General features: G+C 43.0%; 11 protein-coding genes across 15 annotated transcripts in view; 6 read left to right on the top strand and 5 right to left on the bottom strand.

Moving 5' to 3' along the window:
- Positions 1–6,603: 6,603 nt before the first annotated feature.
- Positions 6,604–9,804, bottom strand: LOC308151414 (E3 ubiquitin-protein ligase RBX1; the record flags this gene model as incomplete). 2 transcript variants are annotated; one of them, XM_080524282.1, is made up of 5 exons in its annotated part: positions 9,668–9,804; positions 7,712–7,790; positions 7,551–7,621; positions 7,230–7,315; positions 6,604–6,975 (listed from the first exon to the last, which is right to left on the bottom strand). In XM_080524282.1, the coding sequence occupies exons 1-5, from the start codon at positions 9,743–9,745 to the stop codon at positions 6,963–6,965; spliced, it is 327 nt and encodes a 108-aa protein (XP_080380408.1). In that variant the 5' UTR covers positions 9,746–9,804. The 2 variants fall into 2 exon arrangements, with proteins under 2 accessions (XP_080380408.1, XP_080380409.1); XM_080524283.1 differs by lacking the exon at positions 6,604–6,975 and having other exon boundaries at positions 7,226–7,315.
- A 5,964-nt stretch (positions 9,805–15,768) lies between these two features.
- Positions 15,769–20,784, bottom strand: chadla (chondroadherin-like a; the record flags this gene model as incomplete). Its single annotated transcript, XM_080523413.1, has 7 exons — positions 15,769–16,072; positions 17,466–17,632; positions 17,799–18,485; positions 18,731–19,238; positions 19,631–19,932; positions 20,204–20,398; positions 20,656–20,784. The coding sequence occupies 7 exons, from the start codon at positions 20,782–20,784 to the stop codon at positions 15,769–15,771; spliced, it is 2,292 nt and encodes a 763-aa protein (XP_080379539.1).
- A 1,278-nt stretch (positions 20,785–22,062) lies between these two features.
- On the bottom strand, positions 22,063–29,952 carry LOC308151505 (ran GTPase-activating protein 1-like). 2 transcript variants are annotated; one of them, XM_080524389.1, is made up of 16 exons: positions 29,891–29,952; positions 29,063–29,185; positions 28,548–28,675; positions 28,313–28,372; positions 27,993–28,172; positions 27,492–27,626; positions 26,824–26,982; positions 26,481–26,594; positions 26,273–26,372; positions 26,019–26,103; positions 25,622–25,760; positions 24,646–24,762; positions 24,117–24,222; positions 23,839–23,927; positions 23,524–23,645; positions 22,063–23,012 (listed from the first exon to the last, which is right to left on the bottom strand). In XM_080524389.1, exons 2-16 carry the CDS (start codon positions 29,175–29,177, stop codon positions 22,931–22,933), a joined length of 1,731 nt encoding a protein of 576 aa, XP_080380515.1. In that variant the 5' UTR covers positions 29,178–29,185; positions 29,891–29,952; the 3' UTR covers positions 22,063–22,930. The 2 variants fall into 2 exon arrangements, with proteins under 2 accessions (XP_080380515.1, XP_080380516.1); XM_080524390.1 differs by having other exon boundaries at positions 23,486–23,645.
- Positions 29,953–30,471: 519 nt separating this feature from the next.
- Positions 30,472–51,115, top strand: LOC308150599 (zinc finger CCCH domain-containing protein 7B-like). Its single transcript, XM_080523414.1, has 23 exons — positions 30,472–30,617; positions 32,424–32,497; positions 32,749–32,785; positions 33,265–33,462; positions 34,884–35,042; positions 35,462–35,515; positions 35,669–35,732; positions 36,313–36,435; positions 36,660–36,883; positions 37,003–37,582; positions 37,744–37,796; positions 37,893–37,998; positions 38,312–38,473; positions 38,813–39,009; positions 39,189–39,289; positions 39,543–39,724; positions 42,121–42,203; positions 42,392–42,576; positions 43,123–43,228; positions 43,613–43,721; positions 44,431–44,564; positions 44,796–44,965; positions 49,392–51,115. The coding sequence occupies exons 2-23, from the start codon at positions 32,433–32,435 to the stop codon at positions 49,570–49,572; spliced, it is 3,273 nt and encodes a 1,090-aa protein (XP_080379540.1). The 5' UTR covers positions 30,472–30,617; positions 32,424–32,432; the 3' UTR covers positions 49,573–51,115.
- Positions 51,116–54,551: 3,436 nt separating this feature from the next.
- tefb (TEF transcription factor, PAR bZIP family member b) lies at positions 54,552–63,489 on the top strand. 3 transcript variants are annotated; one of them, XM_080524328.1, is made up of 4 exons: positions 54,552–54,789; positions 59,152–59,601; positions 60,231–60,442; positions 60,816–63,489. In XM_080524328.1, exons 1-4 carry the CDS (start codon positions 54,666–54,668, stop codon positions 61,029–61,031), a joined length of 1,002 nt encoding a protein of 333 aa, XP_080380454.1. In that variant the 5' UTR covers positions 54,552–54,665; the 3' UTR covers positions 61,032–63,489. The 3 variants fall into 3 exon arrangements, with proteins under 3 accessions (XP_080380454.1, XP_080380453.1, XP_080380455.1); XM_080524327.1 differs by lacking the exon at positions 54,552–54,789 and adding an exon at positions 58,217–58,448; XM_080524329.1 differs by lacking the exon at positions 54,552–54,789 and adding an exon at positions 58,217–58,448 and having other exon boundaries at positions 60,264–60,442.
- A 5,343-nt stretch (positions 63,490–68,832) lies between these two features.
- tob2 (transducer of ERBB2, 2) lies at positions 68,833–70,370 on the bottom strand (the record flags this gene model as incomplete). Its single annotated transcript, XM_080524325.1, has 1 exon — positions 68,833–70,370. One exon carries the CDS (start codon positions 70,368–70,370, stop codon positions 69,135–69,137), a length of 1,236 nt encoding a protein of 411 aa, XP_080380451.1. The 3' UTR covers positions 68,833–69,134.
- Positions 70,371–74,395: 4,025 nt separating this feature from the next.
- LOC308151452 (aconitate hydratase, mitochondrial-like) lies at positions 74,396–86,816 on the top strand (the record flags this gene model as incomplete). The annotated part of the gene is made up of 17 exons (XM_080524321.1): positions 74,396–74,452; positions 76,740–76,882; positions 77,331–77,589; positions 78,178–78,270; positions 78,586–78,744; positions 78,896–79,046; positions 79,310–79,414; positions 79,565–79,656; positions 80,133–80,238; positions 80,430–80,587; positions 80,714–80,787; positions 81,850–81,961; positions 82,074–82,352; positions 82,524–82,715; positions 84,824–84,956; positions 85,547–85,668; positions 86,685–86,816. The coding sequence occupies exons 1-17, from the start codon at positions 74,417–74,419 to the stop codon at positions 86,814–86,816; spliced, it is 2,346 nt and encodes a 781-aa protein (XP_080380447.1). The 5' UTR covers positions 74,396–74,416.
- A 4,944-nt stretch (positions 86,817–91,760) lies between these two features.
- polr3h (polymerase (RNA) III (DNA directed) polypeptide H) lies at positions 91,761–95,903 on the top strand. Its single transcript, XM_080524331.1, has 7 exons — positions 91,761–91,949; positions 92,152–92,275; positions 92,617–92,713; positions 92,903–92,989; positions 93,392–93,455; positions 94,731–94,947; positions 95,128–95,903. Exons 2-7 carry the CDS (start codon positions 92,165–92,167, stop codon positions 95,176–95,178), a joined length of 627 nt encoding a protein of 208 aa, XP_080380457.1. The 5' UTR covers positions 91,761–91,949; positions 92,152–92,164; the 3' UTR covers positions 95,179–95,903.
- Positions 95,904–98,789: 2,886 nt separating this feature from the next.
- csdc2b (cold shock domain containing C2, RNA binding b) lies at positions 98,790–99,910 on the top strand (the record flags this gene model as incomplete). Its single annotated transcript, XM_080524332.1, has 3 exons — positions 98,790–98,971; positions 99,161–99,283; positions 99,748–99,910. The coding sequence occupies 3 exons, from the start codon at positions 98,790–98,792 to the stop codon at positions 99,908–99,910; spliced, it is 468 nt and encodes a 155-aa protein (XP_080380458.1).
- A 2,047-nt stretch (positions 99,911–101,957) lies between these two features.
- On the bottom strand, positions 101,958–116,822 carry pmm1 (phosphomannomutase 1). The gene is made up of 8 exons (XM_080524330.1): positions 116,490–116,822; positions 113,150–113,267; positions 110,886–110,962; positions 110,446–110,537; positions 109,864–109,963; positions 109,236–109,311; positions 104,259–104,374; positions 101,958–103,769 (listed from the first exon to the last, which is right to left on the bottom strand). The coding sequence occupies exons 1-8, from the start codon at positions 116,571–116,573 to the stop codon at positions 103,647–103,649; spliced, it is 786 nt and encodes a 261-aa protein (XP_080380456.1). The 5' UTR covers positions 116,574–116,822; the 3' UTR covers positions 101,958–103,646.
- Positions 116,823–129,138: 12,316 nt separating this feature from the next.
- gucy2ca (guanylate cyclase 2Ca) overlaps positions 129,139–142,542 on the top strand; it is a gene marked incomplete at both ends in the record, with an annotated part of 16,440 nt that continues 3,036 nt past the window's right edge. The window contains 21 exons of the mRNA XM_080523415.1: positions 129,139–129,349; positions 129,544–129,656; positions 129,911–129,978; positions 130,350–130,586; positions 130,770–130,888; positions 131,140–131,236; positions 131,486–131,582; positions 132,087–132,243; positions 133,030–133,115; positions 133,233–133,350; positions 133,517–133,598; positions 133,792–133,894; positions 134,229–134,291; positions 134,450–134,521; positions 134,937–135,041; positions 135,356–135,442; positions 135,687–135,819; positions 137,487–137,624; positions 137,945–138,033; positions 138,325–138,416; positions 138,693–138,851. Of these exons, the coding sequence (XP_080379541.1) occupies positions 129,139–129,349; positions 129,544–129,656; positions 129,911–129,978; positions 130,350–130,586; positions 130,770–130,888; positions 131,140–131,236; positions 131,486–131,582; positions 132,087–132,243; positions 133,030–133,115; positions 133,233–133,350; positions 133,517–133,598; positions 133,792–133,894; positions 134,229–134,291; positions 134,450–134,521; positions 134,937–135,041; positions 135,356–135,442; positions 135,687–135,819; positions 137,487–137,624; positions 137,945–138,033; positions 138,325–138,416; positions 138,693–138,851 (2,426 nt within the window). The remainder of the gene's footprint in view (positions 129,350–129,543; positions 129,657–129,910; positions 129,979–130,349; positions 130,587–130,769; positions 130,889–131,139; positions 131,237–131,485; positions 131,583–132,086; positions 132,244–133,029; positions 133,116–133,232; positions 133,351–133,516; positions 133,599–133,791; positions 133,895–134,228; positions 134,292–134,449; positions 134,522–134,936; positions 135,042–135,355; positions 135,443–135,686; positions 135,820–137,486; positions 137,625–137,944; positions 138,034–138,324; positions 138,417–138,692; positions 138,852–142,542) is intronic.

A 142,542-nucleotide genomic window follows, 5' to 3' on the forward strand; every position in this document is an offset into this window, starting at 1 on the left:
CACATGTATACGAACTACGTGAACCTTAAGCTCACAGCCACTTTACTATTGAACTATCCATTATTACTTGTTGCACCACTAGTGTATCCTGTCTTACCTGTACTATTGTCACTTTTAACTTGTATTATGCCTATTGCCTTATTGTCTGCAAATTGTCCAGATACTGATAACTATATCCTGTCTTATTATTCTTTGTCACTTATGTCCTGTACTACTGTTATTTTTGTTTTATCTTGAATTATGCCTATTGCCTTATGTCTTGTGTTGCAATGTCAGGAACCGAAGCCTAAGAATTTTACTGTCTTACTCTTGTGTAATGTGATGTAACAATAAACTTGAAACTAGTGTGTAATGTCAAAATCATAAAATAACATGAACATTTCAAAAAGAGAAACTTCTAGAAATATTTGGACAGTGACACAATTTCCATCAAGATGCAATTGAAGTGCAGACTTTCAGCTTTAATTCAAGGGGTTGAACTAAAATATTGTAGGAACCCCTATTTTCAGGGGTTCAAATGTAATTGGACAAATCAAAATAATCATAAATAAAATGTTCCTTTTTAATAAATGTCGAGAATCATGTGGCCTTACGGCAACTGTCTTCAGTTGTTGTTTGTTTGTAGGTCTTTCTGCCTTTATTTTTGTCAAGTGAAATGCATGCTTGATCGGGTTGAAATCAGGTGATTGACTCAGGTGATTGACTCGGCCATTGCAGAATATTCCACTTCTTTGCCTTAAAAAACTCCAGGGCTGCTTATGCAGTATGTTTTGGGTCATTTCCATCTATATTGTGAAGCACCATCCAATCAACTTTGCTACATTTGGCTGAATCTGAGCAAACAGTATTTTTTCTTTACCATATAAAAGATCCTGTGATCATCCACCATGTTGTCTTCCATGGACGTCCAGACCTCTTTGTGGTGCCGAGCTCACCAGTGTTCTTTTTTTTCTCAGAATGTACCAAACTGTTGATTTGGAATGGATCTTTTGTTTTGCAGCCTAAGGATGGTCTGTTTCATTTGTATTGAGGGTGCTGTTGATTGTAAGTCGATTTGGAGTAAGGCATCTAAATGGCTAAATGCCAAAAATGTCAAATGTAAAAATGTCTGTTGACCACATGCTGTGTGTATACAGCAACAGCTTCCAAATGCAAATGCCACACTTGGCATTAACTCAGACCTTTTACCTGCTTAATTGATAAAGAAATAATGATGGAATAGCTCAACACAGGTCCATGTTTTGGTCCCTTGAAAAAGGGTACATATTAAAGAGCTGTAATTCCTAAACCCTTCCTACAATTTGGATGTGAATACCCTTACCCTAAAGCTGAGAGTCTGCACTTTAAGCCCATAAACAGCTAAAATGACAAATATGTGTCCAAATATATGTGGGCCTATAACTGTTCTTCTCAAAAGTAGCACTCTTGCTTTTGAAACATTTATTTGCTCACTTCTGCAGAATGTTGGTAGGAATCTGATTTGCGTATCATTAATGAATCTATCCCTATGGTCACCCTTCAGAACCACAGTTTTGCAACATTAACATAACTGCCTAACTTATAGTACAGCGGCTAAGCTCTCATATTATGAGGAATTGTGCACTTTTTGAAGAAAGCATGACATTTCTACCATAGTTAGTACATACCATAAGGTTTATTTTCAGATGTGGAGGGAAGTCAGATTTGACCCCAGAGGCCCGGGAGAGGTCAAATTCAAGATGGCCGCCAGGCCCTGTGTCTAATGTTCAAACACGCTTAATTTTGGAACCAAACAGAGTAGAAAAACACTTTAGGTGTCCTTTCCAACTAAGTTAAGGATGCCTATTCATTTGGTGATACTTTTGAGATTGCCAGAATTCAAGAAAATGCATTTAGTTCAAGGTCTATGTAAAACTTTACCTCAGAAAACACAATTAGTTGTTCTCTTTTATTTATGAACTCTGTATTTATGAAAAAAATCTAATTTTTATTGCCCTGCATTATTCAGTTATTAGTTATTATTTACTGGGATCATGGGATGTGTGGTTATTTTATTTATTCCTGCTAAGCACAGCGTTATCAGCAGATGGCCCTCTAGGGCACCAGTAGCTAACGCCAGTAGAGTAGAAGTCAGTACACTCCGTGATAGTGCAGTATGCACGAGACAGAGAGCACTTCTGACTAAATATCAACAGGTAAATATAACAAGTAAACTGACTTACTATGAACAGACAATATTAGTACACTTGAGTAAAGCCTTAGTTCCTAACTGTAACATGCAAAGACATTGAATTTGATTATAGCCGGGAATGAGTTTGCTAGCTAGCTATGGCAGCGCTGATCAAAATAATTCTGCTAGATAAACTAGTGTAGGTCTGTTATTAGTCTTTTTATTACTGGTTTCAAAGCAAGTTTCAGAATAAGAGTCATAGTACCGAAATGTTGTAGTAAATACATTTTTGATTGGACAACACCTGTCACGCAAACACTTCAAAAGAACAAGTTGCCACTGTTCAGTAGGCCACCTGTCAAGATAAGGTCAAAAGACAAGGGACAACTTGCAGTACTGAAGAGTGACTGTGGTCTCTTTTCAAGGCTGTACATCTCCTGTCAAACACGAGATGGAGACATCCAACATTTCTTCTCCCATGAAAACCAGGCAGCCCCACCAGCTCTGTCAACTGGAGGAAAACGTTGGGGTTAAAGCAGATCTACTTCGCTGCCTGGAGTCAGATCTGCTCGAAGACAATAGTGTGCCTGTGGCTGATGCAGTAATTCTCGATGGTGCAGCTGTGGTTCAAATGCTAAATCCTAGCACATCAAGAACATTTCAAGAGTATGGAGAAACAGTGTTTGCACCATACATCTCTGCTCAACTTCAGAAAAACACCCAAGTCAACCTTGTCTGGGATGTATACCTACCTGCCAGCCTGAAAGCCTCGTCCAGACAGAAGAGGGGAAAGGGCAGCAGGAAAAGGGTGGCTCCTCCTACTGTGATGCCTAAGAACTGGATGGACTTCCTTCGATGCAATGAGAACAAAACCGAGTTGTTTTCTTTCCTGTCACTCAAAGCTGTTCATCTACCTCTAGCACAGGGCAAGGAACTGTATGCAACAGATGGAACTGGAGTCTTCTGCTCTCCTGCTGAGTCATACTTGGCCTGCCTTGCCCCATGTTCGCTAAACGAGTGCGACACTCGTCTACTTCTGCAAGTGGCAGATGCTGTGCAGAAAGGTTGTAAGAAGGTGACCATACGTACCGTTGATACTGATGTGGTGGTACTGGCTGTGGCTTCATTCAGCAAAATAGCTCCTGATGAGCTGTGGGTTGCCTTTGGTGTCGGGTCAAGCTTATGGTACATAGCTGTTCACCAAATGGTTGCCACAATGAATCCTACACAGTGCCAGACTCTAACAGTCTTTCACGATTTCACTGGGTGTGACACTGTCTCTGCATTCGCTGGCCGAGGAAAGAAGACTGCCTGGGAGACTTGGAAGTCTTTCCCAGAGGTCAATGATGCTTTCCATGAACTCCTGTGCATGCCAAGTGAGGTCAGTGAAGAATCAAAGTTACTGCTAGAACGATTTGTGGTGCTGATGACCGAACCAGTGAGAGCACGGAGGTGAATGATGCCAGGAAACAGCTCTTCACACAGAAGTCCAGAACTTTAGAGAACATTCCTCCAACCCAGGCAGCCCTCAAAGAGCACTTCAAGCGCACTTGCTACCAGGCCAACTGTTGGAACCAGGTACTGGTCCTGGATCCAGAGATGCCAGAGCCATCTGACTGGGGCTGGACAAAGGAAAGAACTGGGTGGCAGCCGCTCTGGACCACTCTCCCTGAAGCATCAAAATCGTGCCATGAATTAATCCGCTGTCGCTGTGAGACAGGGTGCACTGGATGGTGCAAGTGTGCCAAAGTTGCACTTAAGTGCACTGATCTGTGCTTTTGTTCCCCTTATGTCTTCCCTTGTCTTTATATCCCCTCGTGTCCTCCCTTATATCCCCTCATGTCCTCCCTTATATCCCCTCGTGTCCTCCCTTATATCCCCTCATGTCCTCCCTTATATCCCCTCATGTCCTCCCTTATATCCCCTTGTGTCCTCCCTTATATCCCCTCATGTCCTCCCTTATATCCCCTCATGTCCTCCCTTATATCCCCTTGTGTCCTCCCTTATATCCCCTCATGTCCTCCCTTATATCCCCTTGTGTCCTCCCTTATATCCCCTCATGTCCTCCCTTATATCCCCTCATGTCCTCCCTTATATCCCCTCATGTCCTCCCTTATATCCCCTCATGTCTTCCTTATATCCCCTCATGTCTTCCCTTGTCTTTCGTCGGTTTGTCGTTAGTTTGTTAGTTGTGTGTACTTTGAGTTCTGTGTACAATTTTGTTTTGGAAATTAAGCACCTTTTTGCATCCTTTGCCTGCCTATGTCTGCATAGTGTGTACTACTCCTCTACACTAACCATAACAATAGTGTCAAAATGGAAGCAAAGTTTCATGTAGTCATGTAATTTCAATGTAATTTGACCTTGACTTTGACCTAATTGCATTTTCTTGAATTCTGGCAATCTCAAAAGTATCACCAAATGAATGGGCATCGCTAACTTAGTTGGAAAGGACACCTAAAGTGTTTTTCTACTCTGTTTGGTTCCAAAATTAAGCGTGTTTTAACATTAGACACGGTGGACTGGCGGTCATCTTGACTTTGACCTCTCCCGGGCCTCTGGGGTCAAATCTGACTTCCCTCCACATCTGAAAATAAACCTTATGGTATGTACTAACTATGGTAGAAATTTCATGCTTTCTTCAAAAAGTGCACAATTATTGTGCTAAGCCGCTCTACTACTAAATTTCGTTGTTTGGTACCTGTACTGTAGCAATGACAATAAAGACCATTCATTCATTCATTCATTCATATTAGGAGTGTTTTGGGTGATATCTTTGTTCCTACATACTAGAAGAAATATCTTAGCAATATCGTAGCAAATGACCTGAGCCGTTTTTAATGTTTCAGAAGCTGCTGTGTAAACATAATTGATATTAACATAAAAAAAATACCTATTCATGAAAGCTTTGGTTCCAAGGATATGCAGTTTAACCAATACAGGATGCCATTTATGTAATTTAGGCAAGTCTGACAGAGCTAATTCCACCCTAAGTGTTGTTTTCTATGTTTCTAGGTTAATTGGCCCTAACCATGCCATTATTAGTCAAAGCTGGAAAAACAGATAGGAAATCAATCCCAAACATTATATTTCTCATTCCAGTGTCTTCTTGTTCTTTTTGGTTGCAGGTACCACAGGGTTCCTCTGGGGCTTGGCTTTGGTCTTGGTTGGTTTAGCTTTGGCCTTTACAAGTTTAGCTTTCACTTTGGCCTCCTTGAGGACACTTGGTTTGCGTTTGCTCGATTTGGGGGCTTTGGGGTTCTTGAGGGGCTTGCCAGGAGGGGCACTCTCCCCTGGACAGCTCTTGAAGGCGTGGACGTCTCTCACACTTTGGCCCGAGAGCTCAGGAGGGTGACCACAGGTGGCTGTTACCTTCAGGGTGACATTCTCCATCCACCTGACGAGAGAAGGAGGGCACAGTGGTTAGGGCCAGAGAGAGAAGGAGAGCACAGTGGTTAGGGCCAGAGAGAGAGAGAGAGAGAAGGAGGGCACAGTGGTCAGGGCCAGAGAGAGAGAAGGAGAGCACAGTGGTTAGGGCCAGAGAGAGAGAGAGAAGGAGAGCACAGTGGTTAGGGCCAGAGAGAGAGAGAGAGAGAGGAGAGCACAGTGGTTAGGGCCAGAGAGAGAGAGAGAGAGAGAGAAGGAGAGCACAGTGGTTAGGGCCAGAGAGAGAGAGAGGAGAGCACAGTGGTTAGGGCCAGAGAGAGAGAGAGAGGAGAGCACAGTGGTTAGGGCCAGAGAGAGAGAGAGAGAGAGAAGGAGAGCACAGTGGTTAGGGCCAGAGAGAGAGTGGGTGTGTTCTTATTTATTTTATTTTATTTAACCAGGAGGTCCCTTGAGATTAAAATCTCTTTTTTCGAGACCTGACCAGGATAGCACACCAGTACAAGTACAAGCCTACAAAATTGGAGAAAAACCATAATAAAAATGGGACAACAGATATATATTATAAAATCCATTTTAGGAATAGCATGTTACACAATTCTTAATCAGAGCTTTGAACTCTCCCAGTGAGACAAGATTTTTAAGATGTAGTGTGTTCTGGAGGTTATTCCATGACCAGGTTATTAAGCTGTAGTGTGTTAGAGCAACCCTCTAGTGGCTTTGTAAATAGAGATGTACCAGTGATGCTGTGTCCTTAGGCTTAATGAAGGCCAGGAAACCAGATCGTAGAGTACATAGTGATGTGTACGGGACAATGAGTTGGATAAAAAGTGAGTGTAGAGAACTGTGTCTAAGCTGTCTCAACAGGCCTAGCCAGGTCAACTCATGCCAGTGAAGCTATGGCACTGGCAACCAGTTGTATGCCTAGGTTGTGTTCAGAAGGGTGACATGTTCAGGATGGTAAAGATACTGTCAGGTATGTTGCCACCCAGAATGACATGATACTGTAGCTAAAGGGTAGTGTGCTGCATGTATCTCAAAAGCCAGTGTTGTTTTCAGTGATGAAACAATTCATTCCAAAGAAACTTTATTTAACAACTTCCATTTCAGCAAATGTGTAACATTCCTAATAGACAACCAACATTCTCAAGAAATAGCTTGAAAACCCCCACTTGTTTTCAAGAATGACATATGGATTATAGTAGTTCACACCATTCACAAGGCTGTTGGAACATTGAGATTTATTTATAATTAACAACAACATTGCAAATTCAACTTAAAAAAGGTTTTCCCGCTAGCCTAAAACAGTGACATGGGGAAAATGGGGGTAGATGTCTTTTCAGATTTGTCATTAAGTGGATCACACAAAGGGTAACAACAGTAAGGATGAAACTTGAGGAAGCCCAACCAATGGTCCAAAGTTTTTCCTCTAGTGTCCATATCTGCATGAGAGAGAGACGAGGGAGAGATTCAGTCAATCAACACAAGACTCAACCACAATCAAAAATTAATGAGTAGCAATTACATTACACTTCAGGATATAGGTATTATTATAGGTAATAATAATAATAATAATAATAATAATAATAATAATAATAGGTATTATTATTCCACAATCCACAGGCCCCCCCCCCACCCTACAACACCATTTACAATCTATTTTCTCAGATAGATTACGAAAAGGGATTATACTCACTTTTGAAACTCCCACTCCCTGTTGTCTAGAGGGCACACCTGTCTGGTCTTGAGCCAACGGGAGATACAGTGAAAATGGAAAGCATGCTGATGGAGAGAAAAAATAAATATATGCATTTCAGAAAATCAACTGCAACTCTGACAATATACACTCTTTGTACTGTGATCATCTAAGTGGATACTGTAGTATCAAACGACTATTTCTAAGCAGAAAAATATGAATGTAATGGTCAAGTACAGTGCTTGATGTGGCATCGTTCCCTCTACGGGACAATCTGTGATCAGTTTGAGCATATCTGCAAAACCATTAAGTCTCACTCACATTGCAGACTCCCCAGGCTACTGTGCACTCCTCAGAGGTGGCAGAGGCCTGGTTTGCCTGGCACTCTATGCCTACAGGGATACAAGTCATGTGTTAGAACGTCATCCACTTATTTTAGGTCAGCCCTGTACAGTCAAATATACTATCTATTGAATACTCACAGAGATCCATAATGTGATTCCTACAGATAGCACAGTTGTCCACCACAATGTCCCAGGCCCAAAGTGCCACTGCATTCCACTGTCGAAAAGAATAGTCAGAGTAAATAAGTGACATTCAAGTACAATCACTACGAACCACAGTAAGTTGGCCTGGAAAATTTGAAATGCATGATGTTTGTGAGTTGTTTTGTGGGGATATGTTATGACAGGCAAGTAATAAATGACAAATTAAACGTATATCTGGGCCCAATCGTTCAAAATTGTTTATCTGGATCAGAATACTTGGGAGTTTTCACTTCCAATGATGTCAAGAACCACAAGTGTGTAATCACCTCTCCTAAAGGGCTTGTTGCCTGCTTGGGTCTTTTTTTTTGTTTCGCTTCAGCATGGTCCTTAAGATTCATAATCTTAATTTCACTTGCTCTGTGGTCCTCTTTTGGCCAGACTCAATGGTATTCACATTCTGGGTTAGGGTTAGGGGTCATTTCAACCCAAATGTTTTTTTTCTTCTTTTTGTTAGTCACTTCTCTACCCTTACTAGAATTAAAACTTGCTACTACTACTACTTCCTAATACTGAGGCACACCCTCCAGCAGTGTGTGGGTTTCTGCAACAGTGAAATTAGGTCCTTTGAGTCCATGGTTCCACCTCTTTGGTGTAGTGAACATAGAGTTTATAGGCCTTGGCCTTGCCATTGAACAAGCCAAAGCACATCTGCTAATTGATGTTTAATGGGTGTGTGTTTGAAAGGACCAATTACATAGCCATCTCATTCAGCCTTTCTCAGAGGAATTACAGAGAGGCACTGACATGGCAGGTACTGTCCATTGCCACCACCGTTTTGGTAGGAAAGGATACCATCAAAGGGTAATAGGTAGCCTAATGTCTACTTTATCACTATAACAGTTAAACAAGTCAACTGCAAAATATAAATGAATGTACAGTACCAGTCAAAAGTTTAGACACTTCAATTGAATAGGAAAGTGTATCCAAACTTTTGACTGGTACTGTATATTACGGTACATGTGGGAGGGTTAGGGTTAGGTGCTAGGGTGCTACGGTTAGGGTTAGGTTTAGGGTTAGACATGCCAGCATGTACCAAGTCGACGTAGCACCTAACCCTAACCCTAGTATTCCCACATGTACCGTATTCCCACATGTACCGTAACGTATATACTACATGATCCAAATGTTGCATTATTTTACCAATGTTCAAGTTTTATTACATTTTGTTCCCCCTCCTGCTGGGATCAGGATAACACAGATTTGTTGGCTCAAAGCTATCCCAATCCTACTCAAATGTTTTGAACAACACACACTGAAGGGTTGATCCAGATTAAATTCAAGACTGGATTACGTTATCTAATCCGATTTCAGAATCCTTTTTTCCTTTTGAACAACCCATTTTCAAGATTTGATCCAACCGATAGCCGAAATCCGATCAGATTACTTCTGGGCCCTGGTGGAAGAAACTGATTCCGAATGAAAGCAGTTGTTTGTGCATTACAACATTGATTGGGACAGGCAGTTAAGTGATATCTAGCCATGACCATACTGCCTAATCGCATTTTGGGCCTATTGATTAAGGCAAGTAGCTATCCAGCTAGCAGCTATTTGCCATTGATTCGCAAAATGTCAGTGCTTCTACATGTTTTATACATATTTTTGCCTAATCACGTTAGATTTCGCTGACTAGTGAGTTTAGTTTTGTAGTCCAGATTGTTAAGCAAACGGTTAGCTAGCTAGCACCCACACAATTCAGTGAAACGCAGACTCATCATCCGTCATAATGAGATACATTGTCGCTAGCTAGCTCCTAGCTTAGAGATACATTGTCGCTAGCTAGCAAGTGCGGGCTTGCTGTTACCTAGGTCATCAAGTCATCAAGTTTGCTATAATAATAATACTAGCATTAAATTCCATTATATTGTGTTTAAAAACAGATAGATTCTCTACCTTTTTCACTTCAAAGCGTTTCTTGCTTGCTCCGCTGTTTGTGCCACTTGGGGTGTCAACATCCATAGCTGCCGCCATCTTGACTGTCCCAATCTTCGCGTGATTGCGCACCGGGTGCGTGTGTAACAAGAAATATCTCCGACCACGAATTAAAGGGGATGTTTTAATAGCAAGTCGGCTATTGTGACGTTGTGGAATACTTTAGTTCCATTCTTTTTCCACTTATAAATAGTACTCTATGGTGACATCCAATTGACCAGACGCGAAGGTGATGCATTTCTTGAGTGATCCAAATAATTCTGGACAAGACAAAATGATAGGTTCTACCGAGATTTGAACTCGGATCGCTGGATTCAGAGTCCAGAGTGCTAACCATTACACCATAGAACCACACCGCTGCATCCGAGAAGAAATTTAGCATTTTGTCAAATCAATTAAAAATGTATGTTTGGCTGTGATATTTCTTATGCGTATTGGCCAATCACCCTTTCCTCGGTGCGCTTTGGTATCGGACGATGAGCCCGAATTGTGTGCCTTCTGCACACACAGATATTCTTTGATATGAGTCTCAAGTGTAAAGAAAAAGAGCAATCTTCCATGTGCAGCAAACAGTATAAACAAAGCAGAAGAATCGCACGTTAAAGCCCAACTCCTCATGTAGGATGTTTTACATAAATATATTAATTTACATTTCTCAGGCCGCAGCCTCATCCATGGAAAATGAGAGGTCAAACAATGTTATGGCAAATCAGGGAAGTCATGAACATGATTGTGCACTGTATTTAATGTGCACAGTTGTTGGAAGCTATGAACACAATTAACTATCAGGGTAATGTGCACTGGTCTAATACACATATATTATGTATTTATGGTTATGATCTGCCCTGATCTTAGTCATTCAGTTTTCACATTAGCGTAGGATGCAGTTAATGGAGAATACAAAACTGTTTGGGCATAATAATCTGATAGTATCAAATGTATGCCATCTGGTGGAAATATATGGTATTACACCATGGACTCGATTGCACAGCTAAACCCTCTTTTTCAATGAAAGTATACTATAGTCACAAAAGTATCGTTAACCCTGTGAGACCCAAGCAATGATCAAAATGACAAGAAAATAAAGAAAAGTCTGATAAAGAAAATAAATCCACTTTCTGAATCTCGGGTTTGTATAACAATTTTCCAGAAATGTTGGAAACATTAGTGGGATACAAATTATGGGGTATGAAAATACAGAATGCTTTAAAAATCCTATAACATATGACACATATAACACAATAAGACATATTTTATCAATAATTAGAATATTGAACACTCCAAATGTAGTGCGGTTGAAGAAGTTTGGCATGGAGTTGAAAACCCTGCGGGCCTTCTACAGAGGCACAACCGAGAGTATACTGACTGGGTGCATCACTGCCTGGCAGGGCAACTGCACTGCCCTCAACCGCAGAGTGCTACAGAGGGTGATGTGGACAGCCGAGCGCATCACTGGATGTGAGCTTCCGTCCATCCAGGATATATAGGACAAACGGTGTGTCAGCAAAGCCCGGAGGATCATCAAAGATCCCAGCCACAGCCTGTTCGAACCAATGCGTCCAAAAGGCGAGGCCTCTTCCGGAGGCTCAGGGCCAAAACTCAGAGGCTAACCAACAGCTACTTCCCCCAGGCGTTCAAGCTCATGAACAAGCCCACTGTAGACAATTGACTATCATTTCCAAGCACACCACATGTATACGAACTACGTGAACCTTAAGCTCACTGGATGCAATCCTACTTAGAGGGGAGGGAACAGGTGGTTAGTGTGAACGGAACACTGTCCCCCCCCCTCCCAGTGACCTGCGGCGTTCCACAAGGAAGCATTTTGGGACCTTTACTGTTCCTAATATATGTGAATGACATGTCATCAGCATGTGATTGCAATTTGTTCCTGTTCGCGGATGACTCGGCTCTGCTGGTCTCTGACAGGGACATATTGCAGGTGGAAAAAGCGCTAAGCACTGAACTGAGTAGAATCTGCATCTGGCTAGCTGACAATAAACTATCAATACACCTAGGTAAAACTGAAACCATCCTATACGGATCCCCATCTAAACTCAGAAAGGCTGAAAATTTTAAAATAAAAGTGGGTAACATTAATATCACAAGAAAAGAGGATATTACATACCTGGGCTCCATCTTAGAGGCAAATCTTTCCGGAGATAAAATGGCAGCAAAAGTAATCAAAAAAGTGAACCATAGAACTAGATTCTTGTACAGGATATCCTCACTTGTCAGTAAAAACACACTGAGGACCCTATCAGGAGCTCTCATTCAATGTCACTTCGACTATGCCGTAACATCATGGTACTATAGAACCACAAAGGCCCATAAAACAAGACTCCAGACAGCCCAAAATAAACTGGTTAGGCTTCTGCTAGGCCTCAACCCTAGGACACATCTAACCGCTGCTCATTTTTTGAGCCTTGATTGGCTACGAGTAGTTGACAGAGTGCAGCAGCTTGCACTGGGCCTGGTCTTCAAGATACGCTACACCACAAAGACACCCAAGTACCTGTCAACATACTTCCAAAAAGTGAACAACGTCCACACATACAACACCAGAGGAAGCTCCACGAACCACGTTCAACCGCGTTGCACCACAAACAAGGGGTTAAACTCGTTTGCAAACTATGCAGTAAAAATGTGGAACGCCCTTCCTATAATCTTAAAGGAGTGCAAAACACTGCCCACTAGGGGTGTAACGGATCACCTAACTCACGGATCGGATCGTGTCACGGATTTTGAGTCACGGATCGGATCATTTTTCGGATCAACACAAAACATTTTTTTTTTTAAATAAAAACAACATTTTCCTTGAATTCTGTAAAAAGAGGATGCATTTGCTAATTCGCCGACAATTAGGATCCTCTCCTTTTCATAGAGGTCGGGCACAACCTTCTCACTGAAGTGGGGGCGCGAGGGGATTTTGTAACGTGGCTCAAGCACATTGATCATATTTTGAAACCCTCCGTTCTCCACAACGGAGTATGGCCTCATGTCTGCCGCGATAAACTTCCCAATTGAATTGGTAATGGCTTTAGCCCGGTCTGAGTCTGCAGGAATCGTCTGTTTAAATGACGTTTGGAGAAGTTGTTGTTGAGCTACTTTTTTCTTGCCCCCCGTCATCAACACACCAGGGTGATGTCGCGTTAAATGTGTGGCCATGCTTGACGTATTGCCTGCCTCATAAGATTTCCGCGTGGCACAATGCCTACACACCGTAACTTTCCCTCCTTCCATCATTATTATAAGTAACAGGGAAGCCAAAGTGCTCCCATACATGTGATTTCAATGACGAGGGAGGCCTTTCCAGTTCGCCAACGTTGCTAGCACTCGCCATGATACTTGTTGCTGTGGATTCCCAGCTTCACGTGGAGTGAGTACGTAACAGAGTACTTTTTTTGTGTGTTTACACAATCACCCAGGCTGCTTAGCGGGTGATATGACGTGATATAAGTGGGACAGAGATGAGTGAATGAATGTTGTTGTCAACTCAGTACACATGCAGAGAGTGAGAATAAAGCGCACATGATTGTTTTTCTACCGGTTACATTTGAATGAATGAATGAATGGTCTTTATTGTCATTGCTACAGCACAGGTACCAAACAACGAAATTTAGGAGGGGTGGCTCCCCTGGTGTTAGAAAAAAAAAAAAAAAAAAAAAAAAACGGTTTTGCTATTGATCCGCGGTACACATGCGTTCCGAACCGTGGAGGGCGATCCGAACGGATCACGGATTATCCGTGATCCGTTACACCCCTACTGCCCACCTTCAAAACCACTCTCAAAAAACATTTACAGGAGGCTGCAATCCGTAACTGGACCCTCTAAATCAAAAATCAGATTAAAAGACCCGAACTACCCACTGTACATACTTTGTGTTTTGTCCCCCGCCCCCACCTGTGGTGTATGTCCCCACCTGTCCTACCCGCTGTACATACCTTATGTTTTGTTGTATTGTTCTTCCCATGATGGATGTGTGTTTATCTTGTAGATAGTAATAGTTATTTGTCTGTATTATCTTGTAGATAGTACTAGCTTTTTTGTCTGTCTTACATGTAACGATGAATTGAGAATCAAGGACCCCAATTGAAATAAGCCAGTGGCTTTCTTGGGTTTTTATCCTGTTAGTTGACCTTGTATGTAATATGTACTTTCATGTACCTACTTATGCAAATCTTCTAATAAAGTTTTCAATCAATCAATCAATCAATCACAGCCACTTTACTATTGAACTATCCATTATTACTTGTTGCACCACTAGTGTATCCTGTCTTACCTGTACTATTGTCACTTTTAACTTGTATTATGCCTATTGCCTTATTGTCTGCAAATTGTCCAGATACTGATAACTATATCCTGTCTTATTATTCTTTGTCACTTATGTCCTGTACTACTGTTATTTTTGTTTTATCTTGAATTATGCCTATTGCCTTATGTCTTGTGTTGCAATGTCAGGAACCGAAGCCTAAGAATTTTACTGTCTTACTCTTGTGTAATGTGATGTAACAATAAACTTGAAACTAGTGTGTAATGTCAAAATCATAAAATAACATGAACATTTCAAAAAGAGAAACAATTTCCATCAAGATGCAATTGAAGTGCAGACTTTCAGCTGTAATTCAAGGGGTTGAACTAAAATATAGTATGAACCCCTATTTTCAGGGGTTCAAATGTAATTGGACAAATCAAAATAATCATAAATAAAATGTTCCTTTTTAATAAATGTCGAGAATCATGCGGCCTTACGGCAACTGTCTTCAGTTGTTGTTTGTTTGTAGGTCTTTCTGCCTTTATTTTTGTCAAGTGAAATGCATGCTTGATCGGGGTGAAATCAGGTGATTGACTCAGGTAATTGACTCGGCCATTGCAGAATATTCCACTTCTTTGCCTTAAAAAACTCCAGGGCTGCTTATGCAGTATGTTTTGGGTCATTTCCATCTATATTGTGAAGCACCATCCAATCAACTTTGCTACATTTGGCTGAATCTGAGCAAACAGTATTTTTTCTTTACCATATAAAAGATCCTGTGATCATCCACCATGTTGTCTTCCATGGACGTCCAGACCTCTTTGTGGTGCCGAGCTCACCAGTGTTCTTTTTTTTCTCAGAATGTACCAAACTGTTGATTTGGAATGGATCTTTTGTTTTGCAGCCCAAGGATGGTCTGTTTTATTTGTATTGAGGGTGCTGTTGATTGTAAGTCGATTTGGAGTAAGGCATCTAAATGGCTAAATGCCAAAAATGTCAAATGTAAAAATGTCTGTTGACCACATGCTGTGTGTATACAGCAACAGCTTCCAAATGCAAATGCCACACTTGGCATTAACTCAGACCTTTTACCTGCTTAATTGATAAAGAAATAATGATGGAATAGCTCACACAGGTCCATGTTTTGGTCCCTTGAAAAAGGGTACATATTAAAGAGCTGTAATTCCTAAACCCTTCCTACAATTTGGATGTGAATACCCTTACCCTAAAGCTGAGAGTCTGCACTTTAAGCCCATAAACAGCTAAATTTACAAAAATGTGTCCAAATATACAGTATATGGGCCTATAACTGTTCTTCTCAAAAGTAGCACTCTTGCTTTTGAAACATTTATTTGCTCACTTCTGCAGAATGTTGGTAGGAATCTGATTTGCGTATCATTAATGAATCTATCCCTATGGTCACCCTTCAGGACCACAGTTTTGCAACATTAACATAACTGCCTAACTTAGGAGTGTTTTGGGTGATATCTTTGTTCCTACATACTAGAAGAAATATCTTAGCAATATCGTAGCAAATGACCCGAGACGTTTTTAATGTTTCAGAAGCTGCTGTGTAAACATAATTGATATTAACATTAAAAAATACCTATTCATGAAAGCTTTGGTTCCAAGGATATGCCGTTTAACCAATACAGGATGCCATTTAGGTAATTTAGGCAAGTCTGACAGAGCTAATTCCACCCTAAGTGTTGTTTTCTATGTTTCTAGGTTCATTGGCCCTAACCATGCCATTATTAGTCAAAGCTGGAAAAACAGATAGGAAATCAATCCCAAACATTATATTTCTCATTCCAGTGTCTTCTTGTTCTTTTTGGTTGCAGGTACCACAGGGTTTCTCTGGGGCTTGGCTTTGGTCTTGGTTGGTTTAGCTTTGGCCTTTACAAGTTTGGCTTTCACTTTGGCCTCCTTGAGGACACTTGGTTTGCGTTTGCTCGATTTGGGGGCTTTGGGGTTCTTGAGGGGCTTGCCAGGAGGGGCACTCTCCCCTGGACAGCTCTTGAAGGCGTGGACGTCTCTCACACTCTGGCCCGAGAGCTCAGGAGGGTGACCACAGGTGGCTGTTACCTTCAGGGTGACATTCTCCATCCACCTGACGAGAGAAGGAGGGCACAGTGGTTAGGGCCAGAGAGAGAAGGAGAGCACAGTGGTTAGGGCCAGAGAGAGAGAGAGAAGGAGGGCACAGTGGTCAGGGCCAGAGAGAGAGAAGGAGAGCACAGTGGTTAGGGCCGGAGAGAGAAGGAGAGCACAGTGGTTAGGGCCAGAGAGAGAGAAGGAGAGCACAGTGGTTAGGGCCAGAGAGAGAGAGGAGAGCACAGTGGTTAGGGCCAGAGAGAGAAGGAGAGCACAGTGGTCAGGGCCAGAGAGAGAAGGAGGGCACAGTGGTCAGGGCCAGAGAGAGAGAAGGAGAGCACAGTGGTCAGGGCCAGAGAGAGAGAAGGAGAGCACAGTGGTTAGGGCCAGAGAGAGAGAGAGAGAGAGAGAGAGAGAGAGAGAGAGAGAGAGAAGGAGAGCACAGTGGTTAGGGCCAGGGCCAGAGAGAGAAGGAGAGCACAGTGGTTAGGGCCAGAGAGAGAGAGAAGGAGAGCACAGTGGTTAGGGCCAGAGAGAGAGAGAGAGAGAGGAGAGCACAGTGGTTAGGGCCAAGGCCAGAGAGAGAGAGGGTGGGTTCTTATTTATTTTATTTTATTTAACCAGGAGGTCCCTTGAGATTAAAATCTCTTTTTTCGAGACCTGGCCAGGATAGCACATCAGTACAAGTACAAGCCTAAAAAATTGGAGAAAAACCATAATAAAAATGGGACAACAGATATATATTATAAAATCCATTTTAGGAATAGCATGTTACACAATTCTTAATCAGAGCTTTGAACTCTCCCAGTGAGACAATATTTTTAAGATGTAGTGTGTTCTGGAGGTTATTCCATGACCAGGTTATTAAGCTGTAGTGTGTTAGAGCAACCCTCTAGTGGCTTTGTAAATAGAGATGTACCAGTGATGCTGTGTCCTTAGGCTTAATGAAGGCCAGGAAACCAGATCGTAAAGTACACAGTGATGTGTACGGGACAATGAGTTGGATATAAAGTGTAGAGAACTGTGATACACAGAGTCTAGGCAGCGAAGTGTAGAGGAGGCAGTATGCATGTATATAATATCCCCATAGTCTAGAACACTTAAGAACATTAACAACAGCCTGAACAAGTGTTTGCCTAGCTGCTAAATTGAGGCAGGCTTTATTTCAATAATAAAAACCTAGCCTAACCTTCAGTTTCTTTACTAGGTTCTGAATATGCACTGTGTGTGTGTGTGTGTGTGTGTGTGCTCTCAGGGTGGATGCTCATAAATATGTCTGTGCATTTGACACATTTGCGCAGCAGCATCCACATAGTTTCCATGCATGAAGCAGTGGATCAATTATGTATGTGCATGTGTTACTGTCTACCCGTCCCGTACACTACCCATGCATGAATATGTGCCAGACTGACTTGCGTAGGGGCAGCAGCGGGCAGTCGCAGAGCAGGGGGTTATCTGCCAGGTTGATGACCTCCAGTCCAGTGAGAGGGCTCAAGTCAGGTATCTCCTCCAGCTGGTTCCCCCCCAGAGAAAGCACCTTCAGCCCAGACCCCAGCCCAGCCAGGGAGTCCCTGGACATCTATGGAGGGAGAGAGAGGAAGAGGAAAACAGAGAGCAGAAAAGAGGATATATGAGGGTCAATAGGGAATGAAGATAGAGGGTAAGAGCCTCAATTCCTATGAGGCTCATTATCTGACACATGTTGGGGAAAAGATGATCTATAAATTAAAGTGTTGGTCTCCTACCTTCTCCAGGCCCATGTCATCCATATACAGCTGCTTTAGACTATTCGATAGAGGCAGGAACGCCTTCGGTCCCACCCAGCGAATGCGATTCCCCGAAAGGCGGAGCTCTTCCAAATTGGACGCCCTGGACACCGCGTCGCTAGGAACCTCCGTGAGCTGATTAGCTTCCAGGTGAAGCGTTTCCAGGTGGGCGGAGGCCAGGGCGCCGGGGACGATGGTAGTGATGGTGTTATTGGTCAGGTAGAGTCCTCTCATCTTGGGGGTTAAGGAGAGCAGGCCTGCTGCCTCCAGCTTTGTGATAGCGTTGCGCTCCAGGTGTAACACCAGCAGGCTGGGTAGAGGAGCCATGGCCTTTACTGGAAACTGAGCCAGCTTGTTCCCTTCTAGATGGAGATAAATGAGCTCAGGGGCCCCGTTAAAGATCTCAGGGCCCAGGGAGGTGAGGTCGTTGTCAGACAGGTATAGGTAGACCAGGCCCTTCATCCCTCGGAAGGCGCCGCCCTCGATATCGTGGATCTTACAGAACTCCAGATGCAGAGAGACTACCTGGTCGGCGCCGGGGAAACTGTTGCCGGGGAGGTAGTGGAAGTGGTTGCTACGCAGGTCCAGGAGCTGGGTGTTGGAGGGGAAGCCACGGGGGACTTTGGTGTGACCACGGCCCTCACATGTGGCATGCTGCGCTTCGACCTGGGCAGGAGAAAAAGTAGGACAGAGGGGACTTTGCAGTGTGCAGTGGGAGGCAGAAAACACTTACAGTAGCCTATAATGAGTTATTTCTAGATAATGACTTATTAGTCAAACTCTTATCATAGGCTCTGATGGCACGTATGCTGCCAAGACAACCATTTTGACAATGATACGCTGCACCCATTAAATCAATGTGCAAGAGGAGCCCGCCCACACACAAACACTCGCAAACCACAGCAACTCACATCACAATCACAGTTATCCGGACACTTGATTCCCTTCTTCTTCGGTTTCGGCGTGGGCAGTAAACTTTCCCTGCTCTCCGCCTGCTCCTCGAACTCATCCTTCACCATGTCCTCACTGCTGCGGCAGCGCAGCTCTATCGCTCCCACCGTCTCCAGGGGTTCTTCAGAGAGGTGAGGGGGCCCGACGCAGGCCCCCAGCAGCCTCACCTTCCCCCGCTTGGCCCACTCCTTCAGGGGCCTCAGGTAGCAGTTGCAGTGGACGGGGTTGCCCGTCAGGTTGAGGCGGGCCAGCGCTTTGGGGCCGGAGAGGGGCTCCAGGGAACGTAGCTGGTTGTGGCTGAGGTCCAGGTAGGAGAGGAAGGGGGCCTGCGACAGGGCGGTGTCGGACAGGTCCTGGAGGGACATGTGGTCCAGGTAGAGGTGTGTGAGCTTGGGCATGGACACACTCTCCTCACCCAAGTAGGTCATGGGGTTGAAGCTCAGGTCCAGGCGGGTGACCTCAGTCAGTCTTAAAGGAGAGAGAGAGAAAATTTAGAGCATGAATACCTCAATCACTGTTGTTCAACACTATTCAATATAGGCCTACATCGAACTTTGACACGGTTGAACTCGGAGGGCTGACTAGCAATGGCTTGCATTGACAATGACAAGAGAATCTCAACTTGTCAGTGTCCTTATCAGTGGAGGCTGGTGGATGTAGACATTGGAAGACAGGATTCACTGTAACGAATGGAGCTGGTTGAGGAATGGTCTCAAACACATTTCTACCGCCACCTGCCTCCAGGGGTCCTTACTTATTCTCATTGTTCAGAATGATTGATAACTGCCTACTGAAAAGCAGCAGCTTCTTGCAACAGCATGTCAAACTGTATATTAGAACATTAGATGTCGTTTTCTCACCTGGTCATAGTCAGTGTGGGGAAGAACTGCAGCTCGTTGTGGTCGAGGCTGAGGCGTGTGAGGGTGAAGAGGCCTGCAAAGGCCTCGGGCGCCAGGTTGTTGAGGGAATTACGGCTGAGACGCAGCCACTTGATGTTCTGCATGCCCTGGAAGGCCATATTTGGGATGTAGACCAGCTGGTTGTGTGTGAGGGACAGCATGTTAAGGAAGCCCAGTTGGGTGAAGGCCCCTGGCTGGATCTCCTCCACACGGTTATGGTCCAGCTGCAGCTGCTTCAGGGACGAGAGGCCATCGAACGACTCCTGTTGTCCGAGGGGGAGAGAGGAAGCATTATGATTGTGCCACAGTACATGATTGTTAACACTTGAGAGTGTGGTCAACTGACAGCTATGGATATAAAATAAGAATAACCTATGGGCCAGATATACAAAATTACCATATCTTGTCTGTGATCTTGTGCATGACAGAGGTGTTTTTTTGTCATGCACAAGATCACTAACAAGACCACCCTCCCCCCAAACACACAGTTCCCTGAGTGTGACTAGTACGTGCCCCTGCCAGCTCTGTACTGACCTGGTAGAGGATCTCGATATTGTTGTTGGCCAGGTTCAGTGAGACCAGGCGGCCCAGGGTGCGGAACGCCCCCTCGCGCACCGCCCTGATGTTACAGCGCTGTAGGGTGAGGTGGGTGAGGTATGGAGTGTGCAGGAACGCACCGGTTGGCAGAACCTGCATGTCATTGTTTCTCAGGTCCAATTTCACTGTGATCTGAGTGGAGTGGTAGTGATGGGATGGAATAAGTAAGAGAGATTTAGCTTGATGATGTGAAGAAGAATGTTAGGGAATTCATATCCAAAAATAAACCACAGCATAGGCTTACAACAATCATGCAAATAATAGAGAATTCATGGAGAACCAACTTGATATTAGACATCCGAGAAAGGGCTGTCCTATATAGCCTGCAATTGTGTATTATATTAAGACTATTGGGATGAATAAAAAACTTCACTGCATGTACATCTCACCTCGTCTATGGTGGGGGGAACCTGGGTCAGATTCTTGCCGATGCAGGCCACGGTGAGTTTGGAGTTGTCGCAGCTGCAGACCTTTGGGCACTTGCCCGCTTGCACTGGTGAGACTGTGATTAAAAACATAAAAACCCCGACAGGCCACCTGGAGAAGCAATCCGCTAAGGAACGCATCTGTGGTGACAAAAACATTAGCTTCAAATCAATTCAATTTAGAACGATATTAAACGCAAACTGAACTTAAAGGAATGCACAATAATGTGACTGCAGTCGTGCGAAATTACGCGCAGACGCTCTCCAAAAAAGACGGATCTTCTCGCAAAAGTTATTCTACTACTCCAGAATAAGTTTACAGAATTTCCCCCTAACTTTCCCGTCGTTATTAAACACACGCTAATAGAATCTGGTTGACACCATGTAGCCTACAGCATTCAAAGAAATACGTTTCAAAATAAGTGGGGGAAAAAGTAGCCAACACGGACTTACCTTATTCATATCATTTAAGCGCACTTCCATCCAGCGTAGAGGTAGACTCCTAAAAAGTCTGACGAAGTTTCCTTCTCGGGACAGGGTTTGCTAAGAGGATCAATGAGCTGCGCGCAACGGGAATGTGAAAGTCTCTAGTGTCTTCGCGCAGACACTAGACTTTCAAATTGTTCGAATAACTGACCAGTTGTAAGAGCGAGGAGTCTGACAAACACAGCTTTGGTAAATTCTTTAGTGGTGACCCCCGGTCCCTTCGTCTCCTCTCTTCAAATTAACACCATGGCAAGACATTTTCTGACAGGTTAGAGGTTGAGCGGTCTATGGTAGGCTATTCAAGATAGGTCGGATGACTTATTGGGTGGGCTATGAAACTATGGGAAATATATATACCGGTATAATAAATGCCATTGGTATTAGGCTTATTCTGATTGGCTAAATTCTATGGGCACAAAAAGAGAAACCTGAAAGAGAAGCGCGCCCACAAAGAAGCGCTGTTTCCCTCACCTGAGAAGAGGCAGTCGACTGTTCATGAACGCGGGTCTGGTGGAATAATTTCCCACTATTTTGATCAGCCAATTCCGAATCTCAGATTATAATATAACAAAACGTTATCCAACCAGATGTGTCATCAGGCAAATACATCCAATAACATCGAACTATACATGTAATATACAACTCTTAATGAAATGTTATGGTGGTGACGTTTCTGGACCCAGACAAACTGATAGACAAGAGTGGGATTTTAGTATGTCAAACAAACAGTGTATTCATTCAAAAGCACATCAAGAGGCCTGATCTCAATCCCAGATGAAGTGGCAGGACCCAATGTCAGTGGATCAAGTGAAGCACACTGCTTTTTCATTGAATCAAATCATTCTTTGTGTAGGCTACTGCAAAAAAAAACAAAGAAAAACATGTCCAACCATTCACACTATTTGTTAAACTTCCATGTGTAGTCCTTATATATCCCCAGTATATACACAGCAAAGTTATTCCTTAGTATATTTATAATGGCAAATCATTCACAAATATAACATATGGTAAACATTTTTTTAGAAACTAAAGATCCAAATAGAAATATTAAAATAGTCGGGTATTATTACTGAGTCGGGTTAACCAGGGAAGGAGAGTCTTTGTGCAGCGCCAGTATTGAAGATAGTCATTCAGTCATTCAGTCATTCAGTCATTCAGTCATTCAGTCATTCAGTCCGTTCACTGGGAGAGAGATGGGGAGATGGCACTCAGTCTTCATGGGCCGGTTTCATGGACGTAGAATAAGACTAATCCTAGACTAAAAAGCATCCTCAATTGAGATTTTCCATTGCAAGTGTGATTTAACTTTGGATTAGGCTTAAACCTTGTCTGTGAAACTGGCCCAATATGTTTTGTCCTGTTTTAAGAGTGTGAGCGTGTGAGTGTGAGTGTGTGTGTATAATATTTCAGTCTGTCCACCCACACAGTGTAATCATATTCCACTTCAGAGAGAATATCCATGAGATGTGATGGTGATATACTAGGCTCCATCTGTGAGTCATCCAGAGCTGGTGAAACAGTGCTGCAGGTAAGTAAGTGCACTTTGTCAGTCGTGGTCCGTCCTCAGGCTTCTGTTCAGAAATCCATCGGAGGGAAAAGTGAGCGAATCCCAAACGGCACCCTATTCCTCAGACAGTGCACTACTTCCAACCAGAGACACACTGCTGCTCTGGTCAAGAGTACTGTGCTGTATGGGGTGCAGGGAGCTCCATCTGAGATGTGGCCAGTCTGTCCATGGGGGGTGCTGTGAGACTCAGCTCTCAGACTTGAACCGCTGTAGTGTGGACGCCAGGCTGCTCCTGGCACTGCTACAGGACTCCAGGGCCTGACTGTGTCTGCAGAGAGTGCGCGCGCGCACACACACACACACACACACACACACACACAGACACAGACACAGACAGTCACATATCTGTACTATCGGACAGTTTTTTTAAAAACAGAGAGCTCAGCTGACATGATTCTTAATGTCACATGACATCTGTTTAAGACGATACAGGTCATTTCAGGTACATGAGATATTGAGGAGTGCCATGGGGCTGGTACTAAAAAGCCTGGGTAGGCAGTGTTTCCCCTAGGTTTGCTGCCTTGGGGGGGTGGCATTGGACCGTGGCATGGGGAGGTGGGGGGTTCCGTTGGGGGGGCGGCCCGCCCCCCAAGGCAATTGTAGGGGAAACACTGGTAGGTGCGTACCTGTGTGTGCAGAAGCAAGATGTGCGTGTGTGTGTGTGTTTGCATGCATGCTTGGTAAGTGTGTATGTGTACCCATGTGTGTGTGTGCTAGGTTCTCTGCTGTCGGAGGGGGTACCTGAGAGCTATGCCGCCGCCCCTCACTCACGCCCTTACCGGGACATGAAGGCCTTAAGCACGGCGATGTGTTCCTCAGGAAAGTAGTCCTGGCGCACGGCATACTCCAGAGCTTGCAGGTGACCAGGCACCACACGCACCGGCTTCACCTTATCCTCACTCTGACAGCAGAGAGGGGGGGGGGGCGCGTAGAGTGAGTGAAAGAAAGGAAGGAGTAAGAAAGAGACATGGGTTAGAAGACAGGCCAGAGGTAAACCAGAAGTATATAGGGAAACATTGAGCATAGCACACATACAGCATTGAGTGGATACAATATTGGCGTGTGTGTGTGTGTGTGTGAGAGAGTGTCCATACCTTGAGTAGTCCCAGCATCACTAAAAGAGTTGATACAAAGTTGTATCCTTGGAAGGAGGGGCTGGTGAAGGCTTTCCTGAGAATTGCATCTGCATGAGAAGGAAAACAAACACACACACACTTTCATAAAAACAGAGCGAGAAGGTACAATTCTTGGATTCATGGAGCATACAAAGTATGAAATAAGAGAAGATTATCTTATGGGCAGACAGGCCCCTGGCTAGAAACGACAAGCATTTAGCAATTAGCACAGACATAAATGAAAGCAGGCCCCTCACCTATACTGTCCAGCACAGCAGTCTTGACCTCCTCGTCCTCCTCCTTGTAGACTGAGGAGATCTTCAGGAAGGCCTCCGCTGTTTTCCCAGCATCAGCTACATCCACCTGGACAGAGACAGAGAGGAGGATGTGATAAACATCATTTTAGCTTAAATTAACTGAGACCTGTACTGCATTTGCACCGAACTGTTCTGTACTGCTGTAATTTTCCATTGTATGCGGATGCGCGCTGAATGCAAGGGTCGTGTGCAGGAGACATGTTACCCCCTCACCCTGATATCAGTGGACGTACAACCTATAACAGTGCTCCTTTTACAAAACATTTTCATTGGTCCCAACCAGTTGCCATTTCATATAGTTACTACCAAAAGCCGGCTTTACTCATTGTAATCATGGGACTGTTCTGCAAGGATGTGCGTGTGCACGTGTGTGTGTGCGAATATGAGTGCATGCGAGCGAGTGAGTGAGTGAGTGAGTGAGTGCGTGAGTGAGTGAGTGCATGCAAGTGAGTGAGTGTGTATATATTACCTGCTGTTCAATGAGCAGGGCCCTCTTGGCCCCCAGCTTAAGCAGTTTGTCTGGGGAGGGGAAACTGAGGAAGGACGAGACGTCTGGGGGTCGTGGGGCTGACGGAGGGGTGGACACCTGGGAGGAGGAGGAGGAGGAGGAGGTGTCAGGTCATCTTACCAACAACTTGTCATGGCGTTCAGACGCTAATGTCACTGATTTTATCCAAAGCGACTTATGCAGTGAATGCATACTGTACATTTTTCAGTATATATATATATATATATATATATATATAGACAATTGTTTTGTAGGGACCCATCTGCAGATCTGACTAAGACGGACATTATAGAGTTGAGAGGCAGCGCGAACAATCGCAGTTGCCTGTTGTCTGAATAGATGCAAATGAGTGATTCTTTTTGGTTGGATGCTAAACTGCATTTCGTTGTATTTACTACTTAGTACTTAGTACTCTGCGATAGGGGTGGGACGATTAGAAAATGTCATGTCACGATTATTGTAGGCAAAATAATCGCGATCCACGATATTATCGCGAGAATTTCAAAGTCTGTGTTGCCCAGCGACAGCCCCAAAACATCACTGCTCTAGAGGAGATCTGCATGGAGGAATGGGCCAAAATACCAGCAACAGTGTGTGAAAACCTTGTGAAGACTTACAGAAAACGTTTGACCTCTGTCATTGCCAACAAAGGGTATATAACAAAGTATTGAGATGAACTTTTGTTATTGACCAAATACTTATTTTCCACCATAATTTGCAAATACATTCTTTAAAAATCAGACAATGTGATTTCCTGGATTCTTTCCCCCCATTCTGTCTCTCATAGTTGAAGTGTACCTATGATGAAAATTACAGGCCTCTCTCATCTTTTTAAATGGGAGAACCTGCACAATTGGTGGCTGACTAAATACTTTTTTGCCCCACTGTAATTGTGAGTTATTAAAAAAATCCGTAGTAATCAAGTGCATCCTCTAACCTGGTTTGCATGGCTATCCTCCTCTTCCTCTTCGTCTTCTTCTTCATCATCATCATCATCAACATCATCATCATCGTCGTCGTCTTCTTCATCATCATCATCTTCGTCATCGTCATCCTCTGGCTCCCCCTCGTCATCGCTTCAAGTAAAGATAGGAGAGATTATACCTATGAAGTCTTGTGATTTCTTATGATGGCTTGTAATTCATTGTGAAGGGATTTCTTACGAAGGCTTCTGATTTCTTATGAAGGCTTATGATTGAGAGGTGTTTCATATCATTGGAAGTTAATCTGACACAAATTTGATTTCCTTTTGAACTGATACTGTAGATGTAATCGATGCTTTACAAAACAGTGTGATATGGGTAAGACTTAAGGCAGTGCGTTTAGTTCATTACCTGAGGGATCCCAGCAAGTCTGCCATGTTCATGGTGTCCATGGCCTCTCTGAGATTATCACACCCCTCCTCCCCCAGGCAGTTACCTACACACACAGACAGACAGACAGACACACAGACACACAGACAGACACACAGACAGACAGACAGACACGCAAGCAAATGAATGCAAACCCAGAGGCAATACCAGTCATCCATAAAAATGTTCAACGTTTCTTACATGCGCTATAAAGTGTAATCTGTATGTGTCTGTACCATTTAGGTCCAGTTTCTCTAGCTGAGCTTTGTTCTGTACTGCTTGAGCCACATGAAGTGCACCTTCCTCTGTAATCTCCCCAAACGACAGATTCAGCTCCTGACAGAAAGAAGAAAAGAAAGAAAATAGAATTTGAATTTTCTCCTGAACCTAGCATTGTTGGTGTGCTCATCAATAAAGAAAGATCCACTTTGTAGTTCCTGTTACCTTGAGAATGGGTAGCCCCTCTACCACTGCGTCTGCGATGGCTATGGCCCCCTCAGTGCGCACAAGACAGTCCCCAAAGTTGATCACCTGGACACTGCGCAGATGTTTCAGGGCCTGAAGAAGACACATCGTCACTGCCATGATAACTGCATATAAAAACGACTTCAGCCTTCCATCATTCTATGGACTAAGGTTATGAAAGTACCCGTAGCCCGGGAGTTACAGTATATACATTCCACAATGCATTCCTCTGTATGTATATTTATATTATGCCTGTAATACTATTTTGATGTGTATTTGTATCCTTCTTTAATATATATATATATAAAAAAAAATTATATACCTCTGCCATGGCAATAGCTCCTTTCTTGGTGAAGGTGTTGTCATTGAGGTTGATAACGCGGAGCTGAGGGTTGTGCTCCATGGCGGCGGCCAGAGCAGTCACTCCAGGGTGGTTGATCCCATTCTGGGGCATGTGAACCTCCTCCAGACTGCCAATCAACTGAGTCAACACACAGGGAGTCAAACAGTAGCATCAGACAAAGCTAGGGGGATAGACATTACACAGACAGCTATTCAAAACTGTTGAATGACAATGGGAATATACAGTACACAGCTAGGTCTGGAAGTTTGCATCAGACAGTTCGATCAGCAGTAGCATCAGAAAGAGATTGAAGATAATCTGGACATACAGCAAACGTATTCTGGAACGATTAATAAGTCAGACGTTTGTGGGTGGTTTACAAGTCGTTTCATTTGTGTGTCGGTAAATACATGCGCTAAGGAGCACCCTGTCGCATATCATAAGAAATGGGAAGGGTGATGGGATAGATGGGACCTAGACCACCAGCAGTTTATCAACCACAGATAGGTATCTTTAGCTCTAGCTGTGTCTGTCTGTCCGTAACAATAGTTAGCCATGTTTGGCTCTAGCTTTAGAAGCTAATGTTTGTCCGTAACCACGGTTAGCCATGTTTAGCTCTAGCTACAGGGGCTAGCGTCTGTCCATACCCGGAAGGCCTGAGCGAGGGCTGTGGCCCCGTCGTTCTCCAGACGGTTCCTGCCTGCGATGAACACCTTCAGCTTCAGAGGGTTTCCCACGGCGCTGGACTGCTTATGGCACTCTGTCAACGCTGCCGCCAAGATCTGAGGAAGATCACACACACACAGCGAAGGAAAGAATACGACAACGAAGGACGTGTCATTGTTATCATTACATTGTCGTAACAGAGATAAATATGAGATATACAGTGACAGTAGGATCCTAATATCACTTCTGATGCTGGCATTAAACATCAATGGCATAATGTGATGATGGCATCAGTAATTAACCTTTAACACAAGTCATCACAAACATAAAGAAGTAGATCGAAGAGGTCAAAAGATGATTCTAGATAGGCTAGATCTCATTGTGGGAGTCCCTGTTAAACATAATCACAGTACAACTCGCATAAAACTGGTGAGACACACCATAGGACCCATCAAACTACAGATACTGGGCATCACACTCACCTTGCCCCCTCCGATGCCCATCCCGCAGTTGTTGAGCTTCAGTTCCTGCAGCGTGTGGCAGGCAGTGCTCTTCAGCAGCCGCTCAATGCCCTTCACCCCATCTGGACCGAAGGCGTTGTCACTGAGGTCTATCACTGACAGCCTGGCGCCTGCAGTCATCAGTGCGGAACCCAGGGAGTTCTACAGAGACAAGATGAGAGGTAGAGATGAGGGTGAAATCGTTTCAAATGCTTCCATGTGTGTTGGTTTAGTTTATCTGATATGTTGGAACCAATGGAATAGTCCCCAGAAGTGCAAAATCTCAGGGGTAAAGCACTCACCAGGGCAGGAGGGATCTCGGAACGCAGCCGACCAGTGAACATGTCACTCCAGTAACAATACTGAGCAATACAGAAGGAAGGGGAGGAAAATCAGGATGGATGGAGTGCACAATAGAGAGACAGCAAAAAAAAAAGGATTCAAGTGTGGCATTTGTGGAAAACTAGTTCTCTGTGACAGCAACAACAACACATTGGCAACAATTCATTTCACATGGACTCAGGGGCTGGCCGGTACCTTGAACTCGCTCTTTGTCTCCAAGGCTTTAGCAATGGCCTGTGTCGCCTCCACCCCGATGGTGTTACCCTCCAGCCTAAGAGCCTGCAAGCCCTCAAACTCCTGGATCTCCTGTACAATCTCCTTCACTGGAGGGAGGAATGGAAATGGGGGGGGAAGTAGGCATTACACAGGGCGCTTGGTTAGGCGTCAGTCATGTAATCGCAGGGTCCCCGGTTCGATTCCGTCCGTCGACATATCCTGCATGTCATCCCTCCTCTCACTCACCCATCCTTCCTGTCAATCTCTACTGTCTATCCCATTAAAAGCAGAAATGCCCTAAAAAACATATTTAAAATAAAAATAATAAAAAAATAAATTACATTACACCCTGGCCAGGACATAACTGAGCGATGTCTATTTGGGTTCCTAAAATGTCCATTTGACACAATGTTGTTGTCCTAACACAACACCTCTTTCATGACAAGAAGAGGAGTGGCACAGAGTCTATGACAGAGAGTGAAGATGCTGCCCACCAGACTCTGCGTTGTCCAGTTTGCGTCCTTGACCCTTGTAGCTCAACTCTCCCTCAGCCACCTGGGTTTTGGCCAGGCAGTCGGCCAACTGTGCAACATCATCCGTCGCCATCATCAGGACACCTGAGAACACACACGCACAACGATTCTTGGTCGTTTCTACCTAGTTACCGTACTTACTTTACACTTTTCAGTTAACAGAAGGCTTTTCAGAGGCACGTCTAGACTAAGGTCATCCAATTTAAAATGTGCATTTCAGCCGTTTCTTCCATCACCTATCTAGTAATCACCACAATGCATGTTTATCTACAGGCTGTTGACAAATGCTAGTACTAGGGTAACTTACCTGTTATACACACATTGCTGTTACTGTAAATACTGTTAACAACATGACCAGCCATTGACTCGGTGTTGTCAACAACGTTGGAGCCACACGTTTAAAACCCGGCTTGTTAGCTAGATAGCTAGCTAGAGAGAATAGGCTAGTGACAAGTCTTTTGAAATTAATCTGAATACAGTCTTCCAATGTTGTGAAACGATATGGGTGAGAATCGTTTGTCAAGCTAACTCGAGGAATAACATATTTGGTTGCTAACGTAAGTTGGCAAGCTAGCTAACAACAAGCTAGCGCGGCATGCGCCGAATATAGCGGCCTTGCTTCAACCACCCACATGACATGTTGATCTGTCAAATGTCCCCAGTCATTTACCCACTCTCTTAATTACAACGTCACATGAACGTATCACACACTTTTATGTAATTAATTCCCTAATGTTTCATGTTTCATTAGTTTCATTCACAGACTATGAGCAGTGTTGTTTTACTTACCAAATGTAAAAAAAATATATAGCGTAGAGGCCTGTAGTTGTTTCTCGAACGCGTCTCACAAGCGGAGTCTCTCCCGCTCGCTTATGACGTTCAAAACCCACCCGGCTCGAGGACCGCGAGGCCGCTGAGATACACGGGACTTGTAGTTTCTATAGATCTTTGTCACATGCAAATATCAAAACTAAAACATTAACAAAATAACATTTTGAATGTTTTGATGACTAAAAAACCTATCTTTATAACAGTAATATCATAGACTCGTTTTGGAATAAAATGTTTTACTTTAACACTTCAAGTTGAACTCTGAAAACACTGCAAATCCAATTTGTAAATAAATAATAAACCTACAAAATACTGTGTAACAACACATTTTAATAATAATAATAATAATAATAATAATAATAATAATAATAAACTAATTATGGAATGACAGTTGTGCAGGATAGGCATCTGATAGGCATCTCGCCCTGATTTGACTCCCTGTAGGACCCTGGAGGCAGTCAGTCAGACTTCCGAGTAACTCAAACAAACCGGAGGGAGTCCCAGTAGAGCGAGGAAATTGGAAGTGAAACTAAACTGAATTTAGTCTATGCAAATATATATTTGATAAATGATGTCATTGGACATATATCAATATAGTCAGGTCTATCGTTTCGGTGTTAGATGACATTTTACTCTCTCTGTGCACACGGATTTGAACTGAACGTCGACTGATGGTTTTTATCAGGTGGGTGTAAAACTTCTTCGAATCATGCTTGTCCTGCTAGCATAGATTGTACACACACGCTGAACACCATGTTCGATTTCCCACAACAAGCTAGCTGTGGACATTGATACCTTGCTTGTGCCATTAGCTCGACAAGATGTCCGTTTCGTTTTCAGACATGACGAGAGTTTGATTGCAGAGAAATTGGCATATGTCGTGACGATTGGTCACAGAGCTGACAACAACATTAGTGCCACTTGCTGAATTGGATGTCAATATGTCATATCCCCAATATGTTCAATTACTTGGTAAAGTTGGGCATATTGTGAGCTTAGAATTATAAGGTTCTATCTCCGTTTAGGGTAGTTCAAAGATATTGAGCGCCAAAGTTTAAAAAACTAAATTTTGACAAAAATGGAGATAGAACCTTAACCTTCTATCTCCATTTTTGTCAAAATGTAGTTTTTTTACATAATCTGATCCATTAGGTGTTTATTAATGCCTGTGTGGTGTTGTTTTTTAAAATGTTGATTTTTTTAAGTTAGTAATTCATAAAATACAAAGGTTCCATCTCACAAAACATAATGGAATGTAAAAACTTTGGCGCTCAATATCTTTGAACTACCCTAAACGGAGATAGAACCTTATAATTCTAATTTTTATTAATGCCTGTGTGGTGTTATTTTTTTAAATGTTGAATTTTTTTAGTTAGTAATTCATAAAATACAAAGGTTCCATCTCACAAAACATAATGGAATGTAAAAACTTTGGCGCTCAATATCTTTGAACTACCCTAAACGGAGATAGAACCTTATAATTCTAATTTTTATTAATGCCTGTGTGGTGTTATTTTTTAAAATGTTGATTTTTTTTTGTTAGTAATTCATAAAAAACAAAGGTTCCATCTCACAAAACATAATGGAATGTAAAAACTTTGGCGCTCAATATCTTTGAACTACCCTAAACGGAGATATAACCTTATAATTCTAATTTTTATTAATGCCTGTGTGGTGTTATTTTTTTAAATGTTGATTTTTTTTAGTTAGTAATTCATAAAATACAAAGGTTCCATCTCACAAAACATAATGGAATGTAAAAAACTTTGGCGCTCAATATCTCTGAACTACCCGAAACGGAGATAGAACCTTATAATTCTAAGGTCACAATCCGCTTGTTAAGTCGTGACGTATTTCCGGGGCCAACGTTGGCTGAGGCGCTGTCTTCGAGATGCCGAAATAATAATAATAATTAATTATATTTATATAGCGCTTTTCCGAGGTTCAAATACCCTGACAATATGGAGAAAACGGTAAAGTGCTGTGTCCCTTGTTGTATGAATAGATCCGAGTCTAAAAAACGATTAAACTGTCATTCTACCGCTGTAGTTCACAGGTACTCCGGTGCGGAGAATTTCTGATTTGGACTCGGAAATGGCTAAACGTCACTTTTGACGTCAGACTTAACAAGCGGATATGCCCAACTTTACCAAGTAATTGAACATATTGGGGATATGACATATTGACATCCAATTCAGCAAGTGGCACTAATGTTGTTGTCAGCTCTGTGACCAATCGCGTGCACTATGCAATGAGTTAGAACAAAACAAAGGAAATATCTTTGTCATTCCAGTCGTGTCAAAATGCTTTAGTAGACATGTAATGCAGAGATGCGCCATCAACCCTAATTATTGTCAACAAAGTGGTTAGTTTGGTTCAGCATCGCGCGAAGACTAGAGGGCGTCAACTGCTGGCAGGAGATGTAAAACCTACAGATGTCGCAGCCGATGTCATTAAATCAAGATGTTTTATGGGCCTCTACTCTTACTAGTGTGCAACAATGGATACTGAGTTGGCCCGACACAAGCGCAAGGAGGAGATCCAGAAAGCACTGGGATTCATTCAGTGAGAAAACTTTTTTTCTTCCCTTCATATATTAAATGCGTGTTTTACAATAGATGTTTTACAATGCATACAGTAATGCATGAAGTTGTTTACAATATGTAACATTATGTTAAGTGATAAGTGATTATGAGTACTGCTGATGTCATGCCAGCAGCTTCTCCTCTTCTCATCATTCCATTCATTTGGTGTTACACTAATTAAAGGTTCAGCGTTCACCTATTTTCATACTGTTTTTTTCCTCTGTGTCTTAGGTCATCCTTGCCTTATCCGAAGCCTGAAGGCTATGCGGTATTGTTATACGAATACAGCATTATCTTGTCTGTCTTCTATCTTGACCTTGGTCTGGTCCTTGGGGAGGGGGGGGACGGGGGGACGTGCGTGCCGAGCTTGTGTGGGAGTTAAGGCTACATTCCACATTCCTCCATAAAACATTGGATACCCCACGGAAGTTTCTTGAGTTGTGCAATGCAGTTACCTGATATCCACACTGAATCAAGTAGTAAACAACTGTGTAAACACAGTGCTCCAAAAAAAAAATGTTTACAGAATGTTGGGAAAATAGTCTGTAGTTCTCAGATTACAAGAGAGTAAGAACATGATGATGATGTTAAGAGTTAAGTGAGCCTTTCGTGAGTCTTTCCTTCCCTCTCTCACTCCTACTTCTTCATATAACTATGAATGTTTGTGTCAAATGCTCTCTCTCTGAAAAAAAATCATCTTCTCCCTCACTTTCCAATTCCTCTCCTCCTCCACTTCTCTCCTCCCAGGGTTTTTTGACCACGTTGATGTATAACCTATTTGATGAGGGGTCTGCGTCGGTCATGGAAGGGGATTGGAGGCTGGCCATAAGGGACTTCAGCGAGGGATTGAACGTGGCCCGCTACGCCCAGGCTGAGGCTGTAAAAATCCCATCAAACCTGCTGGAGCTCCTGTATGTCAACCGTGCGTTTGCCTACAGCAGTATGGTGAGTCAACATGGTGTTTTACTCCACCAGTTTCTTACAGCAGTCTGTTCACCAGTCTGTCCATCAAAGGAATGGTTTTAAGGCTGTCAACTGATTAACATTTTTTATTAAGTTAATCACAATAATATTCTGTGATTAATCAGTCAATACTAGTATTTACGATAAAACGAAAACATGTGTGGTGTTGGAATAAAGACATGCATGACAAACTGGTTAGAGGAATCAGAGTTTTTTTTAAACTTTATTATAACATCTCAGCTTAGTTTTGATTATTTCAGAATAAGATTAGAATCTCTTAATTTGCAGACAACCACATAAAGAACAGTTACAAAGTAACGTCTGCTAAAAAGTGAATGTAAACAGCTTACCTGTAAATTGATTGCAAAGTACCATCTCAACAAAAAATGAATGCTAGACAGACAGGATGTCTGCTAGATGTGCTCATTCATCTGGGAAAGCACCCAGAAGAGAGATTAGCATCTATACATATACATATATACACTACATGATAAGTGGTCATGAATGTAGCCAACGACCGTCATCATTCAACCCAGTATAGTGTTATCTGCGTATGCCGCATGTCAGTAGAACTTGTTAATATATGATATTCTAAATAATTAATTAATAATTCATTCGCATATTAATTTTTTTGCCGCGTTAAGGTTTCCCAATTAACCGCGATCGTTAACGCGTTAACATTGACAGGGTTCGTAAAGGACTGTTAAAAAGGGTAATGTGGTGAGATTGTGTGTGTGCGTGCGTGTTTACTATACCCTAAAGGACATGAAATCGTATTATTTTACATTGTTATTAGGCCTACAACCACTATGAATTCTAAACATATATTTCATAGCCGAAACGTAGGTGATCTAAGTGGACTATTTTTACAACAGTCAACCGATAAACATGTAGGATACAGAACACAACTACATGTTGTCATTGATGCACAATTATCCCTAAAGAAAGAAATAAACCAACAGCAAGAAATTGAGGAAAAAGAGCCACCGCTCTGGCCTTTCTCATAGCTCAACTGAACTCATGCCATAAAGGGCACTATAGAAGCACGGGAGCCAACATTGTATAACATGTATAACATTGTATCATAACAACTCAACACAAATGACTTGGTCTATCATACAGAAACAATATGGAAATATTGAAGAGCACCAATAGTCCAAGATGGAATATTCATCCCCAAATTGTACTCTTTATGCTTCAGTAACCTGCTATTGTCCTTTCAACACATTGTAAACATAGGTATTACCAAGGGAACCAGTCTCTCCCCCTCTAGTTGTACAAAGGTGTGTATGGCGTGCTGTGACAGCCCTCGTTCCTCTGTAAAGTATGTGACGAGGCCTCCATAGGTCAGTTTGATAGTTATCTCTCCCCCCCGCCCTTTCTTCTCCCCCCACCCCCACCAGGGGCAGCATGAGCGGGCTATAGAGGACTGTGACAATGTGCTGGCATTGTGTAATGGCAGTCGCAAGGCGCTTTACAGGAAGGCTCTGTGTCTGAAAGAGATAGGTCGTCTCCGGGAGGCCTACAACTGCTGCACAGACTGCCTGCTCACAGCCCCTAACGTGAGTATAAGTAGAGATTGGGAGTGGGGCAGTGAAGGCTGGTGGAGGCAGGACTCATTGTTATGCAAAGAATGGAATGACGAATTCCTTATTCCATTTCATCTGATACCATTCCTTATTCTATTCCATGCACTACAATACATTACAATCCTTGGATTTCTACCTCCACTAGCCTCCCCTGGGGTTAGTGATGTTTGGTTTTAGTAGATCAGGGGGGGGGGGGGGGCTTGAACAAGAGGTCCCACTGGGAGGCACCTGGATTAAATAAAGGATGACTAGAGAAACTATGGCCACCCCGATCATAGTTTTAAATCAGCCAGTGACATAGCTGTAGGTGATTGATGAGTAGATATGCGCCTAACCATTATCAATACAGATGGTCTCTACATGTATTTCCCTTTTTCTTGGCCTCTTCATAGGATGAAGAAGTGAACAAGTTGGCACAGGAGCTGGCAAACAGTCTAGGCCTGAAGGTCTGCAAAGCCTATGTCAGCCAACAGGTGTCACAATGTTGATTGAAAATATTTAATGTCATGAATTAAACTTTTTTTGTTCAATTGTAAAAAAAATAAAAAAGTTATACAATAACTCTTTCCATATGGATTTAAGCTTGTTTCTCCTTGCAGGAAGTGACAACGTCTGCCAGTGGAGATAGTAATGGGAACACAGCACCTCATGCAGGAGAGGCATGTATAACAACCTCAGTTATATTACTTTCACCTTTGGGGGGGATTCCATCTGTGAATTTTTAATGGATGCCAATTAAACGGAATATGGCTTATTTTTCTCTCTCTCGTATCAAGATGTCAAGAAATGGTCTGGACTCCTTGAGTGAACTCACACAAGGTAGTATTTATACTGACTGTTAGAAATAAGAGTATGAGATAAGTGTGTGTGTGTGTGTGTGTGTGTGTGTTTGTGTGTAAGTAAGTAAGTAAGTAGCCTAATGGAGCCAGGAGCCTATCTCCTGTTTACGTAGCGTGAGGCGGCTTAATGTACACCCCCTGGACACTACCCGCAGGGCCACTGAGCGTGTGTGTGTGTGTGTTTTTAAAAATGTATGTAATTCAGAATAATGACACTTAGTGGTAATGTGAGAGAGATAGATTTATGAGTTCATTGATTGGGATTCAGGGACTGTTTGCGTTAATGATGTTGCTGGGAAAACTGCAGGAGAGAATACTTTCCTACAGGAACTCATTGCTTCCTTACATGGATTTACATGTTTTACATGGATTTACATGTTTTATTTATGTTTTATTTATTACAGACAGTTTGCAAATATCAAATCTATTTGGAGTTGTGCCACATACTCTTTTAAAAGAGGTTTGGTTGCGAGATGGGAGAGAGCTAGAAAAGCAAGGAAGACGGATCCCCATTAGTCATCACCATAGTAAGGACTATTCTTCCTGGGGTCCACATAAAAAGACAGACAGTCAAACATAACTAAATCAATCAACAAGAAAGTATGCTGTAGACATGAAGGATACATAACAATAAAGATCATTTATAATAGTTTTTTATGAATTTTTATTACAGTTGAATACCCTCTAGAAAGGTTTTTCTTTCTTTTTCAAGCTCTTCCATTCACTCTCTTCTTCCCTCCTTCTGTTTCAGCTGGCTTTTCTAGCATGCCTCTTTTAGAGTTTATACCAGTTAGTGATGAATCCTCTCCCTTTGGATGTCTGCCCTCTGCTGACCTTCTGGACAGCCCAAGCCAAGGCCCCCTGGGGCTGCCCTTCTCGGTGCCTGTGTCAGATCACCTGGGGGACTCTGAGCTAATAGGAGACGATCTAGACAGCCTGCTAGACTGCATCACCGATGAGCTAGAGGATACTCAGGTGTTTGTGTGTGTTTGATCACTATAGCATCCTGAAATAGCTTCCCTGAGTTTACCACAGCAACTATTGATTCTTTCAATTGATTGACCCTCTTTCCCTCCCTCCATCTCACCCTCCAGGATGCCTTCACCACCAGCCCCCCCAACCCAGCCCTCGGCCCTATCCAGCGGCCCTTCCTCTCTGCCCCCAAGGCCCAGCTACCCCCAGCCTTCTTCACTAATGTCAGCCAGCTCAACTCTCTGGACTCCTTCTTAGGTCTAGGTGGTGGTGGGGGGGGCGGTCCCAAAACAGAACTGGATGCCCTTGATGCCATTGATGCCTTGGATGCCCTAGACAATTTCTTAAGCCACCAAGTTGATGATGTCCCCAAAATATCACTGGGGACTCTGGATGGTCTTGATGATGCCTTGGATTCTCTCTCTGCCCCCAGAAGACCAGTGTGCTCAAGAAGACCAATGGCCCCCAGAAGACCAATGTCCTCAATAAGACCAGTGGCCCCCAGAAGAGGGGGGGATGTCCTTGATCTCGAATTTTTGGACACTCTAGACAACTTCCCAGGCCTCGTTGTCACTGGAGAAGTCCCAGGCATTGCATCAGCTCTGGGTGGTATGGATGGCCTAGATTCCCTCGACAGGTTCACCCCACTAGAGGGCGCTTCAGCAGGAGAGCTGGACTCCCTCTCTGAGTTTAGCCTGCCTGGTGAGTGGCTTGATGATAGCAGTGAGTGAAGATAATGTAAATGATATGGCTAATTTTTTATGTCATTGCCAAGTTATAAGCCCATACTGTATAAGATAAGTTGTCATGATGGGTTTTGCTCTTAACACATTTCTTTCTTCCTCTCACATTCTCTCCTTCAGGTGAGAGGGTCTACAACAAACCTGTGGCGCGTCCAGTCAAGTCCAACCACACAGTACGTTGGGATGGGAATTAGCCTCTCACATTGCCATGCTATTGTTGCCTTGATGACATTTTAAACTTGAGTCCATCTGTTACCATGGTGATGTAGACACAGAATGGCCAGGGCTCTTCCAAGCACTCTGCGCCGACCCAGAACCCCCTGGCAGCCACACACGACTTCAAGCTGGCCTGTGACACCTGCTACAACCGGATAGGTACAGTACATCTTTCATGTCTTCTCTCTCAAACAACGCCTCTCTCACAGTGTTGCTCTGAGAGATAAAGGTTTCACAAGGCCACAGATTATGATTATGGCATTTCAAGGCTTATAGCACAGTATAATTTATCTCTTTCTCTCTCGACTACATCTCTCCCCCTCATTCTTTCTTTTGCTCTCTCTCACTATTCTGTGCTACCTCTACCTCTCTCTCTCTCTCTCTCTCTCTCTCTCTCTCTCTCTCTATATATATATATATATATATATATATATATATATATCTGTCTTTTCCTTTCTCTTCTCTCTCTCAGGTCCGGGGGTCCTGGACTATAACCACCAACCAGAGTTGGTCCACAACTGTAAGCGTAACATCCTGCTGTGCATGATCAAGGCAGCAGAGTACCCTAACTGGAAGAGGGTGCGATCTCGCCCCAAGTGTAACAAGTTCTTTGGGTCGTATGTGCTCTGCAAGGGTAAGAACAACAACACTGATTGGAAGACTAAGTTCCCTTGTAATGAAAAGATGTCAGGCTTTGATGTCAGAGTGGCTCAAATTATTCCACAGTGGTCCTCTCCATTTTAAAAAGGCCACGGAGACACTTCAAAGACAATTTGCTCTTTGTTCTGGTTTGGTCCCTTTGATGAGGCAGTTTCGTAGACAAGATGAATCCTAAAACTGAACTGAATGACACTTTCATTGTAGATTCTCCATTGAATATGTAGGACATTCTAGGACTAGGCTTAATTGGTATCCAGGAAAGTGTAATACAATTTTGTTAAAGGTTTTTTAACACCCCTCTCCATCTGAACAGAGGTTTTGGAGACTCGGGAATGTAAGTTTGGAGAGGTCTGCACATTTGCCTACTGCCAAGAGGAGATAGATGTGTGGTCCATGGAGAGGAGGGGAGCTCTGAGTAGAGAGCTGATGTTTGACGTGCAAGACAGGCCAGTGCCCACCATCACACAACTGCTGCAGCTGCACAACAGCATGTTCGTGTTCCTCTGTCAGGTAATGTGTACACTCACACACAAACACACACACACACTCAAACACACACACACACACACACACACACAAATACAAATACATCAACTAACCGTACATCAACCAACCATCTACATCTACAACTCCTCTCCTGTCACTCCCCTCTCTCACATTCTGTCCTCTCTCTCTCAATCCCTCCTCAGGAGTGCTATGATAGTAAGCCTAGGATCATCAGTAACCGCAATAAAGAGAACCCAGCTGTCTGCTCCAACCTCACCGCCCACCACCCTTTCGATGAGAAGAAGTGAGTCACATTTATTCCTGTCTTTACACACACACAGACACACACTTGAACCCCCTGCTTACACACACACACACACACACACACACACACACACACACACACACACAGGTAGGCTCACATAAACAAAAACACAAGCTCCTTGTACCACAACACACACATAGACTCACAAAGACAAAAACAAAAACAATTTGTACCATGCACGCATGCACACACACTTCAACCCCCTGCCTGTGGCATCCTTTCTGCCCTGCAGGTGCCTGGTGCATGTGGTGAGGTCCAGCAGCGTGAGCTACACTAAGATCCGCCCGTTGCATGCCCTGTGCCAGTTAGACGTGTGTCGCCATGCGATTCGCTACGGCTGCCAGCGAGAGGACAGCTGCTCCTTCGCCCACTCTTTTATAGAGCTCAAATGCTGGATGCTGCAGATGGACTCAGGTACAGACACACACACGCACACACACATTGACATGTATCAGTATCAACACACTGACTGAGTTTAATATTGTGTCATGGTCTGTGTGATGTCAAGGTCTTTTATAATGTAGAGGCCAAATCTCAAAGTTGGTTTTCAAGATTTTTTTTTTATTATATTTTTTTTTACAGAGACCAGTAGGTGGCAGTAGACTCTGTAGATTGTAGATACTGCTCTTTTGATCTCAAGTGGAATGGGAATGGATGGAATGGACTTTATTTGTCATTGCTACAGTACAGGTACCAAACAACGAAATTTAGGAGGGGTGGCTCCCCTGGTGTTAGGAAAGGAAAGAAAAAAAAGTTTTTTTTTTTTTTTAGAAAAAGCATAAAAGCATAAAATCACAAGAAAGTAAGGAGCTGGTTTACATCAATAAAGGCTATGTACACAATCCACTGTACTATACTGCACCGATAGTCAACTAGGGTTGTCATATTGCACAAAAGTATTTTTTCACATTATTTTAAAGTGTCACAGTTTGCAGGCTTGAAAATGTACATGTTTGTGCCTCAGCACTAGCTGCCATACAATCCGTCCGGACTGTCCTGGGCCCAGAACTTAGGCCTTTTCTGTGTTCAGGGCCTTGACGGCCCTGTGGTAGAAGCAGTCCTTCAGTCTGTTTGTCTTAGCGGCCGGGGTCCTGTACCTCCTGTACGAGGGCAGCTTGACAAAGTGTACGTGCCCAGGGTGGGTCGGGTCCCTGGAGATCTTGGAGGCCCTCCTGAGACAGCGTGTGTTGTACAGCTCCTCCAGAGAGGGGAGGGGGGCGCCGGTGATCTTCTGTGCTGTTCTCACGACTCTCTGTAGCGCGTTTCTCTCCGCTGTTGTGCAGCTGTGGAACCAGTTGCAGATGCCGAAGGTGAGGATGCTCTCCACTGCGCCGTGGTAGAAGGCCACCAGTATCTCCTGCTTGTTGTGTTCTTTCCTGAGGCATCTCAGGGTGTATAGCCGCTGTTGTGCCCTCTTGATGGTGCCTTTTGTGTTGTCCTTCCAGGCCAGGTCATCCCGCATGTGGTGTCCCAGGAATCGGAGGGTTGAGACTCTCTCCACGCTCTCTCCGTCGATGAGCAGGGGCTGGATCTCGGACTTTTTCCTCCTGAAGTCTACGATGAATTCCTGGGTCTTTGACTTGTTTAGCAGCAGGTTGTTAACCTTGCACAGCTTGCTCAGTTGCTCTACCTCATCCCTGTACGCCGCCTCGTCCCCCCCCGAGATACATCCCACCACGGTGGTGTCGTCTGCAAACTTTACGATGTAGTTGCTGGGGTGGACGGGGGGGAAGTCGTGGGTGTAGAGGTTGTAGAGGATGGGGCTTAGCACGCAGCCCTGGGGGGACCCAGTGCTGAGGCTGAGGGCTGTGGAGGTGTGGGGGCCCACCCGCACCCTCTGGGGGCGGTCGGTCAGGAAGTCCTTGATCCACGCACATATAGAGTGTGATAGACCCAGGTCTAGTAGTTTGGTCGCTAGCCTGTCTGGAAGGATGGTGTTGAAGGCGGAGCTGAAGTCCACGAAGAGCAGTCTCGCGTAGCTGTTTCCCCTCTCCAGGTGGGATAGAGTGGCGTGGAGAGTCGTCGCGATGGCGTCCTCTGTGGACCTGTGGGCTCTGTAGGCGAACTGGTATGGATCCAGGTTGGGCGGGAGGCGTGTGAGTATGTGGGCCCGGACTAGTTTCTCGAAGCACTTCATGATGATTGGTGTGAGTGCCACCGGGCGGTAGTCGTTTAGGCAGCTCACCGTGCTTTTCTTCGGGACTGGGATGATAGTTGAGGTTTTCAGGCAGGGTGGGACGGTGGCCTGGGACAGGGACTGGTTAAAGATGTTGGTGAAAACCCCGGCCAGCTGGTCGGCGCAGTCCCTCAGCACCCGTCCCAGGACGCCATCCGGCCCCGAGGCTTTCCTGGGGTCCACCGCCTTCAGCAAGCGTCTCACCTCGTGCTCTGTGAGGGTGAGGCTGCTGAGAGCTGGAGAGAGTGGTGTTTGTGTTGCGGTTACCTCCGTTCGCCCCTCGTCGAACAGGAGTCCAGCGACCAGGGCCTTGGCTAGATGGATGCAGCTTAGCAGCAGTGCTAATGCGGTGTGGTGTTGGGCTGAAGCCTGTGCCTAGTCCAATGTTGGTCTTAACTTTCACTTTTTGGTGTCCAATTTATTGATTGTTAGAAGACCAAAAGACTCAAACCTTCAATTGTGAAGTTTTGATAACAAAAATACAGAGGATTGCCAAGATATATGAAGGATTGGAATTAAAGATTTCACCAGCAAACAATGTGTGCAGCCATCTTGGAAGTGGGCGACCAGTGTGTGTGTGTGTGTGTGTGTGTGTGTGCGTGCGTGTGTGTGTGTGCGTGCACGCTTTTTACAGGTGTCACCCCTGAGGAGATTGCCCTGGAGTCGTCGAGACAGGAGATCTGGAAGAAACTGGAGCAGAATGCAAACAAACAGAAGGTAAACAAACCAAGTAAAGTACAGCATTTCATCATTGTAATGTTATATCTCATGATTGTATTTCTATCAGGCCATGGCTACACAATAGGTCCTTTGTGTCTGACGACCAGTGTGGTTTGTCTCATCCAGTCCACCTTTGTTTTTCTGTCGATCACTTACATGTGTGCCCACTAACTGTCAACGTGTAGCCAGTCAACATGCCGCCACCAAGTGGACCTGGTGGTGGAGGAGGGGACAACCGAGGAAGAGGAGGAGGAGGCGGGAAGGGGCTGGGCTTGAAGATGAAGTTTGTCTGTGGTCAGTGCTGGAGGGACGGCCTTGTCAGTGAGCCAGATAAGGCCCTCAAGTACTGCACTGCCAAGGCCAGACATGGGTAAGACAGCACCCTACCGAGCACACTACCTACCGGGCTAATATGCACCCTACTTATTATGTACCAGATAAGGCTCCTCAAGTACTGCACTTGTGAGGTACATCGCAATGCAAAAGGTGTATAGCCAAAGTGTGTTGTCATACTAAATGATTGGTTTGTGGGAACCAGAAGAGAATATTCATCTATCTGAGGTCATTACAGGACAAAGAACAAGCTGTACTATACTACAGGGTCATTGGGTAATCAATCTGTTATTTTTGTTATCAGCTACAATAGGATCCAGTAAGTCGGTTGCCTGATGATTGTGAGATGATTGAATAGGGAACCATTGTCCCTCTCTCTTTCTCTCCCTCTCCCTCTCTCCCTCTCCCTCTCTCCCTCTCCCCCTCCCCCTCTCCCTCTCCCTCTCCCTCTCCCCCTCTCCCTCTAGTTGTACAAAGGTGTATATGCGTGTAGGCATGCCTCTGTGACAAGGCCACCATAAGGCAGTTTCATAGTTCTCTCTCTCTCTGCTGCCTCTTTCTTCCACTCTCCCTCTTTCTGTAGTTGGACTAAGGAGCGCAGGGTGCTGTTGGTGAAATCCTTGGAGAAGTTGAAGTGGATGATGGTGCGGCCGTTGCCGATCGCCAAGGTCATCCCACTACAGTATGATGTATGTGTTGGTCCTCTGGAGCCATTCCTCCCGGTGTACATTCCAATACAACTTTATCGTTCCATCTGTAACAATGGGACGTTGTTTTCTGCTCTATTCTCATCCACCACCCACCCAACCCCCAAGACAATACACAAACACACATTCCGAAACAGCAAGGGGTCAGCTCGTTCCCAGGCTAGTTATTGAGGATGTTAACCGGAGCGAGAAGCTAGATTAGCTTGAGCTAGAGAGCGGCCGCTCAGGTGTAATGACACACAATTGTTCAATTGGAATGTGTATTGGCACTGTGTGAACTTGCTTCGACAGAGCCATAGCTACTTTCGTTTCCTCGCGGCATGTCATGGTCCATGTGTAACACCATAATGTGTCCCCACCCCTTAGATATGTTCACACGTGGTGAAGCAGAAGAAGTGCCATTATATTGGGAACTGCTCCTTCGCCCACAGCCAAGAGGAAAAGGAGATGTGGACCTACATGAGGCACAACAACTGTGAGTTAAAGTTAAGACTTGTCCCCTGCAATAGCAATATGCCCTGGAATGGTATTGACTTCCTACATCAAATTCCTATTTTCAATAGGATCCTTTACTGACTTGAATAATGTCTATATACTTCCACCCGTTAGCCTTACATTTTCTCATTGAACCTTTCCCTGATTTATTTTAAAGTATGGGAACCCTGGGGGCGCTTAGGTGGCGTAGCGGGTTAAGCGTTGACCATGGTAGTGGTGGTCTAGTCTAGTGGATAGTGAGTTGGACTTGTGATCGGAAGGTTGTGAGTTCAAATCCCGCCTGAAACCACACCACTACTAGTGTGCCCTTGAGTAAGGCACTTAGCCCTCAGTTACTCCAGGGGGAATGTCCCTGTAATTCGTAATTGTAAGTCGCTTTGGATTAAAAGCGTCTGCTAAATGGCAAAATTAATTAATTAAAATTAATGTAGCCGCAGGGTCCCCGGTTCTATTCTGGCCGGGGACATATCCTGCATGTCATCCCTCCTCTCTCTCTCACCCATCCTTCCTGTCTAAGTCTCTACTGTATCTGTCAATAAAAAAAATATCAGTGGGACTGCCCCACTCAGAGAAAAAAAAAAGCGCGGAAAAAAAAAGTATGGGAACCCTGAGACTACATCAGTATTCTGTCACGTGGTGTCTGGCGGGTTGGTCTAACAATTCTCTTTGATCCTGTAACTGCCCTACAGTGATGGATATGCAGCAGGTGTACACCATGTGGCTGTCAGGAAGCAATCACAGCCGTCAGCCCGATGGAACCCTTCTCGGTCAACACACAGAGGAGAGGCAAATTGCCATGCCAACTGACTATGCCGAGCCAATGGTGAGTAGCCTCATGAGACAAATTTGATTAGGCAAATTTGAGATCTTTGTGTGTGTTCGTATGTTTGTTTGTTTGTATATAAATGTTGTGTCTATGAGTTTGTAAGAGAGTGGATAAGTGCACCACAAGTGCAGTTTTACAAAGCGTGTGCATGTGTGGGTGTGTGCGTGCTTATGTGTATGTATGTTTGTTTGTTTGTATATAAATGTATATTGTATGTCTATGTTATAGAGTGGCTTCCACTGCCGTCTTTGTGGGAGGCACAGTAACAGCGAACGCCAGTGGCAGCAGCACATCTCTTCAGAGAAGCACAAGGATCGCGTATTCAGCTGCGAAGGAGAGGAGGAGAGCTTGACCTGGGAGTACCGCTTTCCAGGACTCGGCCTCGCCCTCTGTCCCAGGTACCTCAATACTGCTGGATTTTACAAGACCCATCGCTTACTGCCCGCATATCACAAACCAGTTTTCTCAAACGGCTATCCCATAGGGCAGGGATCGGCAATTACGTTTGGCCTCGGGCCCAAAAAAATTTGAGCCACTAGATGGCGGGCCCGAACATAATCAAAGGCTAATTCAAGTAATTTATTGTTTAAAAATGTGACACGTTCTAATGCTTTGACTTTTCTTTCGAAAAATGTACACATCGCTAGTCAACTAACACAGCTTGTTTTGTGAGCCTGCTAACAATGTAAAGTAGTGTTATAGTCAACTAGGTAGCAGTCCAATCCATTACGTTGCAGTATTTTGGCTTGACTAGCGAGTTTGTGTTGTGATTCTCAACAACGTTGAAACGTAGTTTCACCCTTTTCCATATTTTTGAATAATAAATGTGTGGACTGACGATGTAGCGCAGCCTAACTTATTCTAATAATTATTTAACATACTTTTGTTCTGATAATGATTCCGCCCTCCTCCCAGACAAGGTCACATTATTATTGGATTAATAAACTAACCCTAACACTGCGTGCCGGGTGAAGTTAGCTAAACATTTAACCTGCTAGCTAGCAAGAGAAACATAATGTCACTCTCCAAAGGTCTAAAGAGGAAAGTTGACGGTGAAAACAGGGCATTTAAAGAGGAATGGACAGCGAACTATACGTTCATCCTACCTGGTTTCATCAACAGGGATTAAAGTTCTCCGTCGCTACGACGGATTTCCGTCAATTTATTCCAAGTTGCGACGGATTTATTCCAAGTTGTGACGGATTTTACCTGGTGTAATATGATTTGTAGAGGCAGACAATCTATTTTGATGTCGGTATTAGGTATATAAATGATATATAATAGCCTATATGTATATAGCCTACATATAGGCCTTTATTGGCTACAACTATGCGACAGTAACAGAGCGGGGTGCACTGACGCTGAACCCCTCATAGTGATAAGTAGGTGGACATGGTGCGTGGTGCTGAAATAGCCGACATGCGGTGTGTGGTTTGAAAAAAGTAACGCCAGCTCAGTAAATCATTCAAACTTAATGTTTACTGCAAAATCTCAACCAAATGGTACCTCCATTCGCCTATATTTAAAAATTCAATTCTCCAGTTGGGAGGCCGTCCAATCTCATTTCCCCAGTGGAGTGACAAGGGAGTTCACACATTCTCAGATTTATTTGGGGCTGAGGGTCTCCGCTCTTTCCAAGACATTCAGAGAAACTTTAATTTACCGGGTACGTCCTTTTTTTTCTACCTTCAATTACGTACAGCTATGCGCACATACGGGGTACCCTGGAATAGCTCATTAGACATACATCCATTTCACATAGCATTCACCAGACCCAGGGGTCAGGTCTCAGCTCTTTACTCCATCCTGGTTAAGGCTTCTTTAAAACCATTACACATTGACAGAGTGTGGAAAGATACTTTATCACACAATAACTTAAATTGGCAATTAATTTGGCAAAACATATCCCTTTCCTCCAGAAATCCCAACCACCAGGTTATCCATTTCAATTTTACTCATAGGACATACTTCACTCCATATCTGCTACATAAAATAAAGACCATACCTTCACCTAACTGTACTCTTTGCACCCGAAATACAGTGGGCACCTTTTTTCATATGGTATGGGAATGCCCGGGAGTGGCTGATTTCTGGAGGACAGTTTGTGATGCATTGTCCCTGATCCTGTCCAAACACATTCCACACTCACCATTAGTCCTATTGTTAAATGACAGTTCAAACCTGGATCTAAACATCAAACAAAGACGCATCTGGCTGGCCGGCCTTACAGCAGCCAAAAGGCTTATAGCTTGCAGGTGGAAGTCACCCCATTTCTTGACTACGCAGAGATGGATATTAGACTTCATTGACATAGCCAGCATGGAACACTGGATAGCCAACAGGCATCATGCAATTTCGGACAATGTCTCATGCTGGGACCAAACTATAACCATCCTCAAGACACTATTATAGGCTAATCGATTTGCTCCTTCCATAGGGTCCTGTAGGGGGGGGGGGGGGGGGCTGTGATTGGGTGGGGGGGGGTGGGCGGGGGGCTGTGATGGGGGGGGGTGGGTGGCGGGGGGCGGGGGGGTTGTGATTGGGCGGGTGGGTGGGAGGTATCTGGCGGGAGGGACATTTGTGGGAGGAGGGGTAGGTGGGGAATTATTGGGGTAAAGGGAGATTGGGAAGGGAAGGGGAGGGGGGGGGGGGTTGAAAGGTTTATGCGCATTTTGTATTTGTACTGGTAAACCGTATTTGTGTTATTCTATTTTCTCCTTTGTTTATTTGTATGTTACCACTCCCCTTGTTTTACTCCCTGAAATAATAATAAAAAATTGATCACAAAAAAAAAAAAACTTAATGTTTACTTATAGGCTATGTGACTGCACCACACATGTGAACAGTAACAAAGCAAATGCAGTTTAATTTGATGAAAAACATTGACAACAAAATCGGCGCAAAAAAAAAAAAAGCTGAATCCGCTTGATCATGGAGGGCGAGGGGTGGTGGTGCATAGGCTGCCTATATGCTCCTGAAACGACAGAGCAAACACGCTACCTTACTAGGGATAATAATTACAATGAGCCATTCATTAAAAATATAAAAAATAATATTAGGCTATTAAATCTCACTTAATGAGAAAACTGGCATCTCCCATCGGTCACTATTTGTTGGCTATCTGGTGATATGGACGTCTTTGAGTGTCTAGAAAAGCGCTATAAGTCTAATGTATTATTATTTTTTATTATTATTATGGACGTCACTTTAATCCGGCAGTTCTCAAGGTTTTTATGCACCAATCGATTCCTCTAGTCCGTCTTTATCGCATTCATTGATGAAAAGGACGACTCGCATGTATAGGTGGAAGGGAACATTCATTGTGAGCACGTAAAATTTGAGTCTCACAACGGCTTTGCATTGATGAAACCAGGTAGGATGAACGCATAGTTCGCTGTCCATTCCTGTTTAAATGCCCTGTTTTCACCGTCAACTTTCCTCTTTAGACCTTTGGAGAGTGACATTATGTTTCTCTTGCTAGCTAGCAGGTTAAATGTTTAGCTAACTTCACCCGACACGCAAACAACCAATCCAATAATAATGTGACCTTGTCTGGGAGGAGGGGGGAATAATTATCACAATAAAAGTATGTTAAATAATTATTAGAATAAGTTAGGCTGCGCTACATCGTCAGTCCACACATTTATTATTCAAAAATATGGAAAAGGGCGAAACTACGTTTCAACGTTGTTGAGAATCACAACACAAACTCGCTATTCAAGTCCAAAACACTGCAACAAAATGGATTGGACTGCTACCTAGTTAACTAGAACACTACTGTACATTGTTTAGCAGGCTCACAAAACAAGCTGTGTTAGTTGACTAGCGATGTGTCATTGATTTTCTACAACGCGGAAATGTATTTACATTTTTCGAAAGAAAAGTCAAAGCACTAGAACGTAGAACGGAAAAACGCACGCGTGCCACCGGCCCCGATTTGGCCAGATTTTTTTTTTCCGTCAGGAGATTTTGTTTTTGCTTTCATCCCTGCATCAATGCAAAGCCGTTGTGAGACTCACATTTTACGTGCTCACAATGTTCCCTTTCTATACATGCGAGTCGTCCTTTTCGTCAATGAATGTGATAAAGACGCACGAGAGGAATCGATTGATGCATAAAAACCTTGAGAACTGCCTGCGGATTAAAGTGACGTCCATATCACCAGATATCAAGCAAATAGTGACCGATGGGAGATGCTTTTTGTATGCGCCGATTTTGTTGTCAATGTTTTTCAGAAAATTAAACAGAATTTGCTTTGTTACTGTTCATGTGTGTTGCAGTCACATATACGTAAACATTACGTTTGAATGGCTTACTGAGCTCGTGTTATTTTTTTCAAACCACACACCGCATGTCGGCTATTTCAGCACCACGCGTTGTCCACCTACTTATGATTCACCGTGAGGGGTTCAGCGTCAGTGCGCTTCGCTGCCTGATTGTCTGTCCCTGTGTCATTCACTCTCAACATGGATAAAAGTACAATAAGCATTATTCAGGTGGAGGTCGATTCTCTATTCGGACATTATAGGCGCTATATGTGGGACTGTTGGTCCGATATTGTAAAAAAAGAAAAAACTGTGGATTCTCAAAATAATCTGCTGGGCCAAATATTATTGGTGATGGGCCAGCAATGGCCCACGGGCCGCCTATTGCCGACCCCTGCCATAGGGATTACATTACATTATAAAACACTGGTAGGCAGAGGCCAGTGAATGCATTGGAATAACTATCATAGACCAAGAGAGTACCTGGAAAGGCATGTTAAATTCAATTCAATATTGATTGGTGTGTATACAGTATATAATAGATTTCTGTGATTGACAGGCTGGAGAGCGACTGTCCTGAAGGGGCGAGCTGTGACTACGCCCACAGCACTGAGGAGCTGGTGGAGTGGCAGGAGAGGCGGGACTTCCTCCGACGGAAGCTGGCCATGGCCCGGGAGGACATGCTCATCATGCCGGATGAGTTCGACTTTGGGAAGTTCAACTTTCTCCTGCAGGACTAAAGCCCCTGTATGACACACATACACACACGTGCGTGCACCTATGAAGAGTATGAACACTAGTTGCACTAAACAGAAAGTAACCCCCTGTTTTCTTGAAGATCTTGAGAGGTATTTTCCTCAGTAGTTCTATCTGCACTCAACTCAAAAAGGATAGGCGGGCTCATGAAGCCTTGAACCAAAAATGTATTTTAAATGTCATAAGGCTCGGTAGAATAGGGAGACTTGGGTAAGCCAGGATGAATTTGGTTATGTTGCACATCCATTTTACAAAACACTACTCTTCTAATAGTCTTACCAGTCTTTTTGTAATGGTAGAATGAATAAGCAGGTACCATTGATGTTTTGTCTTGGACATTGAGACTCATCCCTGCTTTGAAATTAGTCCCTTGATGTGAATTGGCACTATCCAATACAACCCTCTTACTTTTTATAATTCGATTTCCACCAGGTCTTCATTTGAGTAATTTAGCTGAAGTACATAGTTATTTACTTTTGAAATGTAGAGTGTTTACTTGAGTTGAGCCAAGATTTCGTTCAACGAAGATTTCGTGCCAACTGTAGAAGCTGCTGCTTTGAATTCAGTTTGAAAGAAATTACATCACAGAATGTTGTGTTTGGTGTTTGTTGAATTGGTGTTCTATTGTTGGTTCTATTCTTGGTTCTATTGTTCTATTGTTGGTGTTCAATGTTGAATTGGTGTTCTATTCACACGATTTCAGGAGGGAGGGGGGACTTCCGCCAGTACTCTGTTTGAAGGGAACATTCTTCTGCATTGAATATGAGCAGGAAGAAAGATTGCCTTGAAGCTTCACACATGAAAAGAGCTGACCTGGAAAGTGGCCAGCCAACCCTGGCAGGATAGAGCAAGGATGCTCAAAAGTGTTTAACTTACTCAGGCCTCTACTGTGGGAATACCAAGGAGGGAGGTGGGAATACCTCAAAAGTGCCTATGTAGTAGTGCCTATAGCTTGTAGACAATCACTCATTACATAACAGAGTTATGTTGTTATGTTATGAGTTATGTTGTTATGAGTACATAACAGAGTTATGTTGTTGTTATCTGCAGTCTTGTTGAAAATGTGAAAGAATATATCTCAATATGCAACTTCGCACATACATTAAATTCTATCAATCCCTGAAATACTATAATAACATAGCAGTTAAACCCTAATTAAAACCAGACATTGATATTGATATATTATTCATGGGTTACCATTGTTCCCGTCATTGAGCCTTAATAATTTGTTGCCTTCAATGTGTTGTTTCCGCTATGGTAGTGATTGTGACTGTTCCCGAGTTATGCAGAGGGTAGTATTTAGCAAGTAACCCAGTGACGGGGAGGCTAGAGGAGGAAGGGAGACGTGTAAATGAAAGACATCATTCTAGCACTATTGCTGTTCTCAAGAATGTGGGAATGTGTTCATGTGTTCATAATGTTCAATTATCTGTTGTTTGCTTTATTATTATCTGTTACTAGCATTGCGTTTGTTGTTTGTAAATGAGAGCTATCGACCAAATCAGAAGAAAAATGTTTTAAAGAATAAAACTATTTTTGTGAGGGAAAGAGGTATTTTATTGTCCTCCTTTTTTGCTTTATGATTATATACAGTATATCTCAAAAGTGAGTACACCCTTTAGATTTTTGCAAATATTCTGTCATATCCTTTCAGGGGATAACACTATCTTAATGAAACTTTGATATAACTTAAAGTAGTCAGTGTGCTGCTTGAATAACAGTATAGATTTGTTGTCCATTGAAAATTACTCAGTACACAGCTGTTAATGTCTAAACAGCTGGCAACAAAAGTGAGTACACCCCATAGTGAACATGTCTAAATTGTGCCCAAAGTGTCAATATTTTGTGTGACCACCATTGTTATCTAGCACTGCTTTAACCCTCCTGGGCATGGAATTCACCAGAGCTGCACAGGTTGCTTCTGGAATCTTCCATGACGACATCACAGAGCCCACAGATGTTGGACACCTTGCACTCCTCCACCTGCCTCTTGAGGATGCCCCATATGTGCTCAATTGGGTTTAGGTCTGGAGACATACTTGGCCAGTCCATCACCTTCAGCTTCTTCAGCAAGGCCGTTGTCATCTTGGAGGTGTGTTTAGGGTCATTATCATGTTGGAAAACTGCCCTACGGCCCAGTTTCCGAAGAGAGGGGATCATGCTCTGCTGCAGGATGTCACAGTATACTGTATATTGGAATTCATGTGTCCCTCAATGAAATGCAGCTCCCCAGTGCCGGCAGCACTCATGCAGCCCCAGACCATGATGCTGCCACCATTGCTTGACTGTAGGCAAAACACATTTGTCTTGGTACTCCTCACCAGGGTGCCGCCACACACGCCGGACACCATCTGACCCAAACAGGTTTATTTTGGTCTCATCAGACCACAGGACATGGTTCCAGTAACTCATGTTCTTGGATTCATTGTCTTCAGCAAACTGGGCGACGACCATACAAACCGATTTGATGCAGTGTGCGGCGTATGGTCTGGGCACTGACAGGCTGACATCCCACTTCTGCAACCTCTGCAGCAATGCTGGAAGCACTCGCACATCTATTTTTGGAAACCAACCTCTGGATATGACGCTGAGCATGTGGACTCAACTTCTTTGGTCGACCCTGGCGAGGCCTGTTCCGAGTGGAACCTGTCCTGGAAAACCGCTGTATGATCGTAGCCACTGTGCTGCAACTCATTTTCAGGGTGTTGGCAATCTTCTTATAGCCAAGGCCATCTTTGTGAAGCGCAATAATCCTTCTTTTCAGCCGCTCAGAGAGTTCCTTGCCATGAGGTGCCATGTTGTCCAGCATTCAGAGAGAATTGTGCCCAAAACACCACTATCCACTATACTATACTGTACAGATAGACGACTAGGGTTGTCATATTGCACATAGTGTTATTGCACATTCATTTAAAGTGTCGCAGTTTGCAGGCTTGAAATGTACATATTTGTGCCTCAGCACTACACCTGATTTTTTCAATCCAGCAGCTGCCATCAATCCGTCCAGACTGTCCAGGGCCCAGAACCTAGGTCTTTGCTGTGTTCAGGGCCTGGATGGCCCTGGGGTAGAAGCTGTGCTTCAGTCTGTTTGTCCTTGCGGCCATGGTCCTGTACCGCCTTTTCAAGGGCAGCCGGGCAAAGTGTTCGTACCCAGGGTGGGTTGGGTCTCCGGAGATCTTGGAGGCCTTCCTGAGACAGCGTGTGTTGTACAGCTCTTCCAGAGAGGGGAGGGGGGCGCCGGTGATCTTCTGGGCTATTCTCACGACTCTCTGTAGCGCATTTCTCTCCGCGGTTGTGCAGCTGGAGAACCAGTTGCAGATACTTTAAGTTATATCAAAGTTTCAGTAGGATAATGTTATCCCCTGAAAGGATATAACAGAATATTTGCACAAATCTAAAGGGTGTACTCACTTTTGAGATATACTGTATATACAGTATATATATATCTATATATATAGATATAGATATATATATATATATATAGAGAGAGAGAGAGAGAGAGAGAGAGAGAGAGAGAGAGAGAGAGAGAGAGAGAGAGAGAGAGAGAGAGAGAGAGAGAGAGAGAGAGAGAGAGAGAGAGAGAGAGAGAGAGATAACGTTTTCACTTTTGGGTCATTTATTTAATAGGGTGCCTTTTCCGTCCCCAGTACAAATCATGTTGTATTTTGTCTAAATTTGGACAAATACTACCGTAATTCCATTAGTTTTTTCATGTATAGTCAATTGTTATTTATTATTAATATAATGATATGGGCTTCTAAGTTGTTGTTTTTTACATTTTAAAAGCTTTGGTTAAAGACGTAAATGGGATTTTGCCATGTCCCCAGTATTGTTTATTCAACTTCAATCTAAAAAGTAACTAATAAAAACATATACATTTCCAAATATGTTATTATTATTTAATTTTCCTGAGCAATATCTATTGAATCAAATATATTTTTTCTTTTAAAAAAAATCTATTTTGTACAAAAAAGTAAGGTTGTATGTTTGTCCCTGGGGTCACTGTCCACCCTGTTGAGCTGTGTTAATGTCCCTCCACATCAGTGGAGGGAAATCAAATGTGGTAAGCTGTGTGATTTTCTACCTCTTTTACCATCTGATTTTGATGTTTTTATCAAGTGAGTTTAATGTGGTTGACCATAACGTGTCCACCCTGTTAGGCCTAAATATTGAGGAGATCAATCAAATTGAATAATAAAAAATAAAAAAAGTGTTTAGTGCAAATTAGATTCCTCATCAAGTATTCATGGTCATGCTAGGCATTATGCTAACACAGGCAGGCTAACGGCTAACTTTAACTCAAAATGTCCACCCTGTTAGTGTCCACTCTGTTAGCCCTATACAACTAACAGAGTGTATTCTAAATAAAATACAATTTAGGTGCCTGAGCTTGACCACTATGTTTTTCCAGCAAGTTAGATATGTCCTTTATATAATAGAACATTAAAATATAGGTAAATCAACAATTTATTTTTCACAAGTTATGATGTCCAAATGGCACCCTATTAAAAAATTACCCTTTTATGTCAGTGTATAAAGCAAATACACGACTTCTGATTGTGGAAAATGTGTTACCGGTGTCTTTTTGTTTGTTTGTTACATTGTCAGCAGGTCACTGGTATAAATTAAATGTGCTGGATGTTCTACGCCTTTCAATGCACGGTGAGAAATAGCCTCCAACGTTTGTCATTGAAAAATCTAAAGTTTAGATTCTAAATCCACCTACAACTTACCGATGGGTAAAATTGATAGCACCTGCAGCAAATCAAATTCCTGTGCTTTTGAATAAACATTGTATGATTCATTTGATGAGGATTCATTGGTCGTTCGCCGAAATGTCTTAATCATTCATCAAAGCAGTGGGCGGATCTAACCAGCTCATTAGCATACAAGTTGCGAGCGTAGTTCACCCCCATGACATTATTCTGCGAAGTTGAGTCAGAAGTTTGAAGTCAACAGAAATTCTTCCGCCTGCAAAATAGTGTCTTTCCAGTTCCACCTCGAGGATTACGTTGTTGTTGTTGTTGTTGTTGTTGTTGTTGTTGGTGGTGTTTTTACTGTGATCCAAGTTCGCGAAATGAAGTTTCTTTTCCAATCTGAAATGTCTACTACCAACGAAATCCTCGGGGATACCTGCAATGTTCCTGAAGTGTTCAAATCCCTGCTCGGCTTCCCATTCAATGTTCCTATCAATGAGAACGGTAAGGATATGTCAGAGCTATAAATTACACATTACGCCAGTTTTAATTTAGTAAATACAAGTGGTATAGTGTGCTATATTTTATGTATATATCTGCAATCTGTATAGCCTATAGTAGGACTAGCTGTCAGTCCACTAGAGTGCCAGTCTACATATATATATATATATATATATATATATATATATATATATATATATATATATATATATAATAGCCTACCTGTTGTCACAACATTGGTTTGTATAGATAGGCCTTCTACTCGCAGGGTTGTCTCAATGAGTATGGTCAATGGAACTGTGAGGACAGCTGGTAGAAACCTGAGGTCAGTGAAAACAGTGGCACTGAAATGTCGTGGAAAAACAATATTACTGTCACTCCTTGCAACTTCATATATGGCAGTTGCAATGGCATTGAACTTGTTCTCTCGCCATCAGTGCGTCTTTTTAGTTAATGGCTGGATGTCAACCCACACCCTGCTGATGTCCTTATCCTGAACCATGACTCGCATATTGCCCCATCTGTTATTTAATCCTCCTATCACAGATGGTGCTAACGTTAGTTCTATGCGAGGACAGGTAGTCCCTGACCCCCAGAACTTGGTGTTATGTCTTGAAAAACGGTCCGTCCACGTAGCCTATAGATTTTAACCATACACGAGTGTCTGGACTGGATGTCACTGTCAGTAGTTTAGATTGTCATTCCCCCTCTTTAATGCTTTCTTGTGCTAAAAGATTGCTAAAATGTCTGTTTCATTGCATTGGCACTTGGCCCAGACAGAGACTACTCCCTCATAAAGCTGCCGGACATAGATCCCCCATTAAACTGTCATGTAGCTAGATGTCCTAGAACGTTATCATGAGATAGGGACCAGAAACACTTTGACCTACGTTGTAACCTCTAAGCCCTACCATTTGGAACACAATACATGATGCTGTTTACACACACACACACACACACACACACACACACACACACACACACACACACACACACACACATATATGTATGTATGTATACACACAGAACAAAGCAGGATGCCTGTGTTCAGAGATTTCAATCACATAGCCTAGTCTTGTTGATACAAAAATAACTCCCTGTCACCGCTCCTGGTTTTATATTGACATTAGACTTGTATATAAAGTAGGTGCTCTTAAAGTTCACACTTTGGACTGCTAGGGAATTCATGCACAGAGCAAGCCCTATATCCCCAATCTCATGACTTATTATCAGGCAATGAGTTAGCCCATGACATGTCCTTGTGCTTTGACATGGCATTGATGAGTTATAATGGTTGGCTGCCCATACTTTAAGATAACCTGTTCCTGTTTTGCTGATAAGTGTTTCGACTCAACCAAGGTGATGGTTGATGCATGTGGACTATAAGTCTTCTCACGACTTCTTTTCAGAATCCCAGAATAGTTATGCAGACAACTGTTATGCGGACAAGAGAGGTGTTTGCCATCCCCCGGTATATAACGTACACTGTGCTCTTATAAAGCTGGACTGTCAGTTGCCCCTCTGGGAAATGAAAGGAACAGTGTTCAGACAGTTGTGTTGATATGAAAAGATGTTAATAAGAGCAATGATTGTTTGCATACAAAGCCTTGATACTAGGTGACCATTGGTGCCTATGTCACAACTAAAGAAACACAAGACTAGTCAACACTTGTTGATGTCCTTGATCAGGGAAGCTGAGGGAGTAATTATGTCCTGAAGTGGGAGAAATATTAGTTTGCAAGATTTGTACTTGGTACCAGTTACTTGCACAGGCTAGTATAGACAAAGTCTATATGGACTAAGTATACAAAAGAAACATGTGGTTTCTTTTTAAGGTCAGTGTGCTAGATATGAATAACTGACCTATTTCCTCTGTCTTATTACGACTTTGCTTTAGTTTAACCTAGAATATTCACGGCTGTATATTCCCTCCTGGTACTCAGCTCTCTCTTGTTTACTTACAGTAGCCTACATATGGGCCTATGGGTTAAGGGTTTGTTACCCAAAAAAAAGCCCAAGGTCACCACTGTACACAATAACAACATATTGACCTTAATAGATCACATAGGACTAAATTGGCCATGTATGAGCTTCATTTCAGCCTACAAACTGTAGGTTCTAGACATGTTCAGGTCTCCAGCCAGATGCCCTCAGTATACCTATTATTGGGCTTTGTTCAACTATTTAGTGAATTCCATATAATTGCACGAGCAGTTTGTACACTCCCCTCTTTGTTTACTTAGTCTTGTGGTTTGGTAAAACATTTTTTTTTGGTATATATATGAGCAGCGGTGGCGGTGGAATGTTGTTCAGAACATAATGTTCCTGAACATCCTGCTAAAAAAACCACACTGTCGCATTGTGGCTCCAGTAGGGGTGCGTGCACGCGCTCGAGCGTGTGCACGAAAACGTGAGAATGTTTCAGTAGAGACTAGAGGTTAGAGAAAACCATTCAGGCAGATTAGTATTGCTTTGAAACGGATCATTTTTTAAATCTATAATATACATTTCAATGAACATACTTGATGCGTATTATCATTGCAGACAGTTCCAATGATGAGCTGTTTTGTTTGTAAATAAATGATACTACTGACACTCCAGCTGTTCAATGACGCTTCTCGTGTGCCGCCGCCGTCGCCGTCTTGCTGTGCACGTGCCCCGTAACGTCGTCCTCTCGCCAGCTCTGCACGTGAGTGTGTGTGGTAGGGGGGGCACGTGTTGTAGGCACGAGCGGTGTGTCCCCTTGTGGTAGGATACAAGTGTATCAATGCAAACACATATATCTTGTCATGATGTGCTGTCTAGAGTGAACTCTCACTCTCTCTCTCTCTCTCTCTCTCTCTCTCTCTCTCTCTCTCTCTCTCTCTCTCTCTCTCTCTCTCTCTCTCTCTCTCTCTCTCTCTCTCTCTCTCTCCATAAATCACAATCTTTTTCTTTCTTTTTTTTAATTTAGTGCTGCTCTCAGAAATTAGAAATACAGTATGTAGGCCTAACTGCACACCTCTTCTGGCCGTCTGAAGGTCAGTGAATACCGAATCTTCTTGTTTGGTTGCTTGGTGACAGCCAGGACATTAGCCTGTGTACGAGACACTATGTTCCCTTTTACGGTTCACGTTTTCCAAGTAGTGTAGCCGCCTATACAGTGTTTCCCATGTGTGTAGCCGTCCTGGCCAATAGGCTGTCAGGGTGGTGCACCGCCTGGCCAATAGGCTGTCAGGGTGGTGCACCGCCTGTGTGTTGACAGGCACATCCAATGCGTTTCCTATACATGTCAGCTGCTTAATATTCCCATACAGGCTGTCCATGCGACCTATCCACGCTGAGTATTTCTCGAAGGGGCGTACCCACAGCTCATGAATAATAATACGGCGCTCGCAGTACGGAGGACGGGGGTCGGTGTAGTGTTGTTTTGTCTCCAGCTTTAATTTGTCGGAACAGGTTTCAAAGCAACAGAGCTTTGGAAGAAGAGACGAACTACTTTTTTGCGTATGTTAGATTTGCGTTCGTATTACCCGCGGAATATACAGCTCTAATAATGCCGGGGAAAGCTTCTATCACCGTGGCACGGGAGCCCAGATCGGGTCCGCAGAAATCGTACCCTTTTGTTTTGAAGAAGATTATGGACATTCCTCCTCCTAATATACTCGAGGATGGCGATGATGGTAAGAATAATCGCACAGTGTTGGAGAGACTCCTCCGAATACACACTGCATGCAGAACATTCATTGACAAACACACCTGTCGGGAATATTTAACTGGAGATCCAGAATGGATCCTTTCGTGTTTATTGGCAGATTTGGCGCATAATCTATCAATAATTGAATTGTTTATGTGCATATGCATCTTTAGTGATATCAATAGTTTCAACAGGGAAGTCAAAGCCCTTTATGTACGTCGAGTGCTATGCTTGTTCCCCCCAAGGCAGCAGCGCTGTAGTGAGGAGGAGAAAAAGAACAAAAAGTTCTTGCACCTCCCTGCCTGCCCTAGAGCGGTGCAGTCGAACCATGATGTAGATACAAGACAAACTACCCAGTGTAATTGCATTGAAAGGCAGATACATATATATTTTAAACTAATTAGACCTGTTTTCGGCAATGTGTTTACAACAAGAACTGAATTTCCCCTCCCCCATTGTTTACCTGTTCCCCCCCCCCTCTCTCTTTTCCGTTTCCGTTTACCTGTCTCTATTTTTTTTATTTTTTTTTATTATTATTTTTTTATTCTCAACTTCTCATCTCCCTCCCATGTCAATGGACCTCAATCGTACCATTTGTTTACTGACTCTTTGTGTCTTTCACACGGTAACGCCCCCACTTCACTCACTTCCTTGTCCCTTCCCTCCCCTCTCTCCCCACTCCCTCATAGAAATAGAAAAGGAGAAGTTGAGCTCGTCCGATGATGCAGAGGCTGGGTCCGGTGGGGTCAGTGGAGGTGGGGTTGTGTGCACGGGTAGTGGCGGAGGGGTGTCTGCCTCCCTGACCCCAGCCATCTGGGAGAAGACCATCCCCTATGACGGGGAAACCTTCCATCTAGAGTACATGGACCTGGACGAGTTCCTGCTGGAGAACGGCATCCCAGCCACCCTGGAGGAGGAGCTGCAGAAGAGCCTGGCCCAGGTGGAAGCGAAGGGGACCAAGGCTGCTGGCTCCACCTCTCCTTCTGCCACCGCCACAGTTACTTCAGAAGAAGAGATGGTCACAATTACCTTGCAGACAGCTGAGCTGGACGATGATGATGATGAGGAGGAAGAGGGTGGGGATGATGAAGATTCTGTGTCAGTGAGTGATGCAGAGGAGGAGTCTGATCAGAAAAGAGGTGAGTGGTTTGGGCTCATTTTTGACACATGGTCATATGTCCTAATACTATTGAGGTCACCCAATGTTATAGGGCCGGTTTCAGAGACAAGGCTTAAGCCTAGTCCTGGACTAAATCACACTTTCAATGTAAAATCTCCATTGAAGATGTTTTTTAGTCTAGGATTAGGCTTAAGCCTTGTCTGTGAAACCGGCCCATAGTGTCTGGAGTTGTAAGACACACTCTCACTCTGGCACACATAGTTACTGACACTCTATTCACATAAGCCTATGGTATTCAAACAGAACCCACAAACCGACAGACTCTTGGACACATGGCTTTTTACATTCAACATATATAACAATACTGATATACATGCATCATCTGGCACCTTGCCCCAGGCACATGTACCAACACATGCACATGTACTGAAACATGAGCAATTGGCAAATGGCAGTTCTACATGGTGTCCTTAAAGCAATCTAAGTATACTTAAGAAATATGCTGTTATGCAGTTCTCATTTTTTCACCGAATAGCCCTGGAGAATAGGGTTTCTCTACAAAACATATCTAACAGCCATCAAGATAAGCAAGTAGGATTTTCCAAGAAAATCCACTTTTTCTTGAACTCTCTCATTGTCTCCCTCTAGGGGTCAAATCTGCAGTCTCACCTTCCCCTATAGACCCGGAGGACATCGAGGTGGACATTAACTTCCAGCCAGATCCCACAGACCTGGTGCTGTCCAGCGTTCCCGGGGGAGAGCTTTTCAACCCACGCAAACACAAGTTCTCAGAAGAGGAGCTCAAACCACAGCCCATGATCAAGAAGGCCAAGAAGGTGTTTGTGCCCAATGAGGCGAAGGTAAGCAGATGGAAGAAGTATTAGAAGTTTAGATAGTGGCTGTGAGTTATGGTATGTGGGAAGATGAAGTCGTTGGATTTGTGGTATGACAGTGAGACTTTTGGTAGTCATTGCCATAGCTGCCATTGAGGACTGGGCACCAAATGAGTCTTATTCTTAACTCTGATATAGGCCTATGTGGTGGAAACCGATTGGTTAAGATTACAGTATTACAATGTTATAACCGTAGAAGGAACAATGGGTTACAGACCAAGTAAGGGTTTGGCTGGGATTACAGATCATAGATATGGATCTTACCACAACCCAGATGTTAATTTTATATAAATCCTCGTTAATGCCTATGTTTAACCCTCTCCCTTTGCAATTCCAAAAGGATGACAAATACTGGTCTAGGAGGAAGAAGAACAACGTGGCTGCCAAGCGCTCGCGTGACGCCCGGCGGCTGAAGGAGAATCAGATCACAGTTCGGGCTTCCTTTCTGGAGCGGGAGAACCAAGCATTAAGGCAGGAGGTAGCCGAGCTACGAAAGGACTGTGGCCGCTGCAAGAACACCATGTCCCGATACGAGGCCAAATACGGTCCGCTGTAAGGGACAATGTTCTATCTTTAAACAAAGAATGACAAAAATTAAATCTCCCCATAAAACACAGTCGCAGACACAAAAACACAAAGGGAATTTTAAATTGCACTGCTGTCACGCTGACCACTGGTCACTGCGTTAAGTTCCTAATCTGCTCCAACCCGACAATGGAGGCGTGGATGCACACAGTCAGTGAGCAAGTCGAGGCAGTTTTGGGAGAGGTGGACACATGAAGAGGGGTTGTGGAGAGCGGCTGGCTCCTACACATACAGGGACACGATTCTAGACACTCTCATTGTCAAACAAGCAGGGAAAACATGCAACATGTTTACTGCTAGCTTGGCCTCTCTTAGCGATGCTCAGAGAACGTCAGAGAACGCCAGCTGGAGAAAAGCAGGCTTGAAAAGATAAACACAGGCCCTTCAAATTTACACACACATTTACCTCCGCACACCAATAACTTATTTTGCAGAGCAAAGCATGAATACCGGCAACTATACACACATATATGTGTGTGTGTGTGTGTGTGTGTGTGTGTGTGTGTGTGTTACCCCTGTTTTGCACTCAACCCTTAAAAAGCTACACATTGTGGATGAAGATTAGATGTAGGGGTGGGCAGGTACTTCCTTGTACTGTGACACGTGGGGGGCGGGGAGCATGACCCATAATTATTAGAACATTTTATAAGAAGAACAACAACTCTGCTTCCAGTGTCTCACACAGACAATTTCTAAAACGGACTTTTTGGGCATTTTCCAAATATTCTTTTTTTTCTAAGAAGTAGCAGGGCAAGGACTGTCTTTTCCTCAGTATGTGTTTGCTTGTAGATTAAGGCAAATGTCAGGCATTAATTAGGGCCCTCATTGATGGAGGGGTATGTACTATGTAGGTTGGTTTATTTCACTGCACACTGCAAGTAGAGGGCACTAGAGCCAGTGCATCCTGTGATTCACCAGACCCAAAGACACCTGCTCCTGAACGTTGTAAATAATTGATAATAATGTCATAGTCTTTTTTTCCCAAACTGTGAGACAGTTATTCTGTCAAATACCTGTGTCTTTTTATCTTATTAACGTGTTGAAATAGCCATTATGATCAGTACTGTATTTATTCTAATAATGCATCTATTGATTGTAATGTGCAACAATATGTCATATTATATTTCTTTTGAGAAACAAAACTTACAGAACCAATGACTAAGCAGGGAATTCAATGGATAAACTGTGCTTTTAGAACTAGTTTTTTTTAAACAGATTTTCAAATAGAATTGGAAACTGGAATTTTGCTTTCTCCTGAAGACATGGCAGTTTCGCACCATGTTCACCTCAGTCAATACTTCCATGTTATGCGCCCAATTTCATTGGGTATTAGGAATTTGCAATCTGGGGAAATTAAGGTCCTGTGGTGAGATCAGCCCATTTACAGCTGCTTGGTGAAGTTTGGCAAAAAGTGAACTTTGAATAAAAATAGCTACCTAGAGTTCTGCTCGCCAACATGGCTTTGCCTAGATGTATAGTCTCAAAGAGTTCACGACAGACTGTTAAGCAAAGGGAATCAATCTTCTATGTGTCTTTCTTAAACTGATACAGTATGAATTTGTCTTGTGAACTCGTCTTCATTATTGACTTAAATTATAAACGTACATGTAACATATACAGTACATGTAACATACAGTACATGTGGCAATAATATTCTCTTTTACTCAGCTCTTTGTTTTCTGATGTTTCTTATTGTAAAATCGTGACAATAGACTTACATTTAGAAATGGCCCAAATGTGCTTCCAATCCTGCTGCACGAAAATGAATAAATGGTGTTATTATTTTCATTTGTTTTACACAAAGTGTACTTACTGTATATCTTTAAATTCATGGTTCACAAAACAATTGATCAGCATATTATATTGGTAGTCATTAATTCAGTCATATTAATTGATCAGGTCTGCTTGACCAGATTGTGTCTCTGATCTGTAAAATGACAATGTGAAAGCATGGTCCAACATTAAGGTATGATCTGTACTGTCAGGTCATCAAACAGGTTTTTAAAATTAATATTGTCTGTCAAACTAATAATTCGCTGTTATTACATATTATCGGCACCTTGGCTGTGCAATGTTTGACCCTGTGTTGTGTGCTAGAGGTACTAGCTGAAACAGTCCTTCAGAACACCAGTAGCCAAGGTCATTTGACAATAACAACCTTCTCAAATGTAGTAGCAGCAGTCACAATCTTTTACATCTTTAAACAGCTATAATAACTTGAATATAACTAGGAAAAACACAACTTTGAACACATTTCAAACTTTGTCTATCAAGTGCATTTTTATTGTTCTCTTCTTTTTTTATTTGGTTTTGTCTTTTATATAAAGATGCATTTTTGTTGTGGTTTTTATTCTGTACCCTTATGTATAGGATACGTGTGATGGCAGTAGCTCCTAACTGTATCTTGTATCATGCATATTAATAAAGTGGTATTTGATGAAACATGAACCCTTGCATTGACCTTCCCTGAGTCATGGACCAATCGCAGTAATTCTGACCATTGCTGACAGGAAACAAATGTGACGTTGCCTGGGGGACAGACAGGTGCACTGCATGACAGGGAAGAGAGAGAAGAGAACCATCCATCTTCTTGCCATATCACACACAATCATACACGCACACAAACATAAACACTAGTACTTTTTCGATCCTCTGTTGTTTCTGCTCTGCCTATACCCCTGGCTCATCCTCATTAGTATTCCTGTAGAGTATGAGATGTTGCGTAATGATCACATCCACACACAGGGGAGCGGTGTTGCATAACGGTAGCCTCAAAGATGGGGGGTGGGGGGGACAGGGCTAGGGGTGAGGATGGGGAGTGTGAAGGGATGGGGGAAACAAGATGGGATGGAGAAGAGCAGTGAGGCAAATGAGGGGGGATTCAGTGAGAGAGGAGAGCAGAGATAAAGGGAGAGATGAGAGGGGAGGGAGGAGGGGGATGAGATGTAGTGAGTGAGTGGGCGATGAGGAGATGGAGTGCCAAGGAGGACCTGGCCATGCATGTTAATGTCAAACAACCACACGTCATTGGAGAGCAGTGCCCAGTGTGTTCAGATCACACTAGGGCAGCCATGACTAGAGCCGGACAGACACACAAACACACAGGATCAAATATTGAATGAATCATATTTCAGATGATGAAATGAGAGGTAATATCTGCCTAGTTTAAATTGGGTGGCTCCTACGGAGAAGAGTTGGGATGTGGAGCTGTTTGCTCTTTGAGGACCTCATTTTTGGTTTGAATTATTAATTCGATTTCACTTACATTTGTTTACATCAATAGTGTGGAACAATTTTCCATGCTAGAAACATTTAAATTACATTTTTCATGACAGCATTGAAACTTACTATGAAGTGACAAGAGCCCCAATTTGCTTCTGAGTAAAATGACATTTTATGAATGGATTTTCATTACATGAAAATGTAAAAATGCATTCATATTCTAAGTTCTATCTTAGAAGGTGGGAAAAGATGCTGTTCAATTATTCATTAATTATTATAGTGAGGGGGAGAAAGGTGGTTGCGTACCAGGGATGGTGTCCATGGTGACCATGACATGAAAATGTCCTGAACCCATGATGGTATAGTTAGTAAGCGACTTGGGTTGGGACAACGGTGGAAATTCACTCAATGATCACAGCTGCTACTGATAATGGTATTTATTTATTTATAAATTATAATGAGCTGAGACTTAAGTTTATCAGCAGGTAAACTCTCTTTTGGGGAAGATAAGAGTCAAATATTAGTCAAATATTGAGAACAGGAAGGTTCCTGCATAAAACCCAAGAGAATTCTGCAACATGACGTATTGTGATGTGTATCTATCGATGATGTGTAACAAATGTAGGTTATTTCAGTACCATGTCTATGTACCAACTCTACTGGCAACATTAGTACCTCTCACATTTGAGTGGTATATTGAGACAGACAGAAATGAGGACAAGACCATCAGGTTATTTTCCATGCTTATTTTTGCCATTCTGTTTTATTACAAACTTAAAAAAGAATCTGATACAATAAGAAACTGCAGTAGTAAGTCCCCATTCCCATAGGGCAGCACAGAAAACAGGTCATTGCATTTCAGTAGTGAAAGGTTTCATACACATCTACAGGGTGTACAGATAGATCAGATACAAAATAGGAAAAAATGATAAAATACAGGCAAAAAAGAAAGCACTATATTAATATATCTTACTTTTTCAATTATATCCATTTATTCTTAAATTGTTAAATCTTACATAGAAAATAAACTTCTTTTATTACAACAAAATATTCCAAAGTGCAAAATAAAATACACACATAGATATAAGCAAAAGACATTAGAATACAAAATTCAGTTTTTACCCCCTCCGTTTGAGTCAATCCTGGTTGTAGAGCAGCCTGCTTTAAGAGTGGATTTGAAATGATCAAGCCTGTTTATTTACTGTACATAGAGAGGATCACTTAAGCTGCTATACTCATGAGTCCCATTTTAAAGACAAGATGCAACCCAACATTAATTTCTCAATGGAAGTATGGATGTCCACCAGGAGTATATAAAAAAAGTTCAATTGTGAAGTAGGGTTCAAGCAGACTGTTAGAATTGTAGTTTAGTGGAGCAGCCCCCATTTCCATCCATCAGATTTCACTTTTTAACTCATGTGTTCATGTAAAGCACTGAGTATACATTACGTTGTATGAATATGTGCTATAGAAATAAATTTGCCCTAACCCTTTACCTGCAGGCGGTCACTGACCGCTGCATGGCCTTTGAGACACTTATCACCTCCAGACCTGCTTTGTAGGCCCAGGGAATTAAACACAGCAGATTAAACTAACTGAACAATATAAAAGCAATGGTGGGGAAACTGGAGCATTTTACTTTGTTTGTTTTGATTTTTTTAAAAATATATATATAAAAAAAGAAAGAAAAAACATTAAGAAAAACAAACAAAAAAGAAACCGACTCCATCCATCTTTAGGGCAGTCCGGCACCAGGATTGACCAATCACATATCATAATCACATTCACGGCACATTCATTTCTATCCTCTTTCTAAACCTGCTTGTAATAACACTGACTTCGGAGTGAAGAAACAAACTGGAACTTCAGAATCATGGAATCTCTGCCCCCCCCCCCCCCCCCCTCTGCTTTGCCCCCCCTCTCTATGTTCTAGAATATGGCATTACACATTGCACATGGACCAGGGACCGAGTCTGTGAGAATAAAGACAGTCTGGGCTATGGCTGTAGCAGCTGGAGCAGGGTTATAGGGTGACCTGACTTAACATTACAGACTACACTCCAGGAAGGGGTTATTTGCTCTCCTTCAGTCTTTGTGCCGAACTACAATTGGCAGCCATTTAAGTCATACAATAGAGCAGAGCAGAACTGGTGGGGAACCAATGAGTGACATGGAAGGGAGGCACACAAAATACAGGGTTAGAGCAAGGGAGGCGGGTGGAGACACATTTCTACCTCCACCAGCCTCCCCTGGGTTAGAGGTATATCTAGAAGTAAAATAAAGATGTAGGATAAATTACGCTACAAAAATAGCTGGAAATCTAATGACTAAGGGATGGGATGATTTGGGGATGAACACTAAATTGTGGTGGAATGTCAGGGTTTTTTTGGTTTTGAGTGTATAAACTCACTATGAAGAGGAATTGTATACAAGTGTAACCAGACTGCCCTTAGACACACAGACAACTGGAAATGATACTGTTGGCTGTTTTGTTCATCTTCCAACCCATTGTAAACATTCATCTTCGAAACTCTCCAAAAACCCAATTTAACAGATTACATTTACCCGTCTTTTATTGGACAAATTCTGTACAAGGTACAATACACATTCAATACTTTATTTTATACATCTTTATTTTTTGTCTCAACTTGCATATATATTCATATAGTTATTTTCTGAAAAAATAACTTCAGCACATAAGAAACTAAACAAAGGAAATCTGAGCATAAGAAATATATACATATTCCTATAGTGTGTATGTATATATGTATATCTATCTATATATAGATATATAGATATACTTTTACAAATGTACTTGATCATTCATTTGAAAAAACACAGGGCAAAAAATATAGAAAAATTGTAAATAAATTACAAATAAATGTAAAAATGAACCCTTCCCTCACAATCATAACATGTATAAAGACTCCCACCCCCAAACCTCCCCCTCCTGCTCGGTAACAAACAAAAACAAAATAAAACTTGCATGAGTGCATTCATGCCTATGACTGACTGACTGTCATAAAGCGATGCCTATGTGAGAACAAGTCAAGGGTCATAAGGATATCTTATACACAGACGTTGACAGACACACAATCTAGAAAACATTCAGATTATGGGTAGGGCCACTATGCCACCTTGTCAATATATCCAAATACAAATCTATAAATCGTGACAGGGACCAACATCTCTCAGTTGTAATAAAATGGGCCATCATAAGGAGGACAGAGGAATGAGAATGTTTCCCTCCCTCCATGGCTGGTGGGAGGTACATGGCCTTTGTAGGCCAAGAATATAAAGTGCTGGATGGCTCAAAAGGACATCAGGAGATAGGGGCTGCCCATAACCCTTGTGACAAATGTGCCCCATTATACTGTACAAGAAGCCAGTGAACCACCGTAATAATGAGAATGATCTGACAAGGTATCATAATAATGTGACAAAAAAGATCTAGGGTAACATTCATAGTCCTTATTGAAATTGAAAAGGGGAAAAACAACAGCTTTCATTGTGTGATTCTCATCTCACATCTGAGCAGCAACTGGAACAGAGATAATGAAGGGATTAAAAGGGCTGGGGAACTAGTGTAGCGTGAGCCTTTGGCTGCAACGCCACTGAAGCTCTGCACAAACGTGCTCCGGGTTTTAAAGTGTCAGTCTAAGCCCACTGCACCCCATGATGCCAAAGGGTAGAACCTCCTAGATGCCCCTGCCTTGCTGGCTTTCTCCTCCTCTCCTCTCCTCTCCTTTCCTCGTGGTGTAAGACCTCTCCTTCATAGTCAAAGTCACACTAAGCCATTTATCACAATCCCTACTGCTTAACTGCATCCCATCCCCCTCCTACAACGCTTGTTCACCTTCACACACTGCTGACTGTGACTGTCTGTGTGTGTGTGTGTGTGTGTGTGTGTGTGTGTGTTGCGTTTTAGGGATTAGTACACCGTTATATCCTAAGACGCAAAGATCAACTTGCCTCTCACGTTCATCAAGGTCTCCTGACCTTCCCGGCTTTAATTTTTCCTATCATGACAGCTACACATCGCCGCCTGCCCTGCATTGCTCCTGCCCATCTACGCCCTCCTTATTCCCCCTCCACTATCCTAGCTTCCTCTCAAACCATGTTTCATTAACACATTTAATTTCAGCTGATGACTAGAAAATTGGTATACCTCACTCCAATCAGATTGAGTACAGTATGTATGTATGTATCTCGCGGTTAAAATAGCAGACCCATCATATTCAGGATAAGTCTCAATCATAAGCCACAAATACTTCTGTTAGCACTAAAAGAAATCCACCAAAACCGCACGTTCCCCTCTGTGCATTTGTGGCAACTAGGGCAGAGCACATTGCAAAGCAAAGTGCTTAGCTTTCCAAACCCATCTTACAGGACACTCCGTACCATAGGTCCTTTTTCACAGCATGACAGTGCAGTGCAAAACTTAACCAATATATACTGCTATACCAGCTGTCAATAGTCAGAAGCTGAAGGACATTTCACTCAGTTTAACATTCAATGCAAAAATAAACATCTGTGCAATAGGAGTCTGATTACTCCTCTGGTTAGAGACACTGAACTCTGAATCCTCAAAAATCAAACATTAACAGGATCAATAAAATACATGGATAATGCATATAATCACATGAAATATGTAGTGGAGATGGTAGTAGTCGTAGCAGTAGTAGTAGCAGTAGTAGTAGTAGTAGTAGTAGTAGTAGTAGTAGTAGTAGTAGTAATAAAACTAATCCTAAGATGTAGTATTAGTAAGAACAATTCTTAGAAAAACTGAAAATATTTGAGCATCACTGCCCTACACCCCTGCTACAGCAATACTCTTCATAATAACAAAGGCTTAGTTGGCCAGCACCACTGGCTGGAAGGCCTGGCTGGGATATTGCAGGTTATACCCCCCTAGACCCTCTACGAACGGGGGCTTCTCCATGTAAGAGATCCCACTGCTACCACCAATGATGCCCACAGCTGGGCCTGGTGGAGGGCTGGAGAAGGGGTCAAAGGAAGGGTGGGAGTGGTTGTGGGCTGGGTGGGGCGGCTGGAAGGGGCTGGTGTGGGGGGGCATGGGCGGGGCGTCGGCATCAAAGTAGAGGGGACCCGAGGAAGCTGGGTAGACAAACTCTTTGGCATTGGGAGAGAGCTGGCTTGGGATCTGACCCCCCAGAGAGTGCAGGGAGAGGGAAAGGGGCTTGTGCTTAAGCAGCCCTGGGGGGGAGATGTTGGTGGGGGAGCGGGACAGCATCCTCTGGGGCGGGGGCACACCCACTCCTGAGCTGCCAGCCGACCCAGAGCCCCCACACTTCTTCATCTTGGTGGAGCCGAATTTAGTGGCAGCAAAACTGGCCGTAGTGAATGTGATGGGTTGCACTGGTGGACGGGCGTTGGGCAGGGCGGTGGAGGGTTGTTGTTGCTGCTGGGTGGGAAGGTAAGGGAGACCCCCACTGGGAGGGGAAGGTGTCGATGTGTTAGACGAGTGGGCCGTTGGGTTGGTGGGGGTACTTGAACCGGGGTAGCTGAAGAGCCCTGGGCAGGAGGAGGATGAGAGAGGAGTGGGAGAGCTAGAGAGGGAGGGGAGCAGGACCGGGGATACCTGACCCCCAATCGGAACAAACACCTGAGCGTCAGGGTTGAAGCCTAAGCTCTTTGCCTCCTCTAGCTCCATGCTGTCTCCTTTACTCACGCCACTTACTCCCTCTGCCCTTTCGCCCTCGCCACCTAGGCCGGGCGGATCCTCCAAGTAAAGCACCTTCACGGTTCCCTTCTCCCCGATCTGGTAGGACACCTCATACGGGTCGATCCACACACTCAGCTCTGGGGGGACATTGGCACGCACCTCCTCTGTGTCCAGTCCACTTCTCCTGGCAGCCAGCTCCACCACTGGGTCCCTGGGGGCCCCAAGGTGCAGGCAGCGGAAGGCAGACCCCCGCAAAGGGGCCTCTGGGTACCAATGGCCCTCAAAACGTGACATCAGTATCCTCTCGAGCTCCTCCCCAAACAGGTCAGCGCGACGGCGGGGCAGTTTGTTGTACAGATAAGACACAATAAAGTTCAGAGCTACCTTCACCTCCAGGTGCATGGCTGTGCCTGGCTGATGTGGGTCTCGTTAGCCAAGTTTTCTAATGAAGTGGAAATGTTGAAGCGATATAATACTGGAATGGGTTTTTCTATGGCTTGTAGAAGTCTGATGGTTTCTTTCTCAGCTACATTTCATGAAGCCAATTGAGGAAATTCAGGTTAGTTGCAGACAGATTCTTCAAACTCCTCTTCCAGGTAGTCAGACAGGACAGAATTGGTGGTCAGGAGGCCAAAAACAAGTCCAAACTGTCACTTTGAGTGTGGAGTCCTCTAATATGTCAAGCTTGTCAGGTATCAAAATGTCCAGTGCACCTGTGCAAAAAAAAATGAAGAACATTGGGGTTATAGCCATGGTCATAAAAAAAGCAAGCCAATACTGCAAATGGTATATGCTTGAGATGGTGTGAGAGAATGTGTAGCCTATGCCAGCAACAGAGGGACTGTAACAGATGCTGTGATGAAGACAGAAATCCATGATTATCTACAATCCCTCAGCTGTCGCTTCTGCCAGATGCTCAACTACTCAGAGATTACACAATTAAAGAGACCGTTCAAAATCAAACAGAAAGGCTGAGGTTGCGCTGTACAACGTTTAAGTTTGGCTTTTTTTTATTGCAAGCATAAAATTATAGTGTAAAATGGCAGAACAGTATCTTAACAGCACGAAGAACACAATGTCCCACCATGCAATGGCCATAACGTCATCACAACGCGTCATCACAACCCGCCTCCGCACCATAAACATTGCTGCTTCCTTCACATTCAGCACCACCAGGTGGGTTTGAACCATTAGAGTCAGTGAACTATCGAAATACCGCTGGAGTTGTAGTCACTGGAGATGTAGTAGTACATTGTTAAACAAATGCATTAAAGATAACTCATATTTAATTGTGATTCAATTTCGTTTGACCGAGTAAGGTGACATTGATTTGCACAACTACCCAGTTGCAATAGTGGGTTGATGAGAAGACCAAGATGTGCTAAACGTCTATCTCCATTTCCACAACGTTACTTGGTTTGTTTTACTGGGTGGGGTTAAATGAATGGCAGAATGAGATGGTATTATTGGAACATCAGCATAAACTTGTATCAATATCTTATGTGGAATTTACCCGGTCCGGCAGGATACATCTAGGCCATCTTATTGTCAGGGGCTTTGTTCACAATAGAACACTCACTGTTGTATTTAAGCTAATAATAACAACGAATCGGACATATCAACAGTCAAAATTAACCAGCCTAGTCATTTTCAATATCCAATGTCATTCAATGTCATCCCGACAAAGCAGCTCTTTCACACCAAAGGTTATTGAGTGTTTAACCTACATGTCTAAAAGAAAAAAATCACCAAGCCCTGTCATGGATCTAAATCATGACGAATCAGGGCAGTGTGTGGATTTTAGCAATGCCCACAATCTTCGTGCACATATTACAAATACGAGCGACGGTTTTCAACCATTCAAAGCCACAATGTTATAATTCTGCCTGTGTCGTTATCAATCAAATAAGCCAATAAACCAATAGACGATGGAATCGTAGGTCTGTGTCTAATAACCTGAACTGTTCTTGCCATATTTGTTTACATTGTATCATCATCATCATCATCATCATCATCATCATCATCATCATCAGAGACGCACATCAGCACTCGGAACAATTTCACCTAACAGTACACCCATAGTCAAGGGAATATAGCCTACGGTAATAGGCTATATTGATGCATTTGATGCTAGAAAATATATTTCAGTTTATAGTAATTAACAAAGGTAAAGTGAAAATACAGAGCGCTGCTTTGGCATCAAACAAAGAGGTAGCCTACTCATCGGCGAGCAGGGTATTACTGTAGTAATGTAGTAATGTAGTAATGGCCAAGTGAAGTTGCAGCTAATGTGAAAAGGCATAACACTTCAAACAATCCAAGGCACTCACGTAAAACAGAAAACGCTATTGCATGGCAAGAAAGAAAAAACGCACCGACGCGTCTCGGCTCACTGGCCTTCCTCAGTGCATCCTGCAGGCACCTTATACTGGTTAAACAAGTAGATTTCAATACATCAAGGAAAACCGTATAGCTTTGCAAAAAAAAAAAAAAAAAAACGATATTAACAAATCTATATATAACACAGCTGGTGTCGAGGCTCTGTAGTTGAAGCTTTAGACATAAAGCCGTATATCCGAAAGGTCTGGTAATTACTGCCCTCTCAACATTACACTGGAGCAAATAGGACACTTATTACATTCTCATTCTGACAAACTGAATAGGCCCTAAGAAATTGTCACTGAATTGAATAAGGAGACTAATAAAGTAGTGAATGTTGCAGTCATGTCAGTTTATCGACCGAGGACGAGCAGAGCTTCAACATCCTGTAATGAATGAACTATGCACGAAAATAAAAAACAATAGGGAGATATGACTTGCAGCATTATAGAATAATAAATAAAACCCGACTTTGATGTACGATTTTAGTTGTTTTGCTACTGGAAAAAACAACATCAGAATCTAAAATGGATGACAGAACCCATTACAGATTCAGTTTCTCGACAGGCAGTGCATCTTTGATGGATAGTCCTACAACGTTTCTTCATTTAAAATCCTGAAGATCCACAATTTAGGCCGAAGAAATGTGCCATTTGATATAAAAATGTATGTGATGGCATACATGTTTATATGAGGACGCTGTGAGATACTTACTGATGCCAAGGTTGTGTTCAGTCCCTGCGTTTTTAATTCCCAAATGTTACAATGAATTTGAAGGTATAATGTGGCTTTTCAAAGTAGATGTTTAACGGCTGATGTGATGTCTTGTGTTTTATTTATAGTAAGGGTCTCCGTTTCTCAACCGACAGGTTGAATGAAACATCCAGTGAAAACTTTACTGTTTGACAACCTTGCGCATTTATACAAAGCCATTCGCCCACACCCCCTGTTCTATGACGTACAAACAGGGACTACTTTCGTGATATTATCGTAATATCCCCTTTCAGCTGTGAGCTCAGACCCAGGTGATAAAGGACACATAAAAAGGACACCATTAGTAGTTTCAAACAATGCATTACATTCTATCAACTGTTTGCAGTTGACCTGTGCAATAGACGATTTTTGGATCAAAGTGATTTTCCTCATTTACTGCTTTGCTTACCTCAACACCATAACCTAGGCGGTTTGCGTCTCAGGTCTTCAATTATTAGCTTTTAATAAGAGGAGGACACTAGTTAAGTCAGCGAATGTATATTTGTAGATCCAAGTAAGTGCTGTGCCATTGCTAAAAATATAGGCAGTGATAGCAACAGAGTCCTTATTGGCTGAGATGGGGGAGGACCCGTAGTTTATTGGGCTGCAAGGGTGTCCAGTCAGCAAGTACGAGATGACACTTTTGCAGGGGGTTGTGGGTAATGTCGTTCCTATTTGTGATGGATAACCACTCCATGGCATAATAATGATGTTTTTTTTAGAAAGATTACGATGAAGGGCGCTGTGGAAATATATATAACATTTTTAAATTCTGCAACCATCCAACCATGTTCAGAAATCACTACCACCTAGATAACTTTATCATTAATTTGTGAATGACTATTTCACATATTGGAAATTAAATACTTCAACTAAATTATTTTTCTTCAAAAAGCCTATATTGTATTGAATATGCCATATTGTGTATAGGCCTAGGTCGTCTGATTGTGCTTTTATACGATTTTATGCCAATAAACAAACAAACATTTGACCTGTGCACGTGACAGTTAAGAGTGTTATTGTATTCAACAGTTCAACTCACATTGGTATAATTATGATATACCTTTCCAAGAAATAAATAATCCCCACCGGTATGTTGAGAGTGTATTATATGGAACGGAGGCGTTTATTATAGGGATTTGACATAATCCTTGCAGATAGATAGATCCTAACGGAAACAAAACTTAAAACAAAATATAAAAATAATAGATATATTCCATTAATTGTAATACATTAATCAGGACAAAGATAACGGGGACCTTGAAATAAGAATCCCGACGTCACTTGAGAGCGACACATCTTTGTCAGTGAACAAAATGGCGTCTTACTGTTTGACTGTCACTCGGCTACGGGTAAGAAAGCGTTATTTTGTGTTATTAATGACTTACAACCCCATAAATACAGAGTTCAGCTGTCCATATAGAAAGGTATTGTGGTATGTTTCTGTCCCCAACCTTAACGATGCATGTCTTGTGAATACATGTTGAAACCATCCATCCCGCGGAGGCAGTGACAGGTCACCGTGTTTCCGTTGGAATTGTTGGTAGCAACGTCGAGTAACGGTGTCAAGTTGGTCAAGGCAGTTCAATCTGTGGACCAAGCGATACTAATCTTGATTACAATGTAGTGATCTGTCGAAATACACTTAGTTGGTCGTGTCAAGTGATCGCGAGTGTACAACTGTTTGCAAGGTGATGGCAAGGTTACAGCATTTCTAAGTGCGCACTTGTCTGGTTGAGTCAGTTCTCTATAGCCGGTACCTAAATGATTAGGTAGCCCAATTAGTAATATTTTAACGAGGAATAAACATGACATGTCCTGATTTTCAAAAGAGTCGATAGCACATTCGCCTGTCAAGGCTGATGTCATGATCCATTTAATGTTATTTAATGTTATAACGATTGTGGTGATTACACATCGAAAATCGTATCGAGTAGCCTACGTTGAGCCGAGGTGTCACTTTTTCTTGGGTGTGTGTGTTGTTGGGTTAGGCTACAGTTACAAAACAAAAACATAAACAAACAGTTGTAAATAAAGACATCCCAATACAGTTAGTTTTTCCTCACTGTGTTGCTGGTAGTTAGATTATTCTAATTTAATTCGTGTAATGCAATGTTCTATTGTTTCCTTTGGAAATGTTGCTGTAAATGTCTGTGAATTCCATTGTGATTAGATTAGATTCAACTTTATTGTCATTGCAGAGTACAAGTACCAGACAACGAAAAGCAGTTTAGCATCTAACCAGAAGTGCAAATTGTGATATAAAACATGATATAAAAACATGACAGTGAACAGATGCATCAGCACTATCCTATCTTTAAAAAAAAAAGTAAAGTGGGGCAGTCCCCACTTATATTTAAGTAAGGAGGAGAGGGTCAGCAGAGGGTCAGCATGGGTCAGATTCGAATCCATGCCAACATAGGCTGGGACCACCCCAGACCACAGCACTATTCTATCAGTTGATCTGTTGCATGTAGAGATCATCACTCCCATAGTAAATTAGTCATTTTACCATTGCTTTAATGTTTTTACTGACAATCACGGGATTGTCTAACCATACTCCAGAGCATTCCAGGATATTGAATGAACTTCAGACTCTCTCTCCGATAGTAAGGTTATGATGTGGGCTAGCTGTGCGTAGTACTCAAACGAACTAGGGCCTAACTGTATAGTGTATATGACCTGAATTGACCCCTAGTCGTGATTCAAGGATAACCATTGATCATGAGTCAAGTGAACTTCTACCTCATTCTCTGAGAATATGGAATTGCGTTGGTTTAGAGTCTATAGTCTAGATTGTAGTGATGGACTGATATGTTTTTGGGGGTGATACTGATATCTGTCGGTGGGGGTTTGTTTCATTGTAGTGGAAATTAAGTAGCCTATCTCTATAGGCCTACTTACCGTCCAGGAAGATTTGTGACTGTTTTTAACTATTCAAAAAAGACTAAAGAGACAAAATGACAAAAGAATGCAGAACTGAAGATAACTGTTTAAAATACAAAACAAAAAAAAACAAAAAAACTCTATCAGTTAACACTGTACAGTAAATGCTTGAGCTATGGGTGTTCAGATCAACGGTAGACAAAATAATAGGCTAATCAAAACAAAAGTAACAAAACTAAATGTTAACACGTTGGACAGCTTGGAGTTTCCCTGGAGAAAACAATAGCGCCTATTTGCTAGCAGCAGGGCATTAGCTGGAAACCGTGGCTGGTGCTTTTTTGGCCAAAAAAGGCTTTCTCCATCACTTTACCAAATGTAAACAACTCCTCAGAATATGACTCCATTACCCAAGCGCCAGAGTGTTGACATTTTGTTTACATGCGACGGTGGCGCCGCCAATGACAACTGTAGAGAAATTTCGCTCACATTTGTATTGCATAAAAAACATTCAATTCTGATTGGAGTCAGATCGATCAGTCCATCCCTACTAGATTGTCCTTGTTTTGGGGAATTGTTTGGCTATTTGAGCCCTATTTTGTCAAGGACATGAAAAGCCTTTTCTCCGACTAACTGTGTTGCCTCTACATGAAACAATTGAAAGAATGTTCAAATTTAAACTCTAGCCTAACTCACAAAGTTAGAGACTCAGATTTCCCCCCTGTGCTCAGATGTATTCCCTATCTCCTTTCATAGCTTGTCCTTGGAGATGGGGCCAGGCGTCTCCATGTCTCTGCAGCCTACAACGCCAAGGCTAGGGTGGCCATGAGCCGCTTTGAGCCTGGCTCCAGCATCGACTATGAGAAGATGCACGAGAACATCAAAATTGTGCGCAAGAGGTCAGCAGCTACCTTTGGATCCACACGTACAACCCACATTCCCTTACTGTCCCTCACTTTAACTAGATCTGCTACTATGACAGCGTTGACTTCTCATGGTCAGCAGTACTCCCCCCCCCCCCCCCCCATGATTCAACCTTTGACTTTCAGGAATAGCATTTTGTGTGATTGTTGGCTATATTAGTGACTTGTTTACAAGTAACGGTCAACAATTATTGGTGTTGACAGTAAACCACCTATCATTTGTGGACTTTTCATTCAAAACAGTGTAGCTTACAGTACCATCTTTGCAATTGCCAAACCTTCAGTTTGTGAGGATCCAACAAACCGCGAGAAATCTAAAACTCACTCCTCTTACATCACCCACGCCCCGTCCTCCCCCCTCCCCCTCTTACATCACCCACGCCCCATCCTCCCCCATCCTCCTCCCCCATCTACTGTACCTCAGGCTCAATCGTCCTCTCACCCTGTCGGAGAAGATCGTCTACGGTCACCTGGATGACCCGGTGGGGCAAGACATCGCCAGGGGACGCACCTACCTGCGCCTGCGCCCAGACCGTGTGGCCATGCAGGACGCCACTGCTCAGATGGCCATGCTGCAGTTCATCAGTAGCGGCCTGCCTACGGTGGCAGTGCCCTCCACCATCCACTGTGACCACCTGATTGAGGCCCAGATCGGTGGGGTAGAGGACCTGCAGAAAGCTAAGGTGGGGTGGGGGAAAAGAGGCAGGGTGGGTGGGAGGAAGGGAGGGAAAGAAAGAAACAAGCAAGCTATGGGGAGGAGGAAAGGGAGAGATGAGGAGGGGCAGCTGAATGGGCTTGAGTTTGGCAAGATATGGGTGTAGAAGGCATGTGCTTGAGTTGCTGCTCTGGTTTTGATATGGTTCTGTTTGTCTGGGGTCCTATTTACAAAATAATACAAAAATAATGTTATCAGGAGTTCTAGGGGACAATGGTTTAGGCTTGATGTTACAACTTGAAGAAAGGTTTAACTGCTCCTAACACACCAACATGTGAGGGTCAAAACCAGTGGAGGCAGAAATCGGAGTGGTATCAAACCGTGATAACCACACATTTGATACATTCCTCATTCTATTTCATGCGTTACAATGAGCCCGTCCTCTGATTTCTACCTCCACAAGCCTCCCCTGGTCAAAACAAAGGGAAGCCAATTAAGGATATTTAGCATGGATGATGCTTAGTCATGGGACACTCATTTATCTTATGGCACAGAGGTCAAGTTGAGTAACTGTCATTACTAACCGAACCCCCTGTCCCTCTGACCTTTAACCCAGCAAGTGAACCAGGAGGTGTACAACTTCCTGGCGACCGCTGGAGCAAAATATGGAGTTGGCTTCTGGAAACCAGGTTCTGGGATCATTCATCAGGTACAGTGCTGGGATCAGCTGTTATATACTGGGCAGATAGAGCTGGGCTGGAATGAGACTACAAAATGGATTCAAGCTCAGATACACTGACACTGACTGTGTATTCCAATACATTTTTGGCATTTAGCAGAATAGAATTTCATAGAATATGCATAGTTTACCTAATAAGTGAGGTTAATGATTTGGATTCTATCCAAATCTGGAATGAGACTACAAAATAGATCAGAGCTCAGTTATACAGTAACACTTGCGGAAGTATACATTCTGCTGTTATACATTCTGCTCTACGATTAAATGTCCTTCATCGGCTGACAGATCATCCTGGAGAACTATGCCTACCCAGGAGTGATGTTGATTGGCACAGACTCCCACACACCCAATGGGGGCGGCCTGGGCTCCATCTGCATCGGAGTGGGCGGGGCCGACGCCGTGGACGTCATGGCTGGGATCCCCTGGGAGCTCAAGTGTCCCAATGTGAGTTAGTGAGTTAGTGACCACTACATTCACTCCCTTCACCTACTCACACAGTATCTCTCTCTCTCGTTCTCTCTCTCTGTCATAAATAGATGAAAAACATTGACCTCTCCCAAATGAATCACTAACATGCCCCTTACCACCCTGTCAGGTGATTGGTGTGAAGCTGACAGGCAGCCTATCAGGCTGGACCTCTCCCAAGGATGTGATCCTGAAGGTGGCTGGGATCCTTACAGTGAAAGGAGGCACGGGAGCCATTGTGGAGTACCACGGCCCTGGAGTTGACTCCATCTCCTGCACCGGTGAGGCTGAGAGATAATAAGGTTTGAAATGTTGATGCGTTTGATTGTTTACCAGTCTGCCAGAGCTCGCACCACCAGCTTCCCTTGAGTGGGAAATAGTGTGAAAGCTATTCAGTAACTGAATCACTTTGTGTTATTGATGTTTAGACACAGGGTTCAATGTTCTTGATTCAGTTCAGTTCAGTCTAACGGTCCAGTCCTGAGATGGTGCTAGTTTGCTTCGAAAACTTGATATGATTTCTTCCATCTCCTGCTGCTCACAGGCATGGCCACTATCTGCAACATGGGAGCTGAAATTGGAGCCACCACCTCTGTATTCCCTTACAACCACCGCATGAAAACCTACCTGAATAAGACAGGCCGCGGAGGTCAGTAGTAACAAACCAGATGTTGGTATAAAATCCAGATCCTGGAATATTCTTCCAATTCCCTAACTCTCACATCCGCTCTCTCAATGATGGACGACTCAGTCATTAGCACAAGCTAGTCACTAATTCTACAACTTCTGTCTCTCTCAGAAATCGCTGCTCTGGCTGACGAGTACCAGGAGGACCTGGTGCCTGACGAGAACTGCGAGTACGATCAGGTCATTGAGCTCAACCTGAGTGAGGTCAGTCGAAAACATCCTGTCCACAATCACTGACATTCATGATATGTGACACGTTCTAATGCTTTGGTCCTCATATCGGGATCTGATGTATCGATCGGACATTTTCTTCCCAAAAATGTGAATACATTTCCGCGTTGAAAATCAATGACACATCATCACTAGTCAACTAACACAGCTTGTTTTGTGAGCCTGCTAACAATGTAAAGTAGTGTTATGGTTAACTAGGTAGCAGTGGGGATTACTCACCGAATCCATTGCGTTGCAGTATTTTGGCTTGACTAGCGAGTTTGTGTTGTGATTCTCAACAACGTTGAAACGTAGTTCCGTGTTTCAAAAGAAAAGTCTGAACATTTTGATTGGTTCCCGACATGAGGACCAAAAGACTAGAACGTGTCACATATATCCATGTAGTGTCCTGTCTAGGAATGAGACACAATGGCATTTCTAATGGTCTGTCTGTCTTCTGTTCCTGTCAGCTGAAGCCTCACATCAACGGGCCTTTCACCCCTGACCTGTGCCACCCCGTGTCTGAAATCGGGGCGGTGGCTGAGAAATGTGGCTGGCCCCTGGAGGTCAAAGTGGGTCAGTATGAGAAGCACAGGGAATCAGTCACCTTTGGATTCACCTGAAACACACACTTCCTTGAAAATAGTATTTAATCAACATTATGTACTTATCTACTGCTTCTTAAAAAAAAATCTTCACAATTGCGTCCTCCTGACTCTGTTATGACCCTGTTGCCTAATTCCCATTGTCCCCTGTGGTCCATGTAGGTCTGATTGGCAGCTGCACCAACTCCAGCTACGAGGACATGGGTCGTGCTGCCTCCCTGGCCAAGCAGGCTCTGGACAAAGGCCTGAAGTGCAAGGCCCAGTTCACTGTCACCCCCGGGTCCGAACAGATCCGCGCCACCATCGAGAGGGACGGCTATGTGAGTCCATACCTCCTTGTGGTTCTGTTGATTTTAAAGCTCTGTGCTGACGGCGCAGAACAACTCGTTTCCCTCTGGTTACAGTTGCTTGACTTGTTGCCATATGCCTGTGTATGTCTCCTCTAGGCAAAGATCCTGAGTGACGTGGGAGGAGTGGTCCTGGCCAACGCTTGTGGACCCTGCATTGGTCAGTGGGACAGGTAAACCCACTACAATACTCTCATGGAGACGTTTTTTTTTTTATTGAAAACTTTATTAGAATGTTTGCAGAAGTAGGTACATGAAAGTACATATTACATACAAGGTCAAACTAAGAGGATAAAAACCCAAGAAAGCCACTGGCTTATTTCAATTGGGGTCCTTGATTTTCAATTCATCGTTACATGTAAGACAGACATAAGAGAAGAACTAGTACTATCTACATGATAATACAGACAAATAACTATTACTATCTACAAGATAAACGTACATCCATCATGGGAAGAACAATACAACAAAACATAAGGTATGTACAGCGGGTAGGACAGGTGGGGACATACACCACAGGTGGGGGCGGGGGACAAAACACAAAGTATGTACAGTGGGTAGTTCAGGTCTTTTAATCTGATTTTTGTTTTAGAGGGTCCAGTTACGGATTGCAGCCTCCTGTAAATGTTTTTTGAGAGTGGTTTTGAAGGTGGGCAGTGTTTTGCACTCCTTTAAGATTATAGGAAGGGCGTTCCACATCTTTACTGCATAGTTTGCAAACGAGTTTAAACCCTTGTTTGTGGTGCAACGCGGTTGAACGTGGTTCGTGGAGCTTCCTCTGGTGTTGTAAGTGTGGACGTTGTTCACTTTTTGGAAGTATGTTGACAGGTACTTGGGTGTCTTTGTGGTGTAGCGTATCTTGAAGACTAGGCCCAGTGCAAGCTGCTGCACTCTGTCAACTACTCGTAGCCAATCAAGGCTCAAAAAATGAGCAGCGGTTAGATGTGTCTATGGGGCGTATGGGGTTAATCCCAACCTACTGTACAACTTGCAACAACAAACTGGCCGAATATGAAACCTGTGCACAATTGAGAAAGCCTGTCGGCATGACTGATTTAGATTTGATTAATGTTTTGCCGTTCACATTTTCTACAGGTTAATATAGTAGTACAGAGCCCAAAGGATTACCCATGGAAAGTATTATGCAACCAATTACTACCAATCTGGTGTGTGCAGTACTAACAGACTGTGAAGGTAGACACCTGACTGTGGAGTGGTGTCTCTGTTCCTCTCAGGAAGGATGTAAAGAAAGGGGAGAAGAACACCATCGTCACGTCCTACAACAGGAACTTCACTGGCAGGAACGATGCCAACCCTGCCACTCACGCTTTTGTCACCTCCCCAGAGGTAACTGTAACCACACACCACACACACACACACACACACACACACACACACACTCATGTACAGAAACGTGTATCTAGATATACATTTTACACACCCTCGCTCCCCTATACAGATTGTCACAGCCATGGCCATCGCTGGGAGACTGAACTTTAACCCGGAGACGGATTACCTGATAGCCGCCAACGGTGAGAAGTTCATGCTGGTGCCCCCCACCGGCGACGAGCTGCCCGCCCGTGACTTTGACCCCGGCCAGGACACCTACCAGCATCCCCCGGCCGAGGGAAGCTCCGTCAAGGTGGACGTCAACCCCCAGAGCAACCGCCTCCAGCTGCTGGAACCCTTCGACAAGTGGAACGGCAAGGACCTGGAAGACCTGCAGGTGCTCATCAAGGTTGGTAGATATTACATTTGATGGAGCCTTACTTTATCATGAGCCTCATAACCATGACGACGGACACATAATTTCCCCATTCGAGGCAGAGCTACGGATGAATTCGAAGGTTGGTCAGCCCATCACTTATCAGCTCCTCATCACGTTCCGTCCGTCCCTCCTCTTCCGCAGGTGAAGGGCAAGTGCACCACGGACCACATCAGCGCCGCCGGCCCCTGGCTGAAGTTCCGCGGCCACCTGGACAACATCTCCAACAACATGCTGATCGGCGCGGTCAACATCGAGAACGACGCCGTCAACAAGATCAAGAACCAGCTGACGGGAGAGTACGGAGGCGTGCCCGACGTGGCCCGCCACTACAAGGTGAAGCACAGTGACGGGAGGACGGAGGCCTATCCGTGGGCCGATAGTCTCACTAGTTCTACCATCTAGAGTGCGTAGATAATACGTCGCTTCATAATACGCGGTTCGTTAACAGTGGCGATCGGACCAGAAGCATAGCCTATTAGGGATGGACGGTTTTTCGGTTAAACCGAAAACCGGGGTTTATAAAAATAGAAACGGTTTTTTATCAAAACCGTCAGAAACCGGAAAAAAAAAAATATTATTTTTTAAATTTTTTTCCCTATGTTGTTCAAAGAATAAAACTGGAACATGTCACATGTTTGTCGTGTGTGAAAATAACAATGATACAGTCTGAATCTGCCGCGCAATGAGTGAGAGGTTTGGTCAGTTGTGAAGAATAACTGAGGATTAATATCTAATTGGGATTATATTTAAGGGTAACGAATCACTCTATGGGAAAGATAGTTGCCTTCAGTTATTGGTAGATAGGAAAGTGTTTTTACAATTACTCGCTTACATTTAATAAGATCATTTTCGCTGCTCTCTGTAAAGCGCATTGGGTCACTTTTGTGAGAAATGCGCTATAGAAATAAAATGTGATTTGATTTGATATCAATCAAACTTTATTTATGTTCTATAGCACAAATCATGCATTGAATGTAACTCCAAGTGCAGTATTTACTAAACCACAATATAATAAAACAAGAGCTATACGGATCAAGAGTGTTTGTGCACAGCGCCACTGTGTGTGAAGGCGCTACTGAAAGTGATGACAGAACGCATGTCTCAGAAGATACGCGGTCACTTAGTGACGCAAAGGTAGTTCTGTATTTATCTCTATCTGTATTAGTACATTTATTTAGAAAGCTCTATCCGCTTGTTAAGTCGTGACGTATTTCCGGGGCCAACGTTGGCTGAGGCGCTGTCTTCGAGATGCCGAAATAATAATAATAATAAATTATATTTATATAGCGCTTTTCCGAGGCTCAAATACCCTGACAATGTGGAGAAAACGGTAAAGTGCTGTGTCCCTTGTTGTATGAATAGATCCGAGTCTAAAAAACGATTAAACTGTCATTCTACCGCTGTAGTTCACAGGTACTCCGGTGCGGAGAATTTCTGATTTGGACTCGGAAATGGCTAAACGTCACTTTTGACGTCAGACTTAACAAGCGGATTTTGACAGCTCTACCATGGGCACTTTTATTTTGATGGGGCATTCTTTGTTGATTGACTTACGACAGTTCAGGACGAGTCAGTCTCGCGGCATGTGGTTTTTATGAAAAGCTTTAAGTATGTTCACTGCATAATTCTAAGTCTAATATTTCAGTGATTATTGAGCAGTATTCAAATATTTAAATACATTGAGCAGCAGCTGAAACTTTGTCTAAGAACCAAGATATTGAGAAAGCAGTTCATTCAATGAAGACGCTGTTCCAAGAGATGATCTTCCGTGCAGGCGTGCACCCTGGATCAGCGGAGCTGGTGTGTTAAGTGTTCATGTGTTTTCATGTATGGTGTAGCTTACAAAAGTCTGCCTTTCCACTTATATTTGTGAAACAAAGTAGCCTAAATGTGTTGCGACTGTGCTTACGGTGTTTTAATGGTGTTCGACATGAGTGTATTGTAGCAGTAGGGCTCAATTATTTGACATTGTCGCTCTCTTTTTTTTTTTTTTTTTTTTCTTTCTTCCGTTTTTCGGTTAACCGGGAAACCGCGGTTTTAGTCTTTGACGGTTTTTCGGTTTCAATAATTGGAAACCGTCCATCCCTATAGCCTATCCCTAGGTTTAGTAAGACTAGTGGCCGTATTCACTGCCTTCATTAGACAATGCTTGTATACACCCAGTTAGTGCTTATTTGTATTTATTTATTTATTTATTTATTTATTTATTTATTTATTTATTATGTGATTTAACTTGTGAATGTGTGTGTATCTTGGCAGTATCTACTGTATATCAGTGTCTGCCTCCAACATGTTTCTCTGTGGTTTCCCTTGTTCAAGGCTGTGTTGTACTCCTAGTATGGTTATGGATAAAGGGGCTCTCATGGCCCTCGATGGACTGTAGGTGTAAGTGTACCATCTGTGTGTATCTCTGATCACCCCCCCCTTTCCCTCCCGACCAGGCTAACGGTCTGCCCTGGGTGGTGGTGGGTGATGATAACTACGGAGAGGGATCCAGCAGAGAGCACGCTGCCCTGGAGCCCAGACACCTTGGAGGCAGGGTCATCCTCGTCAAGAGCTTCGCCAGAATCCACGGTATGTTTCAGATGTAGGGGGCATGACGGCATTGAAATGGGTGGTATAAAGATCCTGATCTGCTTGGCGCCCCACCTTCCAAATATCGGGGCAAATTTTGGTTTGTGGTGGGTTGGTACAGTTTGGGTATCACTACGGCCTAGGGAAAGAGCTTGATAGAGGCATGTATGAGAGTAGCTGTTATGATAGTGGACCAGGACACCTACCATGCCTCAGGAAAATTGGGCTAGCATGAGAGGAAAGGCTTATGGAGCGTGAGCTCTTATAGCCATCATCATGAGACCCATTACACAAGATGGGAAAACAAAACATGGACAGAAACAAGAGCGCGCACACACACACACACACACATACACACACACACACACACACACACACTGAATGTGTGCATTGTTCTCCACGACCTTGAGTTCCCATGTAATAGATCTGTCCCACTGAGGCAGGGAGCCTCTTTGTTTACCCTACGGCAGCTCAATATGAGCCAATTCCCCTCGCTCCTTCTTTTGTTTCTTTTTTTCCGTCTAGTTTTCTTTCTTTCTTTCTTTCTTTCCTCTGTCATTTTTCATTACCATTCCTTCCTGTCTTGTCAGAGACCAACCTGAAGAAGCAGGGTATGCTGCCCCTGACCTTCAACGACCCCCACGACTACGACAAGATCCGCCCTGACGACAAGATGTCCATCAAAGGCCTTGATTCCTTCGTCCCCGGCAAGGTAAGCTGGGTTGACCATTCACCTTATAGAATTACTGTTGTTATTATTAGATTATTACTGTCCCATTTATATCTTTCATGTCTTTATTGAACACACCCATTAAACATTCACAATGCTTGGCGGAAAACGTAAGTGAACCCTTGGATTTAATAACTCGTCGAATCTTCTTTGGCAGCAATAACCTCAAATAAAAATCCAGTAGCTGCGGATCAGGCCATATTTTGGACCATTCTTCCTCACGGAACTGCTTCAGCTCAGCCATATTCTTAGGATGTCTGATGTGAACGGCTTTCCTGAGGTTATTCTACAGCATCCCAGCCACTCCAAAAGGGTTAGGATGAACCCGTTAGGATATTCTTAGGATGAAGTTGTTATGTGGTGCCCAAAGGTCGTGCTGCGTGTTGTTCCAGAACAATTCAACCTTACTAAATCGTCTCCATTTATAGACAATTTGTCTAACTGTGGACTGATGAATAACTAAACCAAATCAACAACTCTTGATCGATTTTTTGCAAGGCATGGCTCATCAGCAGATGCTTCTTGTGAATAGCAAACTCAAAATGTTTGAGTGTTTTTTATGTCAAAGTATCTCTAACCCACACCTCCAATCTCGTTTCATTGATTGGACTCCAGGTTTGCTAACTCCTGCCTCCAATTAGTAAAAGCCTCCACTTTTGTAGAAGTCATTAGTGTAGGGGTTCACATACTTTTTCCAACCTACACTGTGAATGTTTGAATGATGTATTCAATATGGACAAGAACAATACAGTAATTTGTGTTACTAATTAAAACAGATTGTGTTTATTCATTATTGTAACTTCTGATGAAGATCAGAACATATTTTAAGACATGTATACATAAATGCAGGTCATTCCAAAGGGTTCACTTACTTTGTCTTGCCACTGTATATGCTTTACAAATCAGTTGTATATACTTCTCTTTCTTCATATCATGTGGATGAGACATGACAATACGTTTACGTTGCATTTACAAATCATCTCATCTCTCTCCTCCAGCCTCTGATTGGTGTAGTCAAGCACAGTGACGGCAGCCAGGACAGCATCACTCTGAACCACACATTCAATGAGACACAGATCGAGTGGTTCCAGGCGGGCAGTGCCCTCAACAGGATGAAGATGATGCAGTGAGGGGGGGGAGGCGGGGCCCAGAGGGGCAGAGGAGCACAGAGAGAGGGAGAGAGGTGGACCTGGAGCTACTGAGGGAGAGGGGCAGCACAGAGATTACAGAAATCGGTGATATGAGTAGCCTCTGTGACGTACAGTATGCATAGGGATTCCCAGAGATGTGGACCAGACCTGACTGTAGTGTATTGACACACAACAGTTCTATAAACATCCAAACATGCACATGCACACATGCTCACACGCACACGCACGCACACACACACACACACACACACACCTCAGCTCGCTGTAAAGATGAAGATGCGCACACACATACACGAGACTGCAGTGTATTGACACAACATACTTCAGTTTTATACACATACACATCAACACATTTGCACATACACTCCAGGTCGCTGTATAGATGAAACGCGCACACACACCAGACTGCAGACAGGATTACTCTGATGGCACTCCCAACACACACACAAACAGATTTGCACACACACTCCAGGTCGCTGTAAAGATGAAACGCACACACAAGACTGCAGACAGGATTACTCTGATGGCACTCCCAACACACACAAACAACCAAGCTAGCACAGGCATCTTTGTTTGAGCATAGCATTAAGTGTTCCCGTTCTAGGCAGCACTGCTCATGTTGGCAATATTCCCCTGTTTCTGTGGAAATCCCATTTGTCACGCTTCTTGCTATTGACTAGTGCTGTAGTAATCAAGTCCCTCCTACCTCAGACACACTCTCTCACAGACATAGCTAGTTGGCCATATCAGGTCTGTAGCACACACTCCCTCCTTTTTCATAGTTATGTGTGTTAAGCTCTGTAACGCCACGTGTTCCCTCCAACACACACATAAGCTGCTTAACTGAGTTGAACAGTCAACTCACTAAATGTGTCCCTCCAATGTAACGTGTCAGCTTTCTATTTATTGCACGAGTGAAGATGAAAGATATTTATTGAGTTTAGTCCATCATTGTCCACCGTGGTCATAGTGGCCTCTCAGGATCTGCTGTTCTCTGCTTCGACTCTGGCTTTTGCTCTGGTACATCCTTGATTCATTGAGTCATTGATTTAAGAAGTGAGTCACCTTACTGTACCTGAATCTCCAGGCCTGATTACTGTAAAGTATCTGTAGGTAGAAGAACCAATGAGAGTAGCAGATTCTCTGGCCCCTAAGACTAGGTTTTGATTTGTGGTCGAACCCTCCAGTGAGTGTATGAAATCTTTCTTTTCTAAGGGTTTTTGCATTTTGTTTTGTGATGTTTATCTTGTCTTATCGTGTCGCTCCTGTGTGCCCCCAACCACAATCCAAATGTTTGACACTGCCCTTCCGGCTTCTTCCTCCCTTTGTCTTTACGTGGGCTGTTGTATGAACTATATCTGTGTCTGGCCCTCTTCTGCGTGCGTGTGTCTGTAGGTAGGAATAAGATGCTTTAGTGTTGGAAAACTTGTATTCTACATACTGCTGTTGTGCTAGCTATCCTTCTCAATGTGTGTTTGTCCATGTGTGTGCTGGTATGTGTTGTGCATGCTTATCCAATCAGAGCTTTGCCTGTCTGTATCCCTGTCCATCTGTCTCGCTGTCTCTGTGCAGCCTCTCTGTGTTGATAGCAGAGCCCCAAGGCTCACGTTGGACCAAATCATGACTTGACTTGTACAGCTCAAACCTCCTCATTAACCTTATATTGATGTCAATGGGAGATTTGAGTGGAAGTTGGAGTTGCGACAGAATCTTAAGTCAGGATTTGTCCCTTGCAGCCTGAGGAGGACTAACTGTCTGTCTTCTTATAAAACAAACGCACAATCTAGTGTTCAGACGCCTGTGCACTAGCGCTACATAGTATTAGTGGAGCTTTTTAGTATTAGTGGCGCTTCGGTATTCTTTCTTTTATGCAGCGCAAACGCCGTACTCCTTAGCATCCAAAACTAGTGTGTGGGTGTGATTTGCAGAATGGAGAAATTCAATTTCCAAGACAACATAATTAAATATAGTGTTAATTGTGATTTAAGAAAAATATTGACTATTGTATTGATTGGGTTTAGACAATTGAGCCTAAAATTTAACCATGTTGTATATACTGTGGCGGGCGATTGAGAATGCAGCAGCTAAAGTGTTAAAACATGAATAGAATGTTTTGTTGGGTTGGGAACCATCCCATATTTCTCTTTGCATCAATTAAAGATATTTTACTTAGAAATCCAAGATTTCAGTATAGAATTGTATGTTGTTGGATGTGATGGGAGTAGATCTCAGAGAACACATTGTCTCTACCCCTTTTCTTCATTAAATAAGAACCCCATAGGTAAAGTATCTGCAGAATGGCTATAGCTCCCAAGGCCAACCCACAACTATTTAAAGGCAGCCAGTTTGGACCTGTGTGTAAATGATGTGATATAGTGGCACATTGTATAATAGTGGTGTGTACATATATACAGTATATATACCTAGAGAGGGTGGTGGGAGTCTGCCTAGTTGAATGCAAAGCTGTTGCTTCTGTCAGTGTGACCCACTATAACAAAATCTAAATCTAGCATCCCACCTGTTTTATCTTTTTTTTAACTGATGTTGAAAAAGCAGTGTTTGTGTCCCCTCTCCAATCTAATGGTTTCATGACTAGATGAACTAATTGTGAAAAAGATTGAGGGTTTTGATTAAATGTTATTGAAGCAAAGGATTGTACAATAGATGTTTTGGAACTCCTGGACTTGTGCAGAAGAACAGAGCTTGTTTGTACTGTGCAGGGTGTGTGTGAACCCTTGGTTCATGTCTGGCTGATGACAATGAAAAGGGAGAGTGACTAGTCAAGTGAGATATGGCTAGGTGTTTATTTTTGTTTTGTTGTTTTAAATGATCTCAGAGATGGAGATGAATGATCCCCTGACTTGAAACAGATGTGGCTCCATGTTGGTAAAAGATTTTCAGTTGGTCACAAAATACTAATTGGGACAACTGCACATGATGTACGCAGTTCAGAGCACATTAACCAACTACTTAACAGTGTCATAATCATCAATACTGTTTCATCATCCTCCTTAACTTCAGCAAAATGATGTTGCTGGTTGGTAAATTGCTTATCTCTGATCTGTCTGTTGCAGTAATTGCCAAAGATGCCTCATGAAACAAATTCCTTTCAATATATAACACCTGTGATCTTTTTGCCATTGGTTTTGTTTTTTGAAAAACATATATATATATTTTTTAATGTTTGCTTCAATAAACCCCATATTGTTTGATGATTTGTTAAATGATTGTACACACTGGTTGATGTCTAAAGATGTACAGGGTTAAGGCAGAAGAGATTACCTGTTATCTTGTGACAGTACTGAACTATTTATTAGCGTCATTTATACAGTACACCTCAGCAGATTGACCTTCAAGCATTGGCTAACTTTGAATGCATTCTCTAAACGGCACCTGTCCATGTACCTTGTAATTCATAACATAAAGCTGTTTGCTTATACTGTGATGTAATATATAGCACAATAATATAACGTTTTATTGCTTCAAATCTGTGTGTCTCTGAGATGTTATTGTAATGTGAAAGGCTAATGTTTTTTTTCTTCCAATACTCATTTCAGATAATTCACTGCAAATCCAACATCTGATTTTGTATACGGGTGTGTGTGTTCCTGTACTGGCTATCTCTGCTTTGAACTACTGTCAGTGATTGACTTTTTACAAGCAGACTGATTTGTGCAGATCTAGCAAACAATGAAATGTAATAGTACAAGCTGAACAGGTCTTGTCAGTATCATATAACCTGAAAGTGATAAATCCCCTTTCACTGATCGTCTTTTGTTTTGATTTGAAAATTGATTCTGTAAAAGTAGGTGATTTGAATGCTTGCAGTTTTACAGCTTGCAAGATAGAAAAAAGATCCTTATGATTAGGATATTTACTATATAAATGGTTAATAAAGATATATAAAATGTCTTGGCTGGTGTGTCTTTTTGCTGTGTTTTTAATCATTTGGTGAAAACGGAAGCTCATATTTATTATATGCCTGCACTGATTTACAAACTGGAATGTGATGGATGCTATTGCATTGTTTGGCAGCTAATAACTATGAAAATATCCTGAAATTATGTATTTGTATCAAATGTATGTCATTACTATTAAGTTAAAAAACCGTGGTAACTGCTACATTGTGTAGGCACACAGAACATGACATCAAGGACCCCAATTGAAATAAGCCAGTGGCTTTCTTGGGTTTTTATCCTTTTAGTTGACCTTGTATGTAATATGTACTTTCATGTACCTACTTCTGCAAATCTTCTAATAAAGTTTTCAATCAATCAATCAATCAACATCATAGAAAAGAGATAGCCAGCCTAATCATTCCCAAAGGAAACTCACATATTTACTTCCATTTCTTTTTTTTACCTCCATGGAATAAAAGCAGTTGTAATTTTGGCTCTACGTGTTAACATGTCATTTTATTAAGAGTTTTAATATGTTTTCAGGCGAGAAAGTAACCATGTCTATTCCTAAAATGTGGCCAGTTTATCAAAATAACCTGTTTATAATATCTTATCTGATGTTTTTCCCCCTATGTTATCGTAGTTACCCGTAGATACCAGGCTTTACTACTTCAACAGAAATGTTGGCATAATAGCTTAATACGTTGTAAAATTATTTGGGGGCCAATAATATCTTTAGCTAGCTAAAGTAACTAGCTTACTATATTGTTGTCAGCAGTTGGTAAAAGAACAGGATTAAAATATATGAACAATAACATATAGTGCAGCTTACTACAGCAAGCACAATTTAAAAAACGACTTGTTCCTTCTGAAGCTACAATACTGGGACCATTGAAACGCACTGTGTGTACTCAACATCTACGTCATATCTAGTATGAGTAGTATGCTAGTATGCCATTCCGAACACAGAAAAGGCGTCATGCGCCTTTAACATTGCGACATGCCGTAAATGGAATGCCATTGTCGGAAACATTTACACGTGGACTTTGTTGATCTGTGACATGCTGGGAGTATAATGTAAATGTTCGTGTCAGTTTAACTATGAAAATGTTATTTATTAAATCAAATGAGATGTTTTCCTTACAGTTGTTCTGCTCTGACTGACGTCAAATAACTCGCAATTGGAAGTAGCCAGCTAAAGCTTTGGAGTAAGGTAGGTCGGAATGGCATCCTACCTTGCAACTGTTTCCTGTAATCACTAATGTTTTGGTATCGAAGCATGAAATGTGTTACACTGCTACTCATCACTATGACGGATAGACAAATTCAGCATGCCACCACTCAAATCTGGATTGATTTGCTAGCTAGTTTAGCTACATTAAGCTAATGTTGTCAGCAATATGGTCCCTCTTTAGGCCAGTATCAATCATGTTCGTGGTGGTGGAGATGGTTGACACTGTCAGAATCCCTCCATGGAATTTCCAGCGACAGCTCAACGAGGCTATAGCTGAGGAACTCAACAAGAAACTAGCCAATAAGGTAAAACGAAGGGTGTCACGATTGTTATGTTGCTGAATGATCATTAGAATAGGCTAGGTGCACGATCTCCACTACTTCCTGAAAGGCACCTTGCGTGAACATAATCCTGTCTCACTCTATTGGTTTAATTGATTAATCAGCTGTGCACTGTGTGTTCCAACAGTTTACCGCACAGCTGATTAATCAATTAAACCAATAGAGTGAGACAGGATGTTCATGCAAGATGCCTTTCAGGAAGTAGTGGAGATCGTGCACCTAGCCTATTGTGCCAAGTTTACAATGTTGCCTGTACTTCGTTTGGAATATGTCTGGCTAATAATGATCCTTACTTGTCTCCACAGGTAGTGTACAATGTTGGCCTTTGCATCTGTTTGTATGACATCACTAAACTGGACGATTCTTACATATTCCCTGGTGATGGAGCCTCACACACCATAGGTATGGTACCGACAGGAGATTTAATTAGTCCTTCCACTATCTTTATAGTGTCACTGTATCCATCCATCCATAACATAAATGATTATGAATTCTCTATTGTTAGTCCACTTACAGTGAGCTCTAAACTGACACTTCATTTTCAGCTGAAAAGACATATTGACCCTAATATATTTTCCTCAACTCTGCCAGTTCACTTCAGGTATGTGGTCTTCCACCCTTTCCTGGATGAGATCCTGCTTGGGAAGATCAAGTACTGCAGCCAGGAAGGAGTACATGGTGAGAGAGAGACAGTTGACAGTTATTCTTATTTGTCTGCTTAACTATAAGTATATTATTTTCCTTTTGAATGTCATGTCAGTCTGTCTATGCGCCCTACATATGAGTTGGTGCAACAGTATTAAACCAGATGTTTTTTTTGGACTAGTAGGCCTCATAAAAAGGATCACTAGAACATGCTGTGATCTGCTGATACACTCATTTGGGTCAGATGCTTTTTATACTGCTGCTACCACAGCCCCTGAGGATCTTTTGCACACTACAGAACATAAGTGTACTTTATCAAGCCTGCCTCGCCCAATAGAAAGTGGATCAAAGGACAGTCTCTCAGTATGCAGTGTGACGTTGATGTGTCAGTCCGACTGTTCAGATTTGTTCAAACTGATATGCTTTCTCTCGCAGTCAGCCTAGGATTCTTTGATGACATCGTCATTCCCCCGGAGTCTCTACAGCAGCCTGCTAAATTGTATCCTACACGGTGGAAGGTTGTTTGTATGATTTCCAACCAATTCGGTTGTTAAGTCGTGACGTGTTTCCGGGTCCAACATTGGCTGAGGCGCTCTCTTCGAAATGCCGCGGTAATAATAATAATTCTTTATATTTATATAGCGCTTTTCCGAGGCTCAAAGACGCTGACAATGTGGGAAAAACGTGAAAGTGCTGTGTCCCTTGTTGTATGAATAGATCCAAGTCTAAAAAACGATTGAACTGTCATTCTACCGCTGTAGTTCACTGGTACTCTGGTGCAGGGAATTTCTGGTTTGGACCCGGAAATTGCTAAACGTCACGTTTGACGTCAGACTTAACAACCGAATAGGACACCAATTATATTTTTCTCAGTAATAATAGTTTTTTCCAGCTTCATTTCTTTTCAAGCAAAGTTTCAGTGGATCTATCAGGTGTACAGTCCAACTGTCACAAACATTTGGTCTTAATATTAATTTCTCTTAACTCAGGGTGTAGGAGCCATGAATATGAATTATTGGGTATTTAGTACAAAAAGCTAATGGGTTTATTATGAGCTTATTTGATTTGTTTGTTTGTTGTTTTGATCACGTTTATTGTTTGATCTTTCTTCCGGAAGTGACATGATTATGGGCGGGCCTGCCTGATGTTAGTTTAAGCACCTGTTTACCTGTATGGCGGGAGTGGAGAGAGAGGGGAGACAGGGTCGCTGTATTTTTGTTGACCGCTTATTATTTACGATTTGTTTGATATTCTTTGTTTTGGTCGCTTATGGATTTATGTACGTCACCGAGTTTGATTGTTTTATATTCAATAAATGCTTTAAACGTACTTTTTATCTCAAGCGAATTGTTTTTAGCGCGTCATACAACTTCAACCCAAACCCTGCTCGCGTCTCTTAGCGACTTTGGATTTTTGGCTCGATCTAGTCGCTACACAGGGTGCAGTTACACATGACAGATTTAATTCAGCTCTTAAAAGTCAGTTGTGGTGCAGCCATCTAGCATTCCTTCCTTGGGGCTCGTAGCCCTTCCTTGTGGCTCAGCCGGTGACAAATGATCGCAAGGTTTGCGGTTCGATCCCCAGCTGGCCACATTTCAAGGTGTCCTTGGGCAAGACACTGAACCGCAAATTGCTCCCAGTGAGCGGGCCAGCGCCTTGCATGGTAGCTTGCCACCATTGGTGTGTGTGTGAATGGGTGAATTATAAGGCGCTATGTAAGTGCAGTTAACCATTTGTGGTACACCTAGCATTCCTTCCTTGACTGTTGCCGTAGTGATGAAGCTGAGCAAGTGTGGGTATGGGAGTACGAGACGGACGAAGGAGCCCATGACCTCTACATGGACCAAGGTGAGGAGATCCGCTTCCGGGTCACAGATGAACTCTTCCTCGACACTTCGCCCACAGGCCCGATTGCCGCGGCAACCGATACCCCTGCAGTCCCAGGAGCTGAGGACACTGCACAGAAGAAGGAGGCCCCGTACACACTTGTAGTAAGGAAACATACAGTACATTCTCGGTTTGTTCCACTTTGAAGCTTTTCATACTGGTAAAGTGTTGCAGTTATATACTGCTTTTAGTTTAAAAAATGCTGGTATTGTGACAACATTCAAGCTTGTTTCACTTTAAATGTTTCATTTTACTCTTTCCCCCCTGCCTCTCTTGTGTTCCAGGGCACCATAAGTGAACCAGGATTGGGCCTCCTGTCCTGGTGGAACAGCTAACGAAGGGAGAGACCATTACAGTAGTGAAAATGGGGAAGTCAGCTGTTAAGAATGAATTGTAGCTGATGGACACCGTTTTCTTGGCCTCTATTCAGTCAACCCTCTTTGACACATCCCTGTGTATAAGAGGCTTATAAACACAGGGATGGAGCCAAGACTTACATCACAGAAACTGCCCTATCTGGCTTCAATATGGCCAACACAATGGACCTGCCTAAAAACATTCCCTATCTCCTACTACCTTGGTACTTAGAATAGATCTGAAAGGATTGTCAATTGGATGTATTGACATCCAAATTCCACCTAGCTTACCATACAGCAAGGAGGAGCAACTTCTAAATTTGCTGTACAGCACCTATCAAATCCTTATTCAGATCTACACAAGGGCAGGGACTAAGGCTGGTTTCTTGACACGGCAAAGGACACTCCAATAGAGCAATGCCGTCACACTTCAAGAGTAGCTGCATGCCAACCAAACAGAGACTGTCTAAGCTAACTTTGAACTGACAAGAACAGATGTAGCCCTCTTATGGGGCATTCAGTTCCTCTTCTAAAGGTGTACTGTAGACGTACTTACCTGTGTGTTATGTAAATACTACCACCATGACTGTTGACCTACCAGCATTTATACCCAGTGCGCTTGAAAGACTACATTTAGGGGAACTGTATTGGTTCTGTATTGGTCTTGGATAATGTTTCACGAAAGGTTCATAGCTTAATGTACTTAGGGCCTGGATTTAAACAATTAAAGTGAGTGAGTGTGGCTAAATGTACAACTGTGTGTTGTCTTTTTGACCAGGGATCGGTCTCAGAAAGCAGGATCACTAGAGCTAACTTGAACATGTTTTCAGATATACATTTTCTGGTTTATGAATTTAGTTTAACTTGAATATGGGTTGTTGGCCATGTCTAGCAGTACATTTTCTTTATGAACATAAAAATATGAGAATATTAAGGATTTAGCTGCCTTGCTTACTTTCTGGAACAGCTTCCTATAATGTCATTGGAGTGTTTTTTGTTTTGTTTGTGTGATTTTTAGTTTAGCTACTTGTCAATATAGTTGTATCACAAAAAAAGAGAATTAAAAGCTGGATAAAATCCTTCCAGAGGACTGTGTGAACCCTTGGGCACTATGCCTCATAGTTGGATTTAAAACAGCTGCATGTAATACCATGTCTAGGCCTATACAGTGATGGATATAGTTATTGTCCTCAGAGAGTAAGATGAACATATTATCTACACTGTTACCAGGATTCTGTTGGGTGGGGCACAAAAACCTCAAGAGTCGGAAGGTTGACATCTGATATTATCTGGTTGACATCATCTGACAATTATTTCTGGCAGAGGGCAAACAAGCTGGGTTTTCCACCTGTGTATGCTTAGTCTAGTGGGAGGAAAGAAGCAGTACAATGCTATGATATTTCCCTTCATTTGTTGTTATTTTACATTGTCTGGGATAGAGAATAACCATATAACTTATTATCCCTTGATGGTTGATATTATGGGTCTCTCACTATGTTTTATATAATAACTCCGTTGACGCACTGAGCGATGTGTGCCTTTTTGTTTTGCATGGTGAGCCGTGACAGTTGATAACGGTCTTGTTATATCAACAAAGCTGTCATCTGGTATGCGCACTTGGGTGCCGCGACACACACACACGCACACGTACACGCACGGAGAGAGAAAACGTTTCTCGTAAGCGGACACGCCCATCCTGACTCCACCGTGGAGTCTCCGCCAGCTGCGCAGCTTCACCACTCCGCAGATCAGATCAGGGTATTCCGCGGGTCCTCGCGGATTTACTGGAGTTATTTATTTAATTGATGTTATATAATAGTAGCTGACAAGACACACACTTCCGTCCTTTACCGACACACGGACTCATTGCAGTGAGTATTGATCATCTTCATTTCTGATACCCATACCTTATTGTTTGAATCCCATGCCTATTGTTTGCATTATGCTAATTAACTGATCTATGTCGTGACAATGTTGTCTTTGGAAGTAGCCTATATAGCATACTGAAGATGGATGGATGGATGGATGACTCAAATTAATAGTGTCATTACTGACAACTGTTCTTGTGACAACCGCACATTGCAATCCTAGTGTATTGTCTCGGTTGGCGCGCCGCCTTTCGAATTTCTATTTTTGCGAATGTTCTGGAAATCAGGTGTGTGTGTGTGTGTGTGTGTGTGGGGGGGGGGGGGGGGGTGTGTTTTTGTTATCAGAAATATTCATGGCGGAATTTGTCAGTTTTAATGAATTCGGCTTTATCTGACATTTGCCGTTTGCTCTCCGTAATATCCCATATGCATGCCTCCGTAACGTGATGACTCACGATAATAGAATGTTATGAACTTATTAGTCGGTAACAGCAATTAGCCTATTTTTTTTTTTTTTTTCAGGATATCATGTTACGCTCTAAAACGGTTATTGGCTATGCATATTTTAATACATGGTAGCTATATATATGCGCACTAAGAGCTCCGTAAAATCCTCCGTGCACCTTTTGCCCTCATCAAGATTCCTCCCATCCCCATATCGTTTATGATCACTGTTTTTGACACACATTAGGGGTTTGAACGCAAAATCGCGACTCCTCTCCCTCAGATGTCAGTTTGCGCGTTACAATGTTTTGATCCACCGACATCAGTTACCCAATGGCGTTTGGGATCGCAAGGTGACGTCAGAAACACACCACCAGCTTTCTGCCAGCTACTCTGACGTCGACTGGCTGTAAAATGCGTATGAGCTGTCAGAGCTGTGTTACACTGTAACCTTGACGGCAGGGCGTATGTATGGGATGGGGAGTATATCAGCCATCTTGGCCTAAGGAAAGCCTGATATGTCAGATCTTGTTGTGCGCACATTCCCACAATATGCACAACCAGGTCATGGCAGGCTTTTTGTTTACCAGAATCAGCCTGCTGTAGGCTATTCTTTTTTAGCCTGGGAAAAGAGCTGGCCTTATACTGTTCGTAAACACATGAGTCATCTCTGAATCAACCACAAGGGCCTATTGTTAGTGGTCCGACTTGTGTGTCAGCCACCTGAAGAGTAATGGGATGTTAGCAATATGTTACAGTTAGAAAACTGCAAGGAACTGAGTGGATAGTGACATTTTTGGCTCAAACCTAAATGACCCACATCAGCCATGACAACTGATAGAGAGATAACCTCTCTCTATCTACCCATAAACTAACTACCCATAAACTGGGTGCTCACAAGGTAGCCTAACAAACATGATGCATCTCAGTCTTTGTCCTCAGTTGCTTGTTTAGAACTAATGGTTTGACTGTTGCTTTGACTTTTCATGTTTTTTAATTTTCATTCCTTCAGTCCCTTTCCAATCAATAACGTAACAGTTGTCTCACTGTTTCTATTGTCTCTCTGTCTCTCCTCTCCCTCTCTCTCCCCTTCGCAGGACATCTCTGACAGACCAGCCCATTCCTGAACCCTCTGACACTGATTCTGACCTGGATTTTCAGCAGACACAGTGAACAGACAAATAGAGACAGACAGACAGTCAGCAGTGTGTCAGCATCTAACCAGGTGCGTAAAGAAAGAAAGAGAGTGTGAAGAGGAGGGCACTGTGCACCTCAGACATGGCGGACCCTAGCCTGACGTCACCCTCAGAGACCCCACTGCGTTCCCCCCGTGGCGGTTCCTTCTCACTCTCCTTCCCTTACCTGAGGGAGGGCAGCCACGTCTGGGAAGGTGGGCTTCCCCCCAAGCCCCGGGATCTGCCCAGCCCACTGCCCACCAAACGCACCCGCACCTACTCAGCGTAAGGACCCAGCTGCTAATGCTGCTCACTCTGTCTGTAAATGTTGTCCTTGTGTATACATGCATTTTTTTTTATGTGTGGGAGTTCAATATGTTGCAGTTTTGCTTCAAAGATTCTATCGCCCCCCACCCACCCCCCACCCCCCCCCCCCCCTCTCTCTCTCTCTCTCTCTCTATAATATATATATAGTACAAAGCGGGCCACCTCAGGGCCCGTCTATAAGGGTGTGTGTAAGAACTTCTCCAGGTCACAGGGTCACGGCTTCATCTGCCCCTCCCAAGGCGGAGACGACATCTTTGTTCACATCTCAGAGTGAGTAGCCTTCAGCACATCCAATGGCTTTGTGCTTCACTTACTATGGCATCGATGACCTTACCCACACAGCTGTGCAAACAGCTTGTTTTCGCAGTTAACAAAAATGCTCTTCATTCTCTCTGATCATGTTGTACACTTTCATCAGTTAAAAACAGTTGTATTTTTAAAGTTGTAAATAGTTAAAGTTAAAGGAATAGTTCATGTTTCTCCATGTTCAACCTCATTTTCCACTTACTTGCAGTGTTGTAGGCTTGTTTTCCCCAAAACCTGAACTATCGCTTTAACTGTCTATAGAACTGATGACACACATAAATGACAACCAACAACATGATCTGAGAGAACACAGAGCATTTGTGTTAACTAAAACAAGCTCTTTGCTCAAGCAGTTTTCCCATTAATAGATACAAGACAGGACTGCTCAATTCACTGACATACCTACTCATCCATGTGCTTTGTTTCAGTATCGAGGGGGAGTACGTCCCAGTAGAAGGAGATGAGGTCACATACAAAGTGTGCAGGATCCCACCCAAAAACCTCAAGGTCCAGGCAGTGGAGGTGAAGATCATTCATCTGAACCCAGGAACAAAGCATGAAACCTGGTCTGGACAGATAATGAGCTCCTAGGCCTCAGATCGGGCCTGTTGTGTGTGTGTGTGTGTGTGTGTGTGTGTGTGTGTGTGTGTGTGTGTGTGTGAGAGGGGAGGGGGTGGGGGGGACAGGAGTGAGAGAGGTTTGAGGGCTGTCAGGAAAGTGTTTATGTGGGGGGGGATAGGGGGTAGGGGTGGGGGGTGGGGGTGGGGGGTAGGGGTGGCACAGAGTAGACACATAGGTTATTGAACCTATCCATCTACTCTGTGAGGAGGAAGAAGAGGTAGCGGACATGTTCAATATGGAGGCACTGAAGGTATGGGGAAGAGAGCTGTGAAGAAGTCAAATGGAATGAGAAGTCTGAAAGCATTTTGAGTTGGAGGGCGGAGAGCACTCACAGAGGAGTGAGATCAGGATGAGAGTGGATTGAGGAGCTGAAGAAGGCAAGTAAGAAGGGAGGGATGAGAGAAAATGGGGATTTGGGTTGACAAAAAAACAGAAGCAAGCATGGACATTTGAAGAACTATTTGTATTTTACTGTTAGTGGAAAAGCGATTATTGATATTTTCCTGAAGTACACACTCATCTTAGTATTATTTTTGATTATTTATGAATTTATTTATTTGATAATTTGTTTTGATTTTTGTATCCTGAAAGTTACTGGACTTAAGTTTTGGGTACTGTAGTCAAACATTGCACTTACAACATGAATCTCCACACAAAATACTGCCAAACTGACTACAACTCCAATCAGGGTTTATCAGCTGGCAATTCGTAGTCCTGTTTGAGAATTGTAATTCACCATGGTATGAGCCATGAATTACTACAAGGTATAACAAAACTATTTCTTAAACTCTTTTCTACTTTTAGAGAGACACTATAAAACTGTCTAGTTCTTTCTTAGAATGTAAATTTAATTGAAACATTTCTTGAAGTTATTGTTAGTTACTGATGAAGTATGATTGTTATTGAAATGCTATCTTTAGTTGTTTGTTGATGTCTGTCCATCATGAATAACTTTTTTTCCCATACAATCTATGCATTTTTTTCTATCCTTCATTCTCACTCTTCTGAATTATTATATTTTATACTGTAGTTAAAGTTCAGTTGAAATACCAACTCAGAGCACTTTGTTTTTGGACAAGCCACTGTGTCTGTGTTGACTGTCATTATTACTGTGTGTCTTGAAAGAGCATTAAAACATTTTATTATTCACACTAGCCAAGTCTATTGTCCTTCCTGAGTATGTCTTCTTTGGGGAGGGATGGAGGGAGGGGTGATATACAATATGATATCATAGCAGGGGAGGCTAGTAGAGGTAGAAATCAGAGGATGGGCTCATTGTAATACATGGAATGGAATAATTCATGGAAATATCAAACATACCTACCTCCACCAGTCTCCCCTGTATCATAGTGACATTCATACAAGGAAGTCAGCAGTACGTTCAGCATAGCTGGTGCCCTCACCCACTACAAGGATGATTTGTCTTAAGCCTGGTACACACATAAAGATAATCTGGCTGATTTTGGCCCGATTTCCCCTTCCGACCAAGGACAGCAAACGCCCAATTATTAGATGGCTCTAAAGATTATCCTACAAGATTATCCTGTGGTGTGAGGTGTGTTAAGAGTACATTTATCCCGACAATCTGCTCGGAAAATGGTCGGGGCTGAAAAGTCTTGTTGTGTGTGGGCAAAACTGACAACTCCCAAGTCCGTACAGGTCAGTCAGGGTACTACTACCCTGATCACACGAGATTTCTGGCTTGGGGGACGAGACTCTTGACTGTCATAGGACAGATATTTATATGTGGTGTGCTGTATTGGGAATATCGGAGCAGACCACACGATACGATCAAAACCGCTCAATCCATGATTTTTTATCTTCATGTGTGGGGTCTCTCTCAGATAAAAACATCTGTTAAGATTTAGAAAATCTGTATGTGTGTACCAGGCTTTAGCAAGAGAGACTATGCAGGTTATGGGCTGTTATATTCCATCAGTAAACAGAAAGGGGACAAGAAAAGTCATACTCAGAAAGCACAATGATATCAAAAAGATTTATTAAAATGAATGGACACATGCTACTGTTCATATGTATACAGTACTAAACAATCACATGATTTAAAACATTCAGATTATGTACTATAAGTACATAATCAGAATTGAATATGTAGTAAGTCCACATGACCTTTATAATAGAGGATTAAGGGAGTGTTTCAGTTTCCAATTATAGGGGTGCTCTCTGATCGTTCGGAAATTAACTGATTTCAGTTGAAACCACAGAAATCTGAGCACCCATAGTGTAAGTCATATAAAGTAAGTCATCCAACAAGCCTCATAGGTCAGTGATCTGGAGGTACTTATCCATAACCATAACATGAGGTTATGAATGAAACGTGACGCTATGGATTATAATTAGTTGAGTTTGTATTTCAAATCTGTTGATATAAACATTGAGGATAAAAACTGTTGAAAGGTAGCAAAAGCCAATATTATTATAAAACCAGTATTCAAATGAACCCTAATAAACCAACCAATGTAATTTCAGTTTGGACTATCCCTTATCACAAACATTTTTATGTTTTCATCATTCATTAAATGTAGTGTAACTGAATAATCAAGTTAAATCTTATGAGAACTGACAAAATGTGATCCGGTCACTACAGCATATATCATTAGTTGAAACAAAATCAACTGATCACAACCATAAATAACAGATTAGAGCATTATGTTCTTAAATCGAACAAACAGGAAGTAAGGTCCTTTGGCAGAATAATCAAGACATCCAGATTCATAACAATTCTACGGGATGTTAACCTTTGAAGATGGCACTCCAGGAGGCTGTCAATATGATTAACTTACTAGGAACTGAGGGTGTATAAATCATCTGTAAGATCCCGTTCATAAAGGTGCAGACTGAACTAGCTGGAATGATTCATAGGTCAGAGCACTGGGAGTTTTGTACGTTAACAATTAATGAATGTGTCATTAATTAATAATCTCATATCTTAAAGCTAAAATCTATATATATATATATTTCACTCTCTCTCTCTCTCTCTCTCTCTCTCTCTCTCTCTCTCTCTCTCTCTCTCTCTCTCTCCAAATGATGAATACATCACTACATTCACAATATAACCTGTAAATTCCAGTTTGTCAAATAACTGCCAACATTAGTGCAAAACAACAGTGGGTTTTTACATTATTATACAGTACACTTAGAATGTATATCAATCTTCACATGATACTCACGATAGGGAATAGTCTCACAGGAGGGGACTACAAGACCTTTCAGTTAATTTTCATGTAACATAACAACAACATACAGGGACACAACAACACCCATTTGTTTGATGAATGTAAAACACATTTTCAGGGATTACATTAAAACATTAACACTTTAGGGAAACGCTTAGTCATGATGAAAGAGAAAACATTAGGATTTGTTTCTTGCATCATCTCAGCTACTGTCCCTTTTTAAAACAATGGGATCTGTTGATTAGTAACTGGCACTGGTTGCCTCTCTCTCTGTCCACATTGCATAGTAATTTCCATTGAGCCCTGCCAATGTGAATTACTTATGACCCCTTTGTTTGTCCAGTGCTAGTGAGAATCATTAGCTTAAAAAATCAGTAGTGGTTTCATGAAACTCAGTAGTATCTCCCATCTCCATACTGATCCTCAGGGTGCTCTATGTAGTACCAGCCCTGGACACCAGGGGGAGCACAGAGGACACAGACAGGGAGAGAGCAGCAGCAGCTGCTGGAGTGTCAGGACTCATTGGGAGGAGCATTGAAGAACATCTCTCGACAGAGGCGGGCCGTGTCCTCGGGGGAGTAGACTGTGAACCCAACGGTGCGGGGATCATTGAAGATCTCATAATCATTTCCACCCTGCAGAGAAGAACAGGGAGGCTGAGTTAGAATCAGTATTTCTTTCTCTCTCTTTACTTTAACTCTCTCTTTACCTCTCTCCTTATCTCTCTCTTTATCCCTCTCTCACTATCAGTGTGTGTGTGTGTGTGTGTGTGTGTGTGTGTGTGTGTGTGTGTGTGTGTGTGTGTGTGCACGTGTGTGTGTGTGTGTGTGTGTGTGTGTGTGTGTGTGTGTGTGTGTGCGCGCGTGTATTTGTGTAAAAGAGCTCAGGTAAAAATGCACCCCACAAAGTTCATTCAACACAGCAACATTCTTTCAGGCAGCGGTCATCTCACTAATCTTAACAATGCATTTTGAACTTTGAACTTTAACCCTTGACATTACAACTGCAGCACAATCCAGGCTCTCTGTGTTCAGCCTATCCTTCCTCAAACCACACACAGACACAGACACACAGACACAGACACACACACACACACACACACACACACACACACACACACTTACGGACGACGTCTCATTGCCAAAGAAGTAGATAGTGTCCAGCCCCTCCGTCCCCAGCACGTCCAGACACAGCCTCTTGTCCCAGCCTTCAGGGAACACGTCAAAACTGATGAGACCACCTGAACAGAGAGACAAAAGGTGTTACCACCAGTTACTTATACATGAACCTCCAGTTATACTTATACATGAACCTCCAGTTATACTTATACATGAACCTCCAGTTATGAAAGAAAGAGGCAAAGAGTAAAGAGCACACTTCTTCTAACACACTTCTTTCCTCTCTGTGCAGTGACTGTGTGGTGATGGTGGTGACATATGGTGTTTGTCCAGGGGGCTGCAGTCTTACTATGGCTGATAATCTTGGCTCCCTCAGTTTAACACACACAGTATGTGGTAACCTCCTCTCTTCTAATCTCCCTTTCCTTCTCATCCCTTGTTTTTTTGTACTCCGCCGAGTTAATCTTCGATTTCTGTCACACATCTGTCATACATTCTAACAGAAACAGTGACTGAACAAAAAGATCTTCAGCACTGTCAGTGAAATAATCTGTAATCGGAGTCTATCTGTGGGAGTCCTGATACTGAGCATCTATAATCTACTTGAAAATGTTTTCACTACACATTGTGCACCACCCACACACCCTCTATCTCTCTACCAACTATCACGTGCTTTCTCTCCATTCTTGTTATTTTATAGACACTACTCCTCCCCACGCAACCCTTCCAATCTAATCTATCCACTATGCTCAACTGACCACAACCTCATAGGACTTTGGAACTCCACTTTCTTGCCATCAGAGACATGGATCACACCGGAAGACACAGCTACTGCGGCAGCCCTCTCTGATGCCTACTTGTTTTCTCATTCCCCTGGACTCTCTGGTCGAGGGGGAGTTAAGGCCAATGCACACGGCCCCGATTTTGTCGCACCGCCGAATTCGATTCCATTGTTTTGCATGAGACAATGCACACGGCGTGCGATGCGATATTGTCGCACGACAACATTCGATTCTCCATTCACACCAATTGAAATAATTCAAAGAATTGAGAATCGAATGTTGTCGTGCGACAAAATCGCACGCCGTGTGCATTGGCCTTTACAGGACTCCTCATCTTGCCTAGTGGTCACATAATGTCCTTCCCCTGTCACACCTGTCCATATTCACCTCTGAACCCATGCTGTTTCTGTCACCTCCCCTGTAAAACTTCACATTGTTGTTATCTATCCTCTAGGTCAGCTTAAGAATTTTCCTTCCTCTTTTGACTGCCAATGGCCTCTGGCCCGAGCATGGATCACTTTTTCTTGCGATGACTGATGGATTGATGATTCACTTACTTAGACAAATGCATTTGTTGTAAGTCGCTGAGGATAAAGGCGTCTGCTAAATGCCAAAAGTGTAGAAATCATAGTATTTCATAGTATCACCCCCATCCTCGCCCATCTGCACTGGCTCCCGGTCAAACACCGCATCACATTCAAACTCCTCCTGCTCACCTACAAATCCCTCCACGTTGGTCATTGCTCATTCGATGTTTGACCACAGATGTGTGTGCAGGCCTTTGTATGAGCCCAGATCTGAATAAATTGTCTTAATTCAACTTTCCATTAAGCATCAACTTTATTCGTCACCCAATTGGAGTTTATACTTCAATATCAGAAATCATCCTTACAGAACCATGAAAGGTCTTATGCAAAGTCAGTTTCAATCTGTTTCCTCCCCATCCCCCTCTGCCTCATTCCAACTCTCCTCCCCCCATACTGCTGAACTGAGCCTTTAAAAGGGACACACAAAACAGCTTCTGAGTCCTCAGCCAATCAAAGAGTATCGGCCACACACACCCACACACCCATCACCCAGTCCCCCACCCCTGGCCTGGACCTAAGAACCAAAGAAAACAAAGCAGGAACAAAGTTGTCTGCATTCCAAGGGATACTATAATGTCATCTACAACCAGGGCCATTAGCATGAAGTGACACAGACAGAAACCAATGTAGTGGAAATAGACATTGCAGAATAGACTGATAATGCAGTATGCACATTGTGGGTAAACAAGGGAGGTGCATGGCTGCAGGCGTAGATACAGACCGGCTGCAGGCGTAGATACAGACCGTAGATACATAGGTAAACACATCCATCTTGATCTCTCTATCAGTGGGCCTGCTCGTTGGTCCCGTTCATCCAGCTAAACCACAGTAAAACAGCCCCGTCCCTGGGACTGGCTCTACTGCTGCCAACGCTGCCATCAGCTTCCACTTCAGCAACCAGTGGGATTCCCATAATGGGCACTCATTAAGGGTGAATGTGTGTGTGTGGGCTTTAATAGAGTGCCTTATGAAGGAAAAACAACTTTGTCTCCAGCTGTTGGTGTTTTAGAGTTGTTTACAGTTTCACAGAGCCTCTGATTAACCAGTGAAAACATCTCTGAACCTCAATGAGAGTGAGAGTGAGAGAGAGAGATAGATAGAGAGAGAGAGAGAGAGAGAGAGAGAGAGAGGGGGGGGGGGGGGGGAGAGAGAGAGACAGAGTGAGGGGGAGAGAGAGAGACAGAGTGAGGGAAACAGAGAGACAGAGTGAGGGGGAGAGGGAGAGGGAGAGAGAGAGAAAGAGATAGAGAGAAAGAAAGAAAGAGAAAAAGAAAAACAGAGAGAGACATAGATAGAACAGAGGGAGAGAGGTGGGAGTGTAATGTATAATCCTGTTGTTCCAACGTTCATATCACATGGCAGGCAGCCAGTCTTCACCCACACAGAGAGAGATAGAGATACAACTAGAGCATGTATCTGGCCTGTGTTTGTAAGATAACAGGCTATAACTGTATATGAGATAACTGTATATGAGATAACTGTATATGTGCAATAAAAGGGGAAGACAGAGAATGTCATCTACTAGCCCCTGTGTCTCTGTGTGTGGGAAAAAAAAAGATTTTTTTTTGATAATACGTCTTTGTGGGATACCATAAAATGAAGATCATGGACACACATATAGCCTACTAATGACAACTGTAAGGTGCACACAAGTGGCACCACCACCCCATGGTAGGACATACAGATAAAACACTGGTGGCACCCAAGCAGAAGAGGCTGGTGGAGGTAGAGATGCGAGGCGGGCTCACTGCAATGCATGAAATCAATGGAATGAGGAATGGTATCTTAACACGTGTGTTTGATACCATTCCTCATTCTATGGATTACATTGATACCATTCCTTCCTTTCCCATTCCATACATTACAATGAGCTCTTACTCCAATTTCTCCCTCCACCACACCGTGCTGAGACAAGATAACAACACTAGGGCTGTCAATGTTAACGATCGCAGTATACTGGGTTGAATGATGACAGTCCATGGTTACATTTATGACCTTTTATCATATTTAATAGATGCTAATCATTCTCTTCTGGGTCCCTTTTGTCAGATGAATGAGCACACCTCTGCGATCATCTGCAGACATCTCTGCGATCCTTATAGGGTTAGGGTTAGTATGGTTGATATGGTGCATATGTTTATTTGGACCAGTAATATCCTATATTTTAGACTGGGACAGACAAAATCCCCAAAGTCCCTTAAAGAGAACGCAATGGCAACTTTGTTTTAAGTTTTATGAAACGTATTGCTAAGTATTTGCATTGGGCTACTTCTATTCATCCATGCATGCATGAATGACTTAAATTCATAACATATTTGGAACTGTGATCAGGCTGTAACATAACCTAAATCACAGCAACATATAGTTGCATTATAACGCTTATTAGAATGCTGCTGCACGTTTTATCGCTTTTGATCTTCCGAGGACATAGGCTCGCCAATGTGAGCATAGGCTGCATATGTGATTTACCAAGCTGCTACATGAGTAAATTCTAGGTAGAAGCGATTATCTTTACTAATTATGTTGTTGGAGAGCCTTTAGCATAGTTGCTTACAGCATTGTTGTTAAGGTTACCTGTTTAACCTGATGTAGGCTATGCACGCAGAAACCCATGACGGAACTAACATCGTTATAACATTCTTCTCTGTTTGTGAAATACTGAAAGTTGGAACAGCGCCTCAAAACCAACCAGTGGTTGAAGATACATTATAGTAAAGTCTACCATGACAATGAATGGGGAAAAGTTAAGGGAGTTTCAGAGTAACCCGACTCAGTGCAATTCTGACTGCATAGCTTGAGACTTACTCAGCAAATTAAGAGATTCTAAATCATCAAAACTAAGATATGTTATAATAAAGTAAAAAAAAAAGATTCCTCTAACCAGTTTGTCATGCATTTCTTTATTCCAACACCACACATGTTTTTGTTTTATCTCCCCCCCAAAAGTAAGTAAATACTAGTATTTTAAACTTGTGATTAATCATGATTAATCTGGTTAATTACAGAATATTTGTAATCGATCAATTGTAATCGATTGACAGCACTAAAACCCCCAAATTGAAACCGATACAGAGGGTGGTAGCAGCAATAACACAGAATTATCATTCCTCAAGATAGAAGACGGTCTGTGAGTTGGTGCATAATTGTTTTCGTCTGCCATTGCACATTGTCTGTTTTTGTCTTTTAATTCTGTTTATTGCGATTCTACTTGGATTACTCCATTGTTGTTTTATTACATTGTTGTTTTTATTATATTGTTGTTTTTATCTTTATGTCCTGTGCTCCAACCACACCAAGTCAATTTCCTGTATGTGCGAATATACTTGGCTTATATAATTTTGCCATTTAGCAGACGCTTTTATCCAAAGCGACTTACAATTACGAATTACAGGGACATTCCCCCTGGAGTAACTGAGGGCTAAGTGCCTTACCCAAGGGCACACTAGTAGTGGTGTCACTGGTGTGGCTTCAGGCGGGATTTGAACTCACAACCTTCCGATCCCAAGTCCAACTCACTATCCACTAGACCACCACTACCCCACCACTATATATACTTAATAAAGAATTCTGATTCTGATTCTGAAAGATACCAGCTGTGCCAGTTGGCTGATTACCTCTAGTGAATCGTAGTCCCTTCCCAGCAAACTGCTCCTGCAGCGCTGCCACAAACTTCTCCCGGATCTTCTCTCTCTGTGTGTGGAGAGGCAGTTACAGAGAACTTAGATGAGTGTATGTAGGAGTGTATTTATTTATTTATTTATTTGCAACAGCTACTCTCCCTGGGGTCCACTAAGAGTTAGAGTATCAGACCACTAGAGTTAAATCTAAGGGTCAGAGAGGGTCACCCAATGATCTATATATGTCAATGGTCAGACCACTAGGGGTTAAACCTCCCCACATCACTCATCAAAGCACTACGTCCTCTACACCATGTGGCTGTGGAGCATCAATAGGCTGTCTGTTCGGCCATTTTGAAAGCTCACCATTGTTTTGACATTTCTTTCTCTCCCCCCTTTTCACTTAATTGAGGCCAAGAGAGTAAAAGGGCCCAACCCTGCAATGCCAACACTGGCAATGTTTAGAGGTTATATGAGGATGTAGCCTGCATGACTCAATCAATACATGCTGAACTTATTTATTTTGCGATTTACAAGGGCTGATAACATTAGGGGTGTTACACAGAATCTAATCATTGATGTTTTGATCATTTGTGCAAAACCTTCTGCTGATCCCGTACTTTACCTTGTCGATTTCAGAGAATTCGATTCGCTCCTCAAGCGTGCAGCTCCGCCCAATGGGGGAGATGTTCAACATTCCGTTACGGAATTCGATAAAGGTGCCCCTGGGATGAGAATAAGGATAAATAAGTAAAAACATCCATTTGGATGAATGTCTCTCAAATTCAGAGTAGAACTAAGTAAGTGGAATTCAATATCTGAAGGGCTTTCTCTCTCTTTCTCTCTCAAACACATAGTTGTCTTCAGTTAATTTTAACACTCATGTTTCACTGTATACCTATAATCCAGTATGTCACACTGACCTTAGCCTTAAGGTAAACAAACAGCAAAAACCAGTGGCTGAAATATGTTGAAGTGGCAAGGATTGCACAGGGCTTTTAAAAGGAGCCATACAAGTACAGAGGGGGGGGAGGGTGTATAGTGTGTGTGTGTGTGTGTGTGTGTGTGTGTGTGTGTGTGTTTGCGCGTGTGTGTGTGTGTGTGTGTGTGTGTTTGCGCGTGTGTGTGTGTGTGTGTGTGTGTGTGTTTGCGCGTGTGTGTGTGTGTGTGTGTGTGTGTGTGTGTGTGTGAGGTGGGCAAGCCTCACCTTTTCTTGGGTAGCTTGATCAGCCCCATGTAGCTGAGGCAGAAGTTGATGAGGTCCTGCAGCAGCTCCTCCCCAAGCTGGTTCTGAATAGCCTGAGGGACCACAGACAAGGAAAGAGTTAGAAAGAGTTTAACTTTAAACTGACTCAGTTAAACTCAGTTAAACTGACCTAATTAACGAATTCATAGAACATCCTTCCTGGATGAATTTGATCATCTACAAAAAAAAGGTACATTGGAGGTAAAGGAATGCTTTCTCACACACTTCTTGACTACTATATTATTATCAGAGAGCAGTGCACAAGGAAATAATCTGTCCCTGTATGTTGTTTATCTCAGGTCAGGTACGTGCTGTGAGCCAACCACACCCTGTCTCCCCCCCCCACCCTGTCTCCCCCCCCCACCACACCCTGTCTCCCCCCCCACCCTGTCTTTACACACCTGTTTGGAGAGGAGTTTCCCATCTTTGTACTGCACTGTGCCATTCTCAGCAAACACATAGTCAAACTTTTGTATCACTGCAAGACAAAAAAAGGGGTTTCTTAAGGGCTCTGCACACAGCGTGCGATTTCTGTTGCGCGTCAACGTTCCATTTTGAAGTTTGAATGGAAGTCTATGAGAAAATCATAAAACATCGCATCCCAATGCACACAGCGTGCGATGCAATTTCTGTTGTATGTTCTCATAGACTTCCATTCAAACTTCAAAATGGAACGTTGACGCGCAACAGAAATCGCACGCTGTGTGCAGAGCCCTTTAGTTTCCTATGTATTACAGAAAAACACTGTTTTATGCATTATAAAAATAAACAAACACACAGGCCCCAGTTATAATATGTAATAAAATATAGCCCCAGTGCACCTGGTTGAGAGGGATTATTGTAGATTAGTGCCTATATAACACAACCTGGAATAGCCTTGTTTAATCTGCCTGTGCTTCCCATTCACTTTGGCCTCTTATGTCGCTAGAGTATCAAACTTAAGTCAGTCTAAATTACCCTTGCATGCAGCCAGAGGATTGTGAAAATCTGCTTGGATCTGCTTCAAACTGCAAAAAGAGACTTTGGATGCAATCATTGCAGAAGTCATTTTGTTGCAATAGTCATTTTGGGGGAGGGGGACATTCCAGTCCACTTCACCACAGCAGGGTCAGTGTGTCAAGGTCTTTGGTATTTGTGTGTGGTGAACGCAACACAGGTACATGAGCCAGCATGTCAGTCCGTCTGGGTCAATGTACGAAAGCAGAGCACAGGCGTCAGTCATTGCTTTCGTCTTTGAAGGTGACTTATAGTCTGACATAAGAAACAGAATGTGGGCTGCCAACATGGACGCCACAAAATCAACTAATTGAATGTCTCTGAAACAGTCCTTTGGTCTTTTATTTTATTTTTGTATTAGTTTTTTTTATTTAAGCAGGGAAGTCACATTGAGATTTGTTTGCAATCAGCCCTGGCCAAGAAGGCAGCATACAAAAACATTACACAGACACGGAAAACACAACACAGTATCTAACATATAGTAAACATTTACATTTTGGGCATTTAGCAGATGCCTTATTCCAAAGCGACTTACAACAAATACATTTGACTAAGTAAGTGAATAATCTATCCACCAGTAATAGCAGGAAAAAGTAATCTATGCTCAGGCCACAGGGAAAGAGATAAGCCAGAGATTGAGTGGGGTGGGTGGGTTGAGGAGTGTGGAAAATGTGATGTGGAAAATGAGAACAATTTCTTAGGGTTAGAGGCAGAGGATTGTGTTTTAGAATGGTAGTAGGACGCTTTAACAGCTGATGCAGACGAGGCGTAATTGGAGAGGAGAGAGCGATAAAGGTTTAGGTCATCAGGGAGGCCGGTTTTTCTCCACTTCCTCTCAGCTGCCCTGAGCTCTATTCTACAAGCATGTAGGGTTTCAGAGAGCCAAGGAGTGCGTGGAGAGGATCATGTCAGTGGACAGAGTGAGTCGAAGGATGAGGAGAGAGCGGACAGGAGGGGTGGAGGATGCTGAATCAGTGGATAGAAGGGAGAAGGATAACAGAGGGTAGGGAGGATAAGACAGAAGAAGAGAGAGCGGTGGGAGAGAGGGTACGTAGGTTGTGACGAAAAGCTCCAGCGTGGGTACAGACTGACTGGGAAGGGGTGGATTTGAGGGGAAGGATACTAAGTGATGATCAGAAACAGGAAGAGGGGTAACAGTAAGGTCAGAGGTATGGGAGGATCTGGTGAAGACAAGGTCGATTGCCCGCCTTATGAGTCGGAGGACAGTGGGACAGGGTAAGTATACTGTAGCAATTTGAAGGGCCACAGCCTTACTGGTTTTGTGCAGCACTGTCACTGTGAGATGAATACAATAAGATTAGATTAGATTTAACCTTTTTGTCATTGCACAGAGTACAACAAAATGTGTTTTTTGCTCTAGGCACAGGGTCAGCTTAGTCAGCGCCCCTGGAGCAATTAGGGGTTAAGTGCCTTGCTCAAGGGCACAAGGGCAGTGGTAGAACACCTTAGATGTGATGCCAGCAACCCTCCATTCACCAGATCACATGCAGCTCCCTCCTGAGGCGGGGATTGAACCAGCAACCTTCCGATTGCTATCTGGCCTCTCTAACCTAGGCCTCTCTAACCTTCGGCATCCTCCAGGGCAGAAAGAGGAGGAAGATGATATGAAAAAAATGTTGGGACGAAAGTGAAAATTAATAACACTCACCATTGTCGCCATCCCCCAACTGCTCTGCAATCTTGGAATAGTCTGAACCCCCAACGATGCCAATCTTCACTTTCCTCCGCAGAGACTGAAAAAACTCATCCAGCTTTGGGTCGATTTTCTAGTAGTAACACACACATGTACACACGCACGCAAGCACACACACACACACACACACACACACACACACAACAAATTTCATATTTTCATTTCCCTGCACTTTGTAGTAGGTTTCCTTGTGTATTTGTCATTGTGAAACGACAAGGTCATTACAGTAGCAACTGCATTTGGCTTACAAATGAAATTGCGAGGTGACACAGAGTAAGATGTAGCGGAAAGAAGAACCTGTTTGATCGTGATCTATTGGCCTGCAGAAAGAATCTGCCAAATTGGCTCTCCTTCTGGCCAGAATGAGATCTTGGCAGACGAACCAGGCAGCAAACGTTTCCTGCTGGAAAGTGTGTTATTATGTCAAGTCAGGGCAGTGGGTTTATTCTGGGTGGGTTTTATTCCTCACTGTGTCAGACTAACACAGTGCCATTACACGGGGCGGATGTGGCGCAGGAGGTCGAGTCGCCGTCTAATGATCACAAGGTTGGCAGTTCAGCGGTTCGAGCCCCGGCTGGCCACATGTCGAAGTGTCCTTGGGCAAGACACTGAACCCCAAAATTGCTCCCAGTGAGCGGGCCGGCGCCTTGCATGGCAGCGTGCCGCCATTGGTGTGTGAATGTGTGTGTGAATGGGTGAATGAGAGGCCGTTGTAAAGCGCTTCGGAGCAGCTTTGGAGCAGCAAAAAAGGCGCTATATAAGTGCAGTCCATTGACCATTGACCATTTACACAGGGGTTGTGCACCTCAGCAGCCCAGACATTGAGACAATGTACAATAAGTACATGCTGCATGCCAACAAACAACAACCCTGAATGAATCATAATCATGTGATCGACTTCATTCTTAAGACAGAGATTCAAGATCATGAGGCAAAAATGATTAAGTGTGTGCCTCGTCACCTGTTCAATTGCGGTGTTGTGTAATCCAGAAGGAGGAAGTTAACCAGACCTATTATCATAGAATACTCTAAACTGAACTTTTCTAAACATTTGAAAGACCAGTGCTGGGGAATCTACTTTGAAAATGTATTTCAACTAGATTACAAATGACTTTTCTAGGAAAGGAGCTGAACTACACTAGCTACCCTTGAGAGAAATATAGTTTGTCAAATCAAAGCTTGCGACTGAAATGCTCTCAAATCACTGGGAGAGGGGGAAAAAAAATGGGGAGACCGCAGGCAGTGAAGTAAGAAATAGTATAGAAATGTAAGTTCAAGGGCTTGAAGTCAACCAGTATGTAGTGAATAATGACAGTAGCTTACTACACTGTAAACAATAAGTAGTTAACTACTAAAAACATGACTAAAATTTGAATCTAGTTGAACTACCACCAAGCTACTGTTACTGTAGGCTATAGCCTAATGCAGATAAACTGATCGTTGAACTAAATGTAGTGGAACAACTCCCCAACACTGGGACGATATGATTGGTTATTGGTCTAGTCCAGGGGTGGCCAACCCGCGGCTCGCTCTGTCTGTCGCCTAGCAACAGCTCCTGATTGGTTCAGTAACTAGTGATGCCGTTTGAAAAATTTGTTTGGAAAACGAAACCAGAAACTAGAAACTAGTTCATTCAGGTGGGTTAAACAAACGGTATAAACGCCATAATATTGTTGGTTCAAATGTAATATATTAATGAACAAGTTCATGTCATGTTCTGTCAAACATGTTCTAATGTTATTTTAGTGAACAAACGGACGCGATCGCGTCACTCGCGATTGTGAGGCTAGCTCTAACAAGCTAGTTAGCGAACATTAAAGACGACAACAGCTAGTTTACGTATGTCAAGTAATAATTGTACCAAATTGGGGCCAGTAAAACTAACTTGTGTGTAAGTTATATGTGTGTGCAGGCATGTTTTGATATTGTCAATCGTCTCACTTGTAATAGGTGATTTGTAACACAATGCCAGGGGAAAGAATGGCAGCAGTGACAGGGACAGGGACACAGGTGAGGTCTCACAATACTAATGTTTTAACAGTGCAGTTAATTTAGAGTTGAGAATAGCTAAAATCTGTAATGTTTTGTTTCTAAGGAGATTGAACCAGTCTGCCTGCTAGGAAAGATGTAGATTACCACCTACATACTGTAGTTGTCTCCTTTATTCATTACCTTAATGTCATATAAGTCAATTGTATAGAAATATCTCACCAAAATGTACTATTGCACAACTGATTTGGCGGAAAAAAATCCACCAAGGGGGGGGGGAACCCCCCCTCAACCCCCCCACTCTGTACCTTGCCATACCTTGGCCTTTGCTGAAATGACAACACTGGTCTCATAGCCTATTGGAAATGTATTGTGTGTGTGTGTGTGTGTGTGTGTGTGTGTGTGTGTGTGTGTGTGTGTGTGTGTGTGTGTGTGTGTGTGTGTGTGTGTGAGAGTGAGAGCTTTTGTGAGCCCGACTGGTTGGCCACCCCTGGTCTAGTCTATCATATGGGCCTCGCAAACGTGATGGTCACTAAGTGAGAGGAACTGACCCCTGTATGAAATGTCAGTCAACTCAAAATAGTCATAGACTAATAGGTAGGTTGAGAACTCCACGTGAATCCTCTTGCCATGATAACTATATGCCATGTAGATTATCAGTCTGTTTTGGAAATGGTAAACACCTGCAAGCTGACACCGATATGACGGACACTCACGTGGACTTCTAGGAAGGCAGCTAAAAGTGACTGCTAATCATGTTCTTAATTGGTTCGAAATCATTTATTTAATCATTAAATGAGCAACACATTTTCTACCATAAATTCAATCCAACTATCGGAATGGACCATTCCGAATGGTCGATCGTAATCAAATAAGGCGGTGAGCGAACGTGCACTGTGTGAAGGACATGGCGTTCTTCCAAACGGTCTGCCCGTGCGCCTCCTTCGAGTGCGACTTTCTTTCACTGATACACAAGCCTGACAGCCAGCGACGACAACTTCGATTTCATTCAGAGAACGTATCAGAGGAAAATGGTAGACTAGAATGAATCGAAGGTTGAATAAACTCAACCGACGTGACCCTGGCGTACTCGCGCTGAGGAAAGACAGAGGAGAGACCTTATCGCAGCCTTATCACTGAGTCACATGACGTAGAGCGAAAATAGTCAATAATGCTTTATGAAAGAATATTGCAGACCTTGCAGACAGATGAGACACTGACATCATATAAACAATTTGTAGGCTATTTATAGGCTATAGTAACAAATGAAATAACCTACACAATTTATATATTCAGAAATGTTTACCTCTCTTGGTGCGGTAAGTGTGCCATCCACGTCAAATAAACACAGAATATTTCTGTTTGAGGGAAGACACGATGATTCATCCATTTCTTCTTTTGCAATGTCTTTAAATATTTACAATGGCAATAATGCGTAAAAGTGTTTTCCCCTTTTCAGCACTTGCCCTTTATGAAAAGCAATACCATCCACATATAGGTACGTTACGTACTATCAAAATGAATGAGACTAGCTGGAGAAATTATTCATGCCTTACGGTAATATAGTGACAGACAAGAGCAACTAGTTCTTAGCTTACTAAACTGTTGAATTAATGTTAAATACACCTCCTGGTCTGTATCCTACGAGCCCACAGAATCATCAATTGGCAGCGCGAAAATACCTCAGGCTTATTTTTGCAACACTGTAACACATTCGAGAGGATGTGACAAACGTCCAATTGCAGCTTCTGTGCTCGATGACGCGCTCAAGTGGGCGTTGTTTATAGTATAATTTGTATGTATGTTTAAAGTTTATAAACACCGTGGAAAAAAATCCCTCACTGAAATCCCAAGGAATACTGCAAGTGTGCGTTGTCTATAATATACACCGTGGAAAAAAACACAGAAATCCTAGGCAATACTGCAAGTGGGCGTTGTTTATAATATACAGTATAAGCACCGTGGAGAAAAAAAACTCACTGAAATCCTTTGCAATACGGAAGACACCTTTCATCAGTGTCCGGAATTGTAGGAGTCAGGAGCCAAAATGTGTCCACATCTGTACAATGTAGATCCGTCCATAGGCTTCCCACACTGTTTGAGTTGATGCAAGATGTGCATGTTATGCATGAAGCAGTTGCATTATATATAGTATATTGCATAGTATATTGACTGCTGCTGCTTTTTTGGCCAGGTCTCCCTCGGAAAAGACTTTGACTTTGACTTTGTCTCAATTGACTTTTCCTTAAATAAAGGTTAAAAATAAAATAAGCAGTTAATCTAGGTCGGGATTCACTCACTCACTCACTCACTCACTCACTCACTCACTCACTCACTCTCACATGCACTGTCTTGATTAGGCCTATTGTGAAGGTGATACAAGTACAAAGCACAGGTGCTATGCTATGGTAACATACCCAGCCATCACCTTGTCTTGAGATGTCTTAAGATGTCTTAATTAACCAAAATAAGACATTTTGTCTGTCAAGATGTCTTAAGTCGTCTTAAGACCTAACCTGAAGACATGCACTCATTCACTCACTTAAGACATGGAGCATAAGAGCCATATTTTCTGTGTCTTGAAGACACAGAACATCTTGAGATGTCTTAAGACACTGAATATCAATGTCTTAAGACAGTCAGGCGATCTTGTTCCAATTGGAATAATTCAAGTATAATAATGAATTATCCTATTATATATTTTACATTATTAATTAGTTAATAATAATTCAATTGGTGTGTCCCAGGACAAAAAATGCATGTCATCACTGTAAAAAAACATTTTGGATTTTAGTTCCTTTAACACATTTTTGTGAGTCAGGTCAACTAAATTTTGCCAAAAAGTTGAGACAACTAGACATGTTAAGTTTTAATCCATTCAACCTGTCTGTGAAATTAAAATAGTCCACTCAAATCAGAATGATGAGATCACTCAACTTGTCAAAAACGTTTCCAGTTGTTGCACATGCGCAGAACACTGCCCCTGCAAAATTCCGTTTGTCAACCTGTGCATCCAGCAGCCTTTCTCCACACCTGATTCTAATTAACAATTAGATGCTGCTGAATTCAGTCGTGGGTCGTGATGAACGTAGTAGTAGGAATATCGAGAAAATTGTCAAAATTATCAAGAATATAACGAATATAAAGAATATCAGGAGTGCGAATTAAGGTGAGTTAATAATTTTATTTGTCAGAGTTTAATGTTCAATTGTGTAATAATTTAGCCGTTTGCCCCGCTTGTTAACCTCACCAGTGACATGATCTATTTAGCTAGCTAATATAGCTAACAAGTGAATTCAGTCGATGCAAGAGGGTTTCAGAAGCTTGATTTCGTTTGCTGAAATATGAGTTCATGTAGTATAATAATAATAATAAAAATAATAATTCATTGTTTTTATATAGTGCGTTTCCGGGGCTCAAAGGTGTATAGGCTAGTTAGCACTCGCTTTTCTGACTGCGGTGAAAGAACGAATGTGCATCATGTTTAGTTAGTTAGCTAGTTAGTAACACCATCACTTGAATATGGCCCGTGTTAGCTTGCTAGAGAATTGGTTTTGTTTTCTGGAATATAACATTATGGCTTTTAGCTGACTGAGTCAGGTGAAGCTAAAGTGTAATTGTGGGCTAGGTAGTTAGCTTGAGTGACCGCCGAGTGACAGCATGTGTAGTTAGAGAATTGGTTTTGTTTTCTGGAATATAACATTATGGCTTTTAGCTGGCTGAGTCAGGTGTAGCTAAAGTGTAATTGTGGGCTAGGTAGTTAGCTATGTGGCTAACACTAGCATGTGTAAGTGTCTATGATGATAGAGAAAGGAGGCAGGTCTGAACTATTACCCTCTACCCTTAGTAATTGCAGGGTGAGGACTGCCTTGTTACGATGATACCCACTGACAGATGGCAACACGACATATTTACAAACACGAAACTGATTAGCTACCGTATCTGACAAGACTGTCCTGTAGTTGTTCATGTGACTGTTGTTCTAGTGTTTTAGTTTGTCTTTCTATGTGTCTAAATAATGTGTCTAGCTAGAATCTGGCTCAGAACATTTTGTTCTTAGTGGTTTCTGGTCGGCCACCCCATTTGACATGTATTGTAGTCCTTCATTGAAAAACAAGGAAAATACACTTACCATAATTTGATAGAGGAGAGGTTTAATTCAATAAACGTTAAACGATCAAACGATCTATTTGGCTAGCAACTAGGAGAGCAACTAAACTAAAGATGTAAATACCAGACAACCTAAATACTTGCTTAAGTTGAGGACGGACATGTATGTGTGTGAATATTATCTTCCCTGTAACACAAAAGCAGTAATAAAGGTTCCTACCTATTTTGTCATCTGATGGAGCAGATACACAATTAATTCTTTATGCGATTTTGTTGTTGTTATAATGGCAAAATATATACAACAAAAGTCAATATGGTTTAAAAGGGGCTGTCATTTCATACAGGGCTCCCTCAAAAACGAGATGATGAAGAAGAAGAAGAACATTAATTATTGTTTATGATGGTGTCAGCTTATTATGAAAATGGTATCTGAGACATTCTAATTTTGTATCACTCACTGTGATGTAATAATGCAGAATTCTAGAACATAATGTTACCACATGTAAGGGGAATGAAGGTTCACATTGCTCCGAAGAATATAGTTGCAGTGTGCCACCTCTTGCCCAAAAAGTGGATATTAAAGATATCCAACACAAGAATGAATTAACTGGAAGAGGGGTCCACCTCTACATTTCAGAGATGCAACATGGAGAGAGAAATGGCCTGTACAATATTTAATGAGCTACGACTGGAAGGAACATTCTGTGATGTGGTGATTAAAGTCAATGGCATCGACTTCAACGCACACAAGAATATCCTTTGTGGCTGCAGTTCATATTTCCGGTGAGTGTCTTAACTTTGTGGGGATGTGGCCATGATGGATGGCAGGGATTCACTTGGCATGGATCCAAAGGATAATCAGAAGAAAATAGCCAGATCCTATAAGAGCTTACACATTGTTCTTTGTGGCAGCAATGATACATTCTATAAAAGATACAACTATTGATTCATAATATTTGTGTGAGTACCCCTCTTTATATTGTGATATACTTGCAGAGGGTGTTTATTATATTGCTGTGCTGTATTGAAAAGAGTATTGAGAAAATTTGGTACAGTATATGGATGATTCCTGACCATCATATCCCTCCTCTCTAAACCCTGCCCCACAGAGCTCTCTTCACAGGTGGCTGGAGCAACTTAGAAAAGCGGGTGTACAACATTCCTGGTGTGTCACCGGTATTGATGCGTCTCATTATTGAGTATGCCTACACATGCTCTGTGCCTGTCACTGACGAGAATGTGGAGCAGCTTCTGGTGGCTGCAGACCAGTTCTCTGTCATGGGCATTGTGCGAGCCTGCTGTGACTACCTAGAGGCCCAGCTGTGCCTAGAGAACTGCATTGGCATCTGTAAGTTTGCAGACTTCTACTCCTGCCCTGAGCTCAGGCGCAGGTCCTCTTTCTTCATCCTGCATCACTTTAAGGAGATGGTGCGTAGCTCCGAGGAGTTCCTAGAACTCTCGCTGTGGCAGTTTTGTGACATCATTGAGAAGGATGACTTGAACGTGAAACAGGAAGATGTAGTGTTTGAGGCCATCCTGCGCTGGATTGGCCATTTTCCTCAAGACCGCAAAGCCCAGATGTCGGTGCTGTTGCCTAAGGTGACTGAGAGTTGGACAACACACGTAACACGTAAATGTTTGATGCATTTCATAAAGGTGTATCGGCTGCCGACTGCATTCTGTGTCCATAACTGTCTGTGTCTGTTTGCTTAGGTACGCATAGCCTCGATGACAGCACACTACTTAAGGAACAATGTGGAGAATAATCCACTGGTGAGAGACAATGATGACTGCAAGCGCATCATCATCAACGCACTGAAGGCTGACAACCCTCTGACCCGCTCTCGCCTGCCCTATGCCATCTTACTGGCCATCGGTGGTTGGAGTGGTGGCATCCCCAGCAATCGCATTGAGGCATATGATGCACGGGCTAAACGTTGGGTCAATGTGACTCAAGATGAGGAGAGCGCACTGGCCTGCCAGTGCTACGGTGCTGCCTACCTCAATGGTTTTGTGTACTGCGTGCTAGGCTTTGAGCACGTTGACTACTTCAACAGTGTGCGTAAGTTCAACCCAGTCACACACACTTGGCACCAAGTGGCACCCATGCACTCACGGCGCTGCCACCTCAGTGTGGCTGTGCTGGGTGGCTGCATCTATGCCATGGGCGGCTTAGATTACCATGTGACAGTCAACACTGTTGAGCGCTATGAGCCTGAGACCAACCAGTGGACACTCATCTCACCCATGCATGAGCAGAGAAGTGATGCCAGTGCCACCACACTTTTTGGAAAGGTAAGTGGAACAGAGGAATAGGTAAGACTAACTGTACCTGGAACACAACTTGATATTGTACAATGGATCTATTAAAAAGCCAGGATGGATGAATTTACGAGTTGCCTTAAATCTAGGTATACATATGTGGTGGTTTCAATGGGAATGAGCACCTGTTCACAGCAGAGTGCTTCAACCCTGAGACCAACCAATGGACTCTGATCGCACCCATGAGAAGCCGACGCACTTGGTTGGGGGTCATCGCCTATGGGGAGCAGGTCTATGCGGTGAGACCTACATAAAAATACACAATAAATCTATGCTCAAGTTCTGATATTCTGTTATTGACCCACATTTCTCCTATCCTCTCTTAGGTGGGCGGCCATGATGGAGCCAACATTCTGCGAACCGCAGAGTGCTACAATCCCCAGACCAACACCTGGCGCGCAGTTCCCACCATGCGCGTCCCAAGGAGAAACTTTGGCATCGAGGTGGTGGATGATCTTCTGTTTGTGGTGGGCGGCTTCAATAGCTTCACCTTGAATGTGGAGTTCTACGATGAGAAGACAGATGTGTGGTATGACGCCGATGACATGGGCATCGCCCGCATTGCCGTTAGCTGCTGTGTGGTGCACGGACTGCCCAATATGCACGAGTATGCTGCCCCGCGAGATACCCTGCAGAACCCCCAGGAGGAGCTCAAACTGTCCACCTCCAGACGCATCCTTACTGTCTGACACCATATCTACCCACCATTACCCCCCATCCCTACATGACCCAGTCCTGCCCACTGCAGTCCATCTGGGCAGAGACAGAAACTACCCAAATAAATCCTTCAAGTGCCCATGGATAAACTGATTAGCTACCGTATCTGACAAGACTGTCCTGTAGTTGTTCATGTGACTGTTGTTCTAGTGTTTTAGTTTGTCTTTCTATGTGTCTAAATAATATGTCTAGCTAGAATCTGGCTCAGAACATTTTGTTCTTAGTGGTTTCTGGTCGGCCACCCCATTTGACATGTATTGTAGTCCTTCATTGAAAAACAAGGAAAATACACTTACCATAATTTGATAGAGGAGAGGTTTAATTCAATAAACGTTAAACGATCAAACGATCTATTTGGCTAGCAACTAGGAGAGCAACTAAAGATGTAAATACCAGACAACCTAAATACTTGCTTAAATTGAGGACGGACATGTATGTGTGTGAATATTATTTTCCCTGTAACACAAAAGCAGTAATAAAGGTTCCTACCTATTTTGTCATCTGATGGAGCAGATACACAATTAATTCTTTATGCGATTTTGTTGTTGTTATAATGTCAAAATATATACAACAAAAGTCAATATGGTTTAAAAGGGGCTGTCATTTCATACAGGGCACCCTCAAAAACGAGATGATGAAGAAGAAGAAGAACATTAATTATTGTTTATGATGGTGTCAGCTTATTATGAAAATGGTATCTGAGACTTTCTAATTTTGTATCACTCACTGTGATGTAATAATGCAGAATTCTAGAACACTATACAACAATCATGTAGATATTCATTTCAACCCCACATTCAAGACAGATCAGGCATCAAGGTTATATTAAAAAAGACCTTTTAATTGCAAGTGACGACATCAGCATTTCTTACATCCAATATATTGACACAATGTCAGACTTGTCACATGCAAAGCAAAATATATAGCCTACTTAATTCAATATTTCAAATTACAGAGCTGCAAGAGGATCAAAGCTGAGGAAACAGGTATATATATATATATATATATATGTATATCACATCTGCATTAACAAAATGATAGTGCTTAATGTTATGAAGTAGTTGCAGGAAGAGTGCTTAATAACAGGTCTTGAACGCAATGCAACAGCAACACATTCATCTTGACATCCCTCTTTGTAAAATTAGGATACTTTCTATATATCTCAGGAATATTGTTCCTTTCTCTCATATGATTATCTTTGGAGGGTGAAAAGATCACACAACAATCTGGCAGGATCTTTCACATACACACACAAACAGAACTGAGGTATTAGCTGACAGTCTGCCTCAGAATTCATACATTTTGGACAACAAAAGTAAATAGTCATAGCAATAGTAGAAATGTTTGTCACAGGGGATCAAAGTAGGCCTTGATAATTGGCTAAATTTGATTTAAATACACACATAAAAAATACAATCACCCAAGTCTGAAGCGGAACTAAATAGATATTTGCTCTGATTTAGTGCCATAAATTACTCAAACTCTATATAGGAATCGTTGTGTCAAAAAGTGCACTACTCAGCATGCGTTTTAAAGCTTTGCTAAGTAAACACACACACACACACACACACACACACGCACACACACACACACACACACACACACACACACGCACACACACACACACACACACACACACACACACACACACACACACACACACACACACACAAACACCTCCATCTGAACTGTGCGCCCTCCAGCCCTTCAACTCAATAAACCATTGCATCCCACAACACTAAAAGAGACATTCATACACTCCTAACAAAGGCCTTCTTAAGGGGTTCATATAGGCAGGAATGTGATGAGCATAAGACAGAGGCACAAGAGAATGGAAGTTATCAAGAAAAGTGGAATGTTATCATGTAAGAACAATTTAAATAGATCTGCCAGAAACACTGAAAATGTGACGTCATGAAGACTAGGAACTGAGCCGAGTACTCACTCTTGCACAGTAATGAGTATGGTTTACATGTATCAGGAATGATGGCCTTCCAGTCTAATTAAAAGTTTGAGGATGGATTAAAAATGCACTCACGAACTCACATCATCTCTATCCTTCTCCAACTTCCTCCTTTTCGACAAACTCATGCCACAAAGGCAATTCTTCTCTAAATTTCTCTCCTCTGCACTGCTCTAAGAAATACACTATTGATTGTTAGATATAAGACTGTAGAAAACGTTGAGAGCAACTCAAGAGAGGAGAGAAGTATAATTTATTGCAACCTATTTAGCAATCAGAGGAAAGCCACAGTCAACATAACAGAGAGTGATAAATCACTGTCGTCTCTTGATTGGACCACAGAGCCTATCTGATAATAAATATGAATAAGACGAAAGTATTCTCTTTTCTATTCATGTTGCACTATCAAAGCTAATAAGCAGAGCCATTCAAATGTCTCTATACATGGTTTATAGAGACTACTGCTGTAGACTATATTATGAAAGCACATGTTTTAATTATACCATACTGAGTTTGTGCAGTTCATAAGAAAATAAGAAATTACCCATTTCAATTCAACCCTGACAGAAGTTATTTTTATTAAATAATAGTTAAATAAAATAAAATAAAAATAAACGTCTGCCAGGGTTTCATTAAAATGTACAGTGCCAAAGTAAAAAATTATGACTGATATAGGATAGGTAGGGCACCATGGAAACAGTAGTTGCAGCTGGTAATTGTGAACAGTGAACACCACCAGTATAAGACATCCACAAGAGGGCAGACTAAAACAAGTGCTTACAGAGAAAAACGTTTCATGATCATGTAGTTATGAATGCAAAAACGAATAATTTCAGAAAACAATGCAGCATTTAAAACAATCATATAATATGCTATGTTTTGCAAAAATCTGTTTGATTGAAAAATTAAAAGGCTATGATTCCCTTCACAGTCATATTGGAATGGACTCTTGTATGGAAAAAAAAATATAGGCCGATATTTATTTATTTTTTCTCCCAAGCTTACCAACTACATTACACTATAGAAACTAGTGTGTGTTGTTTTAACCAGCTATCTCTTGGTATCTTTCTCTCTAACACGTTTCCCCATTCTCCTCCATTTTAATAAAAAAATCTAGATGACGAGAGCAAGTTCTATAGGATAGGATAAGATGATGATAACGTTTTTTTCATTGCTAACACACAGGCTAAAACAGGGCTAATTCTCTCAACCACATACCCAGTGCAAAGGGTGCTGGAAGGCTGCTGGAAGGATTGTTCACATAATGTCACACAGAATACTAGGCAAACAGTAATTTCAAGTCTACATAACCTATCCTGATACAGTATGAAGTGTAATGGACAACCTACCAGGGGAGGCTGGTGGAGGTAGAAATTGGACGATGGGCCCATTGTAAATACATGGAACGAATGTTTGCCTTTTTATTTTGTGCGACATTATTAATGTGAATAATGGATTGTGGGCATTAACCAAACGGTTTTATTTCTATTGCTGCTTGCATAGCCACCATAAATGACCAATATACCTTTAATATTTCACCACAGCCATAAATATGAGCTGGAACTCAATGTCCACAACTATCAACTAGCTATGTCAATTGTACTTTTTACATAGAGGAGATAGAGAGGGAAATAGTTAATAATGTAATAATGTCAGATTTGTTCAACTTATCCAAAATGGCCTGATGTTAGTTTTGGCCTCAATAACATATCAATGAAGATGGTTTGAGTTCACCAGGGCCGGTTCATCCGGGTTTTTAGAACACTCCATTAACGAGAAAGCCATTAATGGATAAGAGCAAACCTCTCCACAAGGAGAAGAGATAACAGAGAGTAGATACTGGGTATAAGGCAGAGATAGCAGGGTCATTCATGACTTATCAACAACATGTCTCTCACTTTTACTCAACTCTCAATTTCTGTTTCTATATTATCACTGTCTTGCCAAACATCTTATTGACAAGGCAGCAACAAATAGCAGGGCTGGCTAAAGCAGGAACAAATAGGCGTAAGGTTATCAGGGATCACATAAGGATGCAATGGTCCTTGAGCTACATCCAGAAAGACCCTTTTGCAAGAAGGAAATACTGTAGGACAATGTCGGCGTTTACTGCTCATGGTTTTAATGTAGCCAGAGTTCTGTTAGTGAAGCGTCTGTATTAGTCACTAAAGGAGGGTTGTTCTTTCATGTGGATAATGGTAATCATGGGTGTGATGTGGAAACTTCTGAGGTCATAAACATTTTGTGATTTACCTGATTCAGATTCAGATTCAGATAACGTTTATTGCCATTATGCTTGACACATATAGGAATTTGTTTTGGCATTACAGTAGGTGCATTTATTCTTTTTTCACATGTATACATGAACAAAACCAAATACAAATGCAAATGCAAAAACAGGACAACACAGGACAGACTTGCATGCATTGGATAGTGATATATATATATAAAGTGCAGTGCAGAGTTTATCAGAGGTCCAGTGCATATTCAGTCCTGGGCAGACTTGGGGGCGGGGGGGAGGGGGAAGCCAGAGTCATTTAGCAGCCTGGCGGCTGAGGGGAAAAAACTGAGCCTGTGGCGGGCCTTTACTGTTTTAGGCAGCCGCAACCTTCTCCCAGAGGGAAGCAGGGTGAGGAGGCTGTGGCCGGGGTGGGAGGGGTCGGCCATGATCTTCCTTGCCCTCCTCAGAGCCCTGGTGTCGTGCAGGGAGTTGAGGGAGGGCAAGGGACAGCCGATCACCCTCTCAGCTGCACGTATAACCCTCTGCAACTTGGCCTTGTCCTTGGCCATTGCAGCAGGGAACCAGGTGATGATGGAGTGGGTGAGGATGGACTCTATGATGGCCGTGTAGAACTGGACCATCATGGACCTCGGCAGCCTGAATTTCCTCAGCTGCCGGAGGAAGAATTACATGTGATTACATGTCTATGTAGCGTGTGTGAGTGTGTGTGTGTGTGTGAGGTGGGGTGGGGTGGGGTGGGGTGAGGTGTGGTGTGCTATGGTGTGGTGTGTGCATGTCTGTGGGTTGGCATTTAATTGAAAAGCATTCAGTTAGCCCATATTCCTGACAGCTGCAATAACACCACATTTAACAGGCATGTGCACACGTCACAACACTCAACACAACATTGCTCAATGCAATCAGAGAGCTTTAAGGACGCAATAAAAACAATCCCCTGTGCCTCAAACACATTATTACCACTATCTGCTAATCAGCCAGGGTGTTTAAAGACGGAAGCCCTCCCAGCTTTTCCTGTGTATTAATGTGTCAGGATGACTCGGTTTCCAGAACCAACCAACCCAGTTTTTGTAGTCAGAGACACATTTTGTGATGTTTATCTATGTCTTTATAACCCAGGTGCTCGGTAGCCAGGTAGCTCAGGTTCCAATAACTAGGCTCTCTTTCCGGAGAATTCTACATTATGAGAGTACAGAGTAAACACAAGGATGGTAACAGGTTGCTGTCTCATAGAAGAAGATGGAGACACTATTAGTGTTCAGGATGTTTGTTCTGGTACAGAACTGTCTAAAATGAGTATATTTCACAAAATGTTGTAAGACTGTTTATGAGGGTATGGCAAACAGTTTTATTAGCTTACATTCGACCTGCTTTTATAACAGACTCATTTATCAGCAACACACAAAGCGTTCACTTTATGGCCTATTGTGACCTTCGCCCCTCTCACGGTGTGAGCCACAGGTCTCTCCTCTACTGTCTCTGGGACTCTGGGACATTCTAGAATGTGTTAGCTATACTGCTGATTCTGATGTGAGTTCCATTGATTGTTTCCACTTCATTGCTTGTCCCCATGTTCACAATGACATGCCATATCTATCTGTTTGATTTCCACATGCCTTCCTATGAACAGGTCAACATTCCTTTGGGTTTGTTTTCATTTGCGGGGTTTTCTTGTCTCCCTCAATTCTAAACAGACACAATAGTGTCTCATATTCCCTTTAATTACCTCTATATTCCCTCTATTGGCAATGATTGTATTATTAACCTTACCTGTGTGAGCAGTCAATGTCTATTGTTGCAGATGTGATGATGCAGTGAGACATAAATAAATAAGTACTAAACAAGAAACACTAACATACTGATGGTGAACTTATGTGTCTTTCAGCTGATCAACATGTTTCTATGAAAAGGGGATCCTGAGTTTATCCCACATCATGTTGACTGAGTAAACAAATCGTTTGTTTGTAATCTTGGTTAGTTATGCCAATGCATTGTGTAGAGAGATATGTCAGTCTAGGTGGATGTAATGTAGGGGTCAGTTAGTTAGTTCCCCTCTATGCTCACAATCTGTCACTTGATGGTTGTTCATTAACGTATGAAACAGGGTAGTGGGCAGGAGCTCTCAGCCACATCCTAGAAAGAAGCACAGGTAGATACACAGGTACATGTGCTGCTTTCAACAGGACCACAGATTTAGACTCTACTCTACTTTTTGTGACATAATTGAAGGGACTGTTGCTGTTTTACCGGTACTTCAATTGAAGGAGAGGTCAGTGGAACTGGGATCCCAAATCAGTTGTTTTCATGATTTACCTCAACTCTGGTTGGACTCTTACCTGAGGGAGTTTACAACTAAGTTGTAATGTTTTTCTTTTTCAGTCTTGACCTTTCTTGGACTTAAGGTAAACAGTGGAACAGAACGTTGATCTTTTTTCTTTGGTAATTTTCCAACTATTACCGTACTGATTTGGAGTGGGCTTCAGCTCCAAAGGGGGTCCCTTGGAGGTTAACAAGGCTTTGTACCTCCCACAATGTAATCTCCACCATTTGATTCAGAAAACAGACATTCTATAAGGATTACAGGAAGACTGTCTGACTAGCAAGATGTTTACAGCACATGGTTTTGTGTGCGTCAGAGCCTTACTCGTGGCAGTTGTTACAAGTGCAATGCTGGACGAATGCTGGAAAAACAAACCTAAGTACACTATCAATGTTGCTCTGTTGGAGGACAACAACTCACTATGGAACATACAGTCTGTTAAGGATGCAGTACTGAGGGCAATTGAAAAAGACAAACAACTGAACATTGATGAAGGTAGAGATATACAGTATGTGTGTGTGTGCACAATTTGTTGATAGGAGTATACATGATATGACCACACGTTTTTATTGTTATTGTTACTATTGTTATTATTTGCCGTTGTATCAAATATTACTGAGAAAAAGTATTAAATCACAGATAGATACCATGTTCATAAAGCATTCTCCTGGCTGTTTCTCTTGCCGAAGATCTAAACGTTACATTGACGGCCAACTTCCGGGGGTTCAACACCAGTTTGTACAGACGGACAGGCTGTGCGAGCTCCACCTGTGAAGGAGTGGAGATACTCAAGCGCCTCCATGTGAGTTCAGAACGGACCTCGGCTCAAATAGTATTTGAAATAATGTTCAAATGCTTACTGTTGCTGTGCTTGATTGTGTTTGCCTCTGCACAATGAAACCAATGGAATAGCTCCAAAATGCTCTGTGCCAAAATGCTCTGTGCTGCCCGCCTGGCACACCTGGGAGGCTCAAACAAACTGTTTCAGTTGCTTCCTGTGAGGTCAGTCAATGTATCTCAGCAACAACCTACAATAATACACGGTTCTATTTCCAGAGTATAGGTGAGGTGGGATGTGCCATGCTAGGACCCTCTTGTACGTATGCCACTCACCAAATGGTGGAGTAAGTATGACCACATGCACACACGCATGCACACACACAAACGCACACACACACACACACACACACACACACACACACACACACACACACACACACACACACACACACACACACACACACACACACACATACGCACACACACACACGCACACACACACACACACACACACACACACACACACACACACACACACACACACACACACACACACACACACACACACACACACACGTTTCTGCTGTAGTTCTTGAGAATAGCATTTCCTCTCCAGCACTGAGAGTGACAGGTAGAGGCCATCCAGAGTGCACAACCTCATGTGTGTGTGTGTGTGTGTGTGTGTGTGTGTGTGCGCGTGTGTGTGCTCACTCAGTGAACTGGTTGGCCTGACCCTGAGCATCCCCATCATCTCAGCCGGGAGCTTCGGGCTGTCATGTGACTACAAAGCCAACCTGACCCGCCTTCTGCCCCCGGCAAGAAAGATCTCCAGCTTCTTCACTCACTTTTTTAGTCACACCTCCAGCCCTAGCCCTATCAAGACACAGTGGCAGAGGGCGTATGTGTACAAGGACTCAAATTCTCAAAGGACTAACTTTGAAGACTGCTTCTGGTGAGAGAGAACCTTTTATTTTAGCAGCGAGTCCTATTGAGACCACGGTCTCTTTTATTTGCATATCCCTCTGTTATGCCCTCTGTTATTTGCATATGTTGTCTGCTTTAACACAACCATGTAGGCCACAAGCAGAAGTTATTTGTACACTGTTATATCAATTAATGTGTAATGCTGTCATAGGTACATCAATGCTCTGGAGGCATCCTCTTCCCTGTTTGCTATGTCCATTAACAGAGAGATGCTGCGCACTAGAAGGGAGCTCATGGACGCACTCAAGACCGACCAAAGACACAGCAACAGTATGTCCCCTTCTATAGTCTCATACAATGTGTCAAACATTTGACCCACCCAGAATTAGAGGTAAACCAATAGAACCTTAAAGGTCCCATATTATGAAAAACTACATTCAGATCGGCTGCCCCCCGCCGACGTAAGCTAGGGTCTCATTTTCGTAAAAGACTTTCCCAAAAAACAGATGGCAGTTTAGTTTAGATAAAGTTTGCCTTAATAGTGTCTCCACTATTTCATTCTTGACCTTGTTATTTTGCAGTATACATTATCTGTGGAACCCCAGATGACATCATCGGTATAAAGAATGAGACGGTGGTTCACAAGGACATCGTCTTTTTCCTAATCGACCTTTACAAGTGAGGCTGGTTTTGGTATCCTATCCACATTTGATCCACTCCCTTTTGTTGGTTAGGCTTGTATTCTATTACGTAATCTTAGATAGTAGATAGATGTATGGATATGCATTGACCTTGCTGGTCCCCAATTGTAATATGCTTTATTTATTAATGTATTTATTGGCAACTTACAATACACACAATATCAGCAATGAATCACTTGGGTGGACTGTGATTTAAACCGTGTAACATTTTTCTCCCCAGTCATAGGTATTACTCAAACACCACAGCCATTCCAGAGATGGACAATGTCCTGGTGCTCAACATGCCAAAGAGGAACTGCAATTGTTCAGAATCCAACAACACGGTGAGACCCGATAGCTGCTGCTATCTTGTGTCCTCCTTTACATTTTTGACATTTAACAGAAGCTTTTATCCAAAGCGGCTTACAACAAGTACATTTGTCTAAAGTAAGTGAACAGTGATAAGTGATCAGTCATCATGAACAAAAATCTATGCTTGGACCGGGTACCATTGGCATTGGCCTCCTCAGTCTGCCATTTTGTCTTACAGAGTGTCACACTGTCCACATCAGCGTTTGCCATCTGTTTTCATATTTGGAGCCACTGAGTTGTAATCTACAAAGTTGTAATCTACTGTGGAAATTCAAACATTCAACTTATTCTATAATGTCTTGTGGACTGTCACAGAGTCTGTAGTCCCCTAATTTTCTTTTTTTCTTACTCTCATTATTATATATTTGACATAGATAGCACTGTTATTCTAGTGTTTTCCAATGTGTCTGCTCTCTCTCTGTCCCCCCCCCCCTCTCTCTCTCTCTCTCTCTCTCTCCCTCCCTCCTCCCGTCCAGGAGACAAATGACTATGTGGCAGGGTACCATGATGGTGTTTTGCTCTTCGGCAAGGTTCTGAGGGAGATGTTGATTAGTGAGCGGAACACAAGCGTGACTGTTCCCCCCACCACTAATACTCCCAATAAAAACCCTTTCAGGAGCATCAACTTTGAAGGTACGATAACTGAAAGATTGTTAACCTAACTATCTTTCTAGCTATAGCTACCGTAGAGCAATTATAGGAACAGACATTTACCTTCTTTCTATGACCTAAATTACCACTATAGACGAGTCTGTGTAAAAATGTCACTCTTTTAAGTCAGGCAATGATGATAGACGACTATTTGGATTTGACAAAGCTACCTCCATGAGCAATTGAGCAATTGGGCCTTGACTCCAGTCCAAAGGGAACACAATCCAGAAGGGCCCTTCATTAATTTTTGTCATACTTCTGCAAAGCAAGAAGAAAAAGTATACATGTCTGAAACCTTTTCAGTCGTGATTTCTTCCCACAATAAAGACTTCCATTATACTATACTATTACACTATATTTCAGTTTTTGGCCTTTTATTCAGCCCAATATCTACTTTGGCACTTCCTCAGCCTCCCCTGTAGTGTTAGATAACATTTCCAAACAAATAATTTTCCCTCTGACATTTAAGCATACTCTATTTTCTGTATTTGTATTGATTATTGGTCATGGTAGTGCAATTGGTTGTACATTTAGATAATCAACATTCTTGTCCTGGATAGGTGCAGAGGTATACATCGGAGGGCAGGCTCATTGTAATACATGGAACGGATTGTGGAATGATATCAAACCACCTTTGTTCCTCAAAACATTTGATATAAAAATGGTATCCTCATTCCGCTCCATGCATTACAATGAGCCCGTGCTCCGATTTCTTCCTCCACCAGCCTCCCTCGACGTAAAGGTATTTTTGTGTGTGTCTATGCTCAGGGATGGGAGGACACTATGTACTGGATGAGAACGGTGACAGGGATGTGAACTTCTCAGTGATCTACACCTCCTCCAGTGACAATGAGGTGAGCTTAGTCTGATGTAAATGTGAGAACAGTCACTCTCTCCCCAGGATGCTTAAACATTACTAACATTTTCAATGATCAGTGAGTAACTTGTTGTTTGCTAAACTTCTTCAACAGTACAAAACACTGTTTGTGTTTGACACAGCACTAAATAAAAGCACATTGGTGGACAACAACCCTTCTCTGCACTGGGATGGTTCTATTCTGCCAGACGACAAACCGGTCATGCCCACAGGTAAATAACACACAGACAGAAAACACACACACACACACACACACACACACACACGGTCTATTAAGTGCATGAGTAATGTTTTTGTTAGGAGACAATTGATTGTGATACTTATCTTTTATGTTTTGTGTGTGTGTGTGTGTGTGTGTGTGTGTGTGTGTATTTCAAGACCTCGAGTCGCATGACATCATCGTGATCGTCCTGAGTGTCAGTGTTGCGGTGGTGACTGCCACCGCATTGATCTTCTATAGGTAAAGACACACAACTCACTGTGTGCCAACTGGTTAACTGTCTAACATCAGTTTCCTGACAGCATGGCCCTGTTTACTGATCTGATATAACAAGAGTTGTGGAATCTATGAGTGATAACGTAGAGGAAGAGAACAAGGAAAGATAAATATATGAGCTGGGCCCATATCTTACTCACCTCTGATTGGTCAATAGACAGAACAGGAAGGAACGCCGGAACCGCAAGAGGTGGTCCCACATTAGCCCAGACCTGATAGGCCCACTGGACGGGAAAGAGTTAACCTTGGTCTCTTTGAAGGTGAGCTCCATCAATGGTCTTTGCAGTTCTGTCAGTCAATTTCTTATCATGGTTTATCATCGTCTTTATCTGCCTCATCTGCCTGCAGGTTTGTTTCGTCATGGTCAGGCTTATTTGGTATTGATTGATATTGTTTGAATTTGTCATTTTCACAACTCAGTTTATCTCTACTAGCTTGGGCACCTAATGATATTATCGTGAAGCCTCTTAGGGTCCTAGAAAAGCACTTTATAAATTAATGTATTCAGTTGGTCTTGGGTGGATTCACGCGTGTTGTAATGGATAGTACTAGTTTGTCCAACTTGTTGAATCCCCTTTTCTTTATGTGCAACAGATTGATGAAGACAAGAGGAAGGACAGCACTTACCATATCCACCGGGGTCGCTATGACAAAAAGGTGCCATGACATTTCCTGCTTTGGTTCATAGAATTATTCAAATAGTACAATGTCACACAAAGTCATTTTAGGTCAGTTTTTAAATGTGTGGTTGTGTGGTGTGTGTGTGTGTGTGTGTGTGTGTGTGTGTGTGTGTGTGTGTGTGTGTGTCCTTTCAGCCTGTGATCCTGAAGGAACTGCAACACACAGACGGAAACTTCAGTGAGGTGCAGAGGATCGAGCTCAACACCGTAAGGCTCTGTATTGATGTCACTTCCTCTTCCTCTTTCATCAGGGTTCCTCCTTATCTACCCACTGTCCTGTGAAACGACCACTGGCCATAATATATGATGTGTTTGTAGTATCCATCTATACATCTCTCTGATCTAGTGCCGTTCAGTTTCTATGTGACCTGAACTCGTGAACAAACCAATTTGCTTATCTCAATGGGGTTTGAACAAGTGAAGGTTTGTATGTTCATTGTTGTGGTTTGTGGCTTTGGGGCCACATAGAGGAGTCTCTTATCTCCCTGTCAATCAGAGAGATAAGCAGCCCAATTTCCTTGACCGTACAACCAGGTGATAAAAGGAGAGTGTGTGAATGATCATGAGAACGACAACAACGCTACAATAGGATGTCATTGTATCCTCCCTCTGTCTCTATCAGCTCCTGCGTATTGACTACTACAATCTGACCAAGTTCTATGGGACGGTGAAGTTTGAGTATGGCGTGTTTGGAGTGTTTGAGCTCTGCGAGAGGGGCTCCCTGAGGGTAAGCTGGCCTGGTGGAGGAAGGTGGTAGGGGCAGGGCCTGAACATGTTTATGATGGGAACCAGCGGCCTTGTTTCAACCCACATACAGTATGTTTATTGTCCATTCGATAAGCCATTGACATGTATACGTTTGTAGTTTTCATGACACAATTATTAAAGGGACACAAACGATTAGGGGGCAGTTACATTTACAATGTGCAGTGAAATATTTTTCAATACGGTCCACAGGCACAAACATAACAAAGACACAAAAGCATGAAATGACCTGCAGTAAACTACAGTAAATGTGTCTCTCTTTTATGCCATTGACAGCATGTTCTTAATGACAAGATCTCATATCCTGAGGAGACATTCATGGACCTGGAGTTCAAGATATCTGTGATGTATGACATAGCTAAGGTATGCGCTAGTGTTTACAGTGTGTACGGAAGTGTGTTTATGTATTAGAAGTCTGGCTATGTGTGTACAGTAGGAGGATTCACATACACACACACACACACACACATACACACACACACATGTTTGCATATAAGTTACCACTACCATCATACCTGTATGTGTAGTCTAGCCATGGCTGCTTGGACTATGCTTTTGCCTGATTGTAGGAAGGAAACAAATGTCACTGTACTATTATGTGTTTCAGGGCATGTCCTACCTCCACTCCAGCGACATCGATGTCCACGGGCGCCTGAAGTCAACTAACTGTGTGGTAGACAACCGTATGGTAGTTAAAATCACAGACTTCGGCTGCAATACCATCCTCATCCCTACCAAAGGTCACTTATGCTTTCTCTCTTGTCATATAATTGTCTTTGTATCCTACCATTAGCATATCGAATACATTTTAGTTTTCTTTATCTTTGGTTAATGAAACATTCAAGGCTGAGGGGGTTGTGGTGCAGGAGGTAGAGCCGGCGTCTAATGATCGCAAGGTCGGCAGATCGTTGGTTTGACCTCCGGCTGGCCACATGTCGAGGTGTCCTTGGGCAAGACACTGAACCCCAAAATTGCTCCCAATGAGCAGGCCGGTGCCTCGCACGGTAGCTTGCCGCGATTGGTGTGTGAATGTACTGTATGGGTGAATGAGCGGCCATTGTAAAGCACTTTGGAATAAGGTGCTATATAAGTCAGTCCATTTACCATTTAAGTCTGAGCGTTAGTTATTTTCCTTGAGTATGGAGCTCTGAAATGGGGAACATTTGCTGTTTTTCGCAGCTGGCTGGCTGGCTCAGTGTTGTATGGTAGTGGGGCCGCCAGTCCTGGTAAATGGTTACAGGATAGAAGCAAGCTACATTATAGGTTGCAACTTCATTTTTCCTCATCAGGTCACACGGTCAGGAACTGCAATGAGCTAGTGATCTCAAAATCACAATAACTGATTGGCAGTATTTTCTCAGGATACATTTTAGACTATAACATTGGCTCATGTTGTCAGGTCACAGGTCACAAGCACAATATGTACAGGATTTCCTCAGTGGTCCCTCTGTTATTCCTCAATCTGGTCCCTCCCCTCTCATTCGATCCCCATGTCAGTTCTATTGTCAAGACATCCTACTTCCACCTCCGAAACATTGCAAAAATCAGACACTGCCTCTCCCCCCCCCGCTGCTGAATCCCTCATCCACGCCTTCATCTCCTCCCGCCTTGACTACTGCAACTCCCTACTCACCGGCATCACCTCCCGCTCCCTCCATAGACTCCAGATGGTCCAAAACTCTGCTGCACGCCTCCTCTCAAACACCCGCTCCCGTGACCACATCACTACTGTCCTCCACTCTCTCCACTGGCTCCCAATCAAAGAACGTATACAATTCAAAATCCTCATCCTCACATACAAAGCCCTCCATAGCCTGGCCCCCCCTTACCTGACTGACCTCCTTCTCCCCCACCATACCTTCTTCTCTTCGCCCTACCCGTACCCTCCGATCCTCATCCATTGTTCCCCTCACTGTCCCACCCTCAAAACTCAAAGGCTTCGGTCACCGTGCCTTTTCACGAGCTGCACCCCGCCTCTGGAACTCTCTCCCTCAACCACTCAGAGACTCACCCTCACTCCTCACTTTTAAATCCCACCTCAAAACCTACCTGTTCTCCCATGCCTACAGCCTCCCCTACCCCTAGCCATCTCCCCCATCCCGGCCCCCCCGCCCCCCCCCCCCTGGACACGCATACAACCTCCCCTACCCCTACCCATTTCCCCTAACCCTCCCACCCCCCTGATATGCATACAGCCTCCCCTACCCCTAACCACCTCCCCCCCCCCCCCTACCACCCCCCCCCTACCACCCCCCCCCCCCTCTCCCCGTTCGCTGATTCTGTGTTCCATGTGCCCATGTTGCTTGTTGTTTTTGTGTTTTCCGTATCTCCTATATTGTCAGTGTCTTTGAGCCTCGGAAAAGCGCTATATAAATTTAATGAATTATTATTATTATTATTATGTCAGACTTGTGGACGGCCCCAGAGCATCTCCGTAAGCAGGGGACCTCCCAGAAAGGTGACATCTACAGCTTCGGCATCATCTCTCATGAGATTGTGCTGAGACAGGTCCCCTTCTACACCGAGGCCTGCTCTGACATCGCAGGTACAGTCACAACTGTCTGCTGATTTGAGTTAATACTGAGTTAGAATGTAACATTTAAATCATTCTTAGTTAGGGTGTAATATTCAAGGAATGACATGTCAATGTTGTTGGGGTTTTTATAAAATTTTTATATCGTTATGTTTTATATACTTCAAAGAGCACCCCCTGTTGGTCACTATGTAGATTAATAATTTGAATAAAAACACTGAAGAATAGAGGACGGGTTAAGAGTAAAGTAATTTACTCCCAAGTACAACTTCAAACAGTTATTGTCAATACAACAACTGGTTGCTTGAGTGTCTCTTTTCTCTCTCCTATAGAAAAGCTGTACAGTGTGCAGTATCCAACCGGCATCGGCTTCTTCAGGCCTGACATGAACTTTGAGGCGTCAGTGGAGAGTGAGGCAGAGGTACACAGCATTCCATACATGTGAATATCTGTTTGTGATTAGATTATACTTTCCTGTGTCTACGCTGTATTCTTTATTACTCACTTTGAGTGTGCTTAGATATAATGTGAAATACTTTTATCCATGGTGTATGTGTGTGTGTGTGTGTGTGTGTGTGTGTGTGTGTGTGTGCGCACGTGCGCGTCCGCGTGTGTGTGTTTGTGTGTGTGTGTGTGTGCGCACGTGCGCGTCCGCGTGTGTGTGTGTGTGTGTGTGTGTGTGTGTGTGTGTGTGTGTGTGGGCCTCCTGCAGTTGTATATGCTGATAAAAAGCTGCTGGGATGAGGACCCAGAGAGGAGACCAGACTTTAAGAAGATAGAGGGATCTCTTGGTAAGATATTCAGGTAAGCTCAGTAGGTGTGTGTGTGTGTGTGTGTGTGTGTGTGTGTGTGTGTGTGTGTGTGTGCGTGTGCGTGTGCGCGTGCGCGTGCACGTGCATGTGCATGTGTGCGTGTGTGTGTGCGCGTGTGTGTGCATGTTTGTTCATTCACAGTACATGTGAATCCAAACCACAAGCCACAGGGTATCATTTTAATCAGCATGAGTGATACATTGTAATGACTGAGCAAACCTTTTAGGTCTAGTTTTCCAACTCCAAGGTGTGTATTTCATTCTCCCAGTAACCTGCACAACCAGGCCAATGAGACCTACATGGACAACCTGATCCGCCGGCTGCAGATGTACTCCCGGAACCTGGAGCACCTGGTGGAGGAAAGGACGTCTCTGTACAAGGCTGAGAGGGACAGGGCTGACAGACTCAACTTCATGCTGCTGCCTGGGTATGGGTCTACTTACAGGATACGAACTGACAATGTTCCAATACTGATGACGTGTTATTGGAAGCCAAGGGAAGAATATTCACGTTAAGATTCACGTTTTGGTTTTAAATTCTGTAGTTGCTAACATTTCACTTTTTGGTTTTAATTGATCCATTCTAACACAAGTAGAAATCGGAGGACGGACTCATTGTAATGCATTGAGTCGATTAGAAACACGTGTTTGATTACCATTCCTCATTCCATCTCATGAATTACAATGAGCCTGTCCTCCGATTTCTACCTCCACCAGCCTCCCCTGGCCCATAGGTGAGCCAAATAGAACCCCGCCTGTCTGTAGAACCCTACCTGTCTGTAGAACCTCATCTGTCTCTGTAGAACCCCATCTGTCTCTGTAGAACCTCATCTGTCTCTGTAGAACCCCATCTGTCTCTGTAGAACCTCACCTGTCTCTGTAGAACCCCATCTGTCTCTGTAGAACCCCATCTGTCTCTGTAGAACCTCATCTGTCTCTGTAGAACCTCATCTGTCTCTGTAGAACCTCATCTGTCTCTGTAGAACCTCACCTGTCTCTGTAGAACCCCATCTGTCTCTGTAGAACCCCACCTGTCTCTGTAGAACCTCATCTGTCTCTGTAGAACCTCATCTGTCTCTGTAGAACCTCACCTGTCTCTGTAGAACCTCATCTGTCTCAGTAGAACCCCATCTGTCTCTGTAGAACCCCATCTGTCTCTGTAGAACCTCACCTGTCTCTGTAGAACCCCATCTGTCTCTGTAGAACCTCATCTGTCTCTGTAGAACCCAACCTGTCTCTGTAGAACCTCATCTGTCTCTGTAGAACCTCATCTGTCTCTGTAGAACCTCATCTGTCTCTGTAGAACCCCATCTGTCTCTGTAGAACCTCATCTGTCTCTGTAGAACCTCATCTGTCTCTGTAGAACCTCATCTGTCTCTGTAGAACCCCATCTGTCTCTGTAGAACCTCATCTGTCTCTGTAGAACCTCATCTGTCTCTGTAGAACCCCATCTGTCTCTGTAGAACCCCATCTGTCTCTGTAGAACCTCATCTGTCTCTGTAGAACCCCATCTGTCTCTGTAGAACCCCACCTGTCTCTGTAGAACCCCATCTGTCTCTGTAGAACCCCATCTGTCTCTGTAGAACCTCATCTGTCTCTGTAGAACCTCATCTGTCTCTGTAGAACCCCATCTGTCTCTGTAGAACCTCATCTGTCTCTGTAGAACCTCATCTGTCTCTGTAGAACCTCATCTGTCTCTGTAGAACCCCATCTGTCTCTGTAGAACCTCATCTGTCTCTGTAGAACCTCATCTGTCTCTGTAGAACCCCATCTGTCTCTGTAGAACCCCATCTGTCTCTGTAGAACCTCATCTGTCTCTGTAGAACCCCATCTGTCTCTGTAGAACCCCACCTGTCTCTGTAGAACCCCATCTGTCTCTGTAGAACCCCATCTGTCTCTGTAGAACCTCATCTGTCTCTGTAGAACCTCATCTGTCTCTGTAGAACCCCATCTGTCCCTGTAGAACCCCATCTGTCTCTGTAGAACCTCATCTGTCTCTGTAGAACCTCATCTGTCTCTGTAGAACCCCATCTGTCTCTGTAGAACCTCATCTGTCTCTGTAGAACCCCATCTGTCTCTGTAGAACCTCATCTGTCTCTGTAGAACCCCATCTGTCTCTGTAGAACCCCATCTGTCTCTGTAGAACCTCATCTGTCTGTGTAGAACCTCATCTGTCTCTGTAGAACCCCATCTGTCTCTGTAGAACCCCATCTGTCTCTGTAGAACCTCATCTGTCTCTGTAGAACCCCATCTGTCTCTGTAGAACCCCATCTGTCTCTGTAGAACCCCATCTGTCTCTGTAGAACCCCATCTGTCTCTGTAGAACCCCATCTGTCTCTGTAGAACCCCATCTGTCTCTGTAGAACCCCATCTGTCTCTGTAGAACCTCATCTGTCTCTGTAGAACCCCATCTGTCTCTGTAGAACCTCATCTGTCTCTGTAGAACCTCATCTGTCTCTGTAGAACCCCATCTGTCTCTGTAGAACCCCATCTGTCTCTGTAGAACCCCATCTGTCTCTGTAGAACCCCATCTGTCTCTGTAGAACCCCATCTGTCTCTGTAGAACCTCATCTGTCTCTGTAGAACCTCATCTGTCTCTGTAGAACCCCATCTGTCTCTGTAGAACCTCATCTGTCCCTGTAGAACCCCATCTGTCTCTGTAGAACCCCATCTGTCTCTGTAGAACCTCATCTGTCTCTGTAGAACCCCATCTGTCTCTGTAGAACCTCATCTGTCTCTGTAGAACCTCATCTGTCTCTGTAGAACCCCATCTGTCTCTGTAGAACCCCATCTGTCTCTGTAGAACCTCATCTGTCTCTGTAGAACCCCATCTGTCTCTGTAGAACCTCATCTGTCTCTGTAGAACCCCATCTGTCTCTGTAGAACCCCATCTGTCTCTGTAGAACCTCATCTGTCTCTGTAGAACCTCATCTGTCTCTGTAGAACCTCATCTGTCTGTAGAACCCCATCTGTCTCTGTAGAACCCCACCTGTCTCTGTAGAACCCCATCTGTCTCTGTAGAACCTCATCTGTCTCTGTAGAACCTCATCTGTCTCTGTAGAACCTCATCTGTCTCTGTAGAACCTCATCTGTCCCTGTAGAACCCCATCTGTCCCTGTAGAACCCCATCTGTCTCTGTAGAACCTCATCTGTCTCTGTAGAACCCCACCTGTCTCTGTAGAACCTCATCTGTCTCTGTAGAACCTCATCTGTCTCTGTAGAACCTCATCTGTCTCTGTAGAACCTCATCTGTCTCTGTAGAACCTCATCTGTCCCTGTAGAACCCCATCTGTCTCTGTAGAACCTCATCTGTCTCTGTAGAACCCCACCTGTCTCTGTAGAACCCCATCTGTCTCTGTAGAACCCCATCTGTCTCTGTAGAACCCCATCTGTCTCTGTAGAACCCCATCTGTCTCTGTAGAACCTCATCTGTCTCTGTAGAACCCCATCTGTCTCTGTAGAACCCCATCTGTCTCTGTAGAACCCCATCTGTCTCTGTAGAACCCCATCTGTCTCTGTAGAACCCCATCTGTCTCTGTAGAACCTCATCTGTCTCTGTAGAACCTCATCTGTCTCTGTAGAACCTCATCTGTCTCTGTAGAACCTCATCTGTCTCTGTAGAACCTCATCTGTCTCTGTAGAACCCCACCTGTCTCTGTAGAACCCCATCTGTCTCTGTAGAACCCCATCTGTCTCTGTAGAACCTCATCTGTCTCTGTAGAACCCCATCTGTCTCTGTAGAACCTCATCTGTCTCTGTAGAACCCCATCTGTCTCTGTAGAACCCCATCTGTCTCTGTAGAACCTCATCTGTCCCTGTAGAACCCCATCTGTCTCTGTAGAACCTCATCTGTCTCTGTAGAACCCCATCTGTCTCTGTAGAACCTCATCTGTCTCTGTAGAACCTCATCTGTCTCTGTAGAACCCCATCTGTCTCTGTAGAACCCCATCTGTCTCTGTAGAACCTCATCTGTCTCTGTAGAACCCCATCTGTCTCTGTAGAACCTCATCTGTCTCTGTAGAACCTCATCTGTCTCTGTAGAACCCCATCTGTCTCTGTAGAACCCCATCTGTCCCTGTAGAACCTCATCTGTCTCTGTAGAACCCCATCTGTCTCTGT

The sequence above is a fragment of the Nansenia antarctica genome, assembly GCF_963989245.1.
Source record: "Nansenia antarctica genome assembly, chromosome: 2".
Classification (NCBI taxonomy): Eukaryota; Metazoa; Chordata; class Actinopteri; order Argentiniformes; family Microstomatidae; genus Nansenia; species Nansenia antarctica.

What these genes read in the sequence shown, in the direction of transcription:
- pmm1 (XM_080524330.1), bottom strand. Translation starts at nt 116,573, where the DNA reads ATGGATGAATCATCGTGTCTTCCCTCAAACAGAAATATTCTGTGTTTA. An exon ending in ATCAAGCTACCCAAGAAAAG is followed by an intron (nt 109,964 to 110,445) that starts GTGAGGCTTGCC and finishes TTCTCATCCCAG; the next exon opens with GGGCACCTTTATCGAATTCC. An exon ending in AATTCTCTGAAATCGACAAG is followed by an intron (nt 109,312 to 109,863) that starts GTAAAGTACGGG and finishes CTCCACACACAG; the next exon opens with AGAGAGAAGATCCGGGAGAA.
- tefb (XM_080524327.1), top strand. Translation starts at nt 58,322, where the DNA reads ATGCCGGGGAAAGCTTCTATCACCGTGGCACGGGAGCCCAGATCGGGT. An exon ending in ACTCGAGGATGGCGATGATG is followed by an intron (nt 58,449 to 59,151) that starts GTAAGAATAATC and finishes ACTCCCTCATAG; the next exon opens with AAATAGAAAAGGAGAAGTTG. An exon ending in GGAGTCTGATCAGAAAAGAG is followed by an intron (nt 59,602 to 60,230) that starts GTGAGTGGTTTG and finishes GTCTCCCTCTAG; the next exon opens with GGGTCAAATCTGCAGTCTCA.
- LOC308150599 (XM_080523414.1), top strand. Translation starts at nt 32,433, where the DNA reads ATGGATACTGAGTTGGCCCGACACAAGCGCAAGGAGGAGATCCAGAAA. An exon ending in CTCTGAGTTTAGCCTGCCTG is followed by an intron (nt 37,583 to 37,743) that starts GTGAGTGGCTTG and finishes TCTCTCCTTCAG; the next exon opens with GTGAGAGGGTCTACAACAAA. An exon ending in TCATCCCACTACAGTATGAT is followed by an intron (nt 43,229 to 43,612) that starts GTATGTGTTGGT and finishes CCCACCCCTTAG; the next exon opens with ATATGTTCACACGTGGTGAA.
- polr3h (XM_080524331.1), top strand. Translation starts at nt 92,165, where the DNA reads ATGTTCGTGGTGGTGGAGATGGTTGACACTGTCAGAATCCCTCCATGG. An exon ending in TGGAGCCTCACACACCATAG is followed by an intron (nt 92,714 to 92,902) that starts GTATGGTACCGA and finishes CAACTCTGCCAG; the next exon opens with TTCACTTCAGGTATGTGGTC. An exon ending in CAGCCAGGAAGGAGTACATG is followed by an intron (nt 92,990 to 93,391) that starts GTGAGAGAGAGA and finishes TTTCTCTCGCAG; the next exon opens with TCAGCCTAGGATTCTTTGAT.
- LOC308151505 (XM_080524389.1), bottom strand. Translation starts at nt 29,177, where the DNA reads ATGATGGCGACGGATGATGTTGCACAGTTGGCCGACTGCCTGGCCAAA. An exon ending in GAGCTATTGCCATGGCAGAG is followed by an intron (nt 26,595 to 26,823) that starts GTATATAATTTT and finishes TGTCTTCTTCAG; the next exon opens with GCCCTGAAACATCTGCGCAG. An exon ending in CCCTGCTCATTGAACAGCAG is followed by an intron (nt 24,223 to 24,645) that starts GTAATATATACA and finishes GTCTCTGTCCAG; the next exon opens with GTGGATGTAGCTGATGCTGG.